The sequence below is a fragment of the Strongylocentrotus purpuratus genome, unplaced genomic scaffold, assembly GCF_000002235.5.
Source record: "Strongylocentrotus purpuratus isolate Spur 01 unplaced genomic scaffold, Spur_5.0 spur5_scaffold_18, whole genome shotgun sequence".
NCBI lineage: Eukaryota > Metazoa > Echinodermata > Echinoidea > Camarodonta > Strongylocentrotidae > Strongylocentrotus > Strongylocentrotus purpuratus.
This window is the reverse complement of record NW_022145603.1, coordinates 17,793,585-17,937,763: the sequence shown is the minus strand read 5'-3', so window position 1 is coordinate 17,937,763 and position 144,179 is coordinate 17,793,585. Positions and strand designations below refer to the sequence as shown.

The 144,179-nt window shown below is 37.3% G+C and overlaps 9 protein-coding genes and 1 non-coding gene across 13 annotated transcripts in view; 4 read left to right on the top strand and 6 right to left on the bottom strand.

Moving 5' to 3' along the window:
• Positions 1-4,711, bottom strand: part of LOC105439900 (ly-6/neurotoxin-like protein 1) — a 14,908-nt gene extending 10,197 nt beyond the window's left edge. The window contains exon 1 of the mRNA XM_011669445.2: positions 4,535-4,711. Coding sequence (XP_011667747.1) covers positions 4,535-4,658 — 124 coding nt within the window. The 5' untranslated portion in view covers positions 4,659-4,711. The remainder of the gene's footprint in view (positions 1-4,534) is intronic.
• A 7,022-nt stretch (positions 4,712-11,733) lies between these two features.
• Positions 11,734-25,346, bottom strand: LOC105439901. Its single transcript, XM_030989341.1, has 4 exons — positions 25,171-25,346; positions 22,005-22,090; positions 20,557-20,675; positions 11,734-12,225 (listed from the first exon to the last, which is right to left on the bottom strand). The coding sequence occupies exons 1-4, from the start codon at positions 25,323-25,325 to the stop codon at positions 12,028-12,030; spliced, it is 558 nt and encodes a 185-aa protein (XP_030845201.1). The 5' UTR covers positions 25,326-25,346; the 3' UTR covers positions 11,734-12,027.
• Positions 25,347-26,271: 925 nt separating this feature from the next.
• LOC764345 lies at positions 26,272-44,157 on the bottom strand. 2 transcript variants are annotated; one of them, XM_001200615.4, is made up of 12 exons: positions 43,385-44,154; positions 39,585-39,779; positions 38,454-38,698; positions 36,381-36,477; positions 35,131-35,328; positions 34,221-34,380; positions 33,409-33,503; positions 32,848-33,082; positions 31,224-31,325; positions 29,362-29,727; positions 28,401-28,538; positions 26,272-27,663 (listed from the first exon to the last, which is right to left on the bottom strand). In XM_001200615.4, exons 1-12 carry the CDS (start codon positions 43,763-43,765, stop codon positions 27,419-27,421), a joined length of 2,457 nt encoding a protein of 818 aa, XP_001200615.2. In that variant the 5' UTR covers positions 43,766-44,154; the 3' UTR covers positions 26,272-27,418. The 2 variants fall into 2 exon arrangements, with proteins under 2 accessions (XP_001200615.2, XP_030845200.1); XM_030989340.1 differs by lacking the exon at positions 29,362-29,727 and having other exon boundaries at positions 43,385-44,157.
• Positions 44,158-60,518: 16,361 nt separating this feature from the next.
• Positions 60,519-82,936, top strand: LOC100889520 (lactadherin-like). Its single transcript, XM_011669447.2, has 10 exons — positions 60,519-60,588; positions 61,036-61,203; positions 65,842-65,946; positions 66,430-66,588; positions 68,529-68,702; positions 69,969-70,291; positions 72,790-72,952; positions 77,223-77,437; positions 80,347-80,496; positions 82,713-82,936. Exons 1-10 carry the CDS (start codon positions 60,540-60,542, stop codon positions 82,854-82,856), a joined length of 1,650 nt encoding a protein of 549 aa, XP_011667749.2. The 5' UTR covers positions 60,519-60,539; the 3' UTR covers positions 82,857-82,936.
• A 7,082-nt stretch (positions 82,937-90,018) lies between these two features.
• LOC100890294 (testis-expressed protein 52) lies at positions 90,019-92,255 on the bottom strand. Its single transcript, XM_003725803.3, has 2 exons — positions 91,803-92,255; positions 90,019-91,425 (listed from the first exon to the last, which is right to left on the bottom strand). Exon 2 carries the CDS (start codon positions 91,409-91,411, stop codon positions 90,536-90,538), a length of 876 nt encoding a protein of 291 aa, XP_003725851.1. The 5' UTR covers positions 91,412-91,425; positions 91,803-92,255; the 3' UTR covers positions 90,019-90,535.
• Positions 92,256-92,737: 482 nt separating this feature from the next.
• On the top strand, positions 92,738-97,069 carry LOC100890356 (peptidyl-prolyl cis-trans isomerase G). Its single transcript, XM_030989337.1, has 3 exons — positions 92,738-92,916; positions 93,323-95,769; positions 96,085-97,069. Exon 2 carries the CDS (start codon positions 93,354-93,356, stop codon positions 95,715-95,717), a length of 2,364 nt encoding a protein of 787 aa, XP_030845197.1. The 5' UTR covers positions 92,738-92,916; positions 93,323-93,353; the 3' UTR covers positions 95,718-95,769; positions 96,085-97,069.
• Positions 97,070-103,514: 6,445 nt separating this feature from the next.
• Positions 103,515-121,005, bottom strand: LOC581689 (ATP-dependent DNA helicase Q1). Of its 3 annotated transcripts, none has more exons than XM_011674925.2 (13): positions 120,887-121,005; positions 118,778-118,891; positions 117,279-117,467; positions 116,157-116,345; positions 114,920-115,099; positions 113,804-114,109; positions 112,566-112,732; positions 111,889-112,119; positions 111,053-111,170; positions 109,484-109,622; positions 107,691-107,788; positions 106,118-106,264; positions 103,515-103,862 (listed from the first exon to the last, which is right to left on the bottom strand). In XM_011674925.2, the coding sequence occupies exons 3-13, from the start codon at positions 117,283-117,285 to the stop codon at positions 103,534-103,536; spliced, it is 1,911 nt and encodes a 636-aa protein (XP_011673227.2). In that variant the 5' UTR covers positions 117,286-117,467; positions 118,778-118,891; positions 120,887-121,005; the 3' UTR covers positions 103,515-103,533. The 3 variants fall into 3 exon arrangements, with proteins under 3 accessions (XP_011673227.2, XP_011673228.2, XP_030845195.1); XM_011674926.2 differs by having other exon boundaries at positions 106,124-106,264; XM_030989335.1 differs by lacking the exon at positions 120,887-121,005 and having other exon boundaries at positions 118,778-119,825.
• Positions 121,006-123,696: 2,691 nt separating this feature from the next.
• On the top strand, positions 123,697-130,499 carry LOC763197. The gene is made up of 6 exons (XM_030989336.1): positions 123,697-123,978; positions 124,567-124,718; positions 125,400-125,587; positions 126,760-126,895; positions 128,578-128,710; positions 129,845-130,499. The coding sequence occupies exons 1-6, from the start codon at positions 123,924-123,926 to the stop codon at positions 129,928-129,930; spliced, it is 750 nt and encodes a 249-aa protein (XP_030845196.1). The 5' UTR covers positions 123,697-123,923; the 3' UTR covers positions 129,931-130,499.
• A 3,058-nt stretch (positions 130,500-133,557) lies between these two features.
• LOC577040 (40S ribosomal protein S16) lies at positions 133,558-142,387 on the bottom strand. The gene is made up of 6 exons (XM_774944.5): positions 142,320-142,387; positions 142,132-142,189; positions 139,174-139,275; positions 138,267-138,363; positions 136,856-136,903; positions 133,558-133,893 (listed from the first exon to the last, which is right to left on the bottom strand). Exons 2-6 carry the CDS (start codon positions 142,183-142,185, stop codon positions 133,748-133,750), a joined length of 447 nt encoding a protein of 148 aa, XP_780037.1. The 5' UTR covers positions 142,186-142,189; positions 142,320-142,387; the 3' UTR covers positions 133,558-133,747.
• Positions 142,388-142,826: 439 nt separating this feature from the next.
• On the top strand, positions 142,827-142,919 carry LOC115925749. Its single transcript, XR_004064841.1, has one exon. It is a non-coding gene; the product is annotated as a U6atac minor spliceosomal RNA (small nuclear RNA).
• Positions 142,920-144,179: the final 1,260 nt, after the last annotated feature.

Below are 144,179 nucleotides of genomic sequence, written 5' to 3'. Positions count from 1 at the left end.
AACAACCCTCTACGACAACCATCCTTTAGGACAATTACCACCAGGACAACTATCCTAGGGGGTAGTTGTCCGGGGGTAGTTGTCCTAGGGGTAGTTTTCTGGGAGTTAGTTTTCCTAGGGGTAGTTGTCTGGGGGTAGTTGTCCGGGGCAATTGTCCCGGGGGTAGTCGTCCTAGAAGGTGGTTGCCCTAGGGGGTAGTTGTCCTAAGGGGTTGTTGTCCTAGCTGGTAGTTGACTGGGTGTTTATCCGGGGATGGATGTCCATGGGGTAGGTGTCCGGATACGCTCTTTTGCAGTATCATTTTGAAGCCTATAACTATAAAAAAAATATTAAAAAAACTACACAGGGCAATGCACTTTCACTGAAGATAGAAGTCCTATCTACACAGGGCAACGCACTTTAATTGTATACGCTGCGTATTACTCTCCTCTTTAAGCGCTTTTAGTGTTAGTACGCGAACTTTGGCCACGCGAGAACTATTATGGTCACGTCACACCTACATGCACTGTACGTATCGTACACCGTTTGCTAGCTGTTAATTGATGACTTGTTGCTCTAAAATGACGGAAGAAGTGTTTCGAAATGTTTCCGATGTGGAATATAAAGCACATAATCACCTTACAAGTTCACATACCAAGCCATTTGAAACGCTTGTCAATTGTATACACGCGTTCGGTGGGAAATCGGCGACTTCGTACTTCCCACGATTTCGTGAAACAATAATCTTGTTTTTTCCAAGTCACATGGTCGACTAGGTAATTCTCTTGGTTCGCCTTTCATAGCTGTTGTTGTGTAGGTGTTGAAATAGGTATGGTAATTTAGAAATAGCAATTACAACAGTTGGAATTTAAAAAATCCCAGAAAGTTCAATTCATTATTACCGGTTTCATTTCATTTCGTGAGATAGTGAATTCAAAATTATATAATCATATTTCGTGAAACAATGATCTTGTTTTTTCCAAGTCACATGGTCGTCTAGGCAATTCTCCTGGTTTGCCTTTCATATCTGCTTCCTCATTTTCACTGTCCTTTTGTTCCTGTTAGGTCCATGTTTTCCCTACTGGAACGGTTTCGGTCAAAATTCAATTCCGACCCAAAAATATTTTTATCTTTCCTTCTTATTTCTTTCCTTCTTTTTTAAGAGAAAGAAAAACAAGCTGTGCTGAGGTGTTCTCACGATTTTATATACACTCCTTCGTTATTTTTTTATTTTGTTAAATAGACACTTCATTATAAAAGACGGGTATCGTTCATAACGGGCCGAAACTCCCAACGACTGGTGGAATAACAACTAATGACCTCGTAGGTTGAGCATAAAACGACTACCACTATAGTTCCCTGTTTTCATTAACAGAATTCATACCCATCCTGGCTACACTGCCGGATCTACTTTCTCTTTAGTTTTGTGTGTATCTGTTTATCTGCATTTATATATGTCTTAAGAGTCTAAAGAGGGTAATATTCTCGGTTTCACCCCTCTCACCTATGATGAAAGGCTAGAGAGTGTAAATCTGCCCTCCCTTCAAGCAAGAAGAATTGGGCTCGATACTAAGTTTGCCCACTCGCTACTGACGTCCCGACACAGAGACTTACTTCCACCATCTAAAGATTCCTTGGCCAATTTTCGCCCCCTCCGTTATAATCATGGTTTGGTCATTCCTAGGTGCAGGACTAGCTGATATCAAAATTCTGCTGTTCCCTCTCTTGTTCGTACAATTAATAAGCCTTGATTCTCTCTCTCTCCCCCTCCCCCCCCCCCCCCCCCCCCCCTCTCTCTCTCTCTCTCTCTCTCTTTCTCTCCCTATCTCTATTACCGTTCTCTCTCTCCATCTCTTTCTCTCTCTTTCCTTATTCCTCAGAATCTTTTTATTTGACACATTCACATTTTGGTATACGTTATATTTTAATAATGGCATTGTATAACTGCTTTTTAAAGTCGATTCTAATTTGTAATATATATATTTCTGTGTGGTAATCCTTTCAACTCAAACGTAATTATGTTACTTCAGGTTTTAAGGTTTTTATCGTTGCATATTTTTATTATATATTCTCCCCCTATTTTCTTCGATTGATTGGTTACTCAACATTATTATTGTCTGTTTATCTGCTACCATTACCATAATTCAGTTTAGTCATTTGACGATCTTGACCACTACTTTCTCTTAGTTTATTTTGGTATTGTATTGATGGAGCTGTTTTACCTGTTCGTGTGGCTCACTATTGTATGTTTACTGTATTTATAACTGTATTGTATAATTTGTAAACATGATCAGATTTGGTTCTTGGACCTTTGAATCATGTATATGTATATGTCTTTTTAAACCGAAATAAATAAATAAAAATAAATAAAATATTCCTACAATGTATTTTAACCCCCTTACTAGGGATTAAGTGCATGCAAATAATACAATACTGATATTACACAAATCAAATAAATGAACAAATTAACGAAATATTTATGATTATAATTATATTTTTCCACATTACTTTATTAACGCAGAAAAGCTTCCTTAATCCTGGAAAATTGGAATTAGACCAGTAAAGAATTCGTCATTATTATTTGATCAATTTGTGAATAATCTATTCATACTTACTAATTAATAATGTTTGTTTATAATATCCATACTTTTCTCATGGAACGTATTACATTAAAACAGTTTACCTTTGACATTAATAGTGGTGTTATACCATATGATTTCATTCTGGACATCATATGAATGCAGAAAATAAAGAAAACGTAGTTCGGCCCAAGTGGGAAAAAAAATACGAGAGAACAGTGGAAATTAACAGAAAGACGTGTTCTCAAGTTAATTGTTAAGTAAGTGATATACTTTTATGGTGTAAAACACAAAAATATCCTGACAAAATTATGGCTCATCACATTTAGGGCGTGGTGTTCAGAGCGCGCCATATCAAGTGGTCTTTCCACTTGAAGAAAAAAACAGTTATGAAAATGGCACATTCTTTGTGTACCAAAATAGCCTATATTTCAAGGAAATTTACAACAAGTTAGGTAATTGACACCCATTTCATAATTTTTTCTGAACGTTTGTGCATACCCCAAAATGCTTCTTTTTTTATTCAGTGGTTATACTTAATGATTAATTTATTAGTAATGAAGGGCTGATCGAACGAACAAATGAATCAATTAATAAATTTGTGTAATGAATGAATAAATTAATGGGGGGGGGGGGAAGAGCACATTTTTTTTTTTTTTTTGTGTGTGTCTCAAAATTTGGAAATTTGGCCGATCGATATTTCGTTTCGTTGGGGGGGAGGGGTAAGGTCTGCTTTTGGGGTAACCTATTACCAATTTTTTTTTTAACCAAAGGGGGGGGGGGGGTTTCCTCAAAATCACACACATGAAATATTTAAAGGGCGGTTAGGGTTGAATCCCCCCCCCCCTTTTTTTTTATGTGCGTACGCACCTGATCCTCACACAAAGATGGAGCTCTGACACTTGTATTCCGAAAAGGTAGACTTACCTAAAAATACCTCCAAAGGAATCCGTGTACAAGTATTATGCAACGGTTTATGGATGCTATCATGTTCACAAATTTTCAGGAGCACCTTTTTTCCCTAATCAAGTGAAGAGCACGCTTATTGCATGGAGTGAATAATAACAATTAAGTATATGAGAGATGCAGACGCGTTGCCATAGACGGGTGGATGCGCCATATAGATCGGATTATTTGTTTTCCATTTTAATAGGCACTCATCGTTACGGGGTAGGGCATGACAATATTATAATAGATACATTAGTACGCATATGTAGTAGACAGGGATGCTTTAATACATAAATAGGCATGAAATGGTATGTTTATCTCAGTAATGTAAATGGTTTCAAAAACTATATACTATATATAATATATATATATATATATATATATATATATATATAATGTTTATACACACGTACACTTATATACACACATACATATATATATATATATATATATATATATATATCATTTGGACAATTCTCCGTCACGGTAATATAGAAATAAAATTTAAAACAGTTGAAATAAAAAAATATCCCAGAGAGTTCAATTCACTATTACCGGTTTCATTTTATTTCGTCAGATATTGCATTTAAGATTCGTTAATGATTCGTACTATAGTAATAGTCAACTCAACTCAATAGGATATTTATTTCAACGGTTTTAATGATACATACATATATATATATTTCATACATATACACACGCACAAAAACACACACAGGAACTGGCACATGCACACTCGTTCAAAAAAAAAACAATCGCAAATATATATTCTAAATGAGCCCAAGAAAATGAAAACTGACTCGTGCATTCTCTTTCGAAATGTTCAAATATTACATTTGCCTACCAATCCGAACTAGATTTCCCTGAGCAAGATTATGGCATTGAAATTGCTCTAAGCTGATTGTTTAAATGTAATTGGGTCTATTTTTCAAAATATACACTGTTTATGTTGAGCTAGATGTTTAACAAACAAAGAACAATTGTAATGTATCGAACTGAGCTTAGTATTAATTTAGATCAGGACTTACCAATGGAAATATAATGAATCGAGTTGAATGTGCGGAGACCCGACTTGGATTGAAATTCCTGCCAAAAAGACCTGTTTATCACTGGGGCATCAATCTCACTAATGAAGTGAAAATGAAGATGCATATCATAAATACACGCACACAAAAGTACGCACGGACACAAAAACGCGCACACATAATCTTTAATCAAATGTGTGCGGATAAACCAAAAACTTTTAAATATATATTGTAGGCTAAAAGCTGCACGCGCGGAAATCCTTATGCGAATGAGATTAGGCTCCGCCTCTTTTGGATCATTTGCAAATAAACACCCTAGGCGGCATTCTGATTGGATGTGAGCAGGCGCGGATCCAGGTCAGATGAGCACCCAGGGGCCAGCCTTAGGGCTCAAGGTGGGGTCCAGGGGCGGGGCCCCGAGAGCTCAGGAATTTTAGGCATTTCATTACAGTCAGATGAACATATTTTGATACCTTATTTGTGACACTGGCAGGACACTAATTGCGTGGTCATGTAGGCATATAAATAAGCAAATTTCTTGCTTGACTGGTAATTTAGGAATTTTTCATTTTTCAACAAACGCATGAAAAGTATAATGTACTAAAAGGTGAGGAAAAAATCTCGGAAAATTATGTAATTTCAGCAGCATTTGTAAATCACCGGTATCGAATTAAAATTAGACCACGTTCGAATTTCATTTGGGGGAACTATCCCTGAGCCCCCCCCCCCCCCTCCCACAATCAGTAAGCCAGTGCCCCCCCCCCCCCCTACACCCTATTGGCGGGAATAATCGCAACTGATCTCCCCTACTTTTCTTCTTTCTCTTTAGTTTTATCTTTCCCTTTTTCTCCTCTTTACCGTTCCCTTACCTTACTTCTCTCTCTTTTAGGTTTGCTGGGGGGCAAGGGCTTTTCGCCCGCCTCGATCCACAACTTGTTGGCTGGAAAATTGCAACTGATATCCCCCCATCTTTCCTTTTTTTTCTTCTCTTAGTTTGTTGATGGGGGAGGCAACAGCCTGGGAGGCAAGGCCCTTTCTGGGCCCCTCCTCCGATCTCCTTACCCCCTTTCTTTTCTTCTTCCTCTTCTTGCTTTCCCTTTCTCTCCTCTTTTCCCTACCCTTCTTTTCCTTCTCTCCCTCTCTCTCTCTCTCTCTCTCTCTTTTGTTGCGGGGGGGGGGGCAAGGTCCTCTCGCACCCCCCCCCCCCCCTGGATCTGCGCCTTGGTGATGATCATGGATGATGATGGTGTTGAAGAAGTTGGATTAGCATGTGTCCATAGATTAGCATGTGTCCATATTATATGGACACATGCTTATCCAATTTCTTCAACACCATCAAAGCCTATCGGGTACATTAAATACGTCGCCATCATAAAAATCATAACCCCAACCCTAACCCTAAAACATGTCTGTAGGGGGGTGTAAGAGCACATTTAAAACAAAATTGTCCCAAAACTTTGAAAATTTGTTCGACCAATATTTCGTTCAGTTGGGGGGGGGGGGGGTAGGGTCACCTCTTTTTTGGTCACCCTTTAGCACCAAAACTAGTGTATAAAATGCTGACAATATCATTAACAGACCGTTATAAAAACTGAAAGTAAACCGATACCGACACGAATGGACCAGAATTTGGGTATTATGGGTCGATCGGTATGACTAATTTCTTACCCGAGCATGCCTGACGTGCAGAGGATACTACCCAACACAACCTTTGCTTCGTACCGACAGAGACGAAAACCCTTGACGCGGTGCTGCAATGTGCGCCTTATCTAGAAAAGACTCACCAAATAAGATCATCGTTTGACTATTAACATGACATTAAAGAGCATTGCATTAGATATTTTCTTAGCTCTTAAAATTGCATATTATCCCCGAGATTGTCCTTTGCAGGGCACCATCTTCAACTTCAATAAGCCAGTTCACGGTTGCAGTCTGAGCATGAGCAGATAAAGGTCATTGCAGAACAAATTTTAAAATACACGGAGACGAAATACTGGATACGTGTTCATGAAAGTTATGTAACATTATTCATTTATGCACATTCAGTGCCATCCATGATACACAGGTGGAAGTATTCTTTGAAAAGAGGGGAAAAAAATATTTATATAGCACCTCCATCGCTGTAGGAGTGATTATTTCAAAATGTAAAAAGTGGGACCTCTTCATGTTTTTAAGATCTGTGGATATTCGGGGTCATTGCAGTAATGTGCTAACCGTGAACTGGTCTATTAAGCTCATCATGTCATCATGCAAGCACTAGTATAAGGGAGTTTACAGATACAATCTGCGCATGGGCAGATAAAGGTCATTTGTACCAAAAAAAGGGTAAAACCTTGAGAGATGAATACAGGATATGCGCTCATGAAAGTTATGTAACATTATTCATTTATGCACCAACGGTAAATTCTATGATACGCAGGTGGAAGTATTCTTTTCAAGAGGGCAAACAAAAGTATTCATGCAGCGCATCTAGGACTTTGGCAGTTATTATTCTAATATGCTCAAAGTGGAACTTCTCCATGTGGACATTTGAGGTCATTTGTACATTGGGCTACCTGTAAACTCCCTTATTTACCCTGGTCCCTTTATTTCTAGTTGTAAAATAATTGGAGTAGAAGTTTGTAACCCTATCCGTAAACATATAACTGATAAAGTGATACTTGTATGTTGAAATTATTGATTGACTTGAATGACTTGATTGACTTGATACTGAATGGCTTTGTTGGTAAAGATTTGAAAGTAATTACGGATCATCGTTAAATCATGAAAACAACAAAAATTAAAAAACATTTTACAACACACGGTCCATTTCTCCCGTCAGTAGGGACTTTTAGATTTGCACGTCGACAGCTTTGACTGCAACGTGTGACGTCATTTTAAGGCACTGCGCATGCGTTACGTCGTCTCAGTCGGCGATCGAGAATGCGTCAACCTCGATTCTCCTAAATCTAGTACATACATAAATACATATTGATATTTATATAGCGCCTTTACATGCTCAAGGTACTAGTATGCCGCGTGCGCATAAAATATACAGTTCCTCAGGTAGACAAAGGAACATCCCTTCCCTGCTATTATGTAAAAATGTGTGGAACAGGTGTCACATGCATATTCACCTGATCTACACATTTTCACATAATAGCAGTGAAGGGATGTTCTTTTGTTGAGGGTAGAATGAGGAACTGTATATTTTGTCTTCTTTCCTTGTCCGTGATGTTCATAGTGTTACTTCCTGCATGCTTGTATATCGTCGAGTGCAATCTAAAAGATTTCTAATTGTAGTCAACATGGGGAATTAAGTACGTTGACACGCATGATCAGTCGGCGTTCGTCGTGTTCTCGTCCACTCAATCTAAAAGTCCCTATTATCGGAGATATCGGAGAACTATTGTATTGTCCGGCCTCCATATTTCTAATCATCTAAATTGTCTTTATCTATTGTATGTTCTCTCTCTAAATTTCAAGCGATGTCAATAATAGTAATATAATAATATAATAAATAGTTTCTTTTATAGCGCTATATCCAGTTTACAACTGATCAAAGCGCTTTACAAAACAAATACACCAATGAATTAAAACTCAACAAAAATATGCTAGAAAATGTAATTATGGACAACATTGTTATATCTGGAGTAATTATATTCAGATTCTATTTCGGTATTGCTTTTAAAACGATTGTTTCTGTATTGAACACGATAGCCTGGATAAGCATGAGTATGTGATTCAAACAGGAATATTGATATCTACACCGTAACAAGTGCAACCATGACATTAAAAAGTAACTATAATGCTAGATCTATTTTATTACGTATCTATAAGAGTTACAAGGAGAAAGTTCTGTTTATCTATCTGTTAATATATTATGGAATGCATGACAACTGTATACGCCTTCCTCCAACGACCAACTATCCTATTGCAGCCATTTTTTAATATCCTGTTTGAACGGCGAATGAGGGGGGGGGGTACGTTTTGTCGAACGATCCTAAGCCAGGGCATCTAGGCCAAAATAGGCCTAAGCACCTTGACTTACCAAAAGTGAAATATTTCGACGCGCCTGAATAATTTGAGTTTTTTTTTCCGTGTTAAAGCTCCAGAGGTAATGAAACCCCCCCCCCCCCCCAAAAAAAAAAAAAAAAAAAAAAAAAAGTTTAAAAAATAAATAAATTAATTAAATTAAATATGCTCTCCCGCCTAAAACACGCGTGGATCCTGAAAATTAATTTCTATAGTGCGCTGATATTATATTAACTGGGTTTACTCAAGTAATTATCACTAGCCTACATTATTTTATGTATACACACAATGTATAAAGTTTGGGTTAACAAGTAATTTATTCATTCCCTTACCAAGTTTAGTTATTTTTAATGTATGTGAAACATGGATGTATCCATTTACGTTTTTAAAAAAAGTTCAAGGGGTGTGACATTTTTTTGTTAACTGTATATGGAATCGGAAAGGGTAAGATGTTAGGGCTAGGTGAAATGCACCATCCAGAATTGAAATTAGTGTAGTTAATTGAGGAAGTAGACTGCATAGCATATATAGCACAACACGTAGAAGGTTCTCTTTAATGCATTTCTGTTTTTGGCAAGACATGTTTCTCTATCCACTCTGCAGACTATGACTTTGTATATTACTCTTTGCTTCTCTTTTTTAAATGTCTTACCCCCATTCCTCATCGATTTTTTTTTCTCCCAATGTATATATATACAGTAGGCTTGCGAGTGCACCATGTGAGAGAGAGAGAGAGAGAGAGAGAGAGAGAGGATTGAACAGTCCTGAAAAGGACTCTGACTCGGTAATCTTTCTTGGGGGTGTGTAGTCCTGAAAAGGACTGTTTGTTATCTTTCTTAGCTTAGCGCTTGGAGAGGATGAGTGGCTCGACGTTTCGAACAGGTTGACTATCCGTCGTCAGGTGTATATATATATATATATGTATACATTTATATGTAAGATAGTTGGAATAAAGATCCATGGGAATTTTAATTCATTATTCCCGGTTTCAATTTATTTCGTCAGATAGAAAGATCAAGTTTACAAATTATAAACAACTGCAAACAAATTTTATACACAAAATTAATTCAAACGCATTACGTTGAAATGGCGCGTTGTTTGGCAAAAAAATTATCATATTACGTATTGTTACATCATAGACAAAATAATTCAATATAAATATTTGTACTTATTATACACGTAACATAATGTGTTTTTTTAATCAGGAAACTAGTTATATCATAAATACATTACGCATTCATAAATGAATACATTAACCACTTCAACTCTGGCTGGATCAAATGTGATATAAACTTATGAAATATTTTTCTCTTACGTTCTATTCAATGTCCTTTTCTCATTTTATAAAAAGGAGTAAAATATTAACAAATTCTTGATTTATTCATTTTGCACACATTAATAGATATGTCTACTTACATGAAGGATTTTTAAAATATTTTGTATATCTCTTAAGCACTGAAAGGCATATATTGAGTTGAACGTCTTAGTTTTTTTTTAATTCTCATTACTGTTTAAATGATTTAATCAGTGGTGGGCATATATGGGCACGTTTACACACCTCTTATCGATGCAATTTTAGTTCCCCCTTGTCTTCGTCCGGCCCCTATCTCCTAATTCTAATTCGTTAAAGTTTTTTACTCTCACTAATTTGTTCGATATAATTATTGTACACATTTCTCTAGTCAGATTACATGGTTTATTCATTTTTGTGTGGCGTGGATGACAGGAGACTTATACAAATCATGGCAACTAAATTGCAATATAAATTATTTTACATTCAATGGAATCAAACAAATACATTCAACTGAATCTAACTTATTGCAGTAAACTTGTACTCGAGAAGGCTACAAAAGGGTTATATTACGGACTATTTCGTAGAGAATTTTCTCTATTGTATACAGCTATCCGAATCTAAGAATGTGGCGCTCTAATTTCTGCACTTTTTATTTTTAATTAGCCAATTTGCTGAGAGGGGTGCTTCCTCACATACTTGCTACTGACTTTCCTTGACGATATTTCGATATGCGCCCTGATCGTCGGAAAAAAAAACATTTTTCAAATGTTGAACGAACATTCTCCGACACTGGTCATGAGGACGTTCCATGGAAACCTCTCATTACGAGTTATCAAAAATCGACGAATATCTAATAGCAAAACTCAGGAAAGAATTTAGACCTGGGGTGTTTACAAAGATCCTAAGTCGCATTTAACTCTTAGTTGGACTTAAAAATTATGGAGAGCCATTTGTAGCCTAAAAATAAAATATATTCAAAAGCGAAAAAACAAGTATTTAAAACTGTATATAAGTTCCACATCAAGAACATAAAATCTCCTTGATAATGAAAATATGAATTATTTGAATCAACAATTTATGCCTTTTAAAATAACTTTCGCAAGATATTTTCGTAGACGCTAACGGCTTTCCATAACTGTTAAGTCCAACTCAAAGATAAGTTCAACCTAAGATCTTTGTGAAACACCCAGAAGATAGTTTCCCACCACCTGTATCCCCCATTATCAGTCTCGAGGGTTAAAATTTAATCAACCTATCATCTGCTCCATGCGATGTTGAGATTTGATTCATTCATATTGGCCTCGTGGCGCACTGAGTTTTATAGATTAACCATCTACTGTCTGCAACATGGATGGTTGCCAACAGGGCGATTTCCACTTGCTTAACGCTTTCTTTGCCCATTAACATGGCCGCCGAATAGTTCATGAGTTCCATTGCGTATTTAGAGAGATAGTTGGGACAGCTGGGACGCGTATACTTTACGCATACACGAGAGAGGTTATGTTAAAGCTAAACTTTAGTACTGGTAATGCGATTGCATTGTGAAAGAAAAGGTGTGAAAGGATCAGAAACAGTTGATCATGTAGCATGTAAGTATTGGTGTGCACTGCAAGGTTCTGGAGTCATCAAAATCATAATAAATTTGACCGAGTCTTGGTAAAGTAACAAACACTCACATAGAAAGCTATATATGGGACAACACACATCGTGTCGGGGATGGTACTACCTTGGTTTCCTTGTCTTTCTATGCTCATTACTCAGCCAGTATACATTTTCTTCCAAAATTGTTTGGCACATGTCATTTATTTGTAATCTTGAACATTCAGTGTAAGTTTCGTTTGATTCTGTGAGAATTAATTTTTTTTTTTTACCAGTACTGGAGTTTATCTTTAAAATCATGGAGTTCCACATAGTTCCTCCCTCGTTCAATATAAATGACAGGTAACCATTATTCACAATCAGAGGCGACTTCCGCTGTCATGACTCTCTGTCTGTCTCTCTCTCTCTCTCTCTCTCTCTCTTTCAATTAGCTGTGTGTCATAATGTTAAATCACGGAGCCCCCAAATATTTCTCTCCCACTTATACAATGTCTTTGAACTCCATGAAATGACTGAGCATTCAGAAAAGAATCTAGCTGTTGCAACGAGTTACTGAATCAACTAACTATGGTCATGCGCAGTCAGCTAGCTATCGTCTCGAGAAGATAAAGGCTGCCGCCAGGGCCACGCCCATAGCAACGACGCTGGTTGTCAAGGTGGTCCCTCCATTACAGTGATTCGACTCGCAGCAGTAGGTACAGCTCGTGCTCGAGGTACAGCCTGCAGTGCACTCATTCCTATCATTCGTTCCACAACTACGAGTCACCGATGTACCAACGACTGTTTTCTGAAAGGGGTAGAAGATATTCGAGAAATGGAAATGAGAGGTAATAAAGCTATAAATTCCCGGTTCACTCATCTTATATTGAATAATTAGGTGATACGTAACGAAGTCTACGTATCACCTTTTGATTTCGTCAAGATTTTTATTATTTATTTATTTATTATTATTTATTATTATTCTTCCTCGATTTTGTTCGCAGGATATCTCAAGACTGAATAAAGCCATTGCCATGAAACTTTCAATGATGATAGATCTTAGTCTAACTTAGAACTGCGTGACTTTTCAAAGACTCAAATTCATCGTGACGTCATCTAGACGCCATTTTGTTAAAATCAACTTATGATCATATCTTCATAACGGAAAGCCATTTCTCATTCATATTTGTCATGATCAAAGTCAATATCCGCCCGGTCAATTTGAGGACAATATATGCGCGTAAAAATGCGCGTACGCGTAGGTGCGCGCGTTTACGCGCGCTTAAAAATTTAAAATGCTCTAAATCATCCCAAAATTTTTTTGCATACGTTTAAGGCCATATAGAGCATTTGACAAAAAATCTCGCTCACGCGCATGCGCGCGCGTTTTTTGCGCGTACTAGCATTTTGCAACATAGAATCCCAATATTTTCTCCGTCATCGTATTTTGTACATTTTTCCAAGCATTTTGATAATTTGTTCACCTTTTAATAACGCAATGAGCGTCCGTCAAAGTTGACAGCACGCGCGGATTTGCGTGATCTTTATCCACAATACATGGGCAAAAAAATGCCTATACAAAATTCATTGTAACTCTTCAGAATAGATAGAAACTCCCAATATTCTTTCATATGTGGATAGATTATGAAATGGAAATATGATTTCATGTCTCATTTGACTCTCAATTAACTCATAATGTCATCATAATGGCCTCCGAACTCGAAATTTAAATTTGCATATTATGACGGATGCATATTTTTGGAAAATTGATTGTATCTCTGTAAATATTGCTTATTTTTCTTTCAAATTTTGATATGTTCTAGCTGAGACAATTTTCTACAAATGCAGTGTACATAATTGTCCAGTTTGACAAAGGTATCATGGCGTATTTTTGCAATTAAAGGAGGCATGTCAATTTTTCAAATTTTGCGTGTATTGTCTATGGGACATGACTATTTCTCAAAACTGCATTCTACATTTCCGTCTTTCGCGAGCAACATCTCCGTTTTTTTAACTTTGTTTTCCGTGAGCTTCGGATATGTTGTAGCTGAGACAATGAGCTATCTCCAATGTGACTTCATTTTTCGATCATATGCCGGGATCATGCTCATATTTTACTTGCAAAGTGGGATTTTAGAATTCCATTTTCGTTTACGTGTAATCGCTATGAGAAATGTTTTGGTATATGGGTAACGCACTTGACTTCCGACCTTGAGATCCCGGGTTCGAGTCCGGGTGTCTCCAACAATTTTTTCTCCACCTTTTTTTTTCCTTTTGACCTTTCACTGTACCATCTCCTTTGATTATTTAAACACGTAGAATCGCAAATAATGTAATAAACAACCCTATTTACTTTAGTGTTTCCCTTTTTTCACTTAATCCATTACTTTTTGCGTGTAATCCCTGTGGGAGATAATTTTTTCTCAAATCTGGATTCTACATTCCTGTCTTTTGCGAGCAATATCGCTGTTATTTCTGCTTGGATTTTGTGCTATGTGCTATCTAAATCACCCCTCATTTTTTCAATAAGATGTCAGGATCCCGCTCATGATCATGATCTTCATCATGATTATCATGATCATCAATATCATAATGATGATAATCATTTATCAATTACATTTTCATTTCTTTGAATAAGATAAAATCGTCAAAATGTGTTCTTCGTGATATAAATTAGAATCAAAGGTGTAACTGGTTACTGCGCAGGGTCAATGGTCATATTTTTTCAATCTATCTTCCCTACATCTATAATGATCAAGGGGACACAATTTAAACTTGACATATGGATAGATCTTAATGGATGAAGCATTTCATAAAATAATATGATATCGTATAATGCATTCTTTATTATGTAAACCATTAGCATACGTATCACCTAATTCGTCAAAGTGACGAATTAAAGTCTAGTATTTATTTTGTGTCTGTATAGAAGAAATTATTATTATTCTTCCTCAATTTTGTTCGCAGGATATCTCAAGAATGGCTGAAGCCATTATCATGAAACTTGCCATGATGATAGATCTTAGTCTAACTTAGAACTGCGTGACTTTTCAAAAACTCAAAGTCATCGTGACGTCATCCAGGCGCCATTTTGTGAAAATCAACTTATGATCATATCTTCATAACGGAAAAGTATTTCTCATTCATAATTATCATGATTAAGATCAATATCCTACCGGTCAATTTCAGGTCAATAAACGTGCGCAAATGCGCGCGTGCGCGTTCATCCGCGCGTTTTCGCGCGCGAAAAAATTTAAAATGCTCTAAATAAATTTTGCATACGTTTTAGGCCATATGGAGCATTTGACAAAAAATTATGCTCACGCGCATGCGCGCGCGTTTTTTGCGTGTACTAGCATTTTGCAACATAGAATCGCCGAATTTTCTCTATCATCATATTTGGCACATTTTTCCAAGCATTTTGATAACTTGTTAACCTTTTTATAACGCAATATGCGTCCGTCAAAGTTGACAGCGCGCGCGGACCTGCGTTTTCTTTATCCACAATACATGAGCAAAAACATTCCTATACAAAATTCTTTGTAACTCTTCTGAATAGATAGGAACTCCCAATTTTTTTTCATATTTAGATAGATTATCGGTCGGAAATATGATTTCATGTGTCATTTGACCCTTAATTAACTCATGACGTCATCATAATGGCCTCCGAACTCAAAATTTAAATTTTGATAGTATGACGTTTGCATATTTTTGGACAATTGATTGTATCTCTGTAAATATTGATTTTTTTCTTCCAAATTTTGATATGTTCTAGCTGAGATAATTTTCAACAAATGCAATGTCCACAATTTTCCAGTTTGACAAAGGTATCATGTCGTAGTTTTGCGATTAAAGGAAGCATGTCAATTTTTCACATTTTGCGTGTATTGTCTATGGCACATGACTATTTCTCAAAACTGGATTCTACATTTCCCTCTTTCGCGAGCAATATCTCCGTTGTTTTAGCTTTGTTTTTGCTGAGCTTCGGGTATGTTGTAGCTGAGACAAAAGGCTATCTCCAATGTTTACTTTATTTTTCAATCATATGCCGGGATCATGCTTATATTTCACTTGCAATGTAGGACTTCAGAATTCCATTTCCCGTTTACGTGTTATCGCTATGGGAGATGTTTTGGTATATCAGTAACGCACTTGACTTCCAACCTCGAGATCCCTGGTTCGAGTCCGGGTGTCTCCAACAATATTTGTCTTCACTTTTTTTTTCTTTTGACCTTTCACTGTACCATCTCATTTGATTATTAAAACACGTAGAATCGCAAATAATGTAATAAACAACCCTTTTTACTTTATTATTACCCTATTTTCACTTGATCCATTACTTTTTGCGTGTAATCCCTAAGGGAGATGATTTTTTCTCAAATCTGGTTTCTACATTCCTGTCTTTTGCGAGCAATATCGCCGTTATTTCTGCTTGGATTTTGTTGATTTTTAGTATGTTGCAGCTGAGACAAGTTTCCACAAGATTTATGTAGACTATCTAACATTATCATGACGTTATCATAGTCAAAAATTCAATCATAGGTGACATGTCAATTTTTATATATAACAATCTTCAATCGAATACCTAAAGGGGGCGCTATACCACTTTTAATCATGGTCATCTGGAAGGCATTGTTCTTAATTGCATCTCTCTCTCTCTCCTCTCTCTTGCTCTTTTACTTCTCCTCTCATGTTCTGCCCCTCTCCTTTTTTGGTCTGTCTCTGCATCTATCTATCTCTCTTCTCTTTCACCCTCTCCCTCTCTCTCTCTCTCTTGCCTTGCGTCCCTCTTATTCTCTTGGTCTGTCTCCCTCTGCCCTACAGTTGAAACTTGACTCATGGATAGACCATAATGGGAGTAGTAAACGAAATATGAAATCGTAAAAATGCGTTCTTTATTATGTTACACATGAGCATACGTATCACCTAATTCGTCAAAGTGACGAATTAAAGTCTAGTTAGGTGATACGTACGTAGACGTATCACCTTTTGATTTCGTCAAGATTTTTATTATTATTTATTTATTTATTTATTATTATTCTTCCTCGAATTTGTTCGCAGGATATCTCAAGACTGAATAAAGCCATTATCATGAAACTTGCCATGATGATAGATCTTAGTCTAACTTAGAACTGCGTGACTTTTCAAAGACTCAAAATTATCGTGACGTCATCCAGGCGCCATTTTGTGAAAATAAACTTATGATCATATCTTCATAACGGAAAGGAATTTTTCATTCATATTTATCAGGAAGAAGATCAATATCCATCCGGTCAATTTCAGATCAATAAACGTGCGCAAATGCGCGCGTGCGCGTTCGTACGCGCGTTTACGCGCGCGAAAAAAATTAAAATGCTCCAAATCATCCCAAATTTTTTTTGCATACGTTTCAGGCCATATGGAGCATTTGACAAAAAATCACGCAAACGCGCATGCGCGCGCGTTTTTTGCGCGTACTAGCATTTTGCAACATAGAATCGCCGAATGTTCTCTATCATCATATTTGGTACATCTTTCCAAGCATTTTGATAACTTGTTCACCTTTTAATAACGCAATGAGCGTCCGTCAAAGTTGACAGCGCGCGCGGACCTGCGTTATCTTTATCCACAATACATGAGCAAAAACATGTCTATACCAAATTCTTTGTAACTCTTCAGAATAGATAGAAACTCCCAATATTTTTTCATATTTAGATAGGTTATAAGTTGGAGATATGATTTCATGTCTCATTTGACCCTCAATTAACTCATAACGTCATCATAATGGCCTCCAAACTCAAAATTTCAATTTGCATATTATGACGTCAGCATAATTTTGGAAAATTGATTGTATCTCTGTAAATATTGATTGATTTTCTTTTAAATTTTGATATGTTCTACCTGAGACAATTTTCTACAAATAAATTATCCACAATTTTCCATTTTGACAAAGGCATCATGGCGTATTTTTGCAATTAAAGAAGGCATGTCAATTTTTCACATTTTACGTGTATTCTCTATGGGACATGACTTTTTCTCAAAACTGGATTCTACACTCCTGTCTTTCGCGAGCAAAATCTCTGTTGTTTTAGCTTCGTTTTCGCTGAACTTCGGATATGTTGTAGCTGAGACAATGAGCTATCACAAGTGCGCCCTTTATATTTCGATTAGATGCCGGGATCATGCTCATATTTCACTTGCAAAGTAGGATTTCAGAATTCCATTTCCCGTTTACGTGTAATCGCTATGGGAAATGTTTTGGTATATCGGTAACGCACTTGACTTCCAATCTCGAGATCCCTGGTTCGAGTCCGGGTGTCTCCAACAATTTTTTTCTTCACTTTTTTTTCCTTTTGACCTTCACTGTACCATCTCCTTTGATTATTAAAACACGTAGAATCGCAAATAATGTCACAAACAACCCTTTTTACTTTATTATTACCCTATTTTCACTTAATCCATTACTTTTTGCGTGTAATCTCTATGGGAGATGACTTTTTCTCAAATCTGTAGTCTACATTCCTGTCTTTTGCGAGCAATATCGCCGTTATTTCTGCTTGGATTTTGTTGACTTTTGAGTAAGTTGTAGCTGAGACTATATGCTATCTAAATCAACCCTCATTTTTTCAATAAGATGTCATGATCGCGCTCATGATCATGATCATTATCATCATGATCATCATTATCATAATGATGATAATCATTTATCAATTACATTTTCATTTCTTTGAATAAGATAAAATCGTCAAAAGGTGTTCTTCATGATGTAAATTAGAGTCAAATGTGTAACTGGTTACTGCACAGGGTCAAAGGTCATATATTGTTTCAATCTATCTTCCCTAGATCCATGATGATCAAGGAGACACAATTTAATCTTGACATATGAATAGATCATAATGGGAGAAGCATATAAATGGGAGAAGCATTTTACAAAATAATATATCGTGTAATGCATTATTCGTTATGTAAACCATTATCATACGTATCACCTAATTCGTCTAAGTGACGAATTAAGGTCTAGTATTTATTTTGTGTCTGTATAGAAGAAATTATTATTATTATTCCTCAATTTTGTTCGCAGGATATCTCAAGAATGGCTAAAGCCATTATCATGAAACTTGCCATGATGATAGATCTTAGTCTAACTTAGAACTGCGTGACTTTTCAAAAACTCAAAGTCATCGTGACGTCATCCAGGCGCCATTTTGTGAAAATCAACTTATGATCATATTTTCATAACGGAAAAATATTTCTCATTCATAATTATCACGATTAAGATCAATATCCGTCCGGTCAAGTTGAGGTCAATAAAAGTGCGCTAATGCGCGCATGCGCGTTCGTCCGCGCGTTTACGCGCGCGCAAAAATTTAAAATGCTCTAAATCATCCCAAATTTTTTTTGCATACGTTTTAGGCCATTTAAAGCATTTCGCAAAAAAATCGCGCACACGCGCATGCGTGCGCGTTTCCGCGCGTACTGGCATTTTGCAACATAGAATCGCCGATTTTTCTCTGTCATCATATTTGGCACATTTTTCCAAGCATTTCGATAATTTGTTCACCTTTTATTAACGCAATGAGCGTCCGTCAAAGTTGACAGCACGCGCGGATTTGCGTTATCTTTATCCACAATACATGGGCAAAAACATGCCTATATAAAATGTATTGTAACTCTTCAGAATAGAGAGAAACTCCTATTTTTTTTTCATATTTAGATAGATTATGAAATGGAGATATGATTTCATGTCTCATTTGACCCTCAATTAAGTCATAATGTCGTCATAATGGCCTCCAAACTCAAAATTTAAATTGGCATATTATGACGTTTGCATATTTTCGGAAAATTGATTGTATCTCTGTAAATATTGATTGTTTTTCTTCCAAATTTTGATATGCTCTAGCTGAGACAATTTTCTACGAATGCTGTGTCCATAATTTTCCAGTTTGACAAAAGTATCATGGCGTATTTTTGCGATCAAAGGAGGCATGTCAATTTTTCACATTTTGCGTGTATTCTCTACGGGACATGACTATTTCTCAAAACCGCATTCTACATTTCCGTCTTTCGCGAGCAACATCTCCGTTGTTTTAACTTTGTTTTCGCTGTGCTTCAGATATGTTGTAGCTGAGACAATGAGCTATCTTTAATGTGCACTTCATTTTTCGATCATATGCCGGGATCATGCTCATATTTTACTTGCAAAGTGGGATTTTAGAATTCCATTTTCGTTTACGTGTGATCGCTATGGGAAATGTTTTGGTATATCGGTAACGCACTTGTCTTCCGACCTTGAGATCCCGGGTTCGAGTCCGGGTGTCTCCAACAATTTTTTCTCCATTTTTTTTCCTTTTGACCTTTCACTGTACCATCTCCTTTGATTGTTTAAACACGTAGAATCGCAAATAATGTCATAAACAACCCTTTTTACTTTATTATTACCCTATTTTCACTTAATCCTCTACTTTTTGCGTGTAATCCCTAAGGGAGATGACTTTTTCTCAAATCTGGAGTCTACATTCCTGTCTTTTGCGAGCAATATCGCCGTTATTTCTGCTTGAATTTTGTTGATTTTTGAGTATGTTGTAGCTGAGACTATATGCTATCGAAATCACCCCTCATTTTTTCAATAAGATGTCAGGATCGCGCTCATGATCATGATCATCATCATTATCATCATGATCATCATTATCATAATGATGATAATCATTTATCAATTACTTTTTCATTTCTTTTGAATAAGATAAATCGTCAAAAGGTGTTCTTCATGATGTAAATTAGAGTCAAATGTGTAACTGGTTACTGCACAGGGTCAAATATCATATATAGTTTCAATCTATCTTCCCTAGATCCATGATGATCAAGGAGACACAATTTAATGTTGACATATGAATAGATCATAATGGGAGAAGCATATGAAAGGGAGAAGCATTTTACAAAATAATATATCGTGTAATGCATTATTCGTTATGTAGACCATTATCATACGTATCACCTAATTCGTCTAAGTGACGAATTAAAGTCTAGTTACTACTACTATTATTATTATATCACAAAATGGAATTTGATTTATTCATGTCATTTTAAAGCCCCACTGCACTACTTATACAATGTAGCTATTTGCGCCTTCTATATAGCAAACAATATTTGAACGAGGCTTTACCCGGCAGTAATTGTTCGGTAGAAAGGATGAACCGGAGCAAGTGGTTGGCACTTCGGTCGTATCGAAGGGATCTTCACAGCCCTCTCCCCGGCAAGTGTAACAGTTGATGGCACAGGCAGCTTAAAGTGGGTTATAAAAGAGCAAAACAAGACCAAAGTTATAATAATTATACAGTCAAACCTGTCTATAGTGACCGCCCAAGGGAAACACAAAAAGTGGTCTTTGTAGACAGGTGGTCTTTGTAGACAGGTTCCTTTAGTACATGTTTCAATGAGAAATCATTTTCAGAGGAAACAAAAAATGTGGTCTTTGAGGACAGGTGGTCTTTGTGGACAGGTGGTCACTAAAGCAGGTTTGACTGTAATAATACTGTTTTATATAGCGCTTATTACAATCTCTAAGCGCTTCCAAACTGGAGATTGTTAACCCGGCTTTAGCTGTGCTGCCATTACGGCGCTCTAGCATTTCAAAGAATTAAATCCTGCCAGGTACCCATTTACATCACCTGGGTTGAGTATGACAAATGTAGATCAATGTCTTGCCAAGGACATTAGTGCCGCGGCGGGTCTCGAACTGCGGACCCTGTTATCGACAGTCCGGCGTCTTAACCACTCTACCACGGCACCTCTATCTCTATAAAAGAGCAAGGCAATTCCAAAGGTATAATAATAATAATAGTTTATCTATTCAAAATATACAATATTTTTTTACAAAAGTATTTATACGATAAAAACAGATTTAGAATCATAATATTACAAATAAACAATATACAATAAGTGTATAGTTGAAGGTTCAAAATAATATAGTGTCATGTACGTTACCAGTAATAACACGAATGAAAAAAAAAGTTGTCAAAAATTAACAATGAAACGCTCATTTTTCCTCATTCTGTGGTCTACTTTTTAGACCTTCATTTCTGTTATTGCGAATTAACAATAAAACCCTCATTTTCCTCATTCTGTGGTCTACTTTTTAGACCTTCGTTTCTGTTATTGCGAATTAACAATGAAATTCTAATTTTTCCTCATTCTGTGGTCTACTTTTAGACCTTTATTTCTGTTATTGCGAATTAACAATGAAACCCTCATTTTTCCTCATTCTGTGGTCTACTTTTTATTAGACCTTCATTTCTGTTATTGCGAATGAACAATGAAACCCTAATTTTTTCTCATTCTGTGGTCTACTTTTTAGACCTTCATTTCTGTTATTACGTCTGTCAATTGTTATCATTAATATAAATACAATTACTACTATTGTTATTATTGTTGTTGTTATACTCATTAGCATCATCATCATCAATATTAGACTATCCAACCGTTTTATCGTTCTATTATTCTTATATAAGTCTTTGATTTTGTTATATTTTGTTATTGTTTTTTATGACGATTTTCGGAAATTAAAAAAACCCAAAAAACATCGTTATTATTATTACTATCATTAGCCAATACCTGCGATCACTGATACGAACAGAGTTGAAAAGAAAATTGACTTCATCATGGCTTCGCTCCGTAAATTGGCAGGACCAGGCTTTAGGCTGAAAAAATATATATATAGGGATAAACAATATACCTTTAAAATATATACTTTTAAAATAATATCAAATTCATCCTTGCTCATTGACATTGTTATTTCAGTGGAAAAAAAATCCGCAACATTAAGACAGCCCATTTCAATCGGCTCTACATTGCCGTACACGTACATGAAAAGTAGTCCTATTCAGGGGACATTTCGATTGTGATATTCCTCTAAATTAATTAATACTATGTAGAATAGGAAAGTTCCGAAATAAGTTTAACCTTTAAATAACCTAGACCTTTCCTCTATTTAGCTTTGCTTAACGTGCTTTTGATGAGTCTACTTATAGTCATGATGTCGGTCGATAGAATAGTTAAAGGAAACATCACCCCAAGAAATAACTTTATTTATTCTAAGAGATGTATTTTATTCTTGCCCATTAATCTACAGGATTCCTAACCACAGTGTATGAGAGAGGCATAAAGCAAGAAAAGTGTACAGTTTCTCAGCACGAGGTGGGCATTGCTATTTTCGTGATAACGTGACATAATATGTGAAGTCGTTTATCAAGTAAATGTATTCATATTTGTGGATACTTCCTTCCCTGGTTGGCTTGGTGATGAAGCATTCCATTTTGTACTACAATTGCCAAAACACAAATTGCATAGGGGTGAATGTTTCTCATAAATGAAATCAATTTGTCAGCCTGACAAATTTATTTCAGTGCTTTTAAATGAATAAGCTACAATTGCTCCCCTTATATATTTTTCATATCTTTATATCTTCCCAGCTATGATTTTTCCTCATTGAAATGTGAAAGTTTTGTTATTGATTTAATAAGTCTTTCCAACTAGGGCTTGGTGCATAATATGTGTACAACTTTAACTGGTACAACTTTAATTGGTATGTCACTTTTTCAAAGAATGGCGCCCATGTCATGCTAAAAGGCATAACATATCATGCCAAGAATATCTTCATTATATTTTTCACAGGTCAGGAATACATCTCATTTTTCATGAAACCTACACTTATTCTATGGGGTGAGGTTTCATTTTAATACGGGCCACACTGTCGATACGTCACACTGTCGATACGTCATATGCTTCATGCAGTGCTTTATTTGAATAGCCTATTTGTGCTTTACGACTTCGTAATAGGGAACGCTGCATGACAATAGAATGCATATATGCAGGGCTTGTTGACAATGTGAATGTGTACGAGAAAAGAAAAAACATCGATCAGAACCCGCTCAATGATTTATCAACAAACTGCAGTTGGGAGATGTGAGTTGGTCTAGAGGTAATAGGGCCACTGTAAGGTATTCGCCTAATACTGACTCTGATCGGACCCAGGGCCCTGTTTCATTAAACTTGATATCAATAACAAGTTACAAGCTACTATTATAAGCTAGTGAAATCATGGCATGTGATTGGCTAAGAGCAAATTTGTCATATAGAAATTTAGCATTTGTTATAGATAAACAAAAAAGTGTTATGAAACGGGCCCCTGGTTCGAAACCAAGTCACGTTTGTAATAGGACAGTAACGTTAAAGGGCTGTCCCATTAATCGTCACAAACTCATCTGATTGATTTTTTTATTTAAAAAATGCATATCTAATAAAAAAAAAAAATCCCAAGCACAGCCAGGAGCTTCTGGTTATAAATGCCCGCTTTACACTGCCAATGCATGTATACTGCCAACCTTTCGAATAGCAGGCATTATTTAATCACTTTTAGAGGCACGTATCTAATCCACAATCATATTCCTGACCGTAACCCTAACCCTACCTGATACACAGGGTACTGTATGAAAATGGTTGAAACGAGCTACATGCTTAAATACATTTTGTTCCGACTTTCATTTTTAGACACAAGCCTCTAAGTGACTAAATAATGCCTACTCTTTCGAATGGTTGTGTACAATATATGCCTATAATAGTGCTCATATCGCACCCTGCATATCCCTAGACATATGATATCGGAGTGATACATTGTATTTACAAAAATACATCAAACCTTTTAGCACGTCGGATATTGTATATGCATCCGTATACGATCGTTAGTTTCAATCATCCTGCATTCGTTTTAATTCATTATGATTTCTTTAATAATCATTCTAAAACCTCGATTCGTGTACGTGCACAGCTCTCCTATGTACAAAATGAACAAATGAAAGGCATTCAGAATATCCGTGCATGGCCATGGGCCTATGGATTGAACCATATAGCTGTCATTGCACATGCAGTTTCACATTACAGCGTACGCCACTTCCAATTACTCAACGTCATTTTAAATCGTAGCTATTATGTTTTAGTAACAATTAATACAAGCTGATGGTTATGACTCACCGAACGGCGGGACTTGTCACGATATGCACCGACAACTAATGGTTATTTACCCCCATGGAAACGCATTTTACCGCGGAAATTTTTGGCTAGCTATTGAGCGAACTAACCAGCTGCCATTATGACCCTGGTAACAATCATGTCAATACGGGCTTTCTATTATAATGCTGGCTCACCGTGTTTTTGATCATCAGTCGGTGTAGTTTGACTCTTGTCGCTTATGCATGGATAATTCCCTTTGTGTATATTCGGTAGGCTTGTTTATGAATAGGAGCCAACTGGCCAACGTACTGATCACATTTGCCCCTTTTTAGGCTTACAATGAATGGTGGTCTATATCACCCAAGCCAAAGTGACCAAATGGAAGGAGAGAAAAAAACTGCTTAATAAAATGGAAAAATCGATCCCTGTTTTTTTAGGTATGATCTTACACGATCTTGGGCAAAGGTAATAAATAAATGAGTAAATGTTTAAACAATTGCCTTTTTTAGTAGTATTTTACCCCAAGTTCATATTATTCAAAACCACACAAAACATGATATAACCTTTGACATAAAAAATGAGACCGGTAATAGTACATTTTAAAATCAACATAATTATATTAACTTGATTACATCATAAAATGAATGGTTTTAGGACCCCTTTAGAATCTAAGCTTGTGAGCGGATCGGGGCCCTAAAGTCAACAAAAAACGTGCGTACTCCCAAATGATATAGAAAACTTACTACATTTCATAATTTAGGCTTCTACAAACCTTCTATCTGTGGACTTTCTTAAGCCATGTGATTCTTCACGTCCACAGTCTGTTGTTGTCGAGGGTTCGAATCCCGACAAGGCACTAATATTAACCTGGACTTGCCACTCTCCGCCCCGGTGTTCAATCGGTACCCGGTAGGATGCGACCGTCATTATTGGTCAAACAATTTTTGAGCGTCAAGTAACGCCTGGCTGGAATGCTCCCTAGTGAGTGGAGATTGTGCACACAGTGTGTGCGGGCAAGCACTGAATCCAATGACCAGGGTAATAGTATATTTGTATAGCGCTTAGAAACATTTGTGATAAGCGCTATATTAAAACTAAATAATATTATTATTATTTTCTTCTATGGAACGGATAAGCTGAACTTGAGATGCAACACTTAAAGAGGCATGGCACAAATGAACGGTCTTCATTGGGGCGCTGAACAATTATTGGATGTCACTCTTACAATGTATGAAAATGTGATAGAAATAAGCATCATTTCACATAAATCGGCATCATCGCACCTAAAATCTGTGCAATATCACAGAAAATAAAAAGGATCTCATACGATGTGGACTGTTTCTTATTAATAGGGTCTGTATCACTTAATATCACTGATATCTTATATAGAATGGGCACCATATCAGAGCCATTTATACACCGAGTTTGGCCAGTTCGTTTCAATTGATAACAACTCGAACCAGACTCTCCAAACTCTCCCAATCAATTGCACTTTGTCTCACATAAAAAAGTCACTTGAATTCGGCGCCATGTCGGAAAAGAATAATGGGCTTATCGTGCCATTGGTACCGGTCTTTCACATTAAAAAAACGAATGCTGTAATAAAAGTGCTCCTTTTTAAGTCAAGGTAATAATTTATGTTGTACACCTCTTTTGTTGATGGATAGAAAGTAAATAAAGTGTACCGTATCTGCCGTATGCTGTTTGCCTATAGCATCATGATTCATTGTTCAGCGGTGGAACTATAGGAAGGGACATATGCCTCCCCCATCCCCACGCCCCCTGCCCCCCCCCCCCCCCCCTCATGTTATGGCGAAAAAAAAATGAATACAAATTCAGCCTGAAAATACTAAACCTGAACATTGTTTGTCGATCATTGTTTTAGAAATTAAAAAATACATATTTATTAAAGAAAATCTGTAATACTCGCTGTATAAATGCAAATGAATATGTTGACCTTTTGACAAACTCTCTACTTTTACAAATATTTGAATCTGTAAATGATCGGGGTATTTTCGTGGATATACACAGAACTATGATATACATATCATTATAATATGAGGGAAAAAAAGGCTTTAGTACTTTTATAAAAGCTTTACAAAACTAGTTGGTGGCCCGTCGACCCCTAAAACGTTTATTTTAAACTTGCTAAATGGAAATAGACATTCAGATCTGATCGGATGAAGATTCATTCCTTTCATATTTTCAAATAATAGTGCATATATCACATAAAATAACATGACAATTATGACATAAATACATTTCTCTTAAAAAGCATGTTTTACGTAAATCTCAGATATAGGTGAACATCAATAACTTAACAATATAGGATTCATATGTTATGACGTTATGCTAAAACAAATTATATACTAAGACACCTCAAAGAGCTATAATTGTATAATACATGCCGAAGAAAAACCTTCAAACCTATAATTAGGTCATTGAATAAGACTATTTGATAAAACATATGCATAACGTGTCTTCTACTTCTGAATATTTTGTTCCTCTAAATTCTTCTTCTTCTTCTTTTTTTTTTTTTCTTCTTTTTCTGTTTCTATTTCCTGTTATGTTTATAACTGATAATATACAAGACTGATAATAAAGAAAAATACTGTTTTTATGCTATCTAGAAAATATTGGGCTATATTGAGCACCTAATTTCTTGATTGATATGAGAGCTATAAAACATCCAATTTTGTTTTTCTATTACAATCTCTGACCCTTAATCATGTCAATTTCATGAGCAATGCAACAGTAATCACTGATTTTAATGTCTACACTTAAGATAAAAAGACCTACACATGTATATGCTTACTTAGAAAAGAAACTACTATATTTATCGCGTTATCATCATAAAGATAACGTACCTCGGGTTCATAACGATAAAAAATACCATACCGTATGAACAACGAACTGAAACAAAATGAAACCCGATTTGAATTAGTCTGCCTGCGGATGCCCTGATAGCCTACCGTTAAATACTCTTCTTCTTACTAATCTAGTATTTCATGCATAGGTTACTAAATTATCGCATCAAGCATGTTCTTGAAACGGATCATTTCCAACAGTGACTTGAAGCCGAACTCCCGCTCTAGTTTGCCAAAGAAGAATTCTGGAGCCTGCGCAGCGATCCTCTTTAGTCCCATTAAGTCTTCTCCGTTGTAGCTTAAGAACCAGTTCTGAAGGTGAGAGTAGTTGTTCCGACGTAACCAATTAATAACTTCACCTGAATCCCATTGTTGCACGATCTGTACACAGGTTGTTCCTAGAAATTGAAAAATTAGAATATGTTTGAATATAGGTGACCCAACATTTGCTCCGGCGAAAATTTATCGGGGCTTTCATATTTCTTAAAAGTATAGGATTACGAGTAAGGTAGCGATTAGGTTTTTGTGATTTAATTGTATTATATCGAGTATAATTCAATTGACGTCAACATGTGATTTTTTTCCTACTCATTTCTCTATGCAACTCATTCTAATGCTATCCCTCTGCGCCGCAATAGTAGTCAATACTAGATGGATGGTGCATAACAAATGATGCACTATTATTATTATACTATTTGAAGCTTTCTTATATGTCGATGCTTCACGTTGCCTTTGCATATTAGTTAATTCCCCAAACACACTAGCTCACCCACATCCAAACGCGCACACACATTTATATTATATTCTATTCCCTCATTATTAGTATTTGCATGTGTGTTCCTATTGTGTCTGATTTTATCCGTATTGGGAAAAATGAATTGAACTTAGAGCCTCGGTCACAAATGCCATTACGAACTGCTACGAACGCCGTACGAACGATTTCAGACAATTGAAATTCGGGAAGACAATGAAAAAAACAGGCAGATTCGTACGAAATTGTCGTTCGTACGAATCTCCCTCAGTGTTTTTCTATTATCTTTCCGAACTTCCATTATCTGAAAATTGTTCGTACGGCGTTCGTAGCAGTTCGTAATGGCATTTGTGACCGAGGCTTTAATTAGATGAAGACACCCACCCTCAGTTTTTGGAACAGTCGGGGCCGGTGCTGGTACTGCTACAATCTTCTCAACAATGACTGGGACTTCTGTCACGATTCGTTGAGGCGGAGGTGATTGGACCATGGGCCGATGTTCATAAATCCGCATCGTGTCATCTGTGTATTGACAGCAACATCAACAACATAATGATAATAATAATACTTATAGTAATAATTATAATAGTAATATACAAAAAAATAGTCATCATCATCGTAATCAAAATTAATTATAATAAAATGATAATTGTATTAATAATAATGATAATTAATGTTGCAATAAAAGTCAGAACGATAACAATAATAACAATGTATAAAAACACCAATAACAATAATAATCTTAATATCAAAAATACACTTAATATGTCCAGATCGAGTGGCAAGTGTGAATTCATGTCTTGCCAAGTGTCAGAGCCTGTCTGGGATTCAAACCTTCACCAGGTTTAAATGGGTACCTGGCCATAACTGGGGTAATCCCTCAGCCTCGGGAAGAACAGCATTGGTGCTGATGAGGCTAATTCCCTGGCTAAACAATATTGTTATCAGTGTCATTATTATCATTAGCATCATTAGCATTATTGTTATCATTGTCACCATCGCCATTGTTATTTATTAAGCATTCAAGGAATTTATTCCTACTGAGCCTCAATTTAATACACCTGGGTGGAGAGTGGCAAATCTAGATTAATATCTGGCCGAAAGACATAATGCCTCAGTCACACCTTTGCGTATTTGGCTTGCGTATTGCTGCGGATTTATGGCAAGCCGTTTTGACATTTATTCCTATTTCTTGATATCAAGAAATAATTTTCTGTTGTAAACAAATGGTAATTCTTGACATCAAGAAAAAAGAATAAATATTAAAACAGCTTAAATACGCAGCAATACGCAAGCCAAATACGCAAAGGTGTGACTGATGCATTAACTTGAAATCTTCACTAACCCGGTCGACCAATGTGCACTGGGCTCACTGTACGCGGTGAGTAATAGTCAAGTGAAACACCACGGGACATCGGTGGACCAGCGCCCGGTCGTGGCGGCACGAAAGGCGGAGAAGGTGGCTGCATGGGATCACTGGCTCCTGGAATGTAGTCATCGTCCACGTGTTGGTCCTCATCAGACGGATAGCGCCCCCTGTCGGCCAACTCGCGGACCAAAAGTGCCATGTTTTCCTGGACCAAGTCCAGCGTGTTCATCTGCATGTAGAATTTGTTCCCCAACATGGCACCCAACCAACCATTGGGATTGTAGCCGGTCTGCATTTTCAGAGGGACAATATCCTTGCGTAGCTTATACGCGTATTCTGCCTCTATTCAGTCAGAAAATAAATGAGACACAGCATTCATTTTAAGTGCTGGTCAGTTGTAGTCTGTAGTATGTAAGCACAGCCTATGATTTGACACACGACATGCTTGAACACAGGCACAAATTAAACTAATTGATACCTGAACACGTTTCCATAAAAAAGCCCTGATCTGAGCTTACTTCGTACGTCAGTCTCTGGCTGTGTCAATATGTCAGGAGCAGCAAGAGTACAGAGTATATGGGGTAGCTAAGATAATTCCTTCCCCAAATTTTTTTGTCATCACAGGCCACCGACCTCGGTAAATTATATCATCACTCGGAAAAAATTCGTCCGGTCAATTCCGAAGAATTCAATATTTGTTTAATAATATATATTAATGTCCAAATATCAACAGCGCCTTTGACTAGGCAATTAGATATTGGCGCTCTAAAATTCCGGAACTGGATTTATATATGAATCTAATGTATGTATGTTTATATAAATATATAAGTTGAAAAAAGCCCTGTGTGCAAAACATTGACTACCTTTACACGTGTTAACGTCTTTTAGAGAGTTAGAGTCCCTATTAAATATCTCCCCCGTCGCAGAACATCATCTCTGTGATATATATGTATATATATATACAGTGCGTCCCAGAAAAAAACGAAATCGATGTTTTATCCGAACTTAATCACAGTTATAATTAATAATTGACAATCCTCTTCTGTCATTTGATGCAACTCATATGATGCATATTTCAAGCATGAGCGATTCAAAGTAATTTGAATTAAGGGTACCAAAATTAATTTGGCAAACAGTGTCTCAATTTCAAAAAGAAAATCACATTTTCGAAAGTTCATTTTCTGCCCTTTCATAATTATGACATCTCAATCAACAACAAAAAAGAGCCAGGAATAACAGTGTGTTGTTTGTTTAATGTAATGCTCGCATTTCCATAATTGTTTTAAACAAATCCGTTCCACTGGCTGTCTGCCCTAACAAAGAAGACGGAAGACGTCATGCATGGCTGATCGTCAACAAAACGGAGTTTGTTGCTGTGAAATCGAATTCGTTTAATACAAATTAGACATATAGGCCTACGTAAAATAAAGCCAAACAACCAATTGGAAGGAGGCGTGATGGAGCAGCGGTAGAGCGGTAGTCTCGTAACCAGGAAGTCCCGGGTTCGAAACCAAGTCGATGCGTTATTGCCCTTTGGTAAGGCATTCATTCTCATTCCAAAGTCCCTCGGAGAGAACTCAAAGCAGGACTGCACTAATTGTAGCTATTTCCCCCCCCCCCCCTCTATACAGCCAATAATGCCTTTGCGGTACCCGTTGGTCCCCATGGTCCCCGTTTCCTTTTTTTAATAAGTGCAGATAGGATTTAAAGCCGTCGGTCCCATGGTTGCTTATTAACAAAAATGCTTTCTTAGCAGTCAGGTAAACAAACAAACCAACGACAAATACATCTGATAATGTTATTCCTAATTAGGATATTCCTATTAATTTAGTACATACCTGTTCGACACGCGGGACTGTCTTTGTACTTTTCTGAGAAGCAGATGATAACTACACATGCTTCCTCCACGGCATTCGCCATCGCCTCTAAGGTTGAGCCTCCTAGGTAAGGCAGAACAATAATAATATCATTGATAATAAACATGATAATGATGATATGAAATACTAAAAATGATGACAATAATAATATCATTGTTAATAAATATGATAATAATGATTCTAATAATTATAATGATAACAATTATAGTAATGATAATAGTATTGATGATGCTGGTATCAATGGCCATATAGCTCCGTTTAGTCTCATTTCACAACGCCCCATAACGTCAGAGTCAGCAGCCAAACATGTTAGCCTATGGAATTTTACCAACAAAATCGTTAAAAAAAATTATTTTGTTTGAAAAAAAAGCACATCCACCAGCCGTACGTTATCACTAGCTCTTTCATTGGAACCCTCATGTCCCAATGACTTTTGAAAGTTTACCCACCGTAATTTGATCAAAATACGTTGCAAGCTCGTCATTGCCTATAATACACGTGTGAAACAAGTCGAACTTTGGACTCAGTTTGCCAAGCGATTTTAAGATTATAGGTCAAGCACACGAAGTATAAGAGGCATGAATTATCATAGATCATTTCTGCTTGGTTCATTATGTCCATTTCATCCAACCCCCCCCCCCCCCTCCCCCCACCGTCATTTTTCTATTTAGTAAAAGCAAACATTTTGCCGAGGTAAGCAAAAACATGAATATTCATGAACGGTCAGACAATACAGCCTTTTAGTACTTAACGTATAGTGAATGGGAATGGGCGATGATCCGTCAAGGAGGTAGAGGTCAGTGGTTTGTGCTGGCAATGTTCCAGCGAGCGAAAATGAGACAACCGGAACGATATATGCGTGCAATGACGCCTGTGTTTCTATGTGTCGAAAGGAGGAGCTTTTCTCGGACTATCCAGAGCAATTTTTAATTAGGAGTATGTAGCTTCTGTGATAGTGGAGATAGGTAGGGCGAAAGAAAGGCCTTAAAATAAAACATCCCGAATAAAGTGATCTTGGTGGGATACTAGAGACTTATATGCCTACTCTGAATATCCGAGTGACAAGGGGTATATCTTGATTGGACTACGGGTTTGCTATGTTCAGAATTTTCCATCTAGTAATGGTACATTCATTTCCACCAAGTCTGGTGTCAGTGAATTATGACCTTCTTCACATGGGAACTGCCGACCCTCTCCCTTAAAGGGATCGTTTAACAATGTGAGATGGTGTTGAAGCCCTTAGAAAATCGCGCTTCACAATGATCAAGAAGTGCCTCAAAAACCATTTGAGTGACCGGTTATACCATACTCGTTTTCCCCAATAGACTGTATAGTGTTATGAAAACCGTTTGGCAAACGCAAAATTTGATTTCGATTTTCAATCATAAATATCTTGATAATCAGACAGGTGATCGGCTAGTAAAAGTCATGGGGTTCCTGACTGACCAAAAGGTTTATAATTATCATTGCAGCATGGGCTAAATCAAGGAGTTTTTTTAAAGGATCTAAAACAAAGTTACCGGATCCCTTGAAAGATGTTGATGCCTGAATAAACAAATGCAGATATATGTCGCATAATTTTTACCCATTCTCTCCACATCCAACCAAACATTGTATCCAAGCGCTTTCAAAACGTCCTTGACCTTTAGTATCTGTTTCTGGACATCCCATTGGTAGCTGATCATCACGTGAGGAAGTTTCGGGGTTATCTTGCGGTCTACTTCCGGGTTACCGGTCTCAGGTGACGTTAATCCGTTGTTTGACCTGTTGCCATCTCCACCTTTCTCTTCCGGTTTGTCATCTTTATCCTCTTCCTTCTTCTATGAAATAAACAGTAAGGTTCGCTCTTTATAAGTGTGGGATTTCTGATCTCTCTTACTCCCCTTGACATGCATTTCATTATAAGAGTACAATTTATATATGTTATTTGCCACGTTATGGCGACCTCATCTCAGGCCTCAAGCTTTAATCTCACTGGAAGTTCCTTCCTCGATATTTTAATTATCATAAAGAGTATCTCAACTCAAATAACACTTCCCCCTCCCCACCCCCCTATTAATTTTTTTTTTATTAATAGAAAATTGTAGGAATGTTAATTATCCAGTCTCTTTTACAAAATCCTTGATCTGCCCAAAGTCATAATTACCGCTTCTGGTCTTGTAATGACTTGATCTTGGAGATTCCATAGGATTGCTTGGCAGGTTCGGGTATAATCATCAACGCCAATGCAAGCTCGCACGTCTGAAACAAAATAGAACAACAACAACAACAAAATTAAGATGATATGAAAAAGAATATCAATGATAATAATAATAATTCAAGATTTATATAGCGCACATATTTGCCTGTAATGCCACTCAGGGCGCACAAAAAAAGAATCACTACTAACATTTCAAATACAAACAATAAACAAATTAAAAGTGAACAAACAAATGATATATCAACAAATCAAATGACAAATGCAATTTACAGATTCAGTAAGAAATCAAAATGATAACAAATATGTTCATGAGAGTTAATCATATACGATGATGATGTTGATGATGATGATGATAATGATGATTATCATGGTAATATTATTCATTCATTTATCCATTTCAGTTTTATTTAAACAAGGTTGCCTCTTGACCGAAAATACTGTTGGTCTTGAAGGCCCAGGATAAAACTAATACACACAATATATACAAAAGTATGGACGACTTATTTTTTTCTCTTTTTAATCGAAATTGAAAAATATGATTTCGAAATGATTGTTTTTCCAAAGTTATAGTTTAAAGATATAGCATATGTTTTGTAAATCATAATCAATAGACCTTCAATCAATTATATTTTAGAAATTATATAAGTATTATTCTTTCATGCCCATGGATTCAGTCTTTAAATAAGAACAGACCCTAAGGCCCAGTTTTCCATGTTCTACGGTCAAGCAAAACCGTACCCGTGTACAATCAAACTCACTGTCGATGCAACCTTTCTCATTCAAAATGACGTCCTTGTTATTTGCTGTAAATGAAAGCACCCACAAGGCATTGAGGGCAGAGTTGCGTTCTTCCTTAGAATTTGTCTCGTCCATCATGGTAACAAGGTGAGGAAGGACACCAGCCTCGATGAATTTATCCTTACAGGAGAAAAAAAAGAAATTTGCGCCTTGAGCATTTAATTTCAAGTGGATTTGGCGTACTGATAGGTACGGACAAATTGACGTACAGATCGGTAATTTGGCGTCTTACAAATCTATTATCATTACTATTATAAATCACTAGTAGCAGTAGTAGTTCTAGTTGTAGTATTATTATCATTATTATTAAAAGTGGCAGTAGTAGTAGTAGTAGTAGTTGCTGTAGTAGTAGTGGTGGTGAAGGGGGAAATGGACATGAAAAGGAAGAGTACCCTGGACCACCTCCGGAAGCCCCCCCCCCCTCCCCCCTCCCCTAAGCAGTAGCCTAAATTCGGTTTTTATTTTACGAGTAGGACCCTCGCCCACATAGAAAAGAAGATACATGGGCCACCTCCCAAAACCTTCCCAGCCCCCCCCCCCCCCACCATTTCGTTGCCTCCTCACAAAGGGACACTCGCTACGCCATTGTGTCAGTTCAAGTGGGTGCGTTTTGGAATAGCGGTTCATGCACTTGACTTTCGACAATACAAGGGTTGAGGGTTCAAATCTCAGCCCGGCACTAACATCCGTTGGCAAGGCATGAATCCATACTTGCCACTCTCTACCTACGTGAAGGTGTAAATAGGTACTGGCAATCATCGGGGTAATACTAATGCAGGGCCCTGAGGAAGAACAACATTGAAGCTGGTGAGGCACCCATGAGTAAACAAGATAATAACTAATTAGTATCATTATTATTTTCATTATTACCTTGTTATGGTCGTTAGCCGCTACTCTCTGTACAGCTTCCACAACCTCAACGGCGAAGAAGTTATAGTGAGCGGAGTAGTGGGAAGGGTCTTCCAGGGCCCTACGAAGGACCTTGACAATGAACTCGATGTTGAGGCTCGTCGTATTAAGATCAATGTTTTCCTCTTCAGTCACAATGTAGGCCAGAATGAAGAGCGCCTGTGTAAAGGAATAAGGGGAAAGTGTATATAAACAATATTTTGAAACTTTTGATTTTTTCTTTTTTTACTTTTTAATTTTGAATTTGAATTTGAATTTATTAACAACAACACATCACATTCAATAATGACAGTACATATGAACAATCATACAATGCAAAAAATAATACTGATACATGTATACATAACATAAGAGTAATGTCGATTGAAAAGTAATGGTTTTAAAACAATATTTAGACATACATCTGCATACTATTAAATGTACAAAATATATATACGTATATATGTGTATTACTATATTTAGGTGAAGTTGAAATTTAGGGAACTAGAAGTTAGCACAAGTGCTATAGTCGAGCCTAGTTCCATCCGTTGGCAAGATTTTTTTTCTCTAAATTTGTTTATACATATGAATGTAAAACTTGTTTGTTTTGTATTTACATATTATATACAACAAAATAATTCAGTATCATGTAACTTTTTACATACTAAAATGAAGAAAAAAAAGAAAAAATTTAAGTGTTAAAGCATTATAATAAAAGAAGACAAATCTTTGAACAAATAAAATCATCAATGTGTTCATAAAAATGAAAAGGATGTATTAATAAAAATAAAACTATATGAATTTTGGACTTCCGCAAACTTTTGAGCTTTAGAACGTTTACATTTTTCGATCCGTTTAGTATTGGTGCTGAGCGTTTTATCGGTTTCCAGCCACATCTAACCTTATACTGTTATAAAGTGTTCTATGAATTTGTAACTTTATTTTGTTGGTGCCATTACGTGTCATGTTCTTTTGGTGTACCTGCATGTATCAATGTACCATTGTTATTTTGTAATTCAATGTTTGCAATTTATTTCATTTTATTCAATTCAAACGCTGAGAACGAAATGTAGACGCATCGCTTTTCCCTTTAAAAAGTTGAATCTATAACAAATAAGTAAAAAGGTGAATAAAATAATACAAACCTGCCTGCATACATAAATTAATAATAAAATGATTTATAAGAAGTGAATAAATAATTAAAATCAATAGCTTATCAATTAATAGATAACCTTTGCACGCAAGATATAGAATCGGCAATCCAAGAAAGGCTTAAGAAGTTCCGATGCCTCGATCATACGAAAAAACCGTCGGTTGTCAGGATGGTTTCTGAAAAAAAATGAAAAAAAATGACCCATGACTTAAAGGGACTTGGTAGCATTGTTCAGATGAGAGAAAGTGGTGCTAAGGTAGGGACTTCAATGCTAGACAATCTGAAATTTTGAGTGAAAACAGACCATAATTAATGATATAAATTGGGAAAAACTGATCTGATCGATTCCTTAATTCTCTCAACTATATTATTACAATTCAATTACATTTTAGGTGAATGTTAATCGTCACAAACCAATGAATTTGCTCTATATACCAATCCAGACATTTAAGTCAAAATATTGTTAAGAGCCTGTCTTATGTCTTCATGGACAAACGGTTAAAAAAAAGAACATTCAAAAATGGTTGGGAAAATTTACTGTTAATCACCGCTAGAGGGTGTTGCACAGTGACACCTTGAAAGAAAACCATAGATATCTTTGTGGTTTGAGAATTTTTCAGAATTATTTGCATGTTAGAGGGTTAGTACAAAAGGTTAGTAAAAGGAATATAATAAGTAACATTTCATACAGAAATTATGCATTTTTTCCCCCTCAACTTTCAACAATGTTACCCAGTCACTTTAAGGCCTACACACCGACGATAAACGGACGAGTATAACGAATTTACGCCTATGAAAAATGGTTACTTGACGTGCGTTACGGTGACAACCTCGGCCGTCAGATGGTAAAACGGTCTAACTCGAAACTCGCTGTTCTGAGAAAAATGACTTTGAAGTTTAGAGGTTTCAGCTTTTTTAGGAGATGGGTATAATCCATTTTTAGCAATAGGACAAGAAGAAGCATATTGAACACTGATAACTGAAGAATTTTGTGCTTATTTGGGGTTTTAATTATAAAATAAATGAGATTTTTGTGCAGATAGACTGTTTAACCACAGCACATGAATACACTCCCACTACACACCATAAAATGGTAAAATGGTCTATCTTCTAGAAAGACCATAAACACTATTGCCATACTACTAAATCGAAGATAGACCATTTTACCATCTGACAGCGATGATTAAAAAATCTCAATTCAGAAGGTTAAAAGGTTTATGTTAAAGATAGCTCGTTTTACCCCCACACGATATTACCGGCAATGGGCTAACTCAGAGATAGACCGTTTTACCATCAAATCTGAAGGAAAAATACAAAAAAGTACCAAGATAGCGGAAATTATCTCTAAAAGAAGACATGATGGGATTTTCTCGATAGCACCATTGGAAATAGCGCCCTCACATTACCCGGAAAGTGAATTTACCTCAAAAAGTCAAAATTTCGAGTTAGACCGTTTTACCATCTGACGGCTGACCTGTGGTACAAGTAACATGAGCCCCCCCCCCCCACACACACACACACACACACACACAAAAGAGGTGAAAATCATACATATAAAAGACAAAGGAAGAGAAAGAGGAGAGAACCTCAAAAATAAAATGCTGCAACCAGCCTGCTCCTGACCAGTCAATTGTCTTCTTCACTGCATATTCCTATGTATGCATTTTAACCGCTCAGTAATGCCTCAGTCACACCTTTGCGTATTTGTCTTGCGTATGCTGCGTATTTATGGCAAGCCGTTTCAACATTTATTCCTATTTCTTGATATCATGAAATAGGACTAAATGTTAAAACGGCTTGCCTAAAATACGCATCAATATGCAAGCGAAATAGCAAAGGTGTGACTGAGGCATGTTCAGCCCACCCCACCCAATAATACCGGAGCCACTGCAATTGACAACCAAAGAAGCTCGCAAAGATGTAACGTGGCAACACCGCGGCGGGTTTTTTCATTTTTTTTTAAATAATAGCGTTAAGTGTTATACACTTAAAAGCACATTTCCCACCTTTTCAACACAGAACTAAGTGCGAAATGTGCGCAGAACTTTGTTTCGCGCACTTCCCGTTCATGTTAAAAAGCGCGGCAGTTTTTGTTTTCTTTTCTTATTACGGTGATTCACAGCGTCATATCTGAGCGAAATTTAAGTCATACCTGATACAATTGTAAAGCAAGGTGAACATCTTCTTCAACAACTCCCTCCTCGACATCCATTTGAGCTCCTCGTCGTCGCGATTCAAGGCCTCGACGTCGAAGAAGGGATCGCGCAACTTGTCAAGGATCATTAGCACGACCTTGTTCTTGCCCATTTGGCGGGAGAGCTCGGGGCTATTCTCCGTAAAGCGTTGGGAGGCGTCAATGAGGAGGTTCAAACCGATGTAGAGGCCTGGATGATTGATCTATATAGGAAAGATAGGTTCATATATCAGCTCGTGAACTCAACGTCCGCATGATGAACTGCTGTAAACCCACACATACACATTTTCACTCTTTCTCTCTAGGTCTCACCCACACACAGATACGTACACACATACACACATATCGCCTTGTGTCCTCTAGAAAATTAATTATTGTTTGTACTATTGATTATCATTGTTGTTATTATCATTATCATTATCTGTTATAAGTGAAAGTATCGTTTTCATTGTTAATATCATTATTATTACACAATCATTACAAACATATGTAATTTACGTTTGTATATCATACAAATATTGACTGCTTTGAGTGGCACAGTTAAAATATTGCCCAAGGTGATCTCGAAAATATACTGTGTCCCCAGAAGAAGTCGAGAGGCACAGTGTGGTCTCGTGATCATCACGGAGCTCTAGTTTAACCATGACCTGGACACTAAAGCAGTCAATATTTGTTTTATATACAACATCCCCCTTTTCAATTCTCAAAAAAGGGAATATTTTAACAAAACACGCCTGCCAAAGTTTTTTTTATTGTAGAATGGAAGGAAAGCATTGTACGCGTTTCACACATGCACGAGCAACCATTGCGTTCTTGCTTTTTTGCGGGCAAGTACAGTACAACTCTGCCCGGTCAATATTTTTCGCTATGATTTCAAGCAATCAGTAGCAAATTTCATGCCTGTAGTTTTGACCAATCAGAAGCTTGAAATCTTCGTATGCAGTATACACGTATATAATTAGTTTATTCACACACACATGTATACAGGTATACAGGTATACAGGTAGTAGGATTGGCGAATACCTTTGTAGATTATATCTTTCTCAATTAAAATTTTCCTATCCAGAAGTTATATTGGCATGTCCTTACCTGATCATTGCCATGTAGTTCCAACCAGATATCTCTAAAGATGTCGTTGAACCCTGCCTCGGTAAAGAAGTCAACGCACTTTTTATCTCGTAGATTGCTCAGCTCACAAAGGGACAGCAGAGTGTCAAGTAGTGCTCCCTGGTTTGCCTCAGAAGATGGTGTTTTCAGTCCTTCCAGGGTCTTTGTTTGGATATTCTAAAAATGAAATTTAAGAAACGTAAGGAAAGGTATGATTGTCTTCAAAAGGAGGTTTTTGAACTTGGACTTGAACTTTAACAAGTGGTCCCCCACACCTAAGTCACACCAATTAGACCGACAGCAGACCGACAACAGACCGACCAAAAATTCATACTTTTCTCATTTTTATAGGATATTTGTCAATTTCTGTTTTCCAATAACATAGAGAAGATGAGGGAATGCTAACGTTCAAAACCACTTATTATACTGTCATGTTTGGGCAACTAGGGTGTTTGACGGAGGGGCAAGTGGACATTTCCTACCAATTTAAAGAAATTCCGCCACACTCGGAGTTCAAAATCTGGCCGATTAAATGTTAACAATCACCGTACGCAGGGGGGGGGGGTTCGGGGGTTGAACCCCCCCCCCCTTCATTTTGTTTATGTGTGTATTTTGGAGCAACAACCCCCCCCCCCCCTTCCCCCCCCCTTTTTTTAAATAATTTTTTTTTTTAAATTATGCCGAAGGCTGATCTAAATAAGGTCGCCTTACCCCCCCCCCCCCCCCCCCACCACGGAGCAAAATGTCAAATTTTCAAATTTCGAGACCAAAAAAAAAAAAGTGTCCTCTTACCCCCTGCTGTAGTACCTTTTGGATCCGAAATTGGATATAGTACTCTTTGGAACCGAAAATATTGCAAACTGTATGCAATTTACAATGCATGACTTGATTGGGCAAAGTAGGCCTACCTTTTGGAAACGAACTGATTTTTAAATGCCATTTTTAACTATATTTTGGGATTTCAGTTTTTTGAAAGTGTCAGTGTATGAGGCTACTGGAAACGTGTAGTACCTTTTGGAACCGACCTCTTCATATATAGTCCTAAGCAAGTATTATACTGAAAGTACATAGATCGGTAAGTTGAAAAGGGAGACGCGGGTTCGAAACCAAGGCGATGCATGCGCCTGTGCCCATTTGGTAAGGCATTAATCCTCATCTCCGAAAGCCGTCGGTCCCCTTGTTCATTATTTACAAGCATACACATGCTTTCTTAGCAGTCAGGTACAACAAAATAATAATAATAAATAAATAAATGGCTCTCCTGAGGCCAAGGCCGATCTCGATACGTCACTAATTCAGGCCTTCCTCTGATGACAATGACCTAATACTGGATAAAGTAGTATGCATGCACATACTCTAACTTGACACTTAAACACAATTCAATATAGACTTAAGCGAGGGCCTATAGTACTGCCAGTCGCTGGCTGTGTAAAATACCGGAGCAGCTAAAGCATGTGTAAATTATACAGAAGCTATGGCCGGGTTGTACTAAAACTTGCTGTATTCATAGTCTGTTAGTTCAGACACTGCACTACGTCCTACGACTAACAAGGGTCTGCAGCTGCACACTATTTCTGTTGGATTTGTGCTGGATAAGGATTGGACACCGCAGGACCGGATATCCCGATATCCGGATGAACCTTATTAAGGACTTTGTACATGTAGATATTCCGTAACTCTCTTTCCTTTTCCTGTTCCTCCTGTTGCCACCGCTGGGCCGAGGGGCCTTGATTGCCTTCTTGGAACCTATTTTGTTTACTCTTGTCATGAATTGCGAGAATATGAAAATCTCATTCAAGATTTTTAAATCTAAAGAATCGTAGAGTTTTATATATATATATATATATATATATATATATAACTAACCCTAAACCCTTTCCCGAAACGATCTGTAGAATTATTGTCCTCCTAATGACAATGTTTACTTAATTAATGACTCACTTTTCACTCCAAATGTCCGTCTAATGACGCCTTTAGTAAAATATAAATACACATATATCATATACATATAAGGTTATAAGAGGATATTTTGACCATCATTCCATGGGAAAAAGTAAGGAAAATTAATCTAACTTTATAGGCCACAGTGTAGCCTGCGGACACACTCTGATTTGACACTTATAAACACAATTCCATATAGTTTTGAGCAGAAACTAACTTTGTCAGTCCTTTGCTATGTCAATTGAGAGCTAAAAGCTATAGTACAGACATGTATGTGGTAGGGTTCATGGTTCAGATAATAGTTGGTGCAGTAGACCTTGCAGTTGGGATAGTATACTCTGTTTAAAGTATTACAAAGTTTGGTATGGGGTCATGACTTTGGTTCAAATGATCGTATTAGAAGCATATGCGATTTTACAATATTCAATGATCGTTGCCGCTGTTGAAATCGAGTGATGAAATAGTGAATAGTAAACTCTTAATGTTGTATAGCACCCTCTCAAGACTGATATTTCTGTAGCTTCAAAACAATGGGGGTTTTTTTTACTACTGTAACAATCGACCGATGTGCTTTTCCCGTTTGGAAATTATATATCAGAACTGCATATTCTGAGATTTTCATGGTCGCAGCTATCATGGAAAGACCTTAGGCGCTATTGGAAATATTTGAAATTTACCGGGAGCACCGGTAAATATTTGATAATTCAATTTCTCGAAAGCAGAAGTGTATTAGGGGCTAAATTTTCTAGTGCTTATAATACATTCACAGGGGCATCAAAGTATATCAACATTTTAAGAATTACTAACAATCCAATTTTCAAAACGTCCCAAAACTTTGCATTACCTTTAAGCATTACGACTGACAAGCGTTTGAGCCTGCGAACTATTATGTTCGATAAATTCTTGGTCACCTAGCTCATATTTCTAGGTACCTGCATAATTATATTTCAGTGTCAATGAGTAATCGATATAACGTATATTGATGGGTGACAGATTGTCTTCCGTTTCCTTCATTAAGGTAAACTTGCGGTGATCCGACAACAGCAACAAAATGATAATGGACAATACAACATCTTTTTTAGGGACTTGCTTCATGCTTCATAAATAACATTCATTTTCATTCTAGGAAAGAAATAAATTTTAATGAATTGAATTGAAATTAAAGACATTAGAATTCACATACATGTACACTGTTGGTCATAAAGGTGGAATAATTCTTGTTTAAACCAATTCATGGAATGATTTTTGACCATGTGGCCATGCTGTGAACGATAATGCATGGCCATACAGAGGATTTTTTCCTACTGTGAACCGGGGGGAAATGCAATGAATTATTGATAATTTATTACATTTTCTTACTTTTTTATTAGCCCTGCTGCGTAGAGTTATGATTCGGTGGCAAAGCCTCGCCCTTGTAACGGTGTGGCCCGAGGATCAAAACCATGTCGATAGGCAATATTAGTGCCCTTTTGTGAGGCATTAATCCTCATTACTGCCAGTTATGACTTAAGGACGTAGGTCCCCTAGTTGATCAGCATAGTAGCATACACATGCTCCAGCAGTCACGCAAAACAAACACTCACAAATTATTATTCAATACGATCTGAGAATTTATACTGTTATCTAGATCTATTAGGAATAAATCATTGCCAAGATCATTCCATAAATTGGGGTAAACAAAATTATTCCACCTTTATGACCAACAGTTGTAAAATAAAATCATGAAGATTTAAAAGACACAAGAACCATCGCGGCAAATCAAAATACGTTTTGGTTTTTTTACAGACGCGTAGACCCGTGCGTCTTCCCTAAATCTATTTTTGTTTAATTATTGATCTTACCGCAATGTCTTCAAGGTCGATCTGCCCAGACCCTTGGAAACTTCGGCCATTTTCGGTAGATTTCGTCAGGTACTCGTGAAATTCCTTGAACTCATCTGTTGTGAAGCGTGCTATATCCGGATGTCCGTCTTCATGGATTCGATCCAGCGGAAGATAATCTGCAGGTCGCTCGCGCGGACTTCGGAAAGGCTGAGGGTAAGTTTCGGGATATGGCAGGCCAGCAGGTTGGGGATTGACAACAGTCTCATGGTAGCCCGGCCGATAACCGGAACCTGCGGGCCGGATGAACTGCACTGTTTCAGTAATTCTTTTTGGTAAAGTGCTCCTTGATCTTATCATAGTCGGCGCAGGAGCGATCGTCTCGCGTATAGGTACACTCATGATGCTAATTTGTATATGGACAGCCTGAAGAACTGAGCTTTAAGAAAATGATATTAAAATCCTAAACTGTACGAATAAAATAACTTGCTCAGAAGCGTTTGTCCTTTCTTTGTTGATGTCCACAAATATAATAATGTACCGACCTAATCCAGAGAATATGGCGAAACAATGTAGACCAGCTTGTAATTTATCAGCAGTGGCCTGCAAAGTGAAAATTCCTGAACTAGATTCTGACAAATCGAAAGTGGTAAGTTATACATGTCCTTCGAAAAAGCCCTACAGCTCCATGTATCATAGCTGTCTATCAGCAAATAGACGAGTACACTGGACAGTCTACCTACTAACCCGGCTATTTAAGCACTTCCTTCTAATTCAATTTGGCATTGGTTTCTAAAAAAATCAGGAAACGCATACGCAAATCTGTTAAAACACTGTGCGTCAACTGTCCAACAAGGTCAATGGGCCTCGATGGACTAGAAAATCCAATGACACACTAGAAGACTATACTGAAACAGGATAACCAATGTAATCCAGTCAGCGGCCTATTAATATAGTGCATGCCAAACAAAAACACGAATTAGAAATTTTACCAAATTGTGTCGGCTCAAAATGCACGCAAAAAAAAAAGCAAAACCAATTCAACTTTTTACGGCGGGCGTTCTCATTTTATGCCCCCGAAGTGATTTTTTTTTTTAATTATATATTGTCGCTTAAAATCGTGCAAAATTGAAGCTGAGAGAGCCAAAAGAAGAACCAAAAAGTTAATTTGGTTGTTGTTTTTTTCTTACTCGCCTGAATATTTATTAAAGATAGTATGTCCCTTTTCCAGCTATAACATCGAATTCTGTAGAACTTTGTAGGAATTATGAATATGTCATGTATGTCATATCTGTGAAATTTAAACATTAGCAGTGTCCTAATATTCATATCATGCGAGGAAACGCGTTCACCTTCTAGACTTCACTGTAAGACACTATTGAGTGACTGACTGACATCTTTTTTCTTTGGTAATAGCATACATAAAATGAGCTGTAAAGGTACATGTGCATTTGTGTACATCAATAACCCACTACTTGTAATGGCCAAAATTAAACCGATAGAATCTTTGTGCAGCACAAAACCTACAACCATTCGGTAAAAAGGTCTGATAATCAGACTATAACTAAGGTAATTGTGACATGTAATTGTACATTTTATATAAATAATTCATAAAATAGTGTGCGGCAAAAAAAGTCAACTGTGACTGATTGCCAAACAAAATCAAATCAAGAAAGAAAGAAAGAAAGCAATCACTTAAAGAGAAGGTTGAGTTCTGGGAAGAGGTGAAAAATAATTTCTGAGCGTTATCATTCTTATTATGCAAGTGTGGAAAAACATCAGATAACACATGTTCCCTGAAAAGCATGGCTCTTCAAATGCCTTCATATTCTAAATATTTCATGAAACATCGTAAAACTCGGGGGTAGGATTTTTTACGCGACATGTTCGTGTAGTCCCATATACATCTTTCTGTGTACATTGTTTGTAACTTTACGAAGACTTGAACAAATTTCTTATCATTTTGATGATTCCAGAACCTTGCAATACACACAAATTCTATATGCTAGATGATCAACCTTTTCTGGTCGATTCCACACCGTTTCTTTCACAATGCAATCGCATGACCAGAACTCAACTTCATCTTTAAGTCGATTCGACAACTAATGGCCGTTATTTTTCAAGACCTTCCGTTTTAAGGGAGGTTCTAAATTAGTATTGTTTTTCAAATGCTGTTTGAATTTAACCTTTTCATGTTTTGGGCCTGCAAATGGGACATGGTACCTTTAACATTTATGAGAAAAAAGTATACTAAACTAAACTGAACCGAACAGGAATCAATCAATTTGCCCTATGGGCATAACGACTATCTATTCACAAGTTTGTTCCAATTACCTCGGGGCGACTCTGAAAAGAGATCATACATGTCAATATTGACGCAGAGTATTATCCTTGTCTTAATGGAGAAACATATAACAAATATTGATTTTATGTAATGAATGTTTTATTTGATCCTACGCGTTTGATACATTAAGCTTTCCATTTGAAAAATATTTGGAAGTGTGTGCATTAGTTTTGGATATGATTAATTTCATTGATCCTTGAATCTTTGATCGATGTCACTTATATTTTTGTCCTTATTTATTAATTTAAATATTGTATGTGTCCCTTTCCTCTATACTTATGCGAGCGTCATTTTCAGAAGATCTCCAACAGATCTTTGTTCACTGGTCTCAAGTCCATCACTCATTTCTAGGGGTAAGTATCTCACTATTCTCCTTGGCCAAGCATATTACCTTTACCCCGGGACCCGTTTCAAAAAGCTTTTTTTTCAATGACAAATGACAAAAATCAGTGACAAATCTGTTGACAACCAATCAGGCTTTCAGTGGCTTATAACAAAAAATGTCATTTGTCACTGATGACAAGTTTTGTGAAACGCCCCCCTGGTTAAAAGCCCGACTTAGTGGGTAGATTTAGTCCACTGGTGCATAGAGCACCAAGTGACAATCTCTCCGTCCTCTAAAAATTACCATAACTCTGCAACTAAATGATAAAACATTCATGTCGTTTTGGCATACAAATCGTTTCTTGACTGGATCCTTTGTATTTATTAGTGAAGGTCATGTGAACAGAATTTTTAAAAAATGACACTTGTTGCTCCATATAGCAGTAGAGTACGTTAAAGTGAAACTCCCCAAAAAAGATAGTTTGGTGAACGAGTATATATCATCTACTATACACAACAATGATTCTAATCAGAGTATTCTTTGTGTCTAAACAGAAGGGAAAGATTTGAGTGTTTAGCTGTGGTCATCCCGGTATGACAGGCGGAGTGGAGCAGGCATGTGCAGACCTTAACAAACTGATAAACTCAAGAAAGTTCAAAAATCGAGCAACTAGAATAATTTCAAACAAAAGTTACGAGACTCCGTCCAGTGAATTGATTAGCATTCTGAAGTGGATGCCAATTGAGAAACGTTTTGAATGTCAGTTTGTTAATATGATGTACAAATGCACATACCATTTGGCGCCATCCTATTTACAAGAAAGATTAATTAAAATAAGTGACATTCATCAGCATAATACGAGGCAGGCAGTTGAAGGTTTACTTTCTGTGCCAAAGTATAAAACAGAATGCTTTAAACATAGCCCCCTCGTTTCTTCAATTATAGCATGGAACCCGTTGGACAGATCGTTGAGAATGGTAAGCTTTGTGAACACCTTTAAAAACATGTTCAAACAATCTTGCAATATCGATTCCCAATAAAATAAAATGACAGGAGGAATTTGTTTAGTGTCTGTTTTCATAGAATGTAGGACGACATACTGCTTTTCAAACTTAAAGAATGATTTCATATTATTTATTATCAGTTATAAATACTTTCAATGTTATTATAAGTGTACATTCAATTGCTATACTATATTACATGCATTCATTTTTCATATTATCCAGTAATTTACTATTCTCTAATATTTTTATTTTGTGTAAATATGAATATAACAATTGAACTCTCAAAAGTATATGCTGCTTTTTTTCAAGGTCTTATACATACTGAAATATGCCAATAGTTATTTTTCATCGGATTAAAAAACTAATTACCGTCTATGCTATAATGTTACATTAAAATATTATAATTATGCAACAAAGTTCTCTTCAACGAAAAAGCAAAGCAAAGCAAAACAAACCATTCTTTTATTACGAGGATACCAAATACTTTGTATATATTTTTATACATGTTCTTACTTATTCTTTATTGCTGTTATGAATTTATGTTCATGATTTTGTTATTATTATTATTATTATATATATATTTGTTAAACTAATGTACCTCATGTTTAACAAGGCCTCATGGAAGACCATCACTTGAGTGACCCTGTCTAAATATCAGAAATAAATAAATAAACAAGTTCAATGGAGCAAGCCTTCATCCATCACTATGACAATTTCTAAAGATTGAATCTGAGAACCAGTACCTCCAATTACGCGACAAAGGGAACACACAGAGGCTTAATACCTTGGGTGGCTTGAAGAACTGGGGCAACTACACAATTTTTGCAAGGGTAGGCTATGGCCATGAATGCATTTCTTCACCCTGTGTCACGCATAGCAATTAATTGTTCTTTTTCATTTCAAATTTACTTAATCAAGTAGTACAAACAGATACAAACACATTTACTGCGTATCATAATATGGTATACGTTCACTAATGACTGTAACATATTTATTTTAAGAACTTTATGAGTAGGACGGGAGTCTATACATTAGGACACCATGGTTACCGGTGGTATTTTTCTCAAACATTTTGAATGTATTGGGATGGCAAATGACATCAAAGGATTCAATGTTTAAATAAAGAGAGCTTGTAAATAAGATCTGAGATAACGTATTTTGATAACATTCTAAAATTTGTTCTATTTAATTGACTGAACTAAACTACATGTATAACAACCCTACAAAATATATGAAGATCTTAAGTGGTTCTTACGATGTTCTTACGACGTTCGGCCGCCTTAAGAAGAGAGGGTTTCTAACGAAGTTGAGAACAAATTTTGGACAAGAGCATCGACCAGTCTGCGAGCTTACGAACGGTCTACGAACGGCCTACGAAAGCTGGTTTCGTACGGCCCTATTAAGAAGATCTTACGAAATGATCTGAAAATCGTTCGTACGGTATTCGTAGCAGTTCGTAAAGGTATTTTTGACCAAGGCTTAACGTTTAGGGGTCTGAGAAAGGTCTTTAAAAATTGCATTTTACACCTTTTCATGATATCTATATGATTTTTCAGCAAATTATTCCTGTTTTTCAAGAGATATTCTTTCGATCCATATTTATGAAATGCTTATGTTTTAGACTATGTTAATTTGCATTTGGATATTTGTATGTTTTTTATGTTTTTAATGCTGATCAGGATACTCTGTCTAAATATTCGTGAATAAATAAATAAAAAATTAAAACAAGTTAATTAACAGGATAGTCTACATTTGTCCCTCATATGTATAACTTAATAAAAAAAATGGCTGATCTTCTATTGTTTTTCTTTCTTCCTTTTGTTATACGTTTGCTTGCCTGGGTACTTTAAATAAATGCATAATCTAAAAGTGATTATGCTAATAGTTCCGCCGGTACGTTGACGCAAGTGTGTGTGTGTGTGTGTGTGTTTGTGTGTGCGTGCGTGGTTGTGCGTGGTTGTGTGAGCCTGTTAAAAGGGTAACTCTATTCTGCGGCCTGGATAACTTATTTAGTATATTTTTCTTGAGTTGAGAATGTTAGCAGACATCCACTGAGTGAGTAGTGTGTGTGGGGGTGGGTGGGTGAGTATGTGTGTGGGTGGGTGAGTATGTTTGTGTGATAAAGGGGGGCAGGGAGGGGGCAGGATTGTTCCAGTAAAATTACCTCCAGATTTGTTTAATTTTTTTTTTTTTTGTATATGAGTGTATAACATTTACAATTGACATATTATGTGTAGGTACTTAGAAGTTTACTTTGTTGCTAAGTTATATATACTGCAAATAAATTTGTGTTTAATTATGTTTATGTAAAAGCATCAATATTGAACACGTTTATTTTATTCAATTGTATGTTATGGTTTGTATTGCACATTTGGAGAAATAAAACAAAATTGTTTTAAAATTTTTTAAAAAGTGTGTCTGCGTGTGTGTGTGCGTGTGTGTTTTGTTTATTATTATTATTTATTTCCATATATTATACAGGAACATCATAATTGGTTTACACAATTTTGAAAGCATTGGTCAAAGTTATAAGTAGAATAAGGACATAGTAGAGAAAATACGTTTACCTCTTGCTTCCAGAATATTTACTTCCCCCCCCCCCCCTTCTCTCTCTCTCTCTCTCTCTCTCTCTCTCTTATTGAAATTATAGAGAAAGAAGAGTCTGAAAGCCAAGTTATGAGGAGAAAAAAAGATGAAAACCCACGAGAAGAAAAAAAAAGTAGAAAAAAAGGAGAAGAAGACCAAGAACACCAAAACAGAAAAAAGCTTGAATAAAAATGAGAAAGTAAGATGCATGATATAAAGAGGAAGAATACAAATGCAAGGTTGTAGGAATGAAGGCTTAAAGATTGGAGAGAGATGACGAAAGAGAATTCAAAGGAGGGAGGAATGGATGCGTAGATGGAAGAGAAAGAGAGAGACGGAGACAAACTGAGGGACAGATAGAGAGAAAGAGAGAGAGAGAGAGAGAGAGAGAGATGGACAAGAGAGAGAAGATACGGATGCAGTGAGGATGTTGATAAGTGTAGACCGAATAAATATAATGCATAAGAAATACGTAATATGATTACGAAGAGAACAAAAATATCCATTAGACTACCATTTAACATTTAACTCCTAGTATCACGCCAAAGAAAACACCATTCATTAGAAAAACAGAAGATATTTTGAGTTTCATTTCGACTTATTGTTAGCATAAAAGTTGCTATAATAACAAGCCATAGTACAGAACTTAATTAAAAAAACCTCGGCTTATTATTCATGAAAATACATAAACAATACTATACAGTCATGTTGATAGAGCAAAATTGTGAAAAATAATGGATTGAAGCGAATTGAAGCTTGTGAGTTCACTCGCGCAGACGCACACACATAAGCACACGCACACGTGTATACACATCACCCGCGTGCGAGAGTGGCACATTTCAGATCAATCGGATCAACCGGGTACACAAAAATTCAGAGCAATTAACTGCCAGTTTCCAGCAGGCATCTTGGCCCGTTAAAAGTGTATAAGTCAAATGATAGCGTCGCATTATCTATGAACAGTGGACCTTTCTTGAAACTTCAACTGGGATTCAGCATCTAACGTTAATTGTTGAAATCGAGGGGGTTTGATGCAAAAGTACCTTTGTCTGTGAATATATCATTGGAAGATGCGTCCCCTTTAAATCTCAAAATAAGGCAGGTATGTACAATAATCACACATTGGAGACTTTATCTAAAAAAAGTAATTTGTAGCCATATATTATACAAGGTTTTCTTTACGTTATAAGTTTTGTTCACATCCTCGTTGACCCTGTGCTGAATTCCACAATAGCTTAAATATACAGGAAACTTCATTTTTACTAAATTTTCAACGATTATTTAGTTTTAGCAGGTAATCTAATTGTTTAGTAACAACAAATTTGTTTTCCTGATAAGCAGATTTGTCATCGAATGTCTACTATGCAATATGGTTCTAGGAAACCTACCCCCTGGACAACCACCCCCGGATAACCACCCCTAGGATAACCACCCCCTAGGATAACTACCCCCGGATAACCACCGATAGGATAACCACCCTCTAGGACGATTACCCCTGGACAACTACCCCCAGACAACTGCCCCTAGGACAAGTACCTCATAGGACGACTATCACCCGGATAACTATCCCCTACGATAACCATCCTCTAGAACAACTACCCCCGGACAACTATTCTAGGGGTAGGTGTCTGGGTAGTTATTGATAAATGTATCAAAAAAATTAAACATAAATTATGGCATAAACAATTAATCATAGCAACAGTTTTAATACAAGGAAAACGGCGTAGATGTACAGTACTTTCTTAATGCATGTAAGTTCTGGGGAGCGAATTTTCCAATTGGGTAAAGTGTTAAAGTGACTCGGTAACAATGCCTCAGATTCTGAAAGTAAACATAAATTATGGCATAAACAATTAAACATAGCAACAGTTTTAATACAAGGAAAACGGCGTAGATGTACTTTCTAAAGGCATGTTTATTCTGGGGAGCGAATTTTCCAATCAGGTAAAGTGTTAAAGTGACTCGGTAACATTGCCTCAGATTCTGAAAGTAAACATAAATTATGGCATAAACAATTAAACATAGCAACAGTTTTAATACAAGGAAAACGGCGTAGATGTACTTTCTAAAGGCATGTTTATTCTGGGGAGCGAATTTTCCAATCAGGTAAAGTGTTAAAGTGACTCGGTAACATTGCCTCAGATTCTGAAAGTAAACATAAATTATGGCATAAACAATTAAACATAGCAACAGTTTTAATACAAGGAAAACGGCGTAGATGTACTTTCTAAAGGCATGTTTATTCTGGGGAGCGAATTTTCCAATCAGGTAAAGTGTTAAAGTGACTCGGTAACATTGCCTCAGATTCTGAAAGTAAACATAAATTATGGCATAAACAATTAAACAAAGCAACAGTTTTAATGCAAGGAAAACGGCGTAGATGTACTTTTCAAAGGCATGTATGTTCTGGGGAGCGAATTTTCCAATCAGGTAAAGGGTTAAAGTGACTCGGTAACATAACCACAGATTCTGAATCTGGATTTAGCTCATGCTGCAAATGATAATTATTAACCTTTAGGTCAGTCAGAAATACAATGACTTTTACAAGCCGATCGCCTGTCTGATTATCAAGATATATATGATTGGAAATCGAAATTTCATTTGTCGTTTTCCTAACGGTTTTTATAGCACTACAGTCAATTGGGGGAAATGAGTATGGTAAAACCGGTCACTCAAAGATTTTTACTTTTTTGAGGCACTTCATGATCATTTTGAAGCGCAATTTTTGTTAGGTCTTCAATATTACACCATATCACAGACACTTATAACACGCAGGGCCATGCATCTCAGATTTAACATTGTTAAACGATGCCTTTAAAGGGCCCCTCTAACCCAACTAACTTAGCCTTTCAAAACATGAATAGACTTCTACTTATTATTATTCCAGCCTAACATTTTTCAGAAAATCTCTATATTGACCCAAAAATTATAATAACCATCCATTTTTCACAGATCTCACGCTTGCTAAGCTCCAACCCTCGAAAAAGAGTAAATACGGTCACGTGGCTTGATGACGCATTTTACGTCATTGCAGGAATGTCCTTGTAATTGTCCTACAATTAAGTATCTTACAATCTCATTGTAATTCATAATTAGGAATGACGAACTGGACAGAAACGTTCTGGGATTATCAAGTGCATATTATTTTTCGGATAAATGTCTCTTTTTTCGATTAATATCATAGTTTTGTTTAGATTGCTCTTTTAAAGACATTTTAATGCCTAAATCCCCATCCTTTTCACCAAGAAGTCGCAAGCGAACGATTTTTGCTTTAATAGACTCATACCACAGTCCTTTCATTATTTTGCGTGCGCGTTCTTGTCAGCCTGGCGTCAGTTTCCTTTAGAACACAAACAATCAAACGAGTGGGCAAAGAGTCCACGGTGTTTATTTTTATCATTATTTTTTTGCATTCGTGCTTTACGCTTGCGGCTTAGTTTCGTTTTTTTTCTTCAATTCTATGGCTGGGATCTGCTGATATTTTCAAGCCACAAAGAAAGGATTGGGATGCAGAAAAGGAGGAGAAGACTGTGAGGACTGCAGCTGAGATAAGGAATAATTGGGGGTAATTAACTGTTAGGCCTCAAGAGTTTAAGTTTGGACTGCTCGTTGTCACTCCAATATGCACTTTCAATTTCACCGTACGTGCGCCTGAACTAGAGTACGACTCTATCTATCTAAGTATCTTCTCCCGGTTTGGAGGTTGATTGCAACATCTCTCCATTTCACTCTTCTGCCATTCTGGTGCACTTTTTCAGTTTTAGTCCACTCCAGTTCTTGACATTTCTCTTCCCAGTTGATTCTGGGTCTCCCTCTCGGTCTAGTTCCTTCCACTCCTCCCTCCAACACATCCTTTAAGAGGCTTTGGTGCCTTTTAACATGACCAAATTATTTGACTTTTCTCTCCTTAACTAATCCTACCAATTTGTTTACGCCTTGCCATGTGCAATATCTCTTTGTTTGTGTTCATTCGTTTCCAGGATATTTTCATTATTCTTCTGTAAATCCACACTTCAAAAGATGTTGTTCTGTTTTCCATGGTCTTGCTTATCGTCCATGTTTCTGCTCCATACAATAGGACAGACCATACATAACAGTTTACTAGTCTTAACCTAAGCGCAAATTTCACCTTTCAATCTGTGAATAAGTATTTCATTGCTAGAAATGTATTCCGAGCTATTTCTATTCTTCTTTTTATTTCTGCTTCGCATCTGTGATATTTTGTCCTAAGTAGATATAATTACTGACCTGCTCAACGATATGTCCATCGAGTTTCTAACAGATTCTAGGCTTATTCTCTGTTCTACTAAAAAGCATAGACCTAGTTTTCTTGACTTTGATGCATAGACCAAATTCTTCACTTTTGACTTTTACAATATCCGATACATGTTGTAAATCTGCTTCATTCTCTGTGAAAAGTACAGTGTGATCAGCATAACGTAAATTATTAATATTTACACCTCCAGTACTAACTCCTTTCATATCTGACATTTCCATGGAATACCAACTCTGTGCACAAGTTGAACAGAGATGGGTACATTACGCATCCCTGACGTACTCCCCTTTTAATTTGTGTGTAACCTGGAATTTCATTGTTAATTTTGAAGGCAGCTGTCTGCCCCCAGTAAAGTTTAGATATGAGACGTATGTTCTTAACCATGCATACAGATTAATTTTTGGTAAGCTTTCAATCAATTTGTCGTGGTGACTTTGTCGAATGCTTTAGATTATTCAATAAAGAACACATTTATTTCTGTGTTTACTGCAAATCTGCAGTATACCTTTCTGTCATCATTCTCATACAGAATATGGCTTCTCTAGTAGCACTTTGAGGTCTGAAACCAAACCGTTCCTTTCCTACTTCATTGTCAATTTGAATGTGTATTCTGTTGAGATTGATCTTTAAGAGCAACTTGGTTACATGGCTCATAAGGCTAATTGTACGGAAATCTTCACATACACTTGCCTTAGGCTTCTATGGAATTTGCACAAATATCGACTTTTTCAGACCTTTAGGAATATGACCTGTATTGTATATCATTTGGCAAATAGTAGTCAAATGTTCAATCCCAAATTCTTTTAAGGCCACAAGTTCTTCCGTGTTATCCCATCTGGGCCTTCAGATTTAGAAGCTCCCAGTGAATGCAGAGCTTGTTTAACTTCTTATTCGAGTATACTTGGACCCTCGTTGTCAGTGATTGGAACTTCTGGACCTCTGTCATCATCGAATAGGTCTTGTATATATATATATATATACGACTACGAGGTTATATTTATTATAACCTCGTACATTGGATGAGTGGTTTAGTCTAGACTAACGTTAGATCTGGTCTTTATTTTATCAATCACAGTCAGTTGACAATATTTATATAAGATCTATATCTACCGGTCTGGGTCAAACTGATAGGGTTTGATGTTACAGTAGTCAATTTTCAGCGATTGTTCAGAACTGTCAGTGTGTGAACATATTTTCGACCTGTGACTCCGGGTATTAGAAAGATAACGACTTTTAAATCATGACCATTATTTGAACAATTGTTGAAGATTTAGTTGATTTTGGGTTTGTTATAGAAGGGTATCTCCATTCAAGTGTTAAGTTATGTTGTGTTATAATGCTAATGTCTTCTCCTGCAGTGACGTCATATGCTATTGCGCAATACAGTTTCGAAACTGGGCTTTTTTTCTGAGCGGTCTGAGTAGTCATTTTGAAAGCTACATTCTAGAGTTATTAATGATTTCTAAGAAAAATCATTGTCATATTCGGAATTTCCGTCAAAAACGCTTCTACATGGCTTTTTTCTCTTCAATTTTAAGCCCGGTTTGATTTGAGGGGCCCAGGCCTTTAAAATAAATTCCAACCTTGAAATCAAACTACTCTTATTGAATAGTATATCTTTTCAAAATGAACCTTATTTTAGTATTTAGTTAAATAATGGGAAATCAAATTTCACGTCTCTTCGGCATTACTTTCATTTGCCAAAGGGTCATATTATCCAAATGTTGACTGCTTTGAGGGGCACGGTGAAAACTATGGCCTGAGGTGAGCTCATAACTGTGCTATTCCCCGAGACGACAGTCGAGGGGCATAGCGCAGTTGTGAGATCACCGATGGCAATGGTTTTTAACCGTGACGCGAAAAAGAAGCAGTCAACATTTGTTTTATATACCGCATCCTTCTTGAGCTCAGAAATTAATTTCAAAGACAGATGAAATACGGAACCGTAACATAATTCTCATCGAATGCTCTTTCGAAATTTCGTTGGGTGTACATGTATGATATGGTGCTGGCCGCGCCCAAGCGTATCCAAATTGCCATAGCTACGCGCGCGCGTACAAAGACACAATTCTATGCCCGGTCAATATTTTTCACTATACCGCCCAGCAGTCCATAGTGAATTTCATGCCCGCAAATTTGACCAATCAGAGGCCTAGAATCTAGACATGCGGTATATAATACACGTTATCACATAAGAAGCAACACAACATTCGTTCCACGGAAAGCAGGATATCACAATAAAGATATATAATAACTTCATTTTTTTTTAATTGTGAGATCACTGACATCATGAATACAAGTTAAATGTCTGTTTCCGATATGAAACAATACACACAGCTAAAACAAAATGTTATGGTAGGTAATATTTGAAATACAAATTTCAAAAAATCTTTACATTATGTAAATGAATATGGTAAATGGGGAAAAGTTTATTGTTCAAAATCGTCATTAGTAGTCCCTCTAGTAAAATTTGATTGTTTCGACTGTTTTATAAATAAGAAATATACATGTTAGATAACTATATTGTCTATGTCTGTGGTTTCTATAATTTCAGTTCATTTTAACTCCACAATGATCATCATCAGTTAATATATAATGCAATGACATATAAACGGTCGACTTGCCTCTATTTGGTTTGTGATATTGCCATATGTTGGTGTAGTTAGCTTACAACAATAAATCTCCTTACATCTGCCTAAAATCTTGTTCCTTCTTATACACGTAGAAACTAAAATATTGTGATATTGCCATATGTTGGTGTAGTTAACTTACAACAATAAAGCTCCTTACATCTGCCTAAAATCTTGTTTTTTCTTATACACGTAGGAACTAAAATATTGTGATATTGCCATATGTTGGTGTAGTTTAACTTACAACAATAAATCTTCTTGCATCTGCCTAAAACCTTGTTTCTTCCTATAAAAATAATTTTAGGAACTAAAATATCTTCATTATCATTATCAAGCATACAGAAGAGTTCATATCATTTATTTAAGATCCCTTTACATATTAATCGAACTTTTTTTTATGAAGGCAAAAATTATCATTGAATTTTAAGGTCACGTTTACGTAACCCACGTAATTCTTCACGGTTCATCCCGGCCTGTCTGGATGACGCTGAAGTTTAATTAATTATGTTTATATGAGAATAAAACCTCTTTCAGATATCATAATACCAGAAACCATCACGGTCCATCGCGGCCTGTACACCGAAGGTTAATTAACATTATGTTTACATGAGAATAAAGGCTCTTTCAGATATCACAATACCAGAAACCATCACTGTTCATCGCGACCTGTCTGAAGGACACCGAAGGTTAATTAATTTTTGTTGCATGAGAATAAAGACCTTTTCAGATATCACATTAACAAAAACTAACACGATTGTTCATCGCGGCTTATCTGAACGACACTTCAGGTTAATTAATCATGGTAACATGAGGAATAATTGCCAGTAAATTATCAACATACTGTTAACAAAACAAAAAGTATCGATCCTTGAACAAAGCTTCTGATATTATTGTCATAACTTAAAGGAAACCTTAGTTCCATAGAATTAGATGTATTCCTGAAAATTTGATATTTAAATGAAAATATTCTTGGCATGATGTGATTCCTTTTAGCATGGCATGGGCGCAGCCATTTTCTTGAAATTGTGACGTACCAGTTGAAGTGGTACATGTATAATGCACCAAGCTTTAGTTGGAAACACCTTTTAAATCAATAACACAACCTTTACTTTTAAATGAGGAAGAATCATAGCTGTGAAGATAGAAATTATATTTTGGTGAACAAATATATAACAGGAGAACAATTGTAACTAATTCATTACAAAAACTAAAATGTAAAAGTTGATAAATCTATATCAGAAACCTCCACAACAGAAGAGCCCATGTTGTGCTGAGAAAGTGTACTTTTTTCTTGCTTTAAGCCTCTCTTATACACTTTGGTCGAGAATCTTGTGGATTAATCGGCAAGAACATAATAAATCTCTCAGAATAATTTAAGTTATTTCTTGGGGTGAGTTTTCCTTAAGTTTATTTGCGTACATGTAGGCCTGTCATCACTTGTGTAGGTCTTTGTAATAGCTTTTATTCTACATGAAAATGTTCAGAGACTGAGGGCTCGCATCTAAATTCATGTAAAGAAGTTATTACAATTTGTAAATAGTTATTGATAGGTGTACAATAAGACAGGTAAACATATTTGAATGTTAAGAGACGGCCGATATTCAGATGTCATTTGCATAAGAAAATGGTACTCTCTAATATTTGAAATAGATTTATGCCAAAGTAGGGTCCAACATGTTTTTGCAGAGTGATACCAAAGAAAACAAACAAACATAATATCGAAGAAAAAATATTTTGATCACTATTCTAATGATAATAAATACTTATAGAGAAGGATTTGTAAAATAATCTAAGTATATCTTTTTACAGCGTATTACATGATGAAAACCTTTCTACAAACCAAATAAACCAAATAAATAAAAATAAAAAAATGTTTTGTTTAACACATTATAGATTACCTTCTCATGCAGCAAATGTTAATTTTAAAAGTAAGAATAGACATACCCTCATCAATTTCCAGAGAAGTTAGAAGATCTTCCCATTCATACAAGTCATCTTGGGTCGTGAAGGGCTGATATTTAGGCAGCTATCTGCGGGGATTACTGAGACCACGCTTGGTGCCACCATGATGGGTACACCTTCCAGATGACTTTGTATCATGTATTGTTGTCATGTTAGTAGTGGACTGCTATTCAGCACAATTGCTCCATTTTTTGGTGTGCAGCACAGCTTTGCCATGTGTTTTCGTAATAATCTTAAACTGGTGAGAGTGGCTAAGCTGCGATGACCTGTTAATGTGAGGCTGGATCCAGTCACGTATGTTGATTATGGACTTTAGTCGCTCAGTACTTGTATTTGGTTTGTTTAAAGTTTTGGGATATTTTGTTTTGAAGTATGTACTGATATCCTGCTGAATAGCTGATCCACATCTCCGTGCGTATATCCTTTCATAAAGAATCTATTTTTCACCTACAGACATGGCATAGAGCAAAGTACGGAAGTTGTACATATAAATCAGCAAATAAAAATGCTACTAGATATAACAGCCTTGTTCATGTAATTCATTTAATGAGGAGGCACAATTTTGAAAATAACTGAAAATAAAAAAGGAACCGTTTATCTACGAAGTTGTACTCGTTGATAGCTGTTTAACTGTACAATTATCTTAATTTTAACATCTGATAATTAATATAATTGCATTAATTTTCATAATCCCAGCAAATCAATGTTCTATACGCCCTGACAAATGCTTAACATTATCTTTTAAACCAAACAGGAAACAGGAGTAGGGCAAATTATACGAATTTTTTTTTTTTTTATTACAACTATTGCGTTTTATTTCTATCCGTTTCCTAAGTTCTGAATTTCAAAAAGATACGTTAATCTTAATTCTCTGGAATACGTAACAGAATCATTTTAAAACATGACCAAAAGGCAAAATGACATCAAATGACCTGTGCAATTTTTCTTCACCGATTTAAATGAGGTGTTCTACAATTATTTTCAATTAGCCAACATAACTACCTCATAAAAGGTTCATTGCATTTACATGTGACACATGCATAAATGATATTTTCGCTCTCATCACATGTTTGACACAAGTCTTCAGAAATCAAATTCCACATCATTGAATTTTTTTCTCAGTGGTAACAAATTATAAAGTGCTTTAAGGTTAAACTCTCTGGCCCGAATTCACAAAGGAGGTTTGTCGACAAACCTAGGTTTATGTGCGTCATATGACGCGTTTCGACGCGTTTTTACAAACCAGGTTTATAATTACCATAATTATTGCGTATTTGCATTGCTAACATTTCTGCTGCAAGTACAAAATAGACTGCCGAGAGGGGGCATCCGTGCCTTAAACCTCGTTGCGTTTCAAATTATTCCATCAGGAAATCATTCACAATTACAGAGCAAACTGTGTGCTAATACAGCACGAAGACCCTTCAATTAAATTGGCTGAATCGGCAATGTCTCTTTGATGTAGTGGCGTACAATTTTCTAATTTGTTCCAACACATAAAATTACCAAAGTTTCAATTTCTCAAAATAATGATTCAGGAGGATCGTTTCTCTTTAGAGGACCTATAACGATACGTTATACCCGTAATATATTTTGAGTAGTACCCCAAGTGAGGAGCCACTTAAGAGAAAACAGAACTCCATGATTTGTATACTATGACAAACGGGAGAGTTATCCACGACCGCGTCACAATCCACAGAATAAATTGCCAATATGAGATTTGCATATAATATATAATATTGTGATCTAATATTTCTAACATTCATAACTTTCTTTGTCCGATTTATTTCAAACATCCGTCATTCATTTATCCTTTTTTACTGCTAACATGAAATGAACTTATTACAAGGTTTGGATTGCCCTTTAATTAAAAATACACATACAAATCGGGGTGCATGTGCCCCCGCAACCCTAAAATGTCGCTTCTTTATATTTGATATGTAAGGAAAATAAAAAGAACAGGAGAATTTAGTTCCAAACATATACTGGTTATAATTCTCGTTGAAATTTATTTTATTTTCACAGCCTCGCGTGGTGACTGGTTTCGTCATGTTTGTGTTAATGTTCATGATGTCCATGATCCTACTTCAGGGAACAGGTAGGAACCGTACATTTAATGTATCTTCATGTAAATCCTAACGACACGAGGAATAACTATTTAGGTCTATTGGTACAACTGCGTTTGGTTTCAAGCAAATCGGTTTATTTCCTGTATTGATTAATCAAATGTAATGTAATGAAACCTGGGAGAATACACCAAACTAAATCTCCCGTAGTTTTTCATTCCATGTAAATATGATTATTGACTTTCCTGATTCTAATCTTATTGATCTGAATTGTTCAAACATGTCAAACTCAATTCAAATAATTTTTTTATTTTTAAGAGATGATTTCTTCCTGTATTGACTTCTATTCTCTGCACATCGTTCTGAATTATGTGGCTGTTGCCTCCTTTATATATACAAACTGATTAGAGTGTAAACGTATATATTATTTCAAGCATAGAAACATTTTATAATTTTCCTATTCATTTGAAACCTTACAGCTTGTTCCGCTGAACAGCCCTGTCCTATGAAGATTGTGTGCCCAGCGAAGACGTTAGAAAGTGGGAAGGTTGTACAATTAATCTTAAAGGAGGACATAAATTCAGGCATACCAAGTGTATTTAATCTACCCTTCGAGTTACCAAGATCGTACCACTGTTCCATACCAGGTAAGCCGTAGGTTCGGTACAACATAACTCCAACAACACTTCATAACTTTATCCATACCAAGTAGGCCTATATTTGCTTTTCCTTACACTTTATCAAACATTTGCTTCTGGTCGATGCCGGGGTAGAATTGTAATAGTAATTATTACCGGAAAGACATATCTATTTTTAAGCATTTCTATTCCAGGCATATTTGATAAAATCTTCTTAATTTTCAAAAGTTTACTTTTGTGCAATATTGGGTGAGATACTCTGACAAATACAATTACAACTGCCCCTCATAGTATAAGCAATACCTAGTTTATTTCTGGAACGAAACGGTATTTAAATTGAAAAATAGGCTTTTATCATATACGGGGTAAATGAGTCGCTGATATTTTGTTGTATTTTTTTACTAGAAAAACGCAATAATACAGAAAATTATTATCTCTAACCAATTCAAGATGTTTCTTTAGTATTTCTCACTTTGCCTTCCTTGTCCTTCCTTTTCCTTTCTTCTTTCTCTTGCGCTTAGAAACATTGTATTAAGCGCATTATAAATGTAATGTATTATTATTATTATTATTATTATTATTTATTACCGTTATTCTGATACTACAGTTACTGTAGCTATTTGTTTACATACAATAGTATAGCACAACGAAAGCACGTGGTACTGAAAGCAAAATGCATATCTATCAACAAATCATAATTGTATGTCATGTGGGAAAACCTATTATCACGGAAGTGTTAACACTGCTTTTATCTTATGGCAGAGTTTAATCAGGATGGTTGCAATAATGATTTTAAGTTTTTGTATTGTATTTGTATTGTATATATTAAACTTCATTGATGTACATCAATATTCTGTTTATAAACATATAAATCACTTTACAATGTAATATAACAAATCAATATTCTGTTTGGAAACATATATATGTCATATAAGTCAATTTTACAATGTAATGTAATGTATATCATCCAAAAGAATACAAAAGGTTTTGAGGTCTAGAGTTCAGACATCTTTCTCAGAGGCGAATTGGCATACTGAATTAAGCCGCCAAGCACGTAATATATAGACCGGAGGCCCCGCGTCATGTAGAGCGCGAGAGAGAACCAAGATTGGGCCAGAGGATCAAACGTTCGCCCGACAACATGAACTAAACCGGGACGGGGCGCATATAAGCTGTTTAACATATATACGACGCAGAAATCGCCAAAACGACAACCACTGGCGATCGGAAAATTGGCGGCTTACTTCAGTCTGCTAATTTGTGTCTGAAGAAGGTGTATGAACTCTAGTCATCAAAACTGTTACAGGAAATGTGTCCTTTTGAATATGATACAAGAATTTCCAAATCACCGCTTCTATCTTCATTTGCCTTCATATCAAATATATTATTTATGCATGTCAGCTTAAAATGTTCAGTTCACAAATATCGCGAACAATAATCCGTCTTACTTTTATGTATAATACTTGAACAAAAGGTACTCTTGACCACTCTAGAGTTAATTGCAAGGCATGGTAACAAATAATGTATGCTAAGCAGGTCAATAACATTTTTACCATGGTTACTAGAAGATCTTGGGGGAAAACATGAACTGGGACACTCTTTCCTGCTCAAAAGCTGAATAGTATATTCCTACTTCTATTAGACTATTTTGTGGGTGTGTTAAGTTGTTATCTTTTTGTGATATTCCTCCCACACTGTAAAAAAGATTTTGTTCATTGGTAATTTTTACGTATTTTTTCCATGTAGAATTTACTTGAAAACATTAGTTTTGCCACTTACGCACTAAATTTAAGTCTTGCTAACTCAAACTTTCAATTTAGTACAACATACGTGGAATATTTAAGTAAAATCAAATACATAAGAACTTTAAGTAATTTCAGCTTGTATTAATTTAGTAATTTTAACTCAAAATCAGAAATTATACGTATTACTCAAACAATTTATGTTAATTATTCTTATCTTTTTAAAGTAAGGACCGATGCAGTGCGTAATAGAAATATTTACATAATTTATGAATATTCATTAAGACCAAATTAAACTCTTTTTTAAATAAAACAATTCTTTTTTGTGGTTGAATGAAAATTTAAGGACTTTAAAACATTTACTAATTCATTTAACATGGCTAAGCAAAGACAAGACAATTTTTAATTGTTACCCAGTTCAAAACAAATCAAAACTTGATATTTCAGGAAATTGTCAACCAATTTTCCTTTTAAGATGCTACGATCAAGTATATATAAAATTTGGAGCCTTTCAATATGTGTCGAATTGAAGCGTATGTAATAGTTTGTGATGGTGGTAGATATATATATACGGTTAAATCTTAAATAGAAGTAGTGAATGATTAGTGGATGTTACTTGTTAGATTAGATGGGTACCAAATCGTGCAATATGTAATCCTATCATAGCTTTTTTTTAATTATCTAAAATGATTACAATACTTAAATTATTTACGTTAATGTAACTCGATTTAACTGAGTAAAAATTTATTCAGCAAAATAAGTTAATTCTACTTAAGATGCCGTAGGTAATATTTACTTAATAAAAATAAGGCAATTCTTTTCCTCAATTTTATTGAGTTATTTCGACTATTATTTTTTTACAGTGCATAGTACAATCATTTTCAGCAATCTGAAGGATATTTTTCTCCAGCCACATTCTGTACTTTAGTCGTATAGTTTTTAAGTAATGATAGTAATTATTGTTATTGTATTCATTTGTTCTCTTTTTTCCATTATTATTATTACTTTTATTATTATTATATTATTTATTTTTTTGGAGGGGGGCTATTTTTTTTTTTTTTTTTTAACAAAGAACGATCGATGAGGAGAGCCATATAACTAAAATTGGTTCCTACCTTTAATCAAGATGTTTTTGGGGGAAGTAACTACTTCTAGAGGATAGTCCGGTAAGTCAATAATTGAAAGGTTGCTCTTTGAAACGCTAGAAATTCTACTCAGTCTTTGAAAAGAAGATACATTTTAGCCCCTCTTGAGGGCAATGTCTGGATGCTCTCAGCTTAGTGACCAAAAGGTGGAATAAATTGTTAAAGAATAAGTTGTTGAGAATGGCATAATTATGCATTTGCAGATGTGTTGTTATGCTTTGAATTAATTCCGAATATACGAAGATTGTATGGCATTGCCTTTTTAAGGAGAACGAAGATTTAATTTGTAGAAAATCAATGCTCTTTGCATTTTTCTGTTTTCTGTTTGTTTGTTTTTTATAGAGGGAGTGTACTTATGAATTACTGATGTCGTTCTAGTGAAGGTTAAACATTAATGATAATGATTACAAGACGTAATGGAGCTTTCAGCTTTCGAAGAGCTTCCATATATATAACCCTACATGGTACATTAAGTGGACATCATAAAAATCCTAACCCAAACCCTAACCCTAACCCTAAACCTAACCCTAACCCTAATCCTAACCCTAACCCTAATGTCTACTTAATGACTCATTTTTTTTCACTCCAAATGTCCCTCCAATGACGCCTTTAGTTAAATTACATATATAGAAAAGAAGGAAAAAAATTTAATTGGGCCTTCTATGAGAAATAAAACGTAAAAACGTTCAGAAGAAAGCAAATCAGAGGCTTTATTTCCTTAGACAACTTAAGAAACTACACATAGACAATACACTTCTTGTTCTGTTCTATAAATCAATCATTCAGTCTATCTTGACATTCAATCTTATTTGTTACTTTGGTAATGGAACACGTGCTAGCAAAAAGAAAACTGAAAGAATAAGGAAAATTGCTCAGCGCATCATCGGTTTGGAATTGCCCATTTAGAAAATATATATGTTGATCGTACATTGTTGAAGGTAACACGTATTATGAAAGACCCATCACATCCTTTGGTCCATTGTTATAATTTTAACCGATCAGGAATTCGCCTCAGTCTGCGTTCCCCGCATTAGGCGGGAACGCTTCAGACGTTCATTTGTGCCGGATTCGATTCACATTTATAACAGTGGGGTAAAACGAGGGCAAGTTTTGTAGACATTGTATTATTTTATTGTTTTCCTCCATTCCTAGGCAAGTAATCACATTGTATTGTTGGATGTAACGCCATTGATGTTATGTTGTTATTATGTTTTATAATCTGTTTAATTATGTACATTGTTTGTAACACCTATACCAGTGAACAACGAATTTCTATTTTGTATGGACAATAAATCAATTCAATTCAATTCAATTCAAGAGGACACCAATTTCTCCTCTTAATGACAATGTCTACTTAATGACTCATTTTTTCACTCCAAATGTCCCTCTAATGACGCCTTTTAAAAATACATTAATATATATACTAATCAGTTTAAATAGTAAATTAGGCTTACATGAAAAGTCCCCCGACAGGACTTTGTAATTCGCTGGATGCTGTGTCTTATGTCTTTCTCTTCATTTGCACTTTACTATCATTCTTATACGTCACACCTCATTTAAATGTACATGTACTTCATGCTTAGAAATATAATAACGAACTCAATAAATGCTTCAATTTATTATTGTAAGAAATGTATAAATGAAAACTTACTCCCAACAATGTGTTAACGTTTTAAATATGTAAGTGTCAGTTTCAAATTGTCAATTTATGTTGTCCGGTTTCTCAATCGTTATATAAACATTGTGTGGTGTAATTTCAGCGTGTTTATCGAACCCCTGTCAACATGGAGGAACCTGTGAGGAAACAGATCAGGGGTTTAACTGTACATGTCTGGATGGCTACAAAGGAGACAGATGCGAAGACGGTAAGAGGAGGAAACTAATTACAAGAGAAAGAGAGAGCAAGAGAAAGAGCGAGAGAGACAGAGACAGATAAAAGATAGAGACACAAGCAGAGAGAGAGAGAGAGAGATAGAAAGAGAGACACAGAGTAAATGACACAGAGACTGAGAGAGACAGAGAGACAGAGAGCCAGAATCTGATAGTGAGAGAGAGGGCGCTAACTCCATAACAACAACCTCCGAATTATATAAAAATCAACCTCTAAATTGTATCAATATCAATGTTTTCAAAACTACAGTAACAACATTATTTAGGAGAGCACTGTGGCGCGTGGAGTATATTGGTGAATGCTCTTTTCAATTACTCGCATAGGAATGGTCCAGGGATCGATCCTTGCATGATGCTAATACATGTTTGGACACGTATTGTTTTCTTTTTCTTCAAACGTAATGATTGGCTTACATGAACGTTAATCGTTGTATTGTTGCTCAATACATTTTATTTAGATCGCTTCATCCATTCCTTGAGACTAGTCGGTGGAAGTGAAAGCGAAGGAAGAATGGTTATCACATCTCGTTCTCGCCCTACAACCTACATGTTAATCCACCAAAGAAACTGGTCCAGGGACGCTTCCCGGTTAGTCTGCAAGTATCTAGGATATGAAGGTAAATGCTTTATCAAGTTTACAGTCCTGTATTGTGTTCACTTATCTTCGGCAGGTCCGTGGTTATATCCCAGTCACCCCAAGGAAACGGTCTTCTGGTGCAGTTGTTCACGAAAACGTCATCAGTACATGTTCGCCGACAACCTATGAAACGCGTGTATAAAACGTAACACGCGTTGCAATGGGATGTCGGTGAGCTTCGTGAAACAAGTGTGCTCTAGTTTTGGGCGACGACGGAGCCTACGGCGGTAACAAAAAAAATTGTGATTGTATCGTCGGTCGTTCGAAGTTTCCGTCCTGCAAATTTCTCGTTTCGTTTTTTACGACTGCAAGAAAATGGTCAGTTTTATCACGTGATCATCAACTTGAGCACCTGACCTGCCTGATCAAAAATCAAGTTTGCCTGCGAGAAAGTCATTCGTACATGGGCCCTACAGAAAATGTGGCAGTACGTCGTGCGTCCATGCAGCTCTGAAACTGATAATCTGCTTAAGCACATTAACAACCTCCAGCCATCCATCCAGTTCACATCAGAGATAGAGTGTGAAGGGAAGATAGCAAGCTTAGACACTTTAGTTCATAGAAACGACAACCAAAGGCTATGCAGCTCAGTCTATAGAAAGCTTATCCACACAGACCAGTACATAGCGTTTGACTCTCACCATCCCATATCGGTGAAGAGAGGTCTAGTGAAATGTCTATGACAGAGCATCACGCATTGTGACAGGTCCACGACAGCCATGCAAAGAATGGACCCGGGTCCCCAGTTCCCTGAGGTCTTAACGGTTACCAACGCCGTTTTGTACACAGCACCAAGAAGAGATCGTCGGAACCCAGGATCAGAAGGTATAAAAAGACATTCACGGTCTTGCCGTACGATGGTGTCTTCATACAACTCAAGCCCCGCCTAGAGAGCCATGGCATCCGAACGGTTTTCAGATCAGATACCACCCTACGTCAACAACTAACACGCCCCAATGATCCAATTCCTCCACACAGACGGGACGGCATTGTGTACAACATCCCTTGCAAAGGATGTGATAGATCCTACATCAGTGAAACTGCCCGTTCGCTAAAAGAAAGAATCACTGAGCATAAGAGGGACGTCAGGCTCCGCCGAACTGACAACTCAGCCGTAGCCGAACATGCTTGGGCTAACCAGCATCAGCCAGACTGGGACGGGGTTCAGTGCCTTTCCCAAGAACGCCATTGGTATACACGGAGCTGGGTAAAAGAAGCTATCAATATTCGTCTCAATCCCAATAATTTCAACAGAGACAACGGAATCGATGTCCCCGAATTTTAGATGCGTACGATACGGGAGATATTGGGGGAGGAGGGGTGGGGACGGGTGTCCAGATACTTAAAAAACATAAAGCCTTCTCCTTCGCTTTCTGATTTATTTTTTATTACAGTACAATATGAAACACAATTTATATATAAATTATATATGTAACCATGATTTCAACATAGAGTATACAGTAAATAATTCAGATAGGGAAGGAGGCGAAGCTTGAGTTGGGAACGCCAATAATAAGTTAACACAGTTATTGAAAAGAATTCATCAAATAGCAATAACCATCCTGAATATTAATTTTGACTTTTATGATATTGCCAAACAGCAGTCTAAGAAGATTTATGACATATTACTTGTAAACTTGTTCAAGTTGCATTGTTAATCAACTATCCGGATACACAACCTGTCCGGACAAACAACGTCTGGGTGAACATCAATGCCCGTGTACTACATAATCCTAACTGCTCCCAAACAGTTTTTTTAACAATGTAATCTCATGACCAAAACTAATCGATATCTTTAAGACAAATGCAGCAGAGAAATTTAAGTTTACTAGCAGTCATGATTAGCCTCACTAGTATAAATACTTACTTTGTTTCAATTGATCTTTTATTTTCATTTTCTTTCTGATTATCTGTTAAAAGACGTATATGCAACAGTAGGAGGAGATCTCTACGAGATGTCGTTCTTAGATAGAAATTCTGAGGCTGTGACTGTGAGATGTCCTGCCAACGTGATTGACATTACTAACTGCTGGTACGAGGAGACGACGGCGATAAACAGTAGGAACGGGAGTGTAGCTGTTGTTTGCTGTACAGGTGAGTGTTTAAGAAAAATTATTGGCAAGGAGACTTCAAGACACTTAATAAAATTCAAAATTAACCAGGTATTATTATCACTACAACTGCACATTCTCTTTCTGAGTTCCTTAATTTATGAAAGAATCTCTGCATCTTAAACCTCTTTTAAATTCTAAAATGTTTTTTAAAAAAATCTAAAACTCTCCTGTTTACTTTGGAAGGATCAGCACCAGACATCAAAGAATAAAGACACTTAATAAAATTCAAAATTAACCAGGTATTATTATCACTACAACTGCACATTCTCTTTCTGAGTTCGTCAATTTATGAAAGTAACTCTGCATCTTAAACCTCTTTTAAATTCTAAAATGTTAACAAAAAACTCTAAAACTCTCCTGTTTACTTTGGAAGGATCAGCACCAGACATCGAAGAATAAAGACACTTAATGAAATTCAAAATAAACTAGGTATTATTATCACTACAAGTCTACAACTGCACATTCTCTTTCTGAGTTCGTTAATTTATGAAAGTAACTCTGCATCTTAAACCTCTTTTAAATTCTTAAATGTAAACATCAACAAATATTAAACGCTCCTGTTTACTTTGGAAGGATCAGTATCAGATATCGAAGAATAAAGACACTTAATTAGTTTTATTGTGCATCCTTAATAATTTGCCACGTGTTTGCATTAATTATCGGTAGTTGAGACTCTCCATCTCAATCATCCTCGGTTTTCGGCACAAACAGTTTCAATAGGGTTCGTAATAGAATTTACAGGGATTCTAAACACCTAAAACATGGACGGTGCTCAGACATTTGCTTGAGCGACAAATGTCCATGGCTTCAATTTGTCAAAGATATAGGACCGTATGCTTCACAAACATGACCCGGTGTCTAAGATCAAGTTTAACAACAGAAAAATATGATCCCGCACTAAACTTTCCCTGCTAAAAAAAAAGGTTTTGAATAAAAACTTAGGCCCTACCTGGGGTTCAAGATTTAGTAGAATACGGACCAAATGGTAAAGGATACGGTTGTAATTGGGTTTCAGGTTATGTTTAGGTTCAGCGTCAGGGTTGGGTAAAGCGTTCCGGATCAACTAAGACAGGTGGTGGGTAAAAACCTCAAGATATTCACATGTCCCCTAACCCACAAGTGCTAGAACTTCAAGATGCGCAAGGTTATGAATGCTGATTTAGCCCGACTAGTTAGGTTATAGTTTATAAACAGTCTCTGAGTTTTAAATACCAAAAATTGCAATTCTTTGATTCTTTTTCAACAGTGAACTTGTGCAGCACACCTCGAGGCAGTCCAGTTGGTCTAGAAAGCGGTAAGGTTCCCGACAGTGCTATTACAGTTTCGAGTGAGTTCGGTCCTGGCGTTAGTAAACAACATGTCCGTCTTAACAATCATTCTGCGTGGGTCCCTGAAGGGGCTGACGAAGACCCCTGGCTTCAGATCGAATTCGATTCCACCTTTGTCATCACCGCCATCATGACGCAAGGCTGGAGTAATGATCAGTGGGTGACATCGTACACAGTTTCATCCAGTATGGACGGAGCATCTTGGACCGACTACCAGGATATCAACACCACCACAGTCAAGGTATTAACACTTGGTTTGCTTTCTTGGCCTCTTTGCTCAGTCGCCGCGTTTGTCGGACATGCCATTTTTAACAACCAAAAATATGTATTAATTAACGGAATGTTTGTTTTATGCAACACAATGGCTTTGCAAAATTACCCTTGTCCGATCTTGATAGCTTCAACAACAACCCTTAATAATAATAATAATAATAATAGGCATTTGTATAGCGCCGTCTATCTAGACAATGCTATTCCGAGGCGCACAAGAAAAATAGAAAGAATGGGAAAGTTTGGACGAGAAATTTCGGATGAGTGTATAGTGCCAAGTACAGGTCTTCTTCTTCTTCTTCTATGTGCCATATCCTGAGACGTTGGCGACCATGGAGTGCCACAACTCTCTATCCCATATTCTATGAAGTAATTCATTCTCCCCGAGATCAATTCCACATTCAGAAATCCCACTCCTTAAGCTACTCATCCACAGAATCCTCCTTCTACCCCTACTCCTCCTCCCCTCGATTCTTCCAGTCAGTGCAAGATTTTCCAAACCATTCTTCCGTATAACATGGCCCAAGAAGCTCAGCTGTCGACCTCTTATATTATTCAGAAGCTTTCGTCTTGTTCCTGCAATGGCAAATACCTCATCATTAGAAATTCTTTCTGTTCATGAAATTCTTAGCATCCTTCTCAGGAACCAAGCTTTCTTAGGTCTGATGTCAGGGTCCAAGCTTCACATCCTGATCCATACATTAGAACTGGATACACGTAGCAATTGAGTACGCGGAGTCTTGTTTTCATCTTCAGCTTCTTATTCTTTGGGATGTTTTCTAACTTGGAGAAAGTTGATTTTGCAAGTGCAATCCTTCTCTTGATTTCTTGCTCGCCTCTTGCATCGTCGGTAATTGTAGTCCCGAGGTAATTAACAGAGGTGGCTTGCTTTATTTGATTGTTGTTGATCTTAAGAGAGTATGGTATTCCTCCCTTCTTTGAAATTACCATGCATTCCGTACAGGTATTGTTAAAAAAAGATAAGATTCCAGCTTGGATTTAAAGGTCTCTAAGGAAGTTATGATTCTCAAATTAAATGGTAAATTATTCCAAAGACAAGGTGCTGCAGATGAAAAAGCCCTTTCACCACAGGCTACTCGTGTCTTTGGGATCTTAAGAAGATGCTGGTGTGATGATCTTAGACTACGAGCTGGTGTATAAGGTTGTGTAAATAGTTTGGTGCCGATCCGTTTACATCCTTCCATGTGAGGAGAAGAATTTAAACACCGGTATAGATTAATCATGCCTTGGAAACAATTAAATCATAATGTCTGTCCAATGATGAATAGAATGTGACACAGGAAGATTATTTGTGTGGGATATAAAGAGTTAATCTCAATCAAATAAATAATTATAATGAGTGGAAATGGTGTACGTGATCCCAGATATTGAGGGGCACTGGTATCATTGGGTGAGGGCACCGGTCTCATTGGAGAAATGATATGCTGATTTACCTGATCCTAATTCTCTCTTTGCCTTTTCCCCCCTCTTTTTATGACGTGCCTCCTTTCGGATGAAGGGGCACGTGCCTCCCCCGTGTGCCCCAATATAGCTACGCCACTTAGAATGAATATAAGAATTCCACAGATTTTTGTTTTTCTCAATTTTAGAATATTCTGTATGGATGGCAGTGGGGTTCTTGTTCTGATACAGTCGTAATGAAATGCCCTAAAATCTCCTCCAATTCAGTGGATGTTTATAGTTCAACCCTCATGTCAACTTATCACAGAGAGAGGGAGACATGTAAGATATAACTCAGCACAGACTGTAGGCTATATGTACGGCGAAAGTAGTTAGAAATTTGCAATCCATTAAGACCAAATTGACAAAACGAACTTTTTTTTAAAATCTTGTGGAAAGCATTAAATGTGTCCTGATCACTAATTGCTGTGTTAACGTTTAAAGATAAGTTGAGTTTTGGTAATGTGATTGCATTGTGAAAGAAATAGTGTGGAATCGATCAGAAAAGAAACAGTATAGATACGTAACTGCCTAATAGTATGGCAAAAGAAAGCAAATTGTTAAAATCTTATCCCTATTGCGGCTGAAGAATGCGTCGAGGTTTGATTATTTGTTGACTTAAAATGACACTTTATTGTCAAGAATTATGTCAACCGACAGACGGAAAGTTACAAGTCGAGATAATAATGCAATTTCTTTTGAAGATAGAATACAAGGGATTTATAAAGGTCCAGGATGCTGGTAATTGAATGTCATCAATAAAAAAGAAGGCAATAAATGTTCAAATGTAGATTTGTATCTATTAATTGTGTTAAAATGTGAAATAGTGATGATGATGGTATGGACATTTTTTACAGAGGTATTGCAAATGAATAATAGCAAAGTAAGGACAAAAGTATTACCAAAGTGACGTCACAGGGTTAATTGGGTTAATTATTAGATATTGGAAATTCTACATTTCAAACCCAAATTAATCTCATTATGAATTGGTTTTATTATCTCTTTCAGGTATTCATAGGAAACTACCACCCTAATAGTTCTGTTGTGCACACCATCTTTCCGCCGGTCAAATGCCAATTCTTTCGTATCCATCCCAAGACAGCCCATGATGGGGTACACCTGGCCCTCAGGCTAGAGCTTACTGGCTATGGACCTCTCACTGACTTATTAGGTAGGTACAGCCGCATTCTCTCTAATGTTTTGCTATGTACAGGACACTTGTGTCGGGCAGAGAATTGAATTGCAGACCGTGTGATCTTCAGTCCGGTGGCTTATCCACCAGTGAGTCCGATAGAAAACACGACAAGCTATATACATTGCAGGCGCGGATCCAGGGGGGGGGGGGCCGAGCGGGCCTTGGCCCCCCCCCCCCCCCCCCCCGCCAAAAAAAAAAAAAAAAAAAAAAAAAAAGGAGAGAGAGAGAAGGAAAAGAAGGGAAAGGGAAAGAGGAGAGAAAGGGGAAAAAGGAAGAGGAAGAAGAAAAGAAAAGAGGGAAGAAGGAGATCGGGGGGGGGGGTAAAGGACTTGTCTCCCAGGCTGTTGCCTCCCCCTCCCCCCCCCCCCCGCCAGCAAGGTAGATCGGGGGGGGGGGGCTTTGGAGAAATAGAATTCAAACGTGGTTTATTTCCAATTCCATAACGGTGGTTTACAAATAATGCTGAAATGAGATAATTTTCCGAGATTTTTCCTCACTTTATGCGTTTGTTGGAAAATGACAAATTCCTAAATTTACAGCCAGGCAAGAAAATGCTTCTTGAGATGCCTACATATCAGGGCCCGCGGAACGGCAGGGTTTGGGATCTTCGAGCCCTCCCCCCCCCCCCCTCCCCCACACACTTTCTTTGAAAAAGTATATTAAAGAGAAATAGAAAGAAAGAGAGCGAGAAAGAAAAAATAGTTAACTGCCAGTGTCACAATATAATGGGGTATCAAAATATGCTCATCTGACCATGATTAAATGCCTAAAACCCCAAGGGCTCTGCATGCCCCCTGGATTCCACCTATAGGGCCTTAAGACGGGCCCTTAGATGCTCATCTGACGGTCATTTAATGCCTCACCCTGATTTCTGGGGGCTCTGCCCCCTGGACCCCACGCCAAATTGTGTCCTGCCAGTGTCACAAATCATAAGGTATCAAAAATGCTCATCTGACCGTAATTAAGCGCCTAAAACCCCTGAGCTTCCGGGGGCTCTGCCCCCTGGACCCAACCAAGAGCCCTCAGGCGGGCCCCTTCAACTCATCTGACCGTAATTGAGTGCCTAAAACCCTTGAGATTCCGGGGCTCCGCCCCCTGAACCAGTGACCTGCCACTGTAACAATTAGGTATCAAAATAATGCTCATCAATAATGCTCATCCAAGAGCCCTCAGGCGGGCCCCTTCAACTCATCTGACCGTAAATTAAATGCCTAAAACTCCTGAACTTCCGAGGCTCTGGACCCCGCCTAGAGCCCTAAGGCGGACCCCTGAATGCTAATCTGACCGTAAATTAAAACCTTATACCCCTGAGCTTCCGGGGCGGACAAGGTATCAACATTATGTTTATCTGACCGCAGGCGCGTAGCCAGGGGGGCGGTGGGGTGGTCCCCCCCATAAACGCCGGCCAAAAGAAAGAGAGGAGTGAAAAGGAAAAGGACGTAGGAAGAAAAGGGAATAGACAAAGAACATTTTTGAAATTCAGACAAGGATTAAGAGTCGAGAACGGTACAACGAATCGTCTTCTTTCTTTAATAATTTAATGAAACGTCGAAGCTTTCGCACTTTGCTCGGGTGGGGGAAACTAAATTATTTTCGAGAGCGGAACAACGAATCGTCTTCTTTCTCTTATGATTTAATGAAACATAAATGCTTCCGCGCTTCGCGTGGGAGGGAAACTGAATTTAGACAAGGATTAAAAGTCATAACGGTACAACGAATCGTCTTCTTTCGCTAATGATTTAATGAAACGTAAAAGCTTCCGCGCTTTGCGCGGGTGGAGGAAACTAAATTATTTTCGAGAGCGGAACAACGAATCGTCTTCATTCTCTAAAAATTTAATGAAACGTCTAAGCGGGGGAAAAACTGAATTTAGACAAGGATTAAAAGTCGAGAACGGTACAACGAATCGTCTTCTTTCTCTAATGATTTAATGAAACGTAAAAGCTTCCGCGCTTCGCGTGGGAGGGGTGGAAACTGAATTTAGACAAGGATTAAAAGTCATAATGGTACAACGAATCGTCTTCTTTCTCTAATGATTAAATGAAACGTAAAAGCTTGGGAGAAACTGAATTTAGACGAAGATTAAGAGTCGATAACGACACAACGAATCGTCTTCTTTCTCTAATAATTTAATAAAACGTCGAAGCTTCCGCGCTTCGCGCGGTAGGGGGTGGGGAGGGGTAAAACTGAATTGTGACAAGGATTAAGAGTCGAGAACGGTACAACGAATCGTTTTCTTTCTCTATTATATAAAGCTTTCGTAAAAGCTTTCGCGCTTCCCGCGGAATGGGGGGAATCATAATTCAGACGAGGATTATTTTTGGGAATGGTACAACGAATCGTCTTCTTTCTCTAATAATTTATTGAAATGTCAAAGTTTCCGCGCTTCGCGGAGGAGGGATGGGAAAAACTCGCCCGGCCTCCCTGCCCCCAACCCCCCCCCCCCCCCCCTAATTACGTCACTGCTGGTCACCATTACGTACCAATATTTGGCTCGCATAATTTCAAATTTGGGCCCCCCCCCCCCCCTAAGAAATCCTGGATCCGCGCCTGATACATTGTACATAATACCTCAGTCAATTCGCCAAATCGAATCCAAATCTACTAAAAATAGAATCATTTTGGGCCAGTCGTAAGTTCTTGTCCGTTCTGTTGTTGCTATATAAGGGGCGGTGTTCTGAAACGTCACTTTTGTGTCCATGCCCAGTTAGCACGAGGTTAGTTGTGGGTATGCTTATGGTGGCTATAACCATGAACCTATTACGGATGGACAGTCAACGTGATTCTTTCTTTGATCCTATCATAGTCGCCGTCTTTTGATTATGTGCATCTTAATGAGAACATTCAGCTGTTTTAACAATGATGACTGCGTAAGCATTTTCGGGCTTTGACAAAGGAGCAGTTTCCCTCTCTTGGGTTTTGTTTGGATGGTGTGCTCTGTAAGAGTGTGTCTTAAATAAAAACATTCCCAATGGGGAGCAGCAAAGTTGAAAAGCAGACGATTTTGGTGATATGAAATGTATTATTACTGATTCGAACACCTTCGCACACCCCCATGACCTTATAAAACAATTAGAAGGCCATAATCTTTATAAGCCCTGTGCGTTGTAACTCTGGAATATTATGCGGAAATTGGGGAAAACGGGATTTTAAATCACAACCAATCCAAGTATAACCTCTACCTGGTAATATCAATATGTGTTTCAAAATAAAATACAGTACACGGAATATCAATTTCCGACTATAAACCAGAACTGCACATCGATTTTCCATGATTTAAGCGAGTTATTATCTTCTGCGCATGTAGATTAACATGTTTAAAATCACTATCTTGATTCTGTTCCGGCTTATTGGCGGCGACCATGATGAGATCAAAGAGAAGAAACATGTACGGAATGTTATTGAGACGACATTGACGAAGACAATCACAATGAATTCATTAAGAAAACGATGAATGCCCATTCGTAATAGGTCCATGCTATAACCGAGCCACCAAGGTAACTAGCGCTGAAACATATCAGGTAACCATTCACACCTGGGAATGTATAGATTAACGGTTTGCTACAGGACACTTGTGTCGGGCAGAGAATTAAATTGCAGACCCTGTGATCTTCAGTCCGGTGGCTTATCCACCAGTGAGTCCGATAGAAAACACGACACGCTATATATATAATACCTCAGTCAATTCGCCAAATCGAATCCTAATCTACTAAAAACAGAATCATTTTGGGCCAGTCGTAAGTTTTTGTTCGTTCTGTTGTTGCTATTTTACTTTTGGGGTTGTAGAAAAAGGGGACCAGCCTAGATAGGTCAATGGCCTTTTCTGGTCCCTCACATCCCTACTCCACCCATTAATCATTTTAGTGTTACTGTTGTTGTTTTATTTTGTTGTTGTAATTGTTCTTATTATATTCTATATATATTGCATTTTGTATAATTGTATTTTGAATGTTATAATGCTGTAAGTTTTTATTGGATGTGAAATAAACTGAACTTGAACTTGAACTATAAGGGGCGATATTCTGAAACGTCACTTGTGTCCATGCCCAGTTAGCATGAGGTTAGTTGTGGGTATGCTTATGGTTGACGCCTGTGGTGTTCTCGCAGTGGTTGAACTATATGGAGTTAAAAGAGTTTTGGTTTTCTGAAAACTCTATTAGCAACTAACTTCTAAACCATAAAAGACCTAATAGGCCTTTTTTATACACTGACATTTCGTTATTCGTGTTAATTGTGTTGTCTTCAGCTGCGATGAACTACGGAGAGGTTAGTTGTTCGCGTCCTATCCGAGGGGGAAGTATGGGAGTGGAAGATGGACGAATCCCAGACTCTAGTCTCACCTCCTCATCGATTTATGATTCTCGTTTCCCTGCATATAATGGAAGATTGAACGGCGGAGCGACGTTACCTGAAAAGGTAGCATGGATTGCCAGCGTCGATGACATAGATAAATGGGTCAAGGTGAGTCCGGTAACACTAATTATAATAATGATTTGTTTTTTTACCAAGGAAAGCCAAGTCAGCATTAATGCCATTCTCCTTGAAGTTCGTACACTTACCAAATTCTTAACTTCAACAGCAGACATAGCGCTAACCTACCCTAATCGTAACCCTAACGTAATGTCCAAATGAAACCCTAACCCTAACCCTAAGATGGCATATGATTATGGATGATTTTTTCCCTCCCCTGCTGCTTTGAAAGCAAGTATTTGCTTGTATTTGTTCAGACTTGTTTGCAAAGATATTTCTTTGAGCTGTAAAGCGCTTCCATACTTAAAAACTAGTTTCGCATTGCCCTGGATAGTTGGAAACGCTATGGGGATGCATATTCTTAGTTTTTGTCTTGATCACTTAAAGCCCCACTGTCCTACTTGTAGCTACTTGCTCCCTCTATATAGAAAACTTCCCCAATCGGTGCCAGTTGGTCCCCCATGATCCTCTTTTTCTTATGTTAGTTGAGAGCTGAGTTGATGAGATAGCCACCTGTCAGTGACCTCGCTGTATGGTCTAATCCCTCCTAGACAAACTAGTAATGACGGTCTTTAATAAAGATGTTAGGAAAGTGTGTGACCTAATGAAAACTGTTTGATTTAAAGCATGAAACCTCTCTTCTTCTTAATATGTTTTTAGTCGTCATCTTACGGCCACACACAGACACACACGAACACACATAATATATATATAAATATATGTATATCAAGCTAATTAGCATGTATTCATGCTCAAAGCTAGGATCCAACTGAGGCACAGGGCTTGTCATTATTAAAAAATCACCTGCCCCCCCCCCTCCCCCCCCCCCCCCCAGTCAACTGAATCTGGTTTCGCCCAAACGACTGACCCGTCTCTGTGGTCTAGTAGTTATGACATTGGCGTTCTAACCCATTCTCAAATGGGAGGGCAGCAATTGGAAACTCTGATAGAGCTTAGCACCATTTTTCTCGAACTTTCCTTTTTCCAAAATTGCATATACAGTGCGTCCCAGAAAAAAAAAGAAACTGAGAATTTTCGATGTTTTATCATAACTTGATCTCATTTATAATTGATAAATGACACATATTTAAAAAGCTTAGATCCTCTCTTTTTATTTGATGCAACTTATTATGATGCATATGTCACGCATGAGTGATTAAAATCAATTTGAAGAGAGGAAACCGAAAAGTCGTTTGGCAGGCGGTATCTGAATTTCAAAGAGAAAATCACATTTCTAGAAAGTTTGGTTTCTTCCCTTTCGTATGACACCTCAATCAGGAAAAATGAACAAGGAATGACAAAGTTCTGTTTGTTTAAAGTAGCCCTTACATTTTCATAATTTTAGCAAACAAATTCGTTTCGTTTTCACTGGCTGCCTGCCGTAGCAGAAAGCAGAATAGACAAAAGACTTAACTCCGTTTCGTTGACAATCAGCCATGCATGAAGTCTTTCGTCTACGGCTGATTGTCAACGAAACGGAGTTAAATCTTTTGTTAATTTCGTTTGTTGGTACGGCAGGCAGCCAGTGAAAACGAATTCGTTTTATCAAATTATGGAAATGCAAGCATTACTTTAAAAAAACAGAACTTTGTTATTCCTGGCTCATTTTTCCTGATTGAGGTGTCATATGAAAGGGCAGAAACTCAACTTTCTAGAAATGTGATTTTCTGTTAGAAATTCAGATACCGTCCGCCAAATGACTTTTTGTTTTCCTCTCTTAAAAATTGATTTTAATCACTCATGCGTGAAATATGCATTTTTATGAGTTGCATCAAATGAAAGAGGATGATCTAAGCTTTCCAAATATGTGTCATTTATCAATTATAATTGTGATTAAGTTATGATAAAACATCGATAATTCTCGGTTTCGTTTTATCTGGGACGCACTGTATACTAAAAAGAATAATAACGTAGTGATGCGCTTATCAAGTTAACGTCTCTATGCGCTTCCAAAGGACATTTGATATTAGTTATATGAGAGCCGTTGTTTGCAAAGATGTTTGCATTTGTCAAATGTCTTTGTCTCCCAAAACAACCACCTAAACTTTAAACAAGACCCAATAACCAATGTTATAATTACCAATCTATTTTTAGGAAAATGACATTTCCATATGTTTTGTACACAAATCACGAAAATGAGCGATTTTCGGGCTGACATGCAAAAACAAAAGGTCACGTGACCTTGTGACTGTAGGTCCGATTTTCAAAAAAAATCTTTGAAAAGATGCGCAAGACTCGAAATAAAAAAGTAAGCGAGCGGCGGGGCGCCATCCATATGCGTTCCCGAACAATCAGAAAAATCGTGGAGGGGGAGCCATAATGCCCCCCCCCCCGGCATTATTAGGGTTAAACCAGTAAGTGCTCAGTTAATATATGTAGCATTTATCATAGTCCATCAATTTTGCTATAATAATAAGAGTCGTGTGTATTGTAATTGTCTTTTGTTTGAATTTTTGAAACTATCGTGACTTTTGTTTTATGCATATTTGTTATCACTGAATGTCTTGCCTAACTAATAAAAATAAAATTACCCGAAAAATGGTTGAGGGCCTGTTTTATTAGTTGTGGCTTTTGTTATGCAAAGACAATTCATATGTTCTTCCTAAATTACTGATTTTGCACTTTATGAACTATTTTAAGATTACGCTGAACCATCACTAAAAGGGTAATGATAAATTTGTAATCAATGCTGGCTACTGGTATCTTTCACCTAAGCCTTGAAGAAAAGTAAAAGTGAAACCCAGAACCTGAAAACTATTTAATTTCGGTGTAAATCTAGATTTCTGCTTGCTCTCCAGTTTTAAATAATTTATTTATATATATATATATATATTCATATTCATTTATTAATTACTTACTTGTTGATAATTCTTACTCCCATTTATGCACTGACGAGTCAGATAGATCTTGGAAAGGCCACCGACGTTACTGGTGTTATCGTACAAGGCAGATACGAGTATTCATACTGGGTTACGTCTTTCAAGGTATCCTATTCGCTGGATGACGTGATGTGGACTTTCGCTTTGGAACCACAATGTAGTGAACAAAAAGTAAGTTACTATGTCAGTCAGACGTAACTTCGGAATCCGGACACAGTTAAATACGCCGAAAACAGCGTACAACGCACGATTAATATAGAGCCCGTATAGTTCAATGCGAGGCATTGTGTAAAACGGCATTGGGAAAACATTGCGACCTGTTGTTGATCTCCATTCATTTAAAAAAAATGATGCTGTTGATATATTTTTTTCTTTCTAAACGTTTGTCATTGAAATAAAGTTATGACCCCAAATATCCACAGATCTTTTACTCTTGGAGAAGTCCCAATTTGTGTATTTTAGATTAATCAATGCCAAAGTCATTTATGTGCTTCATGAACAAGCTTTTGTTTGCCCTCTTGTATCATAAGAATGTACCGTAGGTGCACACGTGAATATTAGGGACTTTTAGATTCGCACGAAGACAATATTAGGTCTATGCTACGATCGACGTCCTTGTAATGCACTGCCTTGAATAGACGTCACACGTATCAGTCCACGCAAATCTAAAAGTCCCTAATGAGCACGTATTCCTGTCCGTGGGTTCAACAATTTTATCAGAAATGACCTTTATCTGTCCATGCGCAGATAGTATTTACAAAAAGGCTTAGCTTCCAATGCACGAGACCAAACATTCCGAAATATCCCGTATACCTACAGCCCATGAGACATTAAAATACAGGGTATTCTACTTACACTTTACTTTAATGTTACGTTCACTGCCATCTGCTGCTCAGTGTCCCGGTGTGTCGACAGCCATGTCCCACAATGCAATACCCACCGATAACGCGTTGTTTTTGTTGTTGTTGTTGTTGGGTATGTTGGCGCTATCCATCGATTTCGATTTCCGCCAGGCTGTGTGTGAGGGCGTCTTGCTCTTCTGCTGCTCTACGTTTCTGTGATTTTGATACTTATCATACTTGCCCAGTGTGTGCATGAGATAAAGATTTATCTTGGCCTTTGTTAATGGCTAAGTGCAAGATTGAAGATTATGGTGGGGTTAATGTGCTCGTTACTCAAGGGTGTCGATTTGTATCCGTGGTTGGGGGGGGGGTGATATAGGTGCCTAAATATTTTCGGCAATGGATCAAAGCAACCAAGGGGTTAGAAGCGTGTGCTACTTTTGCGCTTCGCGTTTAACATTTAGCTTGTTGCTTTTTAACGCTGCGGCCTTGAATTTGGCGCAATGCATTTCTATGATGCTGTTGATTGAACAAATTGAATACATTCATCAATTCCTGATGAAGCCGTATGAGCGAGAATTCAATTTATTCTTGTCTCATATACGGTTGTCTCATTTACTTCGTACATGTATATGTAATTATGACAATGAGATAGCAAAATGTGTATGTTGATGGTCATCTTGCGAGTAATAACCAACTACTCTCGTCTGGCTCTCATCATTAATTTTTCTCTTCATTTTTTTTTTTTTTGATGGTGAATTATTGGGGGGATGATTGTACAGGGCATCCCCCCACCTGAAATATTGGGGGGATATATCCCCCCCATCCCCCCCCCCCCCCGGGATCGACACCCATGTCGTTACTCATTATTTTTTAGTCATTTATTGTTAGAGCTGGTTGTAATTAATATCATGAAGTTTCGGTGTAAATTTATAGGGTTAATGATAAATAATGTGTCTTATGTTTAGTATGCGCATTTAATAATCGGATGCCATCATTTATTCAGGCTTTCGTATGTCCATCATCTCCTCCGCCACTCTGTTACTTTTTAGAAAAATAAAAAAATCCTGAAAAGCACAAGAATGATAACAACACAATGCTATAATACACTTTATAATTCTCGATATCTTCCAGTACCTTTTATAAAGGCTAAAATGATTGAGCAGTTTTCCAAGTAGATTTTTGAGGATTTTCTTTTTTTGCGTAGCGATGCTTGGGTACAGGAACCGGAAGTCGCTTTATGCACGCATTCACCGAATGATGGCGAAATTAACGATACATTACAAATTGCATAATAAACCATTTTTAATTGAACCAAACAATTCATTTTGTGTAATCATATATATTCATACCCAGCTTACATGTATTTATTCGACATCGTTTTTAGACAATTTGATCATGTCTATTCGACAGCAATTCATGTACTTTTGCAATTTGCAGTTCAGCTAATGCCGCGAGACAAATTGTATAATAAACCATTTTTAATTGAACCAAATAATCCATGCAATGCCCCTAAAATGATCCTTTCGTCTTCATGATCTTCAGGTCTACGTGGCAAACTACGTTAACAACATTCCCGAGACCATACTGTTCCCTCGACCAATCACTGCTCGATACGTCAGAATACACCTAGTCACGTGGCACAGACTCCCGGCCTTAAGATATGAAGTTCTTGGCATAGTTGAATAGACTGAAGTTTTACAGCATGAGGACTTCTTCTGTTGTTTTGTTTGTATTTTATATTATTATAATTATTATAATAATAATTATATTATTAATTATATTGTTATCATTATCATTATTATTATCATAATAATATTATCATTACCAATAACTATTTAATATTATCATCATCATCATGATTATTATCATTACTGTTATTATTACTATCATTATTTTTTTTTTATTATTACTATAATTCATTATTATCATTATCATTATTACTATTGTTATCATTGATATCATTATGCTTATCACTATTCTTATTTTGTGTAATTGCTTATACATTTCGAAAAGTAGTTATTCGCATCATTGCAAAACCTGATCTCACACACTAGTGGAGGATAATCACACCATGGAGGTGGTTTGATGGGTAGGTCCCTGGAATATGTAGCACAAGGTACCGGGTTCGAATCCCTGTCACGGCTCAAGTGTCATTTGGCTAGACATTAATCTAAATTATTGTGCCACTCTTCACCCAGCTGAGGTAAATGGATACCGTGTAGGAATTCGTTCATTGAATTTCTAGAGCGCCGTAATATCAGTCACGCTTAAACTGGGGGTGATGACCGTGTACATTATTGATAATGAATACTTAACGGTAGCGTTTAGTCAACAGTTTAATCAACAGCATGTATTATGTTGGGATTAGCGGAGTGAGAGAATGAATTGAAAGTATCAAGTGAAATGCATTGCATATGCTTTATGTAGAAGCAGAGTCACCCACGCACACACACACGCGTACACACGCTCGTTGATATTTGATAATTTGATATGAGTGCCATGATTAATTTTGTAAGGGATGTTATTTGGATCTGCAAAAACCGATTTAATAACCAAATCCCAATTCTTTTATTTACACATCACATAAGCAACTTCGGCGCAAGTCGAATTTTGCACTCTCGCAAACAATGCCCCCTGTTCATCCATGCGTGAACACATACCTCACAAAAATGATACCAAATGATTTGGGATAAAACACTTTTTCATATGATGTTTAGTAATTTACTGTTCATAGATGATTTTTAAAATAATTATTAATTATCTAGGTGTAAACTTTTTTTTTATTCACACTGTATAGTCAAATATCATAACGGGTCGTACGAAATCTGGATGCAGTCTCGTAAAATGCGGAGAATGCAGAAGTGTTACTTGAATTACTGGATTACATGTATTTACCTAGGTAAACCGATTAGCGATACTTGTATCAAATTGTTTGTAAATCATATATAAAACATGTGAATACTATATCAGTCTTTTTATAAATAATAGGTTCATAGGTGTTATTAACACAGACGAAGATCTCTTCTTTTGATACACTTTAATATGAGAGCCCAAACAACTGCCTTCAAGAGTTTATTTATAGTTTTGAGTTTAGAATATATATATATATATATATATATATATATATATGTATATCAGAATGTATATCAAAATGTGTATAGAATATATAGTACGTACGTAACATGTAGAGTGCAACATTATGTAAATTGTCATAATTAAGTTTGCTTGATACAGCAGATGAGTTCTCTTGTGGGGGCATGTCTGACGTAGCACCACAAGGCGGAGCTATAAAATGTTAGACTTATAAGATATACAAACATGTATTATTACATAAATGCATTTGAAATATCTATTTATTTATAATGAACAGAAGTAGATTCATAGTCCTCAAATAGTACAGATGATAAGACATGGTATAGTATTTTCGTAATGATAGCACAAGCATTATGTGCTCAGCATTGGTCAAACTTACATTACATTTACAAATATGAATTTAAAATAATTATTTGCATTATATTACAAATCTTTCAAGATAGCTTTCATTCCTACTTTGCTGTTGGTTGCTGTGAGATGAAATTAAAATGTACGTGTTACACCTAAAATTAAAGAGAATCCGTTGTTATGGTTGTGTATTATGTTTTGAAGCCAAATAATACAATGGGGTTGGAAGAAGGTTATCAAAGGGGAACTATTTCAAAACAGCAGTTTGTTATGTATGCTTATGGCTTCATGGCTGTATAATTTAATCGACGAACTTCTAATGTCGCTTTGTAAAGAAATATTGGAAATTCAAAAAACCGAAAATACACACTTAACCCTAAAAAGGCCGCGCTAAAAAATACGGCCAGGGGCATTATGCCCCCCCCCCCCCCTCCTAATATCTCGGCCTAGGAAGGTCCAATTAATGTGAAAATTAGCATGGTGATAGATTGAAGTATATTGAATAAAATAGTAATGTTCATTTTTCTTTTATGTTTAATTATTTATTTGTTATTAATATTTGTATGACAATATGCAATTTTGGGGGAAATATACTTACACTCGCACATTTTGATGGAGAACAAAATGACATAAAGGCCAGATTCTGGACTACCGGCGCGCCTGCATGCAGTCGCCATAGTCTCACATTATTTTGCGTTGTACAGCTGACAAGGGTGTGTTCCTGCAAACTAGCGTTCAATCTCTCTGATGTAACTGGAGCCATCATCCTCTGTGAATTGTACTTACAATTTTTACAAGGTCTTTACTTTTTTTGCAGGTATATGTAAACCATTGACCACTTTAGAAGCTCATAATTGCCAAAATATTCAAAATATTCGCAATACGCCACGCAGACCTTGACATTTGTTTGTTTGTTCTGTTTTCTTTAATCCCGCACTGCACTGCTTATAGCGACATGTACTTGCGCCCTCTATATAGCAAACAATGCCTTATCGGTCCCCCGGCCATGAAAAAGACAAAATGATCCCCTTTTTCTTATGTTAACTGAGAGCTGATTGGATGAGAGTGAGACAACCACCTGTCGGTGACCTTGCAGGGAGGTCTAATACCTCCTGGCCAAACCAGCGAAGAGGGGCTTTAATAGTAATAATAATAGTATACAAAATATTGACTACTTTGAGTGGCATATGGTTGGTAAACACCATTGCCGAGGGTGATCTCGAAACTGCTTTTTATCTAGTGCCTTTTTTCTCGTGTGAAATAAGTGGTCTAGCGCCACCTATTGTAGAAAACATTATAACGGGTCTCTACCCTGAAATTAGCCCCCCCCCCCCCTCCCTCTCTCTTTATGTCTCTCTCTCTCTCTCTCTCCCTGTATCCCTCTATCTCTCTCTCTCTCTCTCTTCCTCTCTGTCTCCCCGTCTCTCTTATCTTTTATGCTTTGCCTATTCTCAGAATCTGCTTCATTTGTATACACTCTTTTTCTTACCAGAGAGCTGTGAAAAAAACTCCCAGCTCCCTATTTTACCCCCATATGACAACTTGCATTTGTAAAATTACAAAGTAAATACATCGTAGACAAGAAATATTTGAATTATTGAAATGATTGTATTTATTGCGTGATTCTCCCGATAATGAATCAGGTACAATGCTTAAATGTTTATGGTCGCAATAAAATATTGATTACACAAAATTGTATGTGATAAATGTTATAGTAATTATTATCATCATCATTGTCATAATCATTATTATTATCATCACCTTAATCATCATCATTGTTATTTTTATTATATACATAATTTATTTAAATGTTATTATCATCATTATTATTATCTTTTTTTGGTATTTATTCTTTAAATAATCCTCGTTCACAAGCATCTTGTCATAAAAAGCTTTAGAACCAAGGATTGGATCATTTCTACTCACACAATATACCAGAATATGCAATAATAATTTGTTCTTTTGTTTCTCGATATAATTCAAAACCATTATAAAGAACAATCAAACCCATTGTCAGCAAAATTTCAGGTAGCTAATTAATACCCACATAAGCATGATCATGTATGATTCAACTTGGCAGTATAAAGTACAGTGGAAACTCATTATACAGACTCTGACTCTGATATCAACAAGGTAAAACAAGTTAATTGATATAACGAGGTTATTTTTAGGCATAGTCCCAAACTCCCACTGTCCCTATTATGACGTGTTTTTACCGTGTATAAATTATTGCCAGAGTGGTATTGTTTCTCTTAAAATAGCCATATAGTTCTCAACAGAATGTATATCCGAATACAAACTTCCCATAGCAAAATAAGGTAATTCTACAGATTGAAATTTGGAAGTATTGGTATTAAAATTGGGAATTTGAATAAAAGAGAAAATAGCAATTTAATTGACAATAAAAGTGAAAATTGCAATTTGACCAATGACAATGATATTGAAATTGAGGGTCAAATTGAAATTGAAATTAAAACTGATATTGGAATCAAAATTTGGAAGAAAACTCTAAGCCATCTGACTGACCTGAAATTCATACCCTGTACTAGTCTTGTGTACTATTGTTAAAAATATGTCAATGCTAAAAATATTACATTTTACAGAAAACTTGATTTATGGTCTTGAATTGCCCTGTTAACAAAAAATTATCTAAAAGTTATTTGGCATTTGGGAGAAGATGAAGATGTGGTACCGGTACTCAAGAAAATAAGATTTGAGCTAGCTCACTATTTATTAGTCATCTTTAGCTGAATTCAACTTTTTGTTAGCATGAGAGAAATTTTGATGAAAACGAAATGTCAAATATGCAAAATATGTAGTATGCACAGAAAATCAAGCTAACTGTCTGTGTGCTTATTATTGTCAGTAAGAACAGTAGAGGTGTTGTGGACGAGTGGACATGCCGCCGGACTGTGGATCACAAGGTCCGCGGATCAAGTCCCACCGCAGCACTAATGTCCTTTGGCAAGACATTGATCTACATTTGCCACTCCTCCACCCAGATGGTGAATGGGTACCCGGTAGGATCTGAAAGCTTAGATTAGCAAGTGTGTGCTTGTAAAAGTGACGGCTGGCTGGAATGCTTCCAAGGAAGAGGAGAATGGGCATACATTGTGTGCGGGTAAGCCTGAATTCGGGGAAATGATATATATATATATATCTGATAGGCGCTATATAATAACAAGATATTATTATTATTGTGCTTGTATAAATATACCCTAATCAAGTACCTCAAACCCTGGACCTAGCACTAAAAAACCCTTAGCTGAAACCACATAGTGCTACTCAATGTCCATGTGTATAATTATTGCCTCATAAATCGCTTATCAATAATATTAATTAATGTGTCTGTGTGTGTGCAAAAGTCCCTCAGACAGCGAACCCATGGTGCCACCAGAAAACACTCAAACTTGCCTATTCATATCACAAGGATGAGGGAAATTTAAATCAACATGAGGATTCCTTACACAAGACCTGTCTGTCATGAGAGTGCTTTCTACCAACACCTTTTATTGAATAAATGCCAGAATGGTGTCAAGTTCCCCACGAAAACGACTACTATGAGCCTTTAAAGGTATAGATCAGTTCTGCGATTGCATTGTGAAAGAAACGTTGTGGAATCGATCAGAAAAGGTTGATCATCTAGCATATATTGAAGTGTACTGCAAGGATCTGGAATCATCAAAATGATAAGAAATTTGGCCCAGTCTTGATAAAGTTACAAGCACTGTTAACAGAAAGATGTATGTATGGCACACGCCACTACGCAATATCTATCCAGGCCGGATATATAGATATTATAATTTACCAAATATATCAATTGGTGGGTGGTTTCCCGACAAAATGTGTATCATCATGTATTAGACAAAACATATTCTTTTACATGATTTCCAAAACTGGTCTATACCTTTAACATAATGTAAAACCAAAGTCCACCATTTAGCTTTGAAGCAATAAAGATCAGAGCCACAGATCAACCCATTGACAACTAAATTATATACTTTCTATAGACTGCAAAAATGAACCAAACGATTCCCATTTACAATGGGTTTCACCGCTAAAAGAATCATATAAAGACACACGTAAACATCTTACATCGGCAAATAAATTCTCATAAAGCATATATTATTTGACGGAATAATCACACACTGATTTGGGCAGATAATGTTTGGAAGTCTTCCATTTTGGCAGTCCATCATGACACATCGATTCAATGGATTGGTGTGAACAGTAGACACTTTGTTTAAACACAATGGCCCGTATTCTGAAGTCGTGTCTAACTTAGCCACGTCTAAAGTTAAACAACTGTTTAGTTAGACACGACTTAGACAGGACTTAGACGCGAGGTCGTGTCTAAGTCCTGTCTAACTAAATTTCTTATTCTGAAGTCGTGTCTAAGTCTCGTCTAACTAAACAGATGTTTAAGTCCTGTCTAAGTGCTGTTTAACTAAACAACTGTTTAAGTTCTGCGCAAGTCGTGTTTAACTCTTAGTCACGACTTCTGCGCATGCCCAGTAGGCGTTAATTATGACGAAAGACCCAATGGGCATGCGTGCGCGCACCGGATAAATAAATTAACGCGCACAGCTAGCTGTGCGCGTGCTGGTACCATGGTGATGTGATCGTGACGTAATGACTAGACTGCATGTACTTTGTGTACGTACGTACGTAGTTCACGTACTGTACACTGAGATTGACAAACACACTACTTATCAGTGCCTCAGTGCTCGGAAGAACCAGAAAAGAAACTTCTCCAACAGAATGGTTAGTTTATTATAGATTATGGAATTTCCAAGATGTCACCAGTAGATAAGAATAGTTAATATTATCGAGAAAAAAAATTAGGCTACACGAGAAAAAATCCTGCAAAACGTATTTGAAATTTTAGAGAATGCACGTACCATCGTTCTCCCCCGCAAGTTCGGGGTTAGCAAGTAGAGTGTACCGTCGACGTTGAAAAGCAGCAGAATCGCGCCCTTAAACAGGACTTAAACAACCCCTCGCAGTTGTCTAAAGTTAAACAGGACTTAGACAGGACTTCGTGTTTAACTTTATTTAAACACGACTTCAGAATACCAAAAAAGTTAGACACGACTTCGTGTCTTAAGTTAGACGGGACTTAGACAGGACTTGGACAACTGTTTAGTTAAACAGGAGTTAGACACGACTTCAGAATACGGGCCCATCAGTCAAATACATATTGTCTGTTTGGAGCCAGAAGGGCGTTAATTCTATGTTAAAGTATAGTATTTAACATCTTTCTGGCTCCAAACAGATTTCTGTTCACACTTCACAGCCATTAGTGTGTTAACTCTGCGTTAAAGTATACAAGTTAATGACCTTCTGGCTCCAAACATATATCCGTTGAGAGCCAAAATTTACATTCGGTTAAAGCCCTTTTCAATTCTCGGCTGATGATATTCTCATTTGAAATATATTTCAAATCCGTTGAGAGCCAAAATTTACATTCGGTTAAAGCCCTTTTCAATTCTCGGCTGATGATATTCTCATTTGAAATATATTTCAAATCCGTTGAGAGCCAAAATTTACATTCGGTTAAAGCCCTTTTCAATTCTCGGCTGATGATATTCTCATTTGAAATATATTTCAAATCCGTTGAGAGCCAAAATTTACATTCGGTTAAAGCCCTTTTCAATTCTCGGCTGATGATATTCTCATTTGAAATATATTTCAAATCCGTTGAGAGCCAAAATTTACATTCGGTTAAAGCCCTTTTCGCTCTCGACTGATGATATTCTCATTTGAAATATATTTCAAATCCGTTGAGAGCCAAAATTTACATTCGGTTAAAGCCCTTTTCGCTCTCGACTGATGAAATTCTCATTTGAAATATATTTCAAATCCGTTGAGAGCCAAAATTTACATTCGGTTAAAGCCCTTTTCGCTCTCGACTGATGATATTCTCATTTGAAATATATTTCGAGAGGAGCAGTATTCTTCTGCTCCTTTCTCTGCTTTAATAAAGCTTTCTTCTCAGCCGTATCTTTTATCACCTTCTCATACTCGGGATGATTGTCTTTGAACGATATCTTCCAGAGTCTGTTAGGACTAGTCATGTGAGTTCCAAGCTTACTGCGTTGGCTCTCTCGATCAATTTCATTCATCTCTCGGAACTTGGTCGTAACCGTGGAGTGCGGCTCTCCGTTGAATCGTCGCTCATGTCGAACGAACCCTTCGGGCGGGGCGATGTTCCCGTCCATGTCCATGGGCGGTACCCGCATCTGGCTGCGGAGCTTGAGCCGCTGGAAGTCCTCTAGCTCCCTCATGGAGTGGGCAATGGCCAGGTGGCGTTTCTTTGTGTCACGGATGACCGGCACTTCGCTGAGGAACTTGGTAAAGGTGTGATCACCCATCTCGGAGTGCGACGGAATAGCTACGGGGTATATAGCCGCAATTGTTTCTTTGACCCGCCTACCGGGCGTGGCTATCTTGTACCCCTCCCCATGACTGAAGTTCCTCCATACATTACTGTTATACTGGGCATCCCAGCTTGGTGGAAACGGTGGGGCGCGCCTGCCGCTCTCCACCCACATCCGGAACGCATCCGATGGCTCCGGCTTGCACGACTCCTGGACGCTGGTCCTAAGTTTATGCTTGATTTCAATATTCGATAAAGACCGAGGCGGCCGTTTCGCGCATCTCGCTTGGATCGGTCTCAGTTTGAAAGAGGTCTGGTGTGCTGATTTATCATCATAGATGTATTCCCGTTCTTGGAGTAAGAGTTCAGGTGAGTTGTCAAAATAGTTGTACAAAGGTAATGTAGACACTTCACTTGCCATCTTTTAAGGTGGACCTGTCAGGAAAGAATAAAAATGTTGAGTATGAATTACTGCATGGTAGGCGAACTTTTCATTCTAGAACGGATCAATTAACTACTGAAAAATATATACTGTCAAGTTTATTTATAAAACAATTTTCTACACATTCTATTCTCATTATCAAAGTACTATTAGCTAGCTTTTCAGTTTGTTATATTTTTCATCAGCACAGATTACAGAATTTAAAATGCAGTTTAACAGTTTTAGTTAGCATAATCTAGACTATATCTGATAAGTATTAGAATAAACATTGACTTACTTAGTTTAGATTATTAATGTATTATTACTAGTACTGCCCTTTTGACTTTTCACATTAGCACAGAAATTATGATACAATATATTGACCACTCACCTGCTATTTATTAAGTAAAATGTTTTTGGATTGTTCTCTCACCAAGATCAAGGTCAACACATCAAACTGCAGAATTACTTCTCATAATGATTGTTGGACTTGAACATGCATGCAGGACTGCAATCACCAACCTGAGCTGAGCTCAGGCAGTCGGATCGGCGTCCCTCGGCCTCGACACTAGTAATCAATGCAATGCAATGTTGTGTTGAACTCGTCAAAACCTTGGCGAATTGCTTGGCTGGGGAACAATAACCTCTGTATGTCACAGTTATACAGTCACACCTCCTCAGTCTGACTACAACAAAATGTGGTATTTCACAACGTCTTCGTGATACATGTATTTCCTTTTATCTAAAAAAAAAAAAAATCAGACGAATTTGTTATTGATAGCCTGTTAAAATGATCACACGGATGTTCTATATCTATGCACCTGTTGACAGCGTCTATACACTTCTGGTAAGACGAGTCGATGCGTTGCAGGGATGATACAAAGTATTATTATCTACTAAAGGATTGATATTTTGTTATTTATTTTAAAAAACACATCTTAACATTTACATTCATTTAAATAATATTTATAATTTTGTAAATTTAATTTTGAAATATCTAAAAATATTATTTTGTTTATTGATTTTGTTGATAAAACAACTTTTTAGGTCTGTAACCCCTACAAACTAATAGAACAGTCTCACAGGTTTCTTAGCAACATCTGGGGCTGTTCGATTAAGAGGATTTTCTCCTCTTTGAAACGTGTGATTTCATTATTGTCTTGTTCATATCATTCAAGAAATATCTATACAGTTGCCAAATTCATATTGATATAATATATTTTGAAATCTTCTTGCATATTTTTAACTTGTTTATTGGATATAGATGCAACAATATGTGAGTTTGTTGTAATATTTACAAGTTCAAAGCAGGGAGTGTAAGAAGTAAATGTAACAGCCAATTAATCTTTCACGATCGTGCATATTATTAGCCCTGTGTAATTGACTCAAGTCACATCTTAAAATGACATTCTTCTCATATTTGTCTACATTTTAAACTGTCAGATGAATGTACGTGTAATTATGGACCGAGTTAGATACTTTACAAGTCTAGGTGTTTTCTATTGGTGAGTATTATCGCAAAATGTAAGATTGACCATGGCCATGGGAAAATGAAAGTTTCCCAGCGTGTAGTCCCATCCGTTTTAACCGGTGTTAGAGGAATCACAAACACGGTCACAGCTATATTTTATGAAAATTATTGCTGACAATTATCGCTACCCTATCATTGTCAGAATTGCATGTAACAATGTTTACCATAGGTTGGTTCAGTTTTACAGCTAAGTATGACGAATGCCGACTGGATCAAATGAATTCAATAAACTGAACAGAATTCACTGAGCTTAAAACTCCGCTAGGGCTAGGCCTATCCTTCTGTGTAGATTAGATAGATACATTTTGTATTTGTTCTATGAGTTTTACGGATACAAATATAATTTATATTCTATTACTTCTCTGTTTTCTCTTTTTCAGAGCACTGATCAATGACTCTGCATTCTGCAAGATGTCGGACTTCAAGGCCAAGTACCAAGCACTGCAAATCCTGCAGCGCCTGGCATCTGGTGAGAAACTTCCTGGCAAGGAAAGAAGTCCAAGCCTGTCGCCACGGAAACCGGGCATCAGGAATTCAGATGATATCCTGAAGGAAAAATACAACGAGCTTGCGGAGCTGGTGGCTCTCCAGCACCTAGAGAAGCAAGCTGTGTCGGCCCTGCAGAAGATGTACGTTAGTCCGCCAAAAGGGGAAAGGAGATCTAGGACAACGAGGAGGAGGAGAAAGGATGGAGAGACGAAGAGAAAGGATGGAGAGACGAAGAGAAAGGATGGAGAGACGAGGAGAAGGAGGAAGGAGGATGGTGAGAGAGAAGAATCAAAGAAGCAGAGGCCGATTTCTGCTTCATCCTCCTCGTCTAACTCGTCGCATTCTTCGTCTGCATCATTTGCCTCAAGGACATCTTCTATGTCGAATTCATCAAGGTCATCCTCAATGACAAGTTCATCAAGGTCATCCACTATGACAAATTCATCAAGGGCATCATCCAGGTCCTCAAGGTCATCTACTTCATCAAACTCCTCAAGGACATCCTCAATGTCAAATTCATCAAAGTCATCCACACGGTCAAAGTCATCGTCCACCCCGAAGCCTGTCGAGAGGCACTTTGTCACTATCGTAGAGGAGGAGGAGGAAGAGGAGGTTATCGATCAGGATGCCATCAAAGAAAGACAGATTGTCCAATTTGATGAAGAGCTTGCTCAAGAGAACGAGGAGGAAGCAAAGCAGAAGAAAGATGCGTCTAAACGAATAAGGAAAGTTTCCTTTGTCCTGGAAACGCAGGAAAAGAGTAGCGATGATGAGGGTGGTATGGAGGAACAGATTGAGGACATCCTTGATGGAGATGAGAGATTTGTCCCCGGAGAGGAGAGCTCGCCTTCTTCTTCTAGGCAGCAAGGAAACGATGGAGAACATGATAATGCTGGAGATCACACGCCACGCTACATTGAGATTGAGAACAGTTTACTGAGAGAAATTCTTAGTCCAAGGTCGCCTCGTCGTGGATATAAGTTCTCGCAAAGGTCAGAGGAAAGGTCACCGACTAGGGATAGATCAAAATCACCAAAGCGGAGGCAACAGAGTCCGTCCCCAAAGAAGGCATGGGAAGTACCTCTTCCACCGAGACCTGTTAAAGACATTAATCCATGTGATCATAAGCTGAGTAACACAGATAATCCTGAGATCAAAAAATGGTTGCGTCACAAGAATGCTCTGATTCGACGGGAGAGGAAGGCAGAGCTGAAGGAAGAGAGGGAGGAGCGAAGAGCCGCTGAGGCTGTCAGTCAGAAAAGAGACGATAGACTTGCAGAGTCTGGAGAATTCTATGATAGTTGGGTGAAGCAGAAGAAAAAGGACCTCAGGAGGCAACGTAGGATTGAACGTATTCTGGCAAAAGAGGAGAAGAGGAGACTGGAAGAAGAGAATGCCAAAAGAGAGGAGCTGTTCCAAGAGAAGCTCCGCATGTCTGTTGCTTCCTTCGGTGAGAGGGTCCCAACGCCAAGAAAAGAGAAAATTCAGAGGACGAAGTCTGGGAAATCCAATAGTGGAGAAAACAGTTCGAAATCCAAACGAAAGACAGAAAAGGAGAAAAATAAGGTGTCAGATGCTCCGGGAAAACAAACTTATCCGTCTTCAAATCCATTCAAGGGAGTGACGTATGATGAATGGATGAGGCAAAAGATGAAAGAGGATGAGATGAATCAAAAGAAAGAAAGACGGAAGAAAAAGATGGATCCTGACTTGGAGGATATCATCCCTAATGTTGCTAAAGAGAGGATCGAAAGAGCTAAGGTTGGGAAGGGAAAGAGGGTCAACACTGGTTTGAGGAAGGAGAAGGATGAAAGACCAGAATGCGATCGCCCTTCATCTGAAAAGACGGACGCCCCAAAGCCTTACAGATGGTCCAATGATGAAACAAGCGCCTCTTCTGAGAAACAAAATGCCAAAGGCAGTGATGTCCATGGCAGAGGGGGACTTCAGAGACCAACGACTGCCAGAAATCACATCCGAAATGCACCCCGGCGCCAGAGGGCACCCCCTTCCAGTTCTGACAAGGCCCGGGGCCCTGCTGCGCCTTCCTTCGCCCGACCCGAGCCGCAGGGAAGCGAGAGTAACGATGATCATTCCGAACACGGTGCAAATATACAGAAGGGTAGGCCGACAACACAGAGGAACACAGATGGTAAGAACAATAAGGGCAGGACTCAAAATGGGGAGGGGCGGGTCTGGGAAAAGGCTCTAGTGGAAAAAAGCCACTCACATACTGTCCCTGCTCCTGAAGATTTATCAGTCTTTTTAACAGAATTTGATGGATAGGTTCAAATTTTATGTTAGAGCCAAAGCGATGTTAATCAAGGACTTACATATCCTTGGGGGTGTTTCACAAAGATCCTAAGTTGAACTTATCTCTAAGTTGGACTTAAAATTTATGGGAAGCCATTAGCATCCTTGAAAACATTTTGTAATTTTTTTTTTAGAAGGCATAAAAAATGTTGATTCAAATCATTCATATTTTCTATTATCATGGGAGATTTCATGTTCTTGATGTGGAATTGATGAAAAGTCTAAAATACTCCAATTTTTGCTTTTGAATATATTTCATTTTAAGGCTCCAATGGCTGTCCATACTTTTTAAGTCCAACTTAGGGTTAAGTTCTACTTAGGATCTTTGTGAAACACTCCCCTTGAGCAATAAAAAAATTGTTATGTCACTTCTACAATTGTGGAATATAAAATCACTTATGCAAATTGGTAATTTTGAGGTTGCAATGTGTAATTTTGGTCTTGCATGTGTAGTGAAAGTGAGGCACAGAAGAAGTAGGCACAACTTTCCAGATGATGGTATGAACATTTGAGTCGAGGTTAAGAGAAAAAATGATATTTTGGTTCTTCCACAAAATTGCCCATTTCATTTACCCGAATGGCACCATATTACGCAAAGAAAGTGACAATCAGAAAAGGTAGGAAGAATTTTTATCAATGTTTTTTTGAAATACTGTATGCTTGCAGAACTGAAATTCAGTAAATACTTCAAATTAGTTTAAAATCATAATCTTTATTTTGGGGGTGGGGAGGGGTGCCTAAAGAGCTGGACAGGGGGGAAATGACACTTTGAAGCAGATGGGGTGCAAGGTGAAGGGCATAATTTGACACATATTTAACACTCATAAGAATTGCTTGGGAATGAAATTGTAGAAATGTACGAGGAGAATTTCACCTTGAAGTTGATAAAATGCAGTGATTGCACGTCCATATGACTTTGTGCAAAAATATGGACATCACTATACACCGTATGCTGTAGATTGGGTAATAAAAGCTATTTGAAATATTAGATGTTTGGCCAGTGATCAAGTAGTTATTGTAGATGAACAAAAAAGGTTATGTAGTACATCTTGTTGAAAATATGATAGTACATGTCAAATAGAGTATTATATTTCTGTGAAGTAGTGTTGTGAAAAACATTATTACAAGTCATGTACACCTGTACATGTGAATCTATTTATTTGTAATTTAGATCCTCTTCAGCATGCGTCTGGTATTGGGTATATCAGCAATTCTTTGACGGGTAGCCCATGTATAACATGTCTTGTATCCGTTCAATTTATCCAAATTGCAGAAAGGAATCTCTTGATATGATCATTAACTAAGTAATGGTATAGATACAATGTGCCAAAGAGAACCAATAGTTTATGGTGAGCAACAATAATTTTTGTTGACAGTTGAGAAACGACTTTGAATACAATTATGCGATATGGGCCATATTTCATGGAATCGTTCTTCAACAAATAGGAAAAAACAGTATACTTTCAGTACACATATACTGTTTTTTTACACATTTAGATATTTTTTTGTTGGAAATGATATATTTTGAGTACATGTTTATGCTATAGAACAAAATGAACTGAAATTATATTGTATATTAGGCTGATGCAATGGAAATGTTTAACCTTTATTAAATACCAAAGGAGAATTAAAGTTTTCTTTTTTAGTGGCTTGAGTAGTGGAAGCCAAGGAAGCGCCTATGACTGTTTACATTACACATTAGAGATGATGTATACATTCTGAAATGAAATGTTTGTAAAAGGGTAGAACTAGATGTACTAGCCAAAGAAGTATTTGAACTTTATAATGCCTCCGTTATACCCATCATTATTCAGGCGATGTGCAGACTGAAATGTTATACATGGAGGGCTCAAGAAAGAAAATGAAATGATTGAAAACGTAATTTGTTATAATCTGATATAGTTTAACACACAGGATATTGAAATTTTTATACCTTTGCTCTTTAATAATTAATACACTTAGGTACTATACCCTTATGGCCCTGAACAGAGGGTGTGTACATGTATGTATTTTTAAAGTGTTTTGCAGAATCGTACATTGTTACATCCAGGCAGCTTCAATATATATTGCAAATCTGTATTTTTATCTACATAAAGGATATATGCAGCCATTGAACAAATAGTGCTCTCATACAGGTATTTTGTCATGCAATAGGGAGCAATTGAATTTGTGTTCTAACTAACAAAATGTTAAAAGTTTTTGTAAAAAGTTGTATATTTTCGTGCAATCTGAAATGTAGCCATACTGTACATGTAGCTTGAAGCAAATAGTTTGTCATTTAGATACGTTCATAAATTAAATTTATCTTTGAAAAATTTATTGTATTTTTATAGTACATGTAATACATAGAATTCATATCTTGATAATTGTATAGTTGATGAGGGACCCCTGAAATATGCAGAGCAAAATAATTTGTCACGATTGGTAAGCTTAAAGATATGTTTTCTTTGATATCTGTTTCTCTATCCCAATATGCCCAGGGGGTGTCTCACAATATGCCCAGGGGGTGTCTCACAAAGATCCTAAGTTGAACTTATCTCTAAGTTGGTCTTAATGATTATGGAAAGCTGTTAGCATCTTTGAAATATTTTGTGAAAGTTATTTTAAAATGCATAAAATATAATGATTCAAATCATTCATATTTTTTTATTATCAAGGAGATTTCATGTTCTTGATGCAGAATTTTTAAAAGTCTAAAATACTTCAATTTTGCTTTTGAATATATTTTATTTTTAGGTTACAAATGGCTCTCCATAATGTTTAAGTCCAACTCAGAGTTAAGTTCAACTTAAATTCTTTGTGAAACACCCCCCCCCCCCTGTTCATGCAGGAGCCTAATTTTGTTTTACAAAGGGCCCTCACATGTTCAAAGCTGTTATAAATTCAGTGCATAAGGTTGTGTTATATGTAATTTATATGCTTCTTTTGAAATTTGATTTATCTGTCTATCATGTGCCAAGTCTTTCTAATGATTTTGATATTCTTAATTAGACAGCTCTATGTGCACGAGATTTGCTACCTTGAATAGACTGCCTTTCATGTAGTAAAACTCAGTTTTTTTGTGTTTTAAAGAAATAATTATATACGGGCCCGGTCTTAAAGAGTTGCGATTGATTGGTGTTGGTATCAACTTAAAAGCAATCACAATGTGAAATCAATCACGACTGTGTAATATAAGCAATGGGAGATTGAAATTAATGAATGATTTGGACCAATCGCAACTCTTTATTGCACTGGGCCCTAGAGTATAGTTGATAGGGTTTGATCGTGAATTATGTGAATTTAGCTAATTAAATATGAAGTTTAATGGCTAGTACAACACCTTTTGCTGTCTGTTATTTCCTAACTGCTAGTTTTGATTTGTAACTTTCAATTTGGTTGATTTCTTTTGACTTCCTTGGAGAAGATGTGTCAATGATACAACATACAGAGAAGATGATGATGGGAGCGAGGATGATGAGGGTGATGATGATGAAGATGATAATGGTGATGATGATGGTGATGATGATGGTGATGGTGATGGTGATGATGAAACTGGTGGTGGTATTGATGGTATTGATGATGATGGCAATGATAATGGTGGTGGTTACGGTGACGATGATGGTGGTGTTGGTGGTGATAATGATGATGGTGTTGGTGGTGATGATGATGATGGTATTGGTGATGATGGCAATGATAACGGTGACGATGATGGTGGTGTTGGTGATGATAATGATGGTGATAATGATGATCATGGTGATAATAATGATGGTGAAGATGATATAGTGGTGGTGGTGGCTATAAAAGCTTATAAGCTTTCTGTTGATATAAAATTCATCTAAATTGTATTTCATTTTTCACTTCTGACAAGGTCTTTGAAAGTTCTAATACTACACTTATCTGCTCAGTGAGAGCCTACGATGTAAACGAGTATTGTGACTTTTAAAAAAAGATGTTGTATTGCCCTTTTGGTGCCAAAACATGGGTGGGTCGGTCAGAAAAGAAAAAAAAATTGTTCAACTTTCTTCATTTTTTTCTTCTCCCTCTTTGGGCTGATATTTCTCAGTTTTGAATGCTGTAATATTTTTGTTCTCTAAAAAACGTTAACCAAATAAATCTTTTTTAAAGGTACTATGTCCCATTTGCAGGCCAAAAATATAAAAAGGTTAAATTCCGACGGCATTTGAAAAATGATACTAATTTAGAACTTCACTAAAAAATGGGGGGGCTTGAAAATGTCTTTAAGTAGGAAAATAACGACTACCGGTATTAGTTGTCAAATTGACTTGAGTGCTACCAAGTCAGTAAGTAATAGTCTGATTTTCAGACCATTGTACCGAATGGTCGTATGTTTTGTGCTGCACAAAGATTCAATCAGTTTAATTTTGGCCATTACAAGAAGTGGGTTATTGACAAATGCTCATGTACCTTTTACAGCTCATTTTATGTATGTTATTACTAAAGAAGAAGAAAAAGCCAGTCAGTCACTCAATAGTGTCTGACAGTGAAGTCTAGCAAGTAAACACGTTTCCTTGCGTAATTTGAACTTTAGGACATACATGACATATTCATAATTCCCGCAAAGTTCTACAGAATTTGATGTTGGCTGCAAAAGGGACATAGTTTCTATAAAAAGCAGACCGTAGATTTCAAGATTTTTGGGTCAGTCGCAAAGGGCAATACAACAGCTTTTTTTTTAAAGGCCTAACACCCTCCTGCTCCAAGCATACAATCAAAATAACGACATCATAACAGAGATTTCAACTTTTTTTTTCCACTCACATCACCTCCAATGTGATATTTAATGTGTTGGATACAAGCTTGGGGACGCTTATTTGCTCCTCATATACTACGACACAGAACTTATATATATTTCATTACATAATTATCATTTGAAATGATACATCAAAGCATAGCTTTCTAGGAAAGAAATAAATATAACATACACTGAAATGACTGAATTAGGGTCAGCAATATCCCCAATAATTTTGTTACAATGACGACAAAAAAGATATTCGAGTTGAATATGCACTTTACTTGCAGATGGTTTATAGTTATTTTAAACTTCAAGAACACATGTATTACCACTATACCAGGAATATGGCTGTGGCAGCGGTAAGCATGTATTTGGAATCTTTAATGGCAAGTCTGTGTAAACAGACTTAGCTCACAAATAACAATAACTCTCATTTTTGTGAACTTTTTTCAAAATCATCTTTTTGAATACCTACACTTCCTAAGTAATCTAATCATTTTTGTCAATAATTTGTTGAATACTAAACCATACAATTCTTATTGAATGATTGCTAAAATCTTATAACACGGCATACTGTTCATTTTGAACATAATTTTATCACTTTAATTTACTGACTTGGGTATTGCAGTCGGCCTTCCAACAAAATTGCACAATAATAATAATTCAAATAGATTTGTATCGTAAACATGCAAATAGTGGTCTTCCAACTGTCAACATGTTTATTTTTTCAATAAAACTGAAATTGAATCCGGCAAAACTGAATTTAGTTCAATTGAATTGAATAGGAAATTGACCAGATTGTTTCTGCACATGGCACGAGTGACCCAAAATATTCATAAGACCTTTAAAAGGGAGAGATCTAACTTCATGCATGTAAAAAATCGTCGGGTCATGGCGGTGATAAACGATGGCTCCCGTTTCCCCATTTAGAAAAGAATACTTTCATCTGTGTATCATGGAAATCATATATGTAACTGGTGTTTATTTGTTTTAGCTGACTGCTAAGAAAGCATGTGTATGCCTGTAAGTAAGCGACCAGGGGACGACGGCTTTGACATCCTGTCTGAGGGACTTGGTAATGAGAATAAACGCCTTACTAAAGGGCACTCCCACATCAACTAGGTTTGGAACCTGGAACTCCCGGTGACAAGACCATTGCTCTACCACTGAGCCATCGTGCCTCCTTTGTTTAATGAATGATGATTATATAAATTTCATGAGGGGGCTGAATATTCACTGCAAAATTTTTCAGGAATTTTGTTTCGCACCACATATTTTCATAACTTTAAAGCCTAGAGTCTAATGCAGCTTTGATACCAAATTTATAAACTTTCAATCATCAAGTACCACACAGCATTGAAATCATAATGATGGAAATTTGTCAACATGTATCATACACAATTAATATCTGTCAATACATGAATTTATGCATCTAATTAGCAATAATTCCAGGAAAAAGAACTAAATAATTTTGAAAATTTCACTCTAGGATGGTCCTTCTTTATGCCCAGCTTCAAATATTTTAATAACGCCTTGACTGAGAACGCAACATTCGGCAAAATCTGCCCCTCCCTAGCCTTGAGACCACCAAAAGAGCCACAGCTCTTTGATAATTAATAATAATTGATCAACATTAATATTTAAAAAGAATACCGGTATCAAGGAAACTTATTTTCTTTTTCATTCCTTTAATTATAGATTAACTCTGTGCATCGCCATATAAAGCTTTTGGGGCCTTTCTTTTTTGGTCCCCGACTTTTGTTCCAATTCAATTCAAGTTTATTGGTCCAAAAGAAAATACAATATTTTTAAATTTGACACAAATAAGAAACTAAATTATTAAATTCGCATAGGCTTAATACAAGGACCGCATAGTTCCCATCAGCAATGCGGTACGTACATGAACAAGGTTCTGGGATAATGTCAAATGAATCACTGCTACATGTACAAGCCTCTGCCAAAAACAAGAAGGGGGGGTGGGGGTCACAGATATCTCAAGTGCCTGATTACACTACTGAAATGGGTCCCTGATTATCAAGGTTCCATCATCAGAGCAGTCATCTTACACCGAGTCATCGAGTCTCTTCATTTGATCTGAATACACTTTCTTCAAGGTCTCATAGTCTTCCCGCATAGGATCATCCTCATCGCACGTATCCATACTGTCCACCCGGCGCATCGTGCCCTTGCGCCTCCGGCTGGCGGGGGTGTTCATCCCCAACCCGTCTTCGCTACCTGAGAAAGATGTGGACATAGTGAAGCTACTGTTCTCCCGGTTGAAGCTCTCGCCCTCGCTCCCCAGATTCATGAGCTGCTGGGTGTAGACGCTCCGCAGGTCCAACTCCACGTCCGCTCCCGGCGACACCCCCGCCCCTGAGGGCGCCCTTTGATGCATGGCGCCACCTGAAGTGTGCTGTGAATCATGGAAGTTGCTTCTGCTGTTGCCCTTGGACCCCGGCTCGCTAGTACTCGAGCCGGGTTTGCTGGCGTTGGGCTTGGATGCTCTGGCAAGATCATGTGACTCCTTCCTTGGACCCTGATTGGCTGAATAAGCACCTTTTGAATTCGATCTGGCGAGACTTGGTGTGGAGGTAATGGATTTGAAGGTGAATGGACCTGATTCTGAGATGTCTTTGGATACAGCTTGCCCTGCCTGTCGGGTTTGACCTGAGTTTTCTGTGACATTGCGAGACATACTCTGAGCCGTCTTGGTTGATCCCGCATCAGTTCTATCTAATACTGTAGTCCCACTGGCTGACTTCTGTGCTGCAGTGGATTGCACTTTCTCATCAGTCCCACCCCTACACTTCTGTGTCGCACCCGACATCTTACTGCCCACACCCTCTTTCGCGCTAGTAGATCCTTCTATCGTTTCGGACAGCTTGGCAGACTTGCCAGATTTCTTGGGGGGTTTCCTCTCGATGAAGTCCGTATCATCGCTTTCGTCACTGCACAAGTCAATAATGCTTGCCTCCACAACCAACTTCCGCTTCTTCGCCTTCCCATGATGCCCTTCTCCGCCTCCCTTCCTTCCCTCTGCGACCTTTCCACTCCCTACTCCTCCATCTCCATCCTTCTTCCTCTCGTCCTCCTTGGTCTTCGTCGCGGGGGCCTCCCCCTGCCCTTCTCCTTCTCACCTCTGGCACCACCCTGACCTTTGACGCCTTGACCTCTGACCTTTGACCTCTGCCCGTCCTCCATCTTGAAGGGCACCGTGACAGCCCTCTGTGGTGTGGCAGTGTTTAACCTAGCCTTAGGACCAGGTATGATGTAGCTGATGGTGTTGTAGGGTGTGAAATGGAAGTCCTCTCGCAGGTAGCCCTCGAGGAGGAAGTGAGCGATGAGATATTCGTAATCTCGACCCGTCATCTTCTTGGCTTGGTCTACGAAAGATAAATAGAAACTGTTTTAAAAAACACAGTCAGGGAATATTTGGCATCTCAATGAAGGTAAGGCCAAACTGACACTAATTCATCAGATTTTGAGTGAGGGCAGGGCCCCTCGGACCATGGACCATCTACTAGGATGTGACATGCTCTCTGCAGAGCTGCCAAAAAAGGAACCATGATGGCAAAAAATGGGAATTTCAAGCACAAAAAGGAATTTCTTAAAACGAAACTTACAACCACGCACGACACATTTCCAATCCAGAAATGTCCATTCCTCATGCTGATATTTCCATATACGGACCTTAACCCTTACTGTACTGGGCTATTTTGAGCACCTCCTGACTGGGGGGGGGGGGGGGGGGGGGGCCTGGGAGGCCCCCCCCCCCTATGATCTCGGCCGTCAGATGTCGGATGAACACGAAAATTTGCATGTTTGTAGATATTTACGTAACGAACAAGATGGTGTAATTAGTTTTTTGCAAATATGCAAATTTTTGTCGTTATAGCCTAATTAATTATGCAAAATGCTAATTTTATGCATTTTACAGAAAACGTGTCAAACTTCACTTTTTGAACGTTGAAACTCATTATTCATATGAAACTTCTTTTCTAACACAAAATATTTTATTTGGATGTAATTAATAATGATAATTTATGCAAATTTGATGCGATTTTCAAATATTTATTTTCTTATGTATTTTATTGTTTTTTTATTTCTTATTGTATCTATTGTTTTTATTTCTTATGTATTCTTTTGTTCTGGAATACATCAAGTTACTTTGAGAAACATATAAAAGCAATTCGATATCAATTCATATCACCCACTTAGGAAGGAATACATCTAAACCTGTATTCACATTTCTGCTTGTACATGAATATATGCAATTGTAGCATATTTTTGATGACATGCGCATACTAATTGTTATGTAACACCTCACAGGTATATCCGATTGCGACGAAAATGGTATCAAAACGTGCGTAAGACTTGAGGGAAAAAAGCCATGAAACGACAATTCAAAATTTCAAGCGGTTGCGGCGCAATCTCCGAAAATGTTGAGGGGGGGGGCCTCCCAGGCCCCCCCCCAGTACAGTAAGGGTTAAGTTTATTTCCAAGTAGGTAGTTTTTTTTGTGTTTTTTTTGTTGGTATCATTGGCGTTTCATTCTTTATGAGAATATTTCTGCATTTCCCTTTTTTTTTCTTTTTTTTTTTGTTTACTATTGAAGTAGTGATCAACATTTTAGGGAATTTGATTGATGTCAGGTAAGGCCAAACTGACACTAATTCAGCAGACCATCTACTGGGCTGTGACATGCTCTCTGACACATGCACAAGGAGGGACATGGCTCTTACTTTTGCTAAATATTGGGTGATGACACAAAATGTTGATGAGGCCAAATTTAGTTTAAAACTAGATGGAACGCGTAGTCGAAAATGATGTCTCCGCCATAGATCGATTTTACAAACCAAAACAGAAGCAATTTTTAAAATTCAAGTTTGATTGTAATCCATTAACAGGTTCTCAGAATATCGTGATTACAAGCTATTTTTCACATACGATCCTATGATCTGTGACCTCATGACCCTACTAATCAGTTCATTGGCTCTTGAGTTTGATAATAATTCATTTATCAGTTCTAATGATCATGAGGACGGGATGTACGGACGTACAGACAACCAGAAAACATAATGCCTCCGGCTACTTTGTAGCAAAGGCATAAAAACAGTGCCTCAACCTTGTGATCGTGTTTTCTGTCACATCAAGAAAAAGGAGAGTTTTCGTTGTGTTTTTTTTCCTGTTATTTTTAAAGGTAAAGACCAGTTATGGTCATGCGATTGCATTGTGAAAGAAACGTTGTGCAATCGATCAGAAAAGGTTGATCATCTAGCATCTAGCATCTGCAAGGTTCTGGAATCATCAAAATGATAAGAAATTTGGCCCATTCTTCGTAAAGTTACAAGCACTATACACAGAAAGATGTATATGGGATTATGGGACTACCCTATATCTCTCACAGACCATGAGAGAAACAAATTTACCAAATATATGAATTAGTAGGCGGTTTCCCGGCAAATTTTTTATCATCATGTATTAGTCAAAACATATTTTTTCACATGATTGGTAATGAGAGCTTCCATTTCATTTTTTGAAATTGGGGCGTTTCCAATACTGGTCTTTACCTTTAACCACACCACAAAATTTGGACATTTGTCCTGTATAGACTAATAAAGTTACAAGACATCTCTTACATGTACCTTTGTCAAGGGCAGCTACACCCTTTTTGCTCAGCAGTTCGTCTGTCAACTTGAGAGCGGTGATCCTATTATCGCTCTTAGCCTTGTGGTCTAGAATGGTGTAGATACGCTGGAGATGGGGTAACATGTCCTTCTCCACAACTTTGGGAAGCAAAAAACCAAGAAAATGATAGAAAAAGAATACAGTCAAACATTTCATTGGTAACTTCTCTGTTAAGGCAACTTTATCCACGAGGCCATATTATCTCCCCCTTCATAGACATAGCTGTACAATACAAACTCTGGGCCATGTCTCATAAAGATTTGATATCAATAGCTACTATGTACATACGAGATAGGGGAGCACAGGCACATAGAGTTTCCAAGCTAGGAATTATCACAACTCGACTGATTAAAGCCCCACTGCACTAGTTTGGCCAGGAGGGATTAGACCTTCCTGCATGGTCACTGACAGGTGGTTATCTCATCAAGCTCTCAATTAACATACGAAAAAGGGGATCATGGGGGATCAATGGTCACCGACTAGGCATTGTTTGCTCTATAGAGGGCGCAAGTAGCTATATGTAGTGCAGTGGGGCTTTAAAGTAAAGAACCAGACTAGGTGTAGATAGCCAAATTTGTCAAATGACAAAGATACAACCAACAACAACGACAACCAAAAGGAATGGTTGCTGGAAAACAGCAGAAGATGGGATGAAATATCCTTCTTGAAAAACTGTGCGTTTGTACCTATTGTCTTCAGAATGAGTGTGTATTGTATTCATTTCCCCTATCTATAATGGTTGTATTAGAGCCTCCCAGGAGAAAGTATATGAACACTGTACGTGTTGTAGAACCTGTGTAAGAAGTCATATACTGTATCATCTGGGGGGTGTTTCACAAAGACTAAGATCGACTACAAGTTCGACTTAACTATCGCAGGCTATTCATGCCACTGGTTACTCTCGCTATTGGTCTCTCAATTATGATCTTTAGATAACATTTTTTCCCTTCAATACTGAACTATCAAAACATGTAAATTCTGTAAATTGTGACCATGATTTATACATCCCTTGAGAAACCCATTGCCAGGAATGGTTAGAGGAACCAGTGGCATGAATGGCCTGCCATAGTTAAAGGTACAGACCAGTTTTGGAAACGCCCCAATTTCCAAAAATGAAATGGAAGCTCTTATTACCAATCATGTGAAAGAATATGTTTTGAATAATACATGATAAAAATTTTGCCAGGAAACCACTTACTAATTGATATATCTGGTAAATTAGTTTATCTATTGGTGTGTGAGAGATAAAAACGAACGCGTTGCGCACGTGTGCAAAGTCCCATATACATCTTTCTGTGTACAGTGCTTGTAACTTTATAAAGACTTGGCCAAATTTCTTATCATTTTGATGATTCCAGAACCTTGCAGTACATCTATGCTAGATTATCAACCTTTTCTGATCGATTTCACGTTTCTTTCACAATGCAATGGCATGACCATAACTGGTCTTTATCTTTAAGTCCATCTTAAAGTCCATCTTAGCCTTTGTGAAACATCCTCGGATGTAATAAAATGTTCTCTCACCTTGCGCTCCACTTTGGCATACATCACACATTCTATTACACCTCGCCTGACCTTCCCAACGCTCTCCAAAATGCTGACCAATCAGGGACCGCCGGCACCTGTTACAGGTCAGGGAAAGAGGATTTGAGAGGAACAAGAGGGAAACAATTTATCAAAGGGATCGGTGGTGGTGGTTATTTTACCTGACTGCTAAGAAAGCATAAATGCTTGTTGGTAAGCAACCAGACGGCCGACGGCTTTAGGTCCTCTCCGGGACCTGGTAATGAGGATTAATGCCTTACCAAAGGGCACTGGCGCATCGACTTGGTTTCGAACCCGGGTCACCGGATTACGAGACCACTGCTCAACCAACTGAGCTATCGCGCCCCAGATTTTACACAAAATCCTGGATTTAGCTCATGCTGCAATGATATTTATAAACCTTTAGGTCAGTCAGGAACCCCATGACTTTTACAAGCCGATCGCCTGTCTGATTATCAAGATATTTATGATTAGAAATAGATATTTAATTTTTTTTTTCTCCTAACAGTTTTATTACACTACAGTCTATTGGAAAAAATTAGTATGGTAAAACCAGTCACTCAAAGATTTTTACTTTTTTGAAACACTTCTTGATCATTTTAAAGCGCAATTTTTTTAGGGCTTCAATATTACACCATATCAAAGACACTGATAACACGTAGGGCCATGCATCTCAGATTTAACATTGTTAAATGATGGAAAAATGAACGTTAAGAACATACAGTATACTTTAAAAAGCAAGGATAATGCAGGTATTTCCTTAGATGTGATATTCTGTCATAAGATAAACCCTATTAATGCAACTGCTCTTTTCTTATGAGAAATTTGGGGAATAACATCTAACACATCATTAATATCGGCCACCTCCCTATCCATACAGTATTTGGTATTCCCATTTCATTAGTCATTACATTACTAATATGAAGATCAGGTTTGGACACTCATAAGCTTGACAAGAACTGCCCACTTAATCAATTTGTTTACAGTAAAATATAGATAATTGTATTTTCTGAATTAACCAGAAAAAAATTAATCAGGCCTTAAATTTCCATATTTTTAGGGCAAGGCCACTTTTCTGTGGGGCACATTCCTATATTACAGCACAAATAGGAAGAATTGGAAAGGGCACAAAAAATCTCCAAGGCCAATGAGAGGGGCATTGAGGCCAATCAAAAGGGCATCCACGACCATGGCCTTGGTGGCCTTGGATTAATTTAAGCCCTGATAAATTGTAGTTTCATTGAAGAATTGAACATTCTACAGTGAAACCTGTATATAAAGACCACTCATGGGAGACAAAGAAAAGTGGTCTGTATGCGCGGGTGGCCTTTAGGTACAGTTTCCTTCGGGAAATGTTTCAATGAGACACCATTTTCAAGGGAAACAAAAAATTTGGTCTTTATAGACAGGTGGTCTTTCAAAACATGTGGTTACTAAAGCAGGTTTGAATGTATTTCATTTCTTTTTCAAGGTAAGATATAGCTTTAGTGATTTTCAAACCTGTATAAAAATATGAAGCCCATTTATGGGATACCAAAAAGTTTTTATACGCAGGTGGCCTTTATGTACAGGTTCCTTCAGAACATGTTTCAATGAGACACCATTTCAAGAAAAATAAAAAATGTGGTCTTTCTATACAGTAGGTCACTAAAGCAGGTTTGACTGTATTTCATTTCTTTTCAAGGTATGATATAGATCAAGTAATTTTCAACAAATAGAGCCATCCCCCCCCCCCCCCACACCAATTAAATTCTGTTATGAAAGGAACTTACGTGGCTGGTGCAACACAGTACGCCACCATGTTATAGAGTTTCTGTTGTCCCGTCTGTTCAGTCACGACCATGGTGCTCTGTCTAAACACATCACCTATACCGTAGTACACTATACATCTGGCGGGTTCATCATCGCGTCCTGGGAGACGGGAAAGAAAAACATCATAATAAGGGTACTTATGAAACAGTCAGATGAACAATCTCAGACGGGCAAAGCAGTAGAAAAGTTCTCATTGTTTCTAAAAAGAATTTTCAATAAGCCAGTTCGTAAATAATAATAATAACAATAATATTTAGTTCTTGTATAACATCTCTATGCGGTTCCAAAGAGCTTTGGAAAATATTACCCTAGCTTAAACACTATCTGCACATGGGCAGATAAAGGTCATTTTTTCCCAAAATTGTAAAACCCATCGAGACGAATACTGGTATTATGCTCATGAAAGTTATGTAATCAGTATTCATTTATGCACCGACAGTACATTTATCTGTGAAACAACCTGATGAACAATCTCAGACAGGCTAAGAAGTAGAAAAGTTCTCATTGTTCCTAAAAAGTATTTTCAATATTTAATCCAGTTCGTAAATACTATCTGCGCATGGGCAGATGAAGGTCATATGTTCCCAAATTGTAAAACCCATCGAGACGAATACTTCTAAGAAAAATGTTTTCACATGATATGCTTTGTTTCATTCATAAATTGCAGATCTTCAATGGCTATAAACTTCAAGATAGATTTAATTTAGTGAAAGGAATATGTATAATTACAGAGTCTAACTACAGTAATAATAGCTACATTTATACTGCATGCATATCCATCAAAAGGGATGCTCAATGTGTCTACAAAGTACTATTATTACCCTGGCTTTAGCCCAGCTACCCTAAGGCACCGAAAGAATAATTTATCATGGGGAACCCAATTACTACCCCTGCGGGGTGTTTCACAAATATCGTAAGTCGAACTCAACATTAAGTTGGACTTTAGAATTATGGAGAGCCATTTGTAGCCTTAAAAATAAAATACATGTATATTCAAAAGCAAAAATTTAAGTATTTTAGACTTTTCATAAATTCCATATCTAGAACATGAAATCTCCTTGATAATAGATAATATGAATGATTTGAACCAACGTTCAATGCCTTTTAAAATGACTAACCCGTAACAAAATATTTTCATAATTGTTAAGTCCAACTTAAAGATAAGTTCAACTTAAGATCTTTGTGAAACACTCCCCTGGGTGGAGAGTGCTTTCAAGGTGACTTGAAAAATTGATTTGATTTGATTTATTCTGTTTGATTTTCTTTTTCTTTTGCATTTTTACAAATATATAACAAACAAACATTGCAAATTTAAACATGACAAAAGAATATATGTAGAATAAAGTAAGGCTGGCTGTAACTAATCAAAAACATCAAACAGGAGGGTTGACAAAGTAAGCAAAGCTTGATAGCATTACTACCCTCAAAGGATACATAATAATACAAATATGTAGGAAAAAAATATTGGTACAAGGGGAAAAAAGAAGAAAAAAAGAAAGAGGGGATGCACATCAAGACGTTTTGCTTACCAGCGCGCCCGCTTTCCTGGTAGTAGTTTTCCATTGACTTGCTGATAGAGTGATGTATGACAAACCTTACGTCTGGCTTGTCAATACCCATCCCAAAAGCTACGGTCGCCACGACAACCTGAAATTTGAAAAGATCAGAGTACCAGTATGATCATCTACCAGCTGTTTTAATAATGATCTTTAAAGTGACTCAGTAACTTTGTTAAAGGTTGATAAAAAAAATGTGTAATTTTTGTATGAAATGTTCTGATCATATTCCTTCTATCTTACATGCAAAGAATCCTGAAAAATTCTCAAACCACAAAGATATTTATGGTTTTCTTTGAAGGCGTCACTGTGCGACACCCTCTAGCAGTAAATTCTCCAAACCATTTTTGAATTTTTCCAAACCGTTTATCCATGAAAATAAGACATAAGACATGCTTCAAAAAATGTTAGGGGAGGCTCATGCTCATGACTTCTTGAGGTGGGACCTACATGAAACCAAATTTCAATGCCTTTTCCACACCAACATTGGTGGGGGATTTAGGAGCAATTTAGAAACGTTTAAATAACAAGTTACAAGCTACTGTTATAAGCTACTGAAATCATGGCATTTGATTGGCTGAGAGAAAATTTGTCATAAAAATTTAGCATATATTGAAAATAAGTTTTATGAAACAGGGCCCTGGGGACGTTTCACAAAGCTTGTCATCAGTGACAAATGACAGCTTGTGTTATAAGCTACTGAAATCCTTGCTTCTGATTGGTTATCAGCAGATTTGTCACTGGTTTTTGTCATTTATCATTGAAAACAAGTTTTGTGAAGCAGGGCCCTGATGGAGAACTCCACTCACCTGTATATTGTTCTCCTTCCAGTTCCTATGCACTTGGCTCCTGTACTGAGCGTCCAGCATGGCATGGTAGGGATGGGCTTGGATTCCTCCCTTCTTCAGATTCTCTGCCATGGTCTCTGTATCCTTCCTTGAGAAACAGTAGATGATCCCTGATTGACCTTTGAACTCACCATTAATGAGCTTGATCAGTTCCTCAACGAATTCTGCTTGCTTGGACGGCTTGGGGCGTACCTACAGAGGACAAGCAGTGTCAAAATATATGTGATATTAGCTTCTAAAACTGCAGGATACCTAAAAATGCATCAATAAGGGGTAGGGGTTAAAGGTCAGGTCATTGATGAGCTTTATCAGTTCTTCGACGAATTCTGCTTGCTTGGACCGAGTACAAGCGGGAGAACATTAATTCTGGATGAGGATATATATCGAGGGTTCAGTGACACCAAATACATGTCTGACTGGGTATATTTCTAAACTTTGAACTAAATCTTGTGTACTTTCTCATGAGAAAAATACAAAAATTGGTTGCCCAAAGAGGACGTTAAGCTGTCAGTCCTCTGGTTGCTTACTAACAAGCATTTATGCTTTCTTAGCAGTCAGGTAAAATAATAACCACCACTATAGTGTTGCCAATTTGTGTTTCACTGATGACAACTTCAACTTCAAAATGGATTTCTTACTTCGTAGAAGAGATTTGGTCTGTTGAAGCCGGCTCGGAAAACCTGACATCCCTGCAATCCCAGAATGCCTTTCACATCATCCAGGACATCCATCGTTGCCGTGGCAGTTAGTCCGAGGATTGGAGTGTCGGTGAATTGACGTTTCAACAGGCCTAGGATTTTATAATCTGCAAATTGGCAACAGAAAATGAAGAAGAAAAAAATTGTAACATATTATACAGTCAAACCTGCTTTCGTCGCCACCTGTCTACAAAGACCACCTGTCTACAACAAGCACATGCTTTGTTTCCCTCGCAAATGGTTTCTCATAATCATTGAAACATGTACAAAAGGAACCTGTCTATAAAGACCACTTTTTGTGTTTCCCCTTGGTGGTCGCTGTAGACAGGTTTGACTGTATTATACAAATTAAGCCTCATATACATATGACAGGTTTAATTGGGTAAACAGAATACCACCGTGGAACATGTAACATACAGAGACAAATAACTTGAAGTGAACGATCCCATATTGGCTTCGGTACGTTAGTGAAATGCAGTTGCTCACAAAGACGTGTCCGGAACAGAAAAGGTGTCACTCTTTAAAGATTTCTCCCTCGTCCTACATGTACTTTATATTTTTCACTGGACCTACCTCTTCCTAGCTCACACTTCTCTAAAGATGAATTTTCATCACTCTTTACAAAATTTCTCCCTCGTCCTACATGTACATGTAGTTCATATTTTTCACTAGGCCTTCCTAGAGCCTAGCTCACACTTCTCTAAAGATGAATTTTCATCACTCTTTACAAACTTTTCTCTCGTCCTACATGTAGTTCATATTTTTCACTAGGCCAACCTCTGCCTAGTTCACACTTCTCTACAGAGGAACCTCATCACTCTTTAAAGATTTCTATCTCGTCCTACATGTAGTTTACAATTTCCCCTAGGCCTTCCTCGGCTTAGTGCATACTTGTCTCTATTTATTTTGATTATTTTTCCCCAAAAAATCCATGATTTCTTTGCTACATATTTCTTAATTTATTGATTTTCTAAGTATACTTTGTATTAGATATATTGTAAAACAGCATCTGAGGAATTAAAAGTTCAACAGGGCTTTGCTTCTAGTTAGTTTCTCTTTCTCATGCTATTTCTATTATTTTTGTCCTTTCATTGTATATTTTTTTTGTAATATACTTATTCATTGTATTATATTTTGCATCATTACATGAGAAATAAAATTATTTGAAATTTGATTACCTGGTCTGAAATCATGTCCCCATTGGCTGCAGCAATGGACCTCATCAATAGCGATCCTCGTCAGCAGATTAGCCTTGTAGGCCTTCTCCAGACACGCCATGAAACGTTTGCTCTTAGCGATCTTCTCGGGTGTCACGTAGAGCAGCTTGAGCTCCGACCGGGCGTCGATCATCTGCCGGTGGACGTCCTTGACCGACTCGGGAGGGGTGTTGGAGTTGAGGACGGTGGCGTTCACACCGATCTCTTCCAGTGCCATGGTTTGGTCCTCCATCAGGGACAGTAGAGGAGAAACGACAAGTGTGAACCCTGCCCGGGGAGAGAGAGGAAGACAAAAGAAGTACAGCAAGAGGCTTCAAGAGAAGATGAAGAATAATTTATTTTTTACATACAAAATGTTAAATGAGAATTAAGTGTTCTTTGACAAGGAAAGAGAGAGAGATAGATTGCAGACAAAGTTTTAGAAAATCTAATAAAGGATAAGAACTCTAATACGTTTAAATTATTGACACAGAATTTGGCAACTCTGTGATTTCACTTGCGAGGAGCTTTAAGTGTGTTGGTGTGTAAACATTTTAATAATAATAAATAATTAATTATATCTGTAATTCAGCTTTTACAGCCCCCCCCCCCTTCTTTCTCTCTCTCTCTCTCTCTCTCTCTCTCTCTCTCTCTCCTTCTCTCTATGAAATCATATAGATCTATCTAAGCCAGTTTGTGGATACAATCATAACAAATACAAAAGGTATTATTTAAAAAATAGACTTATCTATTTATGCTCAATACTTGAAAATGGTATTGGGAGACACAAGCCAGTATCTCAGATCTGGTACACATTACAGTAATTACAATGCAGAACTTGACTCCCTACCTACCCTTGATTAAAGGTATAGACCAGTTTTGAAAATGCCCCCCTCTCGAAAAATTAAATGGAAGCTCTTATTACCAATCATGTGAAAAAATTCCAGAACCTTGCAGTACACACTAATACATATATGCTAGATGATCAACCTTTTCTGATCGATTTTACACCGTTTCTGTCACAAATGCAATCGCATGACCAGAACTAGTCTATAACCTTGATTACAATGCATGAATAGCACAGGTCCTACAACCTACCCTTGCTGACCAGCGCCGGTAGCTGGTAGCACAGACTTTTCCCTCCACCGGTAGGCATGAGGAGGATGACATCCCTGCCGCTCAGGGAGGCATTCATCGTCTTCTCTTGGAGGGGGCGGTATTTCTTGATGCCAAAGACGGTCTCACACAGGCTGCGGAGCTTGGCCGACCATGGGTAGTCTAGCAGAGAGAGAGGGGGGAGAGAAAGAGGGTGAGATAGAGAGGGGAGAAGAAAGAAGGAGAGAGAAAGAGAGATAGGGGGAAGAGAAAGAAATAGAGAGAGTTAGAGAGGGGGAGAGATAGTGAGAGGGTGAAGAGAAAGAGGGAGAGAGAAAGAGAGAGAGAGAAAGAGGGGGAAGAGAAAAAGGGAGACAGAAAGAGAGGGGAGAGAGAAAGAGAGAGAGATAGAGAGGGGAGAGAGAAAGAGAGAGAGATAGAGAGAGGGGGAAGAGAAAGAGGGAGAAAGAAAGAGAGGGGGAAGAGAAAGAGGGAGAAAGAAAGAGAGAGAGATAGAGAGGGGAGAGAAAAAGAGAGAGATATAAAGAGGGGGAAGAGAAAGGGAGAGAGAAAGAGAGAGAGATAGAGAGGGGAGAGAGAAAGAGAGAGAAAAGAGAGAGATAGAGAAAGGGGGGAAGAGAAAGAGGTGGAGAGAAAGAGAGAGATAGCGAGAGAGGGAAAGATATATATATATATATATAGAGAGAGAGAGAGAGAGAGAGTGAGTGATAGGAACAAGAAAGAGAAGAATAAAAGGAGGTCTTAGCTTAGTAGCTCAGTCTCTCATACAAGGTTGTAAATTATTGTTATCCATGGCTTTCCATTGATATAAAATTCATCTATTTCATCCATTTTCACTACTGAAAAGGTCTTTCAAGACATGTGAGCTAATGCCCATGTACCTGTCTGCTTATGATAATATTCAATTCAATTCAATTTAATTCTTTTTATTCATCCAAATTCACAAGAATAAATGGAAATTTGTTGTGGTCACACATTGTACAAATACATAATATGTACATGTATATGAGAAACTATACTGTTGCGTTTATAATCATAGAAGAATCGTCAAAATAAAAGATAGACAAGATAGAAATATTGTTATATTCTAGTAAATACATTGAAAATAATGAAAAGGATAGAACATCGATGTGGAGGAAGGAAGGAAGGAAAACCACGCCAAGCCGATAATATCATTGTCAGAACACCTTTCCCTGAAGACAAAACAATATATATTTACCTGATTTCTCCCAGTCGGTGGAGCCTGTCTGTAGGCTCAGCTCGTGGAGCCGACTGGTCTGGACCTCCAGCTGCTCCTTCCTCTGCAGGAGCCGTTGCTGCTTCGTCAGGAGCCTCTCAATCTGCTTCTCCACGTGCTGGAGCTCCTGGTTCACCTCCTCCAGACCATGCTGGATATCCAAACTCCCGGCTGTAATCAAACATGAAATAATAATAATAATGATAATTCTACATTTATATTGCGCACAACTCTGCCGACATAATGGCACCCTTGGGGCACAGATCAACAAATCGAATGCATTACAAGAATACGATCAATACTCAAAATTCAACAAATTATATTACAACATGAATATGCGACAAATGGTCAGCTTATGGTCTACAGATATACTACTAATAACCAAAAGTAATACAAAGCATTCCAACTCATATAATATTCCTAACATTAACAGTACACATTATTCATCAACATGGTTTTCAGGAAAGATTGAAGACACACAGTAGTGGGCTCTCATGGGGATTCAAAACCATTCAGGCGTTGTCAATCACCTGGGTAAGCCTTCAGTTTTGTGACCAACAGGCCTTCTGTGATCCTCCGCATTTTCCAGTCATTATCTTACATTTCCCTCACCCTGACAAACTCTCTGAGAGAATAGGGTCTCTGTCTTGATCTATGGGTTTGATGTGCGCGAGACCTGTACACCCATTAATGGTATTTCCACCAAGTCTAATCTTGCAAAATCAGACATATAGAATTGGTAATTGCTAAACAAAAGCACAAAGAAAACATGCACTATAGAAAATGGTCCCCTATTGAGAAGTTATTTTAATTATCCATAATTATATTTTGATAATGATTCAGTTCAAACCACCCGAGACTGATTTTTTAGTTTTTACATCAGGTCTGTTTGTTTGTTTGTTTGATTGTTGTTGTTTTTTGGGGGGTAATTGTTACAGTGATTTGATTATTGTTCTTTTAATGTTATACAATTATTTAATTCTTGTATGATTGTTGTTTTTGTAATGTTACACAAAATTTCGAAAATCAATAAAAATTTGGAAAATAAAAAAAATAAAAAAAAAATTATCTGGAAATATTTCTGTTAACGAGAGGAGTTCTCACCTTCCATGACCGAGAAAGAGAGATAGAGGGCGCTCTACCTCCAGAAGACTTTACCCCCTACAATCTTGACCGCCGGTCTGTTCCTGATGACCGTCTCGCGACCGAACCGTGAGCCGCACTCGGGGCAGATCCCGGGTGTCTTCGTCAGGTCTTCCTTGGTGCGCTCCAGGAAGCACTTGACAAGTCCACCTTGGTGATCAGAAACAAACTACATATTATAAATGATCACATAAAAGATAAATCCAGGGGGGTGTTTCACAAAGACTAAGATCGACTTAAAGTTGGACTTATAAGATGAAGTTGAGTTCTGGTCATGCGATTGCATTGTGAAAGAAACGGTGTGGAACTGACCAGAAAAGGTTGATCATCTAGCATATAAGAATTTGTGTGTATTGCAAGGTTCTGGAATCATCAAAATGATAAGAAATTTGGCCAAGTCTTGGTAAAGTTACAAACACTTGCACAGAAAGATGTATATGGGACTACACGAACACGTGGTGTAAAAAGCCGCCCCCCCCCCCCCCCCCCCCCCCCGATTTTTACGATGTTACATGCATATTAAGAATATGAAGGCATTTGAAGAGCCATGCTTTTCAGGGAACATGTCTTAACTGATGTTCTTCCACACTTGCATAATAAGAATGAGTAATGCTCACAAATTATTTTTCACTTCTTCCCAGAACTCAACCTTCTCTTTAACTTTGGCAGGCTGTTCATACAGTCAAACCAGTCTATAGCGACCACCCAAGGGAAACACAAACAGTGGCCTATGTAGACAGGTGGTCTTTGTAGACAGGTTCCTTTAGTACATGATTCAATGAGAATCCATTTTCAAGGGAAACAAAAATTGTGGCCTTTGTAGACAGGTGGTCTTTGTAGACAGGTGGTCACTAAAGCAGGTTTGACTGTACCACTATTTGCTCTCACCATTATGATCTTTAGATAATATTTTTCAACAAATAAAAATTCTGTAGATTTGTGACAATGATTTGTACGTCCCTTGATAGACAAATGCCAGTAAATGGTGAGAGCAAACAGTGGCATGAACGGCCTGCCATAGTTAAGTCCAACTTAAAGTTGATCTTTGTCTTTGTGAAACACTCCCCTGGGTTCCTAAAATTACTTTTCAGTTCAACAGAGCTCTACTTTTGGTTTTGTGTTGTTATAAGAGCAATTTTCTCTGCAATTTTCATCTATTTAATAGGTTTTTTCACCAGAGTTCTCTATCTGTAATACTAAAACTCATTTCTAGAGCTAAAGCATTCATCATCTGTATTTTAGTTGCTGAACAGACAAGTGGAGAAGAAATCATTACACAACCATAGGAGATACAAAATAAATGAAGAAAAGGACTTGAATTGCTTGTCCTTCTCTTTTCTCATTGAATGAGCACAATCAAGTGCTGGGCTAAAGCCAGACTGCTTGAGTATTACCCAAACTTGCTATTCATTTACAAATAAAGTATTTTTAGGATAAAGGATTCAGATAGATCATCTTACCTGAGCCTCCTTTATAGTAAGTGAGCAGCAATGTCTGACACTGTTGACAGTAAATCTTTATCAAACGTCTTAATGGTGGCAGCATCTTTTACCAGGGATGGGCTTGGCAGTAATCTGAGAAAGAGAAATATCATAATTTTTGGTTTAAATTTTAAACATTTGTGTACACGTAGCCTATGCACGACACATTTCCTTGAAGTCTAATCCCTCGTCCAAGCATTGGTATTGATTTTGGAAAGTTGGGCATCAAAGGAGAGAGCTTTTCCAACACAATGTGAAAGTGAGATTCTTAATTTCATCCCAAGCAGACTCTCTACGATGGCTACAAACGGAGTCGGCTAACTCGGACCCGGGGACAACTCGGCCCCGCTGCAAAAACCGACTGTTTTTGCAGGTTCAGGGTTAGGTTTAGGGTTAGGGCGAGGGTTAGGGTTAGGGTGAGGGTAAAATGACAAAACATGATCGTTTTTGCAGCGGGCAGAGTTGTCCCCGGGTCAGAGTTAGCCCGGATCCCTACAAACATGTGGAATTTCTGCTCCCCCTCCCCTTGCTGCTGATAATAAGGATGATGTCATTGATGATGGTGATGATGTCAATTTCAATGATAATGATGAGAATGAAGATGATTAATGATGAGAATAACGATGAGAATGATGGAGATGATGTGTGATTATAGCGATAATCATAGTGAGGATGATAACTTTCATGAAGATATCATGATTATGGTGATGATGGCGATGATCACTTCCACATATCATCAGGATCATAAGGTCTGCTAATCCTATCAATGCAGGTAAGAACTTTAGCCCTAAACGAAGGTTTCCCGATGTGGGATGTGATCGAAAGTCAGGTGGAAAATGCAATATATGATTATGATTAAAATTAGTAAACAATTGGGCTAAAATTCCTTTGCTAAAAATGGATATTAAACTGCTAAAAAAATGGATGTATACGGAACTACACTAGCGCCAAAACTTTTACACTGCTGGAGGAGCTGGACTCATCAATCAAGACCAGGTGTTCCTCATTCTTTATCTTCTCCTACTCCACTCCAGCAAAGCATAGAGAGTCAATGCTAATGCGTATTGACCTCTAGCACTGCATGCTTGCTGTGAGGAAGGTATTATTAGACCCATACACAAATATACACACCACACAATATCGCATAGACTGCACACAGTCATGTCGATGCAGCTGTAGGGTCTAAGCAAAGTTTGACACTACACTTACAATTTGAATTTTTTTATTATTCTTTTTAACATCAGTAATTTAAAAAAATGTATTTTACTGCTATTTAGGTGTCATCAATTGTCACTAAAGTACCGATTTTGAGTGAGATCAGTTGTGTTTTGTACAGGGGTGTTTGAAATGTTGAGAATCAAAAGCACAGCGTTACTACACAGCCAGGATAGTGATGCTCCTATGTGTGCTCCTCCTCCTCATTCTTCTTTTTCTTCTCTTCTCATCTTCTTCTCTCTTCTCATCTTCTTCTTCCTTCTTCATCTCCTTCCTCTTCCTAGGTCTAGATCCTTCTTCTCCTCCGTCTTCTTCCTTCTTTTCCCCTTCCTCCTTCTCCTCCTCCTCCTTCTTCTCCTTCTCCTCTTCCTTCTCCTTCTCCTCCTTCTTCTTCTTCTTCTCCACCTCCATCTCCATCTCCATCTTCATCTCCATCTTCTTCTCCTTCTCCTTCTCCTTCTTCAACTTCACTTCAGCTTCATCTTCTTCCTTTTCCTTCTAAGTTACATGTATATTTCTTCTTATCTTAGTTTTAATTCTCCTTCTCTTTCTCTTTCTTCTTCTTCTTCTTCTTAATTCTCCTTCTCCTTCTATTTCTCCTTCTGTTTCTTCTTCTTCCTCCTCATCCTCCTTCTTCCCGAGTATCTCCTCCTTCTTCTGGCACTCGGACGCGGCCGGTCTCATTTACACTCTCAACTCAGGAAGGAAGTTGTATTTGTACGAGTGGGACTGGGCAAAATTATCTGCAGCAACATTCACGCACATCTACACAACCAACAACTAAACAGAATTGGTAAGGTCAAATATATCACCTTATAATGACTCAGAAATTAGAAAGTTGCATCTTATGTTCAAATGATAATTCTAAATTACCTTTATTCATCACATCTGGGCTTCTCTAGTCAAGGATCTTCGGTGAAAATAATTGCACAAAATTTATGTTTATTTGCTGCCCTCTTGTGTTATGTATAAAATCACCTGTTAAAAAGGGAATTTCCCTGACTGTCGACTTTATTAGATTGTTGTTTGACTCTTAAGTCTCAAAGTCTAGAGTTTCTTCTCTTGTACAGATATCTTGGATAGGGTTGGGCTGATTAATTGATTTTGATAGAGTTCACTGGATCTGGATGCAAGTTGTGAGTATAGATCTATCGCGAATCATATACATTTGTAAATGTCTTGTAGATCTAGGTCTATTAAATTGTATTTGTACTTGTCTACAAGCTTGTAATTGTACTAGGGTCTACTACTATAGTATAGCTTGATCTAGAGCTATACTATAGACTAGACGTAGACGTTCTACCAATTTTTTCTTCAAACGACTTCTTTGCAAACTTTTGCTATTTTTGTGTTTCTTTTTCCTGTTCACTGTGATCTACCAGTACCACAAGTGTATGCCCTGTTTTATTAATCATTACTTTCTATTAATGGTGCTTTTTTATGTTTCTATTCCTTAAAGTTAGCTGTTTGTTTGAATATTTTGTTCTAAATCTGACATAATATAATTGTCATCCTTTACTTCATACTTTACCATGTTTACATTGTGTCTTTCCTCATCAGTCAGGAAATCAAATTATGGCAGATTCCAAATTAAACCAAGAACTCAAATGAAATTGACATGGAAGAAGTGTCCCTCCCCCAACTTACATGGCCCAAGAAAAAATGCTTTGCAGCTTATTAAATTTTTGTGAAAAATTTGTGATGTGCGATCTAACTCTAAGTTACTCCTCATATTTTTATCAGTTAATTAATAGTGCTTATTGAATGTATTCATTATTCCCTATACATGTAGCTGTTTGATGAGATACATGTACATGGCTATTATACATGCATCTTATTCAATCTTAGAAATATGTTTTTCATCTCAAAATTGTTTCTTTTACTTTTCGATTAGATTAGAAGGTCAAATTATGGCAGATTCCAAACGCAGAACTCGGACAGACGTCCTCAAGGAGAGTGTCAAAGAAAAAGTCAATCGCTACAGTAACCCAGGACCAAAATCCAGTTGAAACCAATTGGAGCAAAACCAATTGAAACCAGTTGCCAACTGGTTTCAATAGGGAAATTGGAACAACTGGTTCCAATTGAAACCAGTTGCCAACTGGTTCCAATTGAAACCAGTTGAAACCAATTGCCAACTGGTTCCAGTTGCCTAATTGGTTTCAACTGGAACCAGTTGTTCCAATTTCCCTATTGAAACCAGTTGGCTTCAATTGGTTTCAATTGGTTTCAACTGGTTTCAATTGGTTTCAACTGGTTTCAATTGGTTTCAATTGGATCCAATTGAAACTTACAGTTGGCATAAACTTAATTAGTTATAAGTTAATTAGCTCTTGCACTAATTATCACTCATGTCAACACAGAAGCATTGTTATATGTGTCTACATTAAGTACAATGTAAAGGGCATTATAATATGCAGACCATATAATATACTTAACAAGGAAGGCATTGCCATTATATATGTTTGTATTTGATGTATTTTGTACATGGTTAGTGTTTTACCAATCAACTTTTAATCTGTGTAATTACGAAAATATGTTACTAATGAACATGCTTATCATTGCTAATTAATCTTTATATTAATCTAAAACAAATGCATTACTTGCAAATGAAAATTAATTAATAAGTACATTGTAAATCAAAATAAATTAGATAAAACATTGATCTGCACACAAGCAGATAATATGCAAATTAACTGGTTTCAATTGGATCCAGTTGGGTAACTGGAAATATTTCCAATTGGAACCAATTGTGTAACTGGAAATGAATTCTAACTGGAACCAGTTGGGTAACTGGAAATTACTTCTAACTGGAAATGAATGCTAACTGGAACCAATTGGGTAACTGGAAATGAATTCTAGCTGGAACCAGTTGGGTAACTGGAAATTACTTCTAACTGGAAATGAATGCTAACTGGAACCAGTTGGGTAACTGGAAATTACTTCTAACTAGAAATGAATGCTAACTGGAACCAGTTGGGTAACTGGAAATAAATTCTAACTGGAACCAGTTGGGTAACTGGAAAAGACTTCTAACTGGAAATGACTTCTAACTGGAAATGAATGCTAACTGGAACCAGTTGGGTAACTGGAAATGAATTTTAACTGGAACCAGTTGGGTTACTGGAAATGAATTCTAACTGGAACCAGTCGGGTAACTGGAAATGACTTCTAACTGGAAATGAATGCTAACTGGAACCAGTTGGGTAACTGGAAATGACTTCTAACTGGAACCAATTGGGTAATTGGAAATGAATTCTAACTGGAACCAGTTGGGTAACTGGAAATGACTTCTAACTGGAAATGAATGCTAACTGGAACCAGTTGGGTAACTGGGAATGAATTCTAACTGGAACCAATTGAGTAACAGGAAAATCATCTTACTGTTTCCAGTTGAACTTCTAACTGGAACCAGTTGGGTAACTGGAAATGACTTCTAACTGGAACCAATTGAGTAACTGGAAAAATTACCTTACTGCATGGTTCCATGCAGTTGCACTTCTTATTGGTTTGAACTGGAAATGAGTACCCATAACAATATTTTCCAGTTCGGCAATTGGTTTCAACTGGAAATTTTATATTCCAATTGAAACCAATTGAAACCAATTGAAACCAGTTGAAACCAATTGAAACCAGTTGGAGATTTCAACTGGTTTCAATTGGATTTTGGTCCTGGGAAGCTTGCAAGACAGCAAGGCCTAACGACAGACGATATCGATGACTGCATCATGTTGGCGCTCCAAGCAAAAAGGCCTACGATTACAAAGAAGGTTTCTCAGTTTTGGAAAAGCTGGCAAAAGTGCTGATTATCACAGCAGCCATCTTGGTTTTTCTTGTTTTCATCATTGTCAACCACAAACCAAGCAAGCACTTTGTGGAGCTCCTTACTTACAACACATCTTATCCCTTAATGAGAGCCGTTCGATTATTGAGTCTTCCTCTTGCCAGGAGTGTTGATCTAACTGGTAATTAGCTCAGTAACTCAAGTTTTTATTAGAACTTTTATAATATGTATTCACCTATTCACCTGTCTTCTCGGGCTCCTTAGTAAATGTATTGTAATGCCCTCCCATAGTTCATCATGCAGTACACCACTGCAAAAAGTTTGTTCCATTACAAAATCCTTAGGCCGATTGAGACATTTTCCTTTTAAACATTATAAGATTTTAACTGTCACAGTATATATACATGTACAACAAATTAATATTTAGGAAAAAGTTGTTTTGATTTTAATGCAAGGCTGTGATGTCACATTTGTAGGTTTCAAAATGTTGCATTACAAATAAAGCTTTATAGATATTCACTAACCTTTGCCAAGAAATATTCTTCACATGTTAAGAACTAATTATAATCAGGATTTTTTTAGGATGAATAAGTATGAACTACATGTCGATCGCAATGTTGAAAACTAGCAGTTTTTATGATAGTCTCTGAAACAAAATATTGATTCTTTTTCATCAAATATCATTTGGATTGACAGCCATGCAGCCTGCTCTCCTTCTTCGATTGTATTAATGATCCCATTTTTCTTCTTCATTCTGTTTTTTATCTAGGTATCTATTACTCTGAGTGCACGATACCAAACCCCCTGTATACCGGATTTAATTCTGTTCCTGACTGCTATCCGTGCAAGTTTGTGACTAGTATTGAGATTACCCAGGGGACTTCAAGCTTCTTTGGTTTTGGACGTCCTTTCATACTCAAGGTAATTTATTTATATATTTATTCATTTTGGTTAACAATTAAACTGCTTTCCCTGAGGGCCCTGCAGAATAAAAACAATGTATATAAAATATTTACAGACTAAATAAGTACAAATTGAACACATTAATGACATAAAAAAACAAATTTTATGAAAACAAAAATAAATCTTGTAAGAAGCAAAGGTTATGAAAACAAAGATAAATAACGTAAGAATAAATATGAATACAATATATAAAGGGTAAATCATATACACACATGGTACGATCAAAACATCAAAATTGATATACTGCCTAGCAGGCTTATTGGCAGCTAGTACTACCCTTCTTCAACGGCTTGAGCAAACCATGCACACTATCAAGTGGTCATATTTCCCTGTCTCTGTAGGCCTGTCCTCATCAGTTTTCCAAATAACCCGCCTTTTTCAGACTCTGAATATTATCCAGAAGTTTGAAATTGCTTCTTCACCAGACCAACTCACTCATCCCAAACTAGCTCGACAGGTGCAAATAAGCCCGCGATTTCCCAAATAGCAGATATTTTGGAAACAAGACCAAGCAATTCGAATTTGGAATTTTTTAGAAAAATTGATACGACTTCAGGAATATTAGACTTGTGAAACTCTAGAGTCATGCAGAGTCTACTGTATTTGTCTTCTCATTCGGTAATTCACATTTTATTACAGGATCCAAAAATCAATCAGTTCACATATGGCGAAACGCAGAAATGGTACCGTACAAACCAGAAGATATTCAGCCTAGCCAGAGCAGATCACGTTGAATTTACCAATCCATTTGTTCATTCAATGTCGGATGTATTTGCAGAGGAGAGAAGAGAGGAGGATATTGAACAGTCTTCATTTTCTTTAGAATGGTGAGTGAATTTATGTATACCACAAATTTATTGACCTATAATTATCTTGTTATCTTTTTCTTGTTATTATCTTGAATATCTTGTAATTGTGTATATCTACATGTAAATTTGTCAGTTTTAATAATATGTTCCCCTCTTATTCTTGTTCATTGTTTATAATTGTTTATATACCTCACTTAAGTAATCCAGCAATCTGATTGGTCGAAATTGCATTCATAAACTTTAACTGTTCCCGAAAATTCCCGGTAACCATGGTTAAAAAACAGTTCAAAATCCCAATAACCATGGTTATTGGGAAAATAGGTCAGTCTCCATGGTTACCCCATAGGTTTACATGTTAAAAAATGGTCTGAGTGATCGAGGATACCGTACGTGTGCGAAGAATTGGTCGGTAATTTCAATACAATTGAATCTCGATCGATCTTACCGACAATTTTGTCTTGCATTGTTGACATTAAGACGAAAATAAACTTCCAAAAACAAAAAAAACAACATCTGCCGATAGATCTTGATCTAAATTCGTGCCAATATGCATTGCAAAAGTAAAAGAAGCAGCCGCAAAGCTTCCACCATGCGAAGCCGTTTTCAATCCATTTTAATGTATATATAAGAAAAAACTGCTATGTATGGTAACAGAGCGCGATAGCCGAGCGGTTTAAATTTGTCGGCATATAAAAGTATCAATGACTGCTTTAAAATTCGAGAAATAGTTGTTTTTATACGCTCTCGGGAAGGTTACAATTGTGTTCTTCCAGCTGTGTTTTGGATAAAGTCTTGAATTGAATTGAAATGAATCAAATGCAGATCATCTTTGTTCTGGATGCTAATCATAGTGTTCCTTTAGTGGTTAAGATGCTAATAGAATCAAAAATTTTAGTAGGCGTTTATGTAAAGTTTGCTGATACAAACTTTGATCATTGATGTCTACCTCATTAGGCCTACCTGTCACAAAGACTTTGGTGTTTTTTTTTTAAAGGGTAAAAATATGATTTACCTCTCATTTCTGCTTACCACCCCATCCCCTCCCCAGGCCTCCCCTCCAATGAATACTTGATCCACCACTGAACATTTTTTGAACAATTATGATTATTCTCCCCCCCCCCCTTCTCTCTCTCTCTCTCTCTCTCCCTCTCTTTCTCTCTCTCTCTCTCTTTCTTTCTATATGCCGATAGGAGAGCAGCCAGTGCTGGTAGTGTTCGTCTGATCAGGAACCTGTGTGGGAAGCCCAGCTTTATCCCTTCGGAATCGGAAGTCTTCCCAGAAATGTTTCTGATCATCGAGTCTTCCTCCTCCTATGCCCATCTTCTGGTATGTCAAAGCCGCGATCCGCATTTTATAGGGTTAGGTGTAGGCAGACACGTATCTGGGCCCCTCCCCCGGCCCCCCCCCCCCCTCAACTTTTGTTCATGTTTATTTTAATTAATTTTCGTTTGATATAATTTTTTTAAGTCAGTGCTCTCACTACTACCCCCCCCCCCCCCTAGTGTTAGGTATCATTGTATTGGGTCCAGGGTCGATGTTTGGAATTTTAGGAGGAACCTACCCATGGAGCATTTGGTTCGTTGGTATTTTCTTTCTTTCTTCTTTATTGTTGCTATTTTTCTGTTTCTGATATTCAGGTATATATATTTCTTATATTCATGTACATATATTTCTTATATTCATGTATATATATTTCTTATATTCATGTATATATATTTCTTATATTCATGTATATATATTTCTTATATTCATGTATATATATTTCTTATATTCATGTATATATATTTCTTATATTCATGTATATATATTTCTTATATTCATGTATATATATATTTCTTATATTCATGTATATATATTTTAACTTTTGATTAGGGACACTGATAAATGTTAATACGGAGAGTATAGCCTTGACATGTCAATGGCCTTTGCTGAAGGATGTTAATAGGTGTATTTTACAGAGTCAACCCCTCTCTTGCTTTCATCAAAAGAAATGTGTCAAACTGTCATTGTTATTGTTGATGATAAATGAATTATACTAGCTAATTTAAAGATGAAGTTCAGTTCTGGTCATGCGATTGCATTGTGAAAGAAACAGTGTGGAATCGACCAGAAAAGGTTGATCATCTAGCATATATTTGCAAGGTTCTGGAATCATCAAAATGATAAGAAATTTGGCCAAGTCTTGGTAAAGTTACAAACACTTGCACAGAAAGATGTATATGGGACTACACGAACATGTGGCGTAAAAAGCCGGCTCCCCGATTTTTACGATGTTACATGCATATTTAGAATATGAAGGCATTTGAAGAGCCATGCTTTTCAGGGAACATGTCTTAACTGATGTTCTTCCACACTTGCATAATAAGAATGAGTAATGCTCACAAATTATTTTTCACCTCTTCCCAGAACTCAACCTTCTCTTTAAGTAAAAATAGTCAAACCAGTCTTAGCGGCCACCTCTCAATAAAGGCCACTTGTCTATAGTGGTCACCTATGTTGTCTCCCAGAGAAAGAAATGTGTGTTGCACAACCTGTATACAGTGGCCACTTTTTCTGTTTTCCTTGATTTGCCTTTAAATTAGCCCCTCTAAAGTGTTGGGAGCCCCAAATTTGCCAGAAATTTGATGGCAAAATTTCACTGAAATTGTATAATTTAAATATGTATATAATTTAAAGACACACTTCTGCAAAGTTTCTCCCCCAAAAAAAATGTCTTTGAAGACAAATATTGATAAAATCAATCAATCAAAAAGAATACATATTTTTTTTTTTTTTGTATGCAGAAAACCTAATTTTCAGATTCTTTCATCAATATTTGACTCAAACACATTCGTTTTGAAGATCCTTGCAGAAATGTGTCTTAAATGGCACCCTCTTTCACATTAAGATAAAATTTAAGTGGCATTTTGCCGTCAAATTTTTGGAGCTCCCAACACTTTAGAGTGGCTTTAAAGACAGGTTTGACTGTATTTCGTTCAGTATTTCCCCCATTGTTTCCGTCCATGCAGCCTAAACCAGCATTCCTGGGCTACGTCTGGGTATCACAAGCTCATGGATCCAGGGAGGTAGTCTTGTCTCCAGTCCCCACATGCAAGAACAACTGCACCGATATCTCGGTGGTGCTAGAACCTGGACATGTTTGTGAGTATTACCTCTTAATTAACCCCTTTCCTACTGGAACCGGGTGATTCCTGTATTAAGCCTATGGAAATGAGAGAATTCAGAAGTCAACAGGTTAAGCCCCACTGCACTACTTATAGCTACCTGCGTCCTGCGCCCTCTATATAGCAGACAATGCCCAATCGGTGACCGTTGGTCCCCCATGATCCCCTTTTTCTTATGTTAATTGAGAGCTGATTTGATGAGATAACCACCTGTCAGTGACCTTGCAGGGAGGTCTAATCACTCCTGGCCAAACTAGTGCAGATAGGCATCAAAGCTAATCTAACAGTGCAGTGGTTAATTTTTTTTTTTTTTTTTTTTTTTTTTTTTTTTTGGGGGGGGGGGGGGGGGTAGGAGGCATGTATAACTGGCCCATCCCCCACCCCCTCCCATTTGAAACCTACATGTAACTGTTGTACCTAATGTACACAAAATTTTGCTCCCATAATTGTGTTATTTTCAGAAATGTGCCCCTCCCCCTTTTGAATACGCAAGACCTTGGATCTCCTCCTAGTCATTTCTGTAATGGTATTGCATGACCGAGAAGTATCATAAGCATGGCATACTTCTGATTTGTTTATAATGCAGAAAAATTGTTGGTTTGATTAAAGGAAAATTGTTATTGAATGCATGGAAATTAGAAATTCACTGAAACAACACTGGTTTTAACATTATTATAGACCGATTGGTCTCATCTCTCGTAGATTTTCTCATTACTGAACTTTTTTCCATATATACAATGCTAATCTTCTTCTTCTTCTCTTAATCTTCATAAGACCATGCAGCCTATCCTGAAGATATGTATGGGAAGATTACCCACACACTAAACACCGAGTTTACACCCTAATGATTATATATTCAGAATTTCAGTGTTTATTTTAAAGCCCCACTGCACTTATAGCTACTTAACTTGCACCCTCTATATAGCAAACAATGCCTAATCGGTGCCTGTTAGTCCCCCTTGATCCCCTTTTTCTTGTTAATTGAGAGCTGATTTGATGAGATAACTATCTATCAGTGACCTTGCAGGGAGGTCTAATTCCCTCTGGCCAAACTCGTGCAGACAGGCTTTAATACATTTGTTTTCTTTTTTTCTCTCTCATCTCTTTACAGTGTTCCTTGATATGAGGTACTGGGATCTTCAGTCCTTTCCGCTCGGAGACAGCGTCAGCATATCCTGTATGGGATCGTTTGCTTGAATGAATACTGTATCTTAAACATTTGCTCAAAGGCCAGGACCTAAGGAGTGTTTCACAAAGACTAAGATCGACTTTAAGTTGGACTTAACTATGGCAGGCCGTTCATGCCACTAGTTCCTCTAACCATTTGTGGCATTGGTTTCTCAAGGGACATACAAATCGTGGTCACGAATGTACAGAATTTACCTTCTTGATAGTTCATTGATTGAAGGAAAAATTAGTATCCAAAGATCATATTTGAGAGGCCAATGGTGAGAGCAACTAGTGGCATGAACAGCCTGCCATAGTTGAGTCCAACTTAAAGTCGATCTTAGTCTTTGTGAGACACCCCCCTGGTCTTTAATAGTCTTGTGATCGAATGTAAGGCTCAGATCTCAGATCTCTGCTCTTCAGCCAGCTAGGTACCGATACCAGACCCAAAGACCAAGGCCCTTAGCTTTTATGCAGTCTTGTGCTCAAAGACCTGAAATCTCAACTTCTGCATGTTGCAAGACCAGGGAGGGTGTTTCACAAAGATCCAAATTAAAACTTAACTCTAAGTTGGACTTAAAAATTATGGAGAGCCATTTGTAGCCTTAATTATATAATATATTCAAAAGCGAAAAATCAAGTATTTTAGAATTTTTTTAAATTCCACATCAAGAACATGAAATCTCTTGATAATAGAAAATAAGAATGATTTGAATCAACATTTTATGCCTTTTAAAATAACTGTTAAAAAATATTTTCATAGATGCTAACAGCTTTCAAAAATTGTTAAGTCCAACTTAGAGATAATTTCAACTCAGGATCTGTGTGAAACACCCCCCCCCCCCCCCCCCCCCAGGATCCAATCTAACTCCTGTGCTCGAAGATAGAGCCCAAATATCTGCTCTGCAAGCAGTACTGATGTCTGACCTCTGTGTTAAGGACTAAAACTTGATCTTACATATAGTCCTGTGCTCAAAGGCCAGGCTCTAATCTTAGACATCTGCTGCAAGACCAGGACTTGCTCAGATCTCTGGTCTCGTCTCAAGACAGGCACTGATATCAGACCTCTGCTTTGGGACCCAGACCTGGAGAAGAACAATTCTTATAGGGCAAATAATATTACCCCTGGTAATGTAAAATGGCAGCCATTTTCAGCAAATATGAAATAAGTTAGTTCATTCACAATAACCTGTGGCAAACAAGCACTACAAACTTCTTCTTTTTTCTTGGGGGGAGGGGGTTCCTTTCACTTTCTCTATATGTATACATTTCCCATTTCTTAATCAATTTCTTGTAAGAAATGATGCTCACATGGTATTCTTGAAAGGCCATATGTATGTGTACATAGTGCTACATGCGTATCTATATTTTGTTCAATTGTACAATCTGTTTTCAGATGTTCAAAGTGTACCATATTTCAAAAGTGCACTGTAGAAGTGTGGTGTACTATGTATATTATGTAGTATGATATATCAGTATAGTTAATGCTCCCAGATGCTCTCTTTGATTTATATTTTTGTAAGCACGAATATGAATTAATAAAATGTGCATAGATTATAATGTCAAATTATGGGAGCGTTGCGTAAATAAAAACCTACCAAATACATGTTGTGTGCCTGTAAAGTTATTTTTGACTAGTATGCAGATGTTGAACTGGGTGAAAGCAGAAAAATCAGAACAATTGGTTAAAATTTGAACATGCGAGAATGTTACAAAGTTTCTGGAAATTTGTAATCCCTGTGTTCATATGGAAATCTCAAAGGCCGGTATAATTGAGGTTCAAGGGTTTTGGGTGCAAAATATCCTTTCAATATTGTTTAAATATTGCCTTCAGAGGTTTAGATGGCAATACTTCAACCTAAATTTGCAAAGAAGCAGAAATATATGCCCAAATGTTCAATGTTGAAGTGCATTCACAGATCTATCCAGGCCGGATCGAAATGATTATTTACCAAATATATCAATTAGTAGGCGGGTTCCCGGCAACATTTGTATCATCACCTATTAGTCAAAACATATTCTTTCACATGATTGGTAATAAGAGCTTCCATTTCATTCTTTGAGAGGGGCGTTTCCAAAACTGGTCTATACCTTAAAGATAAAGACCAGTTAGGGTCATGCGATTGCATTGTGAAAGACATCTAGCATACAAGTATTGGTGTGTACTGGAAGGTTCTGGAATCATCAAAATGATCAGAAATTTGGCCCACTCTTCGTAAAGTTACAAGCACTGTAGACATAAAGATGTATATGGGACTACGCACACGTGCGCGACGCGTGTGTTTATCTCTCACAGTCCAATAGATAAACTAATTTACCAAATCAATTAGTAGGCGGTTTCCCGACAAATGTATCATCACGTATTAGTCAAAACATATTCTTTCACATGATTGGTAATAAGAGCTTCCATTTCATTCTTTGAGAGGGGTGTTTCCAAAACTGGTCTTTAGCTTTAACTGATCATTTTGTCATTTTGTATTGGATCAAAGCCGCATTACTGATAAAATTAAATACCAATCAGTAATTCAATCAGGTTTTCTGATTACAACAAAACTCTTTTATATTGTTTATCCAATTTTGATTCAAACTTATAACCAATAGGCTTCTCCAATATATTGCTGGGTTTGTTGTTTTTTTAGTTTTCATGAATTGGTTGGATGTGCCTATAAGATTTATTTACAAGATCATAATTCCACACAGCTCCAAAGACTGTTTCACACTATAATACAGCGGGTAAAAAACCAACAGGAGATAAACAAAGTGTAGATCAGTATCAGACCTAAAGATCTATGGGAATCCATTTCTCTGATATCTATCTCTCTGTCACTCTGCTCATCTTTTCTATTTCGATTTCTTGGCTGCTGTTCTCTTTGCTTTTCTCTCTCTCTCTCTTTGCTTTTCTCACTCCTTGCTTGTTTCTCTCTTCTTTTTGCATTTCTCTTTACTTTCCTCTCTCCTTGCTTTTCTCTCTCTCCTTGCTTTTTTTTCTCTTTGCTTTTCTCTCTCTCTCTCTCTCTTTGCTTTTCTCTTTACTTTCCTCTCTCTTTGCTTTTCTCTCTCTCTTTCTCTCTCTGGCCAACTCGCTTTTTTTCTCTCACCTCCTCTCTCTCTCTCAAACGTTTTTCTCTCCCTCTCTTCTTAGTTCTTATACACATCATTTCTCACCAGTTATCCTCATCAAACCGACATCATGACATCACCAACTTTGCATCAAGATAGAATCTTCATGGGAGCACTTAATTTCGCTAAGCTAACGTAATAAGCCAGTTCGTAAATAGCTTTGGAACGCATGACCCCCAAATATCCACAGATCTTTTACATGATGGATACGTCCCACTTGTGCATTTCAGAATTTTCACTGTCGAAGTGATGGAGGTGCTTCATGAATACTTTTTGTTTGCCCTCTTGAGAAGAATACTTCCACCTGTGTATCAGGTAAATGTACTGTCGGTACATAAATAAATACTAATTACATAACTTTCATGAGCACGATACGAGTATCCGTCTCAATAGTTTTACAATTTGGGAATGAATGCCCTTTATCTGCACATGCGCAAATCCTAATTACGAACTCGCTTATTGCACATATTCCACTTTTAGAGCACTCTCTAGCGTCAAATCGGAGCCAGACAATATACACAAGCTAAACCTATTATGTGAATTTACATGATGTATTTATTCCATGATGTCATACATTGCAACCACAATTGCTGCCATGAGAACATAGCAAATGAAACCCCCCCTCAGCCGATGAGTGTGTCCGTAGTCCAGGACCTTATTCACAAGATCTTGGACCAGTGTCCCCCCTATGGTACTAGCATCACCACCATCCCTCCTAGACCTGGTCTTAACGGTAGGACTTCTGGTAGCGGGCACGGGCTCCTGGACCACCAAACTTCTTGGGCTCGCAGCGCCTGGGATCAGCGACCAGGAGCGCTCGGTCGTATTGGATCAGGATGTCCTTGATCTCTTTCTTGGAGGCTTCGTCAACGACTGCAGAATGACAAAATAAAACAAAATTCTACGTGTGAGCAAAGCAATTATCCATGTCAAATATAGGTGAGACCAACAACAAAAACATACATGCCAACATTTGAAAATCAGAAATCTGTACAAATTATGCTATTTTAAAAAAAAAGAGGAACAATCCTAACTCTCCTATTCAATACTACAGACACATTTGTACAGGAAGAGGAACACCTGCATTAAAATGATAATTATCTTCTCCCAAAAAGAGGAATGTTCCTCTTTAATCTGAACAGTTGGCATGTATGCAAAAATAGTAATAATAACATTACAGTTTATAAAGAGAAGGTCGAGTTCTGGGGCGAGGTGACAAATAATTTGTGAGCGTTATCATTGTTATTATGCAAGTGTGGAAGAACATCAGCGAAAAAATGTTCCCTGAAAAGCATGACTCTTCAAATTCTAAATATGACAATTTATGCCACATGTTTGTGTAGTCCCATATACATCTTTCTGTGTACAGTGCTTTTTACTTTACCAAGACTGGACCAAATTTATCATTTCGATGACTCCAGAACCTTGCAGTACACACAAATACTTATAAATACTACATTATTGATACTACATGATCAACTTTTTCTGATCGATTTCACACAGTTTCTTTCACATTACAGTCGCATGACCAGAACTCTAACTTTATCTTTAAGACTCAAATATCAAACTTTCACCTTAAAGTCATGTCCCCATACGTTATAGTAAACAAACCCCCATCCCCCCCCCCCCCCCCACCCCCAATTGCACCTCACATCTCTGTACTTTATACACTATCCAGGGAATAATTTTCCTCAATTTTTTTTGATTAGCCATTTCAGCTGATGGATAAATATTTCAAATGAAATTCTGTACATTTCTATGGAACAAATGCATAGCAAATTGCATTGCGGTACCAGGAAAAATATTCCCTGCTATCTAGACAGATAGAATCAATTTTTTGTAAATTTCAAATAATAGCACTCGTCTCCTCATCAGAGAACTGAATTAATGTCCATGCCATGTTCAAACCATGTTGGTCAACAGCCCTTAAATTTCAATACTTTTAGGGCAAGACCACTATTCTGCAGGGCACATTCCTATATATATTACAGCACAAATAGGAAGAATTAGAAAGGGCACAAAAATTCTCCAAGGCCAATGAGAGGGGCATTGAGGCCAATTAAAAGGAACTATGAACATGACGGACAAAGAAAGCGGACAAAATATACAGTTCCTCAGGTAGACAAAGGAACTTCCCTTCACTGCTAGTATGTAAAAATGTGTAGAACGGGTTTCACATGACATATTCATCTGTTCTACACATTTTTACATACTAACAGTGAAGGGATCTTCCTTTGTCTACCTGAGGAACTGTATATTTTGTCCGCTTTCTTTGTCTGTCATGTTCATAGTGAGGGCATCCACGGCCATGGCATTGGTGGCCTTGGATTAATTTAAGCCCTGGGTCAATGATACCTTTGCCCAACACTTTTAACAACAGTGAAAAAAATAAACGGGAGCTCGGGGCGAAATAGCCCCCGAAATAGCCCCCGAAATGCACAAAACAGCCCCCGAAAATCAGAAAAGAGCCCTCGTAAATTTGCATAGAGTGCAATGCAAAAGAAATTTTAAAATGTTATTTTCATGCAGGCAAGCTTGAAAAGTAGCCCCCCAATTTTTTTTATTGGGTACTCAAAAATAACATAAAAGCCAACTGGCTATTTACAATCATGTACAGGAATGTGAAATGACAAAAACATCATATAGTCCACTACAACTCAAATATAAACTTTTTAAAATGGAGGCTTAACTTGCCATATTTGGCTGCTGTTTAACAATAGTTGAACATAATACTTACTAACCCTGTAAGTTGGGGCTCTGATCGGATCGGAAGATCGGAGCGACACCCTCGCACCTTTGATCGGTATCGGATCGGAAGAGCGACAAAAAAAAATCGGCCGATTTTTTTTTTTTTTTTTTTTTTTAAATGACGAAATTTTTCAAGTTTTTGGCTATCAAATGCTCAAAAAAAGTTCATGGCTGGGATTATTTTGTCATTTGGAGTTGTTGTAGACCATGTTTGTTGATATTTTGTGCCTTTTCATGACTTTGAAATTAATAATATTGGTCTAAGAGCAGAGGCAAAACATGCGGGCCGCCATCTTGGATTATAATGTAGGTATTTTTTTTTTTTTTAATGACGAAAACTTTCTAGTTTTTGGCTATCAAATGCTCCAAAAAAGTTCATGGCTGGGATTATTTTGTCATTTGGAGTTGTTGTAGACCATGTTTGTTGATATTTAGTGCCTTTTCATGACTTTGAAATTAATAATATTGGTCTAAGAGCAGAGGCAAAACATGCAGGCCGCCATCTTGAATTATAATGTAGGTATGCATTATAATCCAAGATGGCGGCCCTCATGTTTTGCCTCTGCTCTTAGACCAATATTATTAATTTCAAAGTCATGAAAAGGCACTAAATATCAACAAACATGGTCTACAACAACTCCAAATGACAAAATAATCCCAGCCATGAACTTTTTTGGAGCATTTGATAGCCAAAAACTTGAAAATTTTCGTCATTAAAAAAAAAAAAAAAAACCTACATTATAATCCAAGATGGCGGCCCGCATGTTTTGCCTCTGCTCTTAGACCAATATTATTAATTTCAAAGTCATGAAAAGGCACTAAATATCAACAATCATTGTCTACAACACTTCCAAATGACAAAATAATCCCAGCCATGAACTTTTTTAGAGCATTTGACAGCCAAAAACTTGAAAATTTTCGTCATAAAAAAAAAAAAAAAAAAAAAAAAAAAAAAAAAAAAAAAAAAATTGCCGATTTTTTCCCGATCATTTTAATTGATCGGCGATCGGAAATTTTTCCCCGATCACCCCTGATCGGATCGGTATCGGCGGCCAATCCGATGATCGTTTACAGGGTTAATACTTACACTTCTGGTAATAAGCAACCAGAGACTTGGAGATAGCTTGCCTGATGGCTGAAAAGGAAATCACAAAATAAAAATTAATTGGATACAGATTTCATGTTCTCATAGAAAATGACTACAAAGGAATTCATTGATAAATATCTATGTAATTTATCGTTTTACAAACAAAATACACAAATCCTCCATTTTGAGACAGACATGAGGTCAGAAAATGTAATCTGACTTTCCAAAGATAAAGCCGTGTTCACACACAACATTTTCCGTGATTAGGCGTGATTAGTTATACTGTTTCGGGATAGTTATACTGTTTCGAGATAGTTATACTGTTTCACGATAGTTACACAATGAAATTGTGTGTGTGGACGCTTACTAACGATACATCGTATAACGAAACGTTGTATAACGAAACGATGCCCAAAGATGCGTTTCGTTATACGACGTATAAATAATCACGCCTAATCACAGAATGTGTTGTGTGTGGACGTAAGTAGTATAACTAGTCGAACTAGAACGGTATAACTGGGCGGGGCTTAACGTGACCTCGATCGAAAGGAGACCTCATTTCCGCTTCCATTTCATGATCGCAGTAGCAAACTGTGCACCTATACGACATTTCACTGTAGAGTTTCATGATTACTTCCTTCTGTGTGTGGACATCCTAGAATTTATACAATGATTATTTATACGACGTTTCTTGTGTGTGGACACCCTGAAATTTATACGATGATTCTTTACAAGACGTTTCGTTATAGAGTTTCGGGATGAATTGTTTTGTGTGTGGACATGCTGACAGATGCGTATGACTTAAGCCTGTCTGTAGTACTAGTTTGGCCAGGGGGGATTAGGCCTTCATGGAAGGTTAATGACAGGTGGTTATCTCATCAAATCAGCTCTTAATTAACATAAGAAAAAGTGGACCATGGGGGATCAAAAGGTACTGCCTACCACGGCGAGCCCAGATTCCAGTATGAACTCATTTTCATACATAACAAGCTACGGAAGCTTGCAAAGAGGTCACAAACAATTAGACTTTGATTATTTATTGCTTTGCCTCACTATTTATAAAGGTAAAAAAACTAAATAAACTGAGATTTGAACCCTCACAGCAACTCCAAGGTTCTATTCGTAACACACTGTCCTTACCAATTGAGCTAACAACGAGTTGATGACAACTTGATTTGTATAATTACTATCACCCTATTGACCACCCTACCGGATTCCACGTGCGCATGCACTGGTTTCCTTCAGGAGTGCGCGTGCGCAGGTTTCCCTCACGAGCTCAATCTGGGCTCGCCGTGGTATGAAAAAGACGCGTACTGCTTAGCCAATGTTTGCTATATAGAGGGCGCAAGTATCTACAAGTAGTGCAGTCCCACTTTAAAGAATTCCCTCTGTATATTTGGGTGATGCTTACCATAGATCTGTGCGATACGTCCACCTCCCTTGACTCGCACCCTGATGTCTACAGCAGAGAAGCGGTCCTTACCCAGGAGATACACAGGCTCCATAAGCTAAAAATACAACAAACACAAGGGCATGAAACATATACAATCCTTCATCATTTTCAAAAACTCGGTGCCAAGGTCAGACGATCATCTTTGTCTGATTATTTTGTCCGCTTTTACATTGCAAACATTGTACAATTACCGGTAGTCCTTGGGACTACTAATTCATAGCCAGATGTCAAAACGAACGAAAGAAAAAATCCTGGGCCAAGAGATACACAGGCTATCAACAGAAAAACAAGACTGATACCAACATCCTTTATTATTGGCAGCCTTCAACAAGTACACTGTAGTCAGAAAATTGTTCATGCTTGGTCAGATTGGGAGGTGATTACTAAGAATCAAAGCAACTTTCAGGTTGAAAGTACCTGTGACCTTTTCTCTATCCTTGTCAGAAACTTTGCAAGGAGTGGGAGGAGGGGGGGGGGGGGGGAGTTGGCTATTTCAGAAATTCCCTGTACTGAAAAATTACATGCTAGTTATACTTACTGGCCACACGTGACTTAAATAATTTTTCTGTTAAATACAAAAATCATGCTCTTTTGTAGTGACAAATACATAAGTTTGAGATGAAAATAAAATAAAAAAAGAACAGATTTTAAATAACATTGATCTCCTCAATTGCTCTGTAATCATTTTCCCACCCTTACTAATTTCAAAACTTTGATCCAAGAGCAAACACTGAAGATTACCCCAACACTAAATCTAACCAAATCACAATTCCAATCACAACACCAACACAAATCCTAAATCTTTGACAAAATAAAACTGACAGTGAGAGTCACAGGAGTAAATGTTATATCATAAATTATTTACCTTTGATTGGAGGGCCAGAGGCTGGACGAGCTCCAGAGGGTGACCGTTGACCTTTAGTAGTCCATTGCCTTGCTTGCAATGGGCAACAGCTGTGGCCGTTTTCTAATAATGGAGAAATAATAGAGATCATATTAGTAAATTCACAGTATTCATATTAGTAAATTGAACAAGGTTTTGGGGTGCGAGACAGCAATAATAAAAACTGTCAAAAGTCAAATAATCAGAAAGCATAATGAGGTTTACTTCTAAAGGTCAGGAGTTATTTTTTAGCACGGTTTTGAACCCGTTCTCACTCACTTCGTTGGAGCGCTCTGGAGCGCTCTAACTAAGACCCGCTCCTCAGGAGCGGTTCTTAGGTGAATGAGAACGCTCAAAGTGGTCCAGGAAGCGGACTTCTGGACCGCTCCAGAAGTCCACCTTCCGAGGTGGTCTTGAGGAGCGGGTCTTATTAAGAGCGCTCCAGAGCGCTCTAACGTGCAATGTGAACGGAAAGCGTACTTTGAACGGAAGTGACGTTCCGCGCGATGATTGATCGGGCAGGCACTACACATATACATGTATACGGGACGCGTCGCGAACGGGACATCAGGTGACATAGGGTTTGGATTCCGCGCGCGAAAAAATTGACCCGCTTACCTGAGCTGCCATAGCAACAAGACCACTTTGACTCGTGGAGCGGTTTGAGCCATAAAAACTGCTCGGAGTGTGAACGCTCGTAAACCGTTCCTCAAGACCCGTTCCTCTGGAGCGGTCTGGAGCGGTCTAACTAAGACCACTTTCAAAGTGAGGACTGCCTTTTGATTGATATACAATTTACACAATTATTATACAATTTCTGGAAGACAATTTCTGGAAGACTCTGGATCGCAATTTTCTGGGTCTGTATGCATGATGAGTGCATGGGTCCCCTGTAAAAAATATGAAAACTGCATTGGAAGGAGGGCATATATTATTGGGTAGGGAATAGGGATAGTGGCAAGCTCTACATATAATATTGAAGATAACAAACAATAAAAAGCTCTTGTTTATTGGAGATTTTTTTTTTTTTAATAGACCTATATGCAGATAAGAGTAAACCAACCAAATTTTGAACAAGAATGGTAACTTGAAAACATTACAACACAAAAAGATCACATAGATCTAACAAACATGAGTAAACACTACACTCGGCCACAGCGCAACAACGTTAAGACTCTGTAGTACAATAAAACATTAATTCTGCTACTACATATGCAATGTCCGTTTCTTTCTTCACTGCCATAAATTGAGTTTGACTGCAGGGCAAAATCTCAAGGATGGATTTCCCTCAAATTTCTTTGAAAATCTTACCAATAGCAGCAAATTTATCATGCATTGCTGTTTTCACAATTTTTAGTTTTGTTGGTAGCATTCACCTTTCAAGTTCTTTCCTTTTTAGGGAAAGCTCTCATTGAATTTGGCAAGAAATTGGCAAGAAATTGAATGTCTGTGTCATTGGCATTACATTGTGGCATGTCACATGTCATTTTGATGTGGGCATTCACAATAATTAATTCACAACTGACGCAAATCAAAGTTTAGGTAGTCCTTTCTTCAACAAAAAAAAGTTAGAATTATGTTGTGACTTGTCATGTCAGTTGTGAATATTGACTGAACTTTGAATAACCAAGTCTCTCAAATCAATACTAATTTACAGAATATTTTCAGGAAGTCTCCACTGACTTATGTCTGTGTCTGCATGTTATTTGTGTTAAATTGTTTGTAGAGTCACACAATTTGCGAATTGCAACACACAGTCTGAGGGCGCGTTCGGTCGATTGCAAAGGCCAAAGTAAAAAACAAAGACATTGTACTATACACTTTCTCACAGGTTTCACGGCAAACTGCTGCAAAATATAATTGCATACCGTTCGGACGGTGGGCCTGAAAATGAGTATTGTCCGCATAAACTAGGATATCCTAGTGAACGCGGACAAATTGCGTTCTAAGAAATAAGGATCATCCTAATTTTCGCAGACGTTTTTTTTTGCGAAAAACGGAATCCGCGTAAGGAAATAACCCCAGTTCACGGTCTACTTTTATAGGTTATCCATCTTCCCGAAGATTTATCGCTCATAACGTGAAGTCTCTGTTCAAAGTCAATGTAAAATGCATCAAGAAAATCATCACGGAATCCGTTTTACGCATCGCCAATGCAGGGATCAGAAATATGAAACCTCTGTGAAAATGCGGACGATCCTAAAAAAAAATTAGGACGAGTCTGTTTGCGTTTACAAAGACGATCCTTATTTTCGGACCAGCGCCCCTACTGATCCTCATAAAATTCACATCAGTAATTCACATTATTGATGATCATCAATACGGACTCTAACTTCAAGCGTGCATGCAGGCCCCCCACCCATGTCTTCGTTTTTACAATGAAAAATAGGCCTACTCCAAAAAAGATAAGATTAAGAAAATTGACACAAAAAAGGCAAGATAACCACTAGATCTAGGTCTATTAAATCATGACCATTCATTATTTGAACAATTGTTGAAGATTTAGTTGATTTTTGGCATGTTATAGTAGAATGTCTCCTTGCCCAAGTTACAGTCCAAAGAATGGTCACTCACACATGTCACACAACACAGCCCACTTCTGAACCATGCCATGACATCCATGGGCATGCCTGGCCATGCGATTGGGATTGTGAGCTAGCTCCGTTGTTTCATTCTTTTTTTTTCAACTTCATGAAATAGTCTACGACTAACATCAAAATTGTTATGAACATGTTATTGTTGGATCATTAAGACTTGATTGTAAACCTGAAAGTGATGTAGAATGCTGCCCACTCAAAATAACAAACATCAACAACATCAACGTGGTGTTAATTTGCATGCAATGCCATGCAGCCTTCTTGACTCGAGCATCCGCAACAATCAATTTCAACTAACACGAAAGAGCACACTTGGGACTAAAAACAAGTGAAAAATGGATACCTTTCTGCCGAACACTTGCACGGATTGGGCTGGTGTCTTCTCTTTTTCCGCCATTGTTCTGTATCATAGCAAGAGAAATAACAAGGGTAATGTTAAGAGATGTGTTTAAAAGGCGATTTTGTCATAATGATAGTGGATATTTACAATAATAAGTCAATTTATGATAGATTATTTCATTCATCGTGTACCTCTGTCTGTGGTTGACCTGAAAAGGAAGTTGAACGGGTTTCACGTGGTGAGGTCAAACGATAGCTAGAGTCAACCTGACATTATTCCGATTATAGAGGTATCGGGGGGAGGGGGCTGGAGGGCGCGGGGATCGGAGGGGAAGGGGAGGGCTTTGATATAGATCTAGATCAAAGTATTCTTTATTGCATTCATTCCGTACAAATGAAAAAAATTATACATCATACATCTTCATTTATATACATTACATCATACATACATATATCAACATCAAAAATCTTCATTGATATACATAACATTATACAAATGTAAAGAAAATTGTACACCCCTCAGAAATCGATGATACAGCTAAATACACAGTAGGGGTCTATATAATGTTTTGAAATAAATTATACTGAAAATAATATTCAATCAGTATAATAAATTTAAAGACGTTATGTTTTCATTTGTACTGAATGAATGCAATATGCTACAAAACAAACAAAGACAACCATAAATCATGGAGAATTAGGTTAGCACTCCCCTTGAAAAGGACGAAATTCATCTTCGGGTGACAACACACGAATTGCCACTTACTTTGTGGCATCTCAGCACGTTTTTTCCCCTAAGAAAGTAAGATAAAGATCTTTCTTTCCAAAAAGTCATAGTGCATATATTGTACTCACTTCAAATTGAAGAATAAAAATGATGATGCACTCGATCACTATTAAAGGGGAAGTCCACCCTGAAATTAAGTTAGTTTTAATAGGGGTAGAAAAATGAGAGAAACAAGTCAGTGAAAGTTTGAGCAAATTCCGATTAAAAATAAGGAAGTTAGGATTTTTTAAGTTGTGATCAATCAAACACAAATTGGCAACTCTATGACGTATCATGCGAGCTCAACTTCCATTTGCTCAGTACTAAAAAAATCTAAAATTTTCATTTTCCCTCGTTGAAGAAAAATTTCAACCATACATGCACCCTAAATATAATAATTGCAAATATGTTTCTATACTCCCCCTGCAAGGAACAAATATATATTCCGTCATCAATAACGAAGAAAATATGATTTTATGGAATATTATGCACAAAGCAAATGAAGGAGAGCTCGTATAATAAGTCACAGAGTTGCCAATTTGTATTTGATTGATCACAACTTCAATCATTCATAACTTTCTTATTTTCATTCAGAATTTGCTCAAACTTTCACTCACCTGATTTTCTTATTATTCTGCCTCTATCGAAACAAACTTATTTTGGGGGGTGGACTTTCCCTTTAAAAAAACAGGGGGCGGGGGTTGAAATGGGCGACATTGAATGCAGAATGTGATTGTCTAGGAGGTATTATGTGTCCCTGTAACAATGATAATAAAAATAATAACAATATTAACAAATAGTAACAATTAACAGCAATAGTAGGGGAAAATATAATAATAATAATGATAATGAGAAGAAGGAGAAGAAGAAGATGATGAAAAAGAAGAAGAAGAAGAAGAAGAAGAAGAAGAAGAAGAAGAAGAAAAAAAAAAAAAGAAGAAGAAGAAGAAGAAGAATCACACTTAATTCAATTACCCCCGGCCCCCATTTGAGTCTTTTTCACTCTCTGCTTCACCGTTTTTTTTTAAAGATGAGGCTGAGTGCTTATATTGCTTAAAAATAGGTCTGACTTAAAATTTCTGGAGAGTATTCCAAGTTTTTCCAACTAGTATTTTACCTTTCTTTTCTTAATAATTAGACAAATGAAAACTGAAGAAAAAAACTGAACACTTCCCACTTCAGAAAAAGTTGATGAAAATTGTCACAGCATAATTTATATAAGTATTGCCTGATTGGTGTGTAATGCAAGGTTCTCAGGAGTCATCAAAATGATAAGAAATTTGGCC

Coding starts and splice junctions, on each gene's coding strand:
- LOC105439901 (XM_030989341.1), bottom strand. CDS start 25,325: ATGACGGTCGCATCCTACCGGGTACCGATTGAACACCGGGGCGGAGAG. Junction 20,676..22,004: donor GTTCGTATCAGTGATCGCAG/GTATTGGCTAAT, acceptor ACCCACTTTAAG/CTGCCTGTGCCATCAACTGT. Junction 12,226..20,556: donor TACCGAACAATTACTGCCGG/GTAAAGCCTCGT, acceptor TACCCCTTTCAG/AAAACAGTCGTTGGTACATC.
- LOC764345 (XM_001200615.4), bottom strand. CDS start 43,765: ATGAGTGTACCTATACGCGAGACGATCGCTCCTGCGCCGACTATGATA. Junction 35,329..36,380: donor TCTATATCTTGCGTGCAAAG/GTTATCTATTAA, acceptor TCCTTTACACAG/GCGCTCTTCATTCTGGCCTA. Junction 33,504..34,220: donor TGAGAAAGGTTGCATCGACA/GTGAGTTTGATT, acceptor ATTTTGTTTCAG/ACGTGCGAGCTTGCATTGGC.
- LOC100889520 (XM_011669447.2), top strand. CDS start 60,540: ATGTTTGTGTTAATGTTCATGATGTCCATGATCCTACTTCAGGGAACA. Junction 68,703..69,968: donor AGCTGTTGTTTGCTGTACAG/GTGAGTGTTTAA, acceptor CTTTTTCAACAG/TGAACTTGTGCAGCACACCT. Junction 77,438..80,346: donor ACATAGATAAATGGGTCAAG/GTGAGTCCGGTA, acceptor CTGACGAGTCAG/ATAGATCTTGGAAAGGCCAC.
- LOC100890294 (XM_003725803.3), bottom strand. CDS start 91,411: ATGGCAAGTGAAGTGTCTACATTACCTTTGTACAACTATTTTGACAAC.
- LOC100890356 (XM_030989337.1), top strand. CDS start 93,354: ATGTCGGACTTCAAGGCCAAGTACCAAGCACTGCAAATCCTGCAGCGC.
- LOC581689 (XM_011674925.2), bottom strand. Junction 112,733..113,803: donor GGGACATGATTTCAGACCAG/GTAATCAAATTT, acceptor GCCAATTTGCAG/ATTATAAAATCCTAGGCCTG. Junction 107,789..109,483: donor TACTGTGTTGCACCAGCCAC/GTAAGTTCCTTT, acceptor GACCTGTAACAG/GTGCCGGCGGTCCCTGATTG.
- LOC763197 (XM_030989336.1), top strand. CDS start 123,924: ATGAGAGCCGTTCGATTATTGAGTCTTCCTCTTGCCAGGAGTGTTGAT. Junction 125,588..126,759: donor TCTTCATTTTCTTTAGAATG/GTGAGTGAATTT, acceptor ATATGCCGATAG/GAGAGCAGCCAGTGCTGGTA. Junction 126,896..128,577: donor CCTCCTATGCCCATCTTCTG/GTATGTCAAAGC, acceptor CCGTCCATGCAG/CCTAAACCAGCATTCCTGGG.
- LOC577040 (XM_774944.5), bottom strand. CDS start 142,185: ATGGCGGAAAAAGAGAAGACACCAGCCCAATCCGTGCAAGTGTTCGGC. Junction 138,364..139,173: donor CTCTGGCCCTCCAATCAAAG/GTAAATAATTTA, acceptor TTGTATTTTTAG/CTTATGGAGCCTGTGTATCT. Junction 133,894..136,855: donor GGTTGCTTATTACCAGAAGT/GTAAGTATTAAC, acceptor GTCATTCTGCAG/TCGTTGACGAAGCCTCCAAG.